The 131,967-nt window shown below is 34.5% G+C and overlaps 11 protein-coding genes and 1 long non-coding RNA gene across 17 annotated transcripts; 6 read left to right on the top strand and 6 right to left on the bottom strand.

The window, feature by feature from the left end:
- Positions 1-8,175: 8,175 nt before the first annotated feature.
- On the bottom strand, positions 8,176-10,678 carry LOC134257904 (uncharacterized). Its single transcript, XM_062740478.1, has 2 exons — positions 10,103-10,678; positions 8,176-8,673 (listed from the first exon to the last, which is right to left on the bottom strand). Exons 1-2 carry the CDS (start codon positions 10,632-10,634, stop codon positions 8,267-8,269), a joined length of 939 nt encoding a protein of 312 aa, XP_062596462.1. The 5' UTR covers positions 10,635-10,678; the 3' UTR covers positions 8,176-8,266.
- An 11,060-nt stretch (positions 10,679-21,738) lies between these two features.
- Positions 21,739-27,730, top strand: LOC134257900 (beta-1,4-N-acetylgalactosaminyltransferase bre-4-like). Of its 2 annotated transcripts, XM_062740473.1 has the most exons (8): positions 21,739-21,836; positions 22,317-22,539; positions 23,780-24,012; positions 24,511-24,668; positions 24,874-24,903; positions 26,460-26,582; positions 26,820-26,915; positions 27,151-27,730. In XM_062740473.1, exons 2-8 carry the CDS (start codon positions 22,371-22,373, stop codon positions 27,299-27,301), a joined length of 960 nt encoding a protein of 319 aa, XP_062596457.1. In that variant the 5' UTR covers positions 21,739-21,836; positions 22,317-22,370; the 3' UTR covers positions 27,302-27,730. The 2 variants fall into 2 exon arrangements, with proteins under 2 accessions (XP_062596457.1, XP_062596456.1); XM_062740472.1 differs by lacking the exon at positions 24,874-24,903 and having other exon boundaries at positions 24,511-24,698.
- A 1,362-nt stretch (positions 27,731-29,092) lies between these two features.
- LOC134257907 (uncharacterized) lies at positions 29,093-31,420 on the top strand. 2 transcript variants are annotated; one of them, XR_009990033.1, is made up of 3 exons: positions 29,093-29,338; positions 30,103-30,316; positions 31,288-31,420. It is a non-coding gene; the product is annotated as an uncharacterized LOC134257907 (long non-coding RNA). The 2 variants fall into 2 exon arrangements; XR_009990032.1 differs by having other exon boundaries at positions 30,103-30,321.
- A 493-nt stretch (positions 31,421-31,913) lies between these two features.
- Positions 31,914-39,189, bottom strand: LOC134257902 (uncharacterized). 3 transcript variants are annotated; one of them, XM_062740477.1, is made up of 2 exons: positions 39,101-39,189; positions 31,914-33,299 (listed from the first exon to the last, which is right to left on the bottom strand). In XM_062740477.1, the coding sequence occupies exon 2, from the start codon at positions 33,297-33,299 to the stop codon at positions 32,283-32,285; it is 1,017 nt and encodes a 338-aa protein (XP_062596461.1). In that variant the 5' UTR covers positions 39,101-39,189; the 3' UTR covers positions 31,914-32,282. The 3 variants fall into 3 exon arrangements, with proteins under 3 accessions (XP_062596461.1, XP_062596460.1, XP_062596459.1); XM_062740476.1 differs by lacking the exon at positions 39,101-39,189 and adding an exon at positions 37,913-38,027; XM_062740475.1 differs by lacking the exon at positions 39,101-39,189 and adding an exon at positions 34,185-34,350.
- A 10,061-nt stretch (positions 39,190-49,250) lies between these two features.
- LOC134257909 (proteasomal ATPase-associated factor 1-like) lies at positions 49,251-55,336 on the top strand. The gene is made up of 10 exons (XM_062740483.1): positions 49,251-49,308; positions 49,435-49,475; positions 50,669-50,772; positions 51,156-51,257; positions 51,500-51,595; positions 52,200-52,350; positions 53,102-53,296; positions 54,028-54,119; positions 54,720-54,835; positions 55,240-55,336. The coding sequence occupies exons 1-10, from the start codon at positions 49,265-49,267 to the stop codon at positions 55,334-55,336; spliced, it is 1,038 nt and encodes a 345-aa protein (XP_062596467.1). The 5' UTR covers positions 49,251-49,264.
- Positions 55,337-60,337: 5,001 nt separating this feature from the next.
- Positions 60,338-82,853, top strand: LOC134257913 (uncharacterized). Its single transcript, XM_062740487.1, has 9 exons — positions 60,338-61,082; positions 61,231-62,130; positions 70,776-70,874; positions 71,436-71,630; positions 72,212-72,274; positions 73,837-73,984; positions 76,381-76,437; positions 81,997-82,132; positions 82,611-82,853. The coding sequence occupies exons 2-9, from the start codon at positions 61,300-61,302 to the stop codon at positions 82,726-82,728; spliced, it is 1,647 nt and encodes a 548-aa protein (XP_062596471.1). The 5' UTR covers positions 60,338-61,082; positions 61,231-61,299; the 3' UTR covers positions 82,729-82,853.
- A 1,524-nt stretch (positions 82,854-84,377) lies between these two features.
- LOC134257911 (porimin-like) lies at positions 84,378-85,155 on the bottom strand. Its single transcript, XM_062740486.1, has one exon. The coding sequence runs from the start codon at positions 85,045-85,047 to the stop codon at positions 84,454-84,456; it is 594 nt and encodes a 197-aa protein (XP_062596470.1). The 5' UTR covers positions 85,048-85,155; the 3' UTR covers positions 84,378-84,453.
- Positions 85,156-87,120: 1,965 nt separating this feature from the next.
- Positions 87,121-94,586, bottom strand: LOC134257910 (porimin-like). 2 transcript variants are annotated; one of them, XM_062740485.1, is made up of 3 exons: positions 94,431-94,586; positions 87,761-87,894; positions 87,121-87,712 (listed from the first exon to the last, which is right to left on the bottom strand). In XM_062740485.1, exons 1-3 carry the CDS (start codon positions 94,501-94,503, stop codon positions 87,197-87,199), a joined length of 723 nt encoding a protein of 240 aa, XP_062596469.1. In that variant the 5' UTR covers positions 94,504-94,586; the 3' UTR covers positions 87,121-87,196. The 2 variants fall into 2 exon arrangements, with proteins under 2 accessions (XP_062596469.1, XP_062596468.1); XM_062740484.1 differs by having other exon boundaries at positions 87,121-87,894; positions 94,431-94,585.
- Positions 94,587-96,393: 1,807 nt separating this feature from the next.
- Positions 96,394-99,420, bottom strand: LOC134257906 (mucin-5AC-like). Its single transcript, XM_062740481.1, has 2 exons — positions 99,262-99,420; positions 96,394-97,117 (listed from the first exon to the last, which is right to left on the bottom strand). Exons 1-2 carry the CDS (start codon positions 99,365-99,367, stop codon positions 96,633-96,635), a joined length of 591 nt encoding a protein of 196 aa, XP_062596465.1. The 5' UTR covers positions 99,368-99,420; the 3' UTR covers positions 96,394-96,632.
- Positions 99,421-101,568: 2,148 nt separating this feature from the next.
- Positions 101,569-103,285, top strand: LOC134257905 (uncharacterized). Its single transcript, XM_062740479.1, has 2 exons — positions 101,569-101,772; positions 102,518-103,285. Exons 1-2 carry the CDS (start codon positions 101,697-101,699, stop codon positions 103,018-103,020), a joined length of 579 nt encoding a protein of 192 aa, XP_062596463.1. The 5' UTR covers positions 101,569-101,696; the 3' UTR covers positions 103,021-103,285.
- Positions 103,286-105,405: 2,120 nt separating this feature from the next.
- Positions 105,406-106,453, bottom strand: LOC134257908 (uncharacterized). Its single transcript, XM_062740482.1, has 2 exons — positions 106,448-106,453; positions 105,406-106,279 (listed from the first exon to the last, which is right to left on the bottom strand). Exons 1-2 carry the CDS (start codon positions 106,451-106,453, stop codon positions 105,848-105,850), a joined length of 438 nt encoding a protein of 145 aa, XP_062596466.1. The 3' UTR covers positions 105,406-105,847.
- Positions 106,454-108,186: 1,733 nt separating this feature from the next.
- Positions 108,187-131,962, top strand: LOC134257901 (sialomucin core protein 24-like; the record flags this gene model as incomplete). The annotated part of the gene is made up of 11 exons (XM_062740474.1): positions 108,187-108,394; positions 112,853-112,930; positions 116,757-116,858; positions 126,661-126,750; positions 127,063-127,149; positions 128,869-128,979; positions 130,106-130,159; positions 130,521-130,538; positions 130,772-130,792; positions 131,207-131,227; positions 131,786-131,962. Coding segments are annotated over exons 1-11 (829 nt in total), but the record flags the coding sequence as incomplete, so codon positions are not given.
- Between the last annotated feature and the right edge of the window lie 5 nt (positions 131,963-131,967).

Below are 131,967 nucleotides of genomic sequence, written 5' to 3'. Positions count from 1 at the left end.
AGAATGATCTACTTTATCAATTGACAAAATCCTTACTGTAGAGGCTGATTACGATTCATAATCGTTTTGGTTTTACTACAAGTTTTCAGTACGTGTACAGTGCATTTAATCTATTTGATACATGATTAAAGCTTAGTTTTAATAACTTTCAGGTACAAGCAATGGATATTTTATGAATTGTTCATCAACCTTTACAAGTATGGGACCTAACATGACAGTGGCGTCAAAAATTGCGAAATTAAATGGATCAGACTTCACAACGTTAACGTGTCAACAGCTCTATGTAAACGATTCAGAATGTCTGTCTTTTGATTACCAACTAAATAGCCAGCAATGCCACCTGTCCAAATCTAGCACACATGTATCATTGGTCTGTGAAACTTGCAAATATCACTTAAGAAATTGCTTACAAAAACGTGCTATAAAACATATACTATCCAATGGTTGTGGATAAAGATCAAACCCGCAAAGCTTTATCCTCAGCGAAACAAACAATAAAATATTTAACGTATTTGATTTGTTAAGCCGAGTTTATCAAGACAACGAATGAAAGGGGAAATAAAATTGGAGTAAAATTTGCATGAAAATTCATATAAAAAACTATACCCCGAAAAAAAAAAGATAGCTATTTTACCTTCTGAACTTTATTAGGAAACCAATTAAAACATTTAAACAAAAATAGAATATTTTACGTATGTCTTAAATACTCTGAATGACAAATTTTGATTTCTCAAAATACAGATTGAAACAATTATAGGTATGTCTTAAATACTCTAAAGGCATTTTTAATTCTCTACAGATTGTTCTATTTAATATTTAAATATCCAGAGGTGCAAATTTGCTTCAATAATTGACAAACAAGTTTTTGAAACAGAAATAGCAGTTAAAAGTCATTATTTTGTAAGTTCTTTGGTTGATACAGTGACCTTTTCAGCAAATACAATTAATTCATCATTGAGTCAAAATCTTACTTCTGACTTACGTTTTTCACACTGATTGTTAGTCTATCATAGATACAGTGAATTGATGATGAATTCCCCGTTATTTCTCGATCAAGACAATAAGCACACAGCGGGTATGACTGGTCGGCAGAGGATGTTCAATCCTCCATGTTACCTGATGTTTCATATGTCCACTTTTTCAATTATATATCAATATATATAATTTAAACACATTATGTTATACATTACTCTTTATCTGGAAGTTAATAGTTTTGGTTTCTATATCATTATTTTTAAATACATATACGGAAGTTATACTACAAAATCAAAACCTTTATAACGTACAGGCATAATATTTTGTTTGATGATACACGGCGAAAATATCATGTAGTTGTATTTCGAACGGAAAAATTGTTAAATGTTTTATTTTCAGAACATATTACTTTCATACAACATTTTTTATATTATGTTTTTAGGATGTGCGTTTGTAACTTTTATATGATACGAACTCGGTTACGTACTTGCATCCATTAAGGAAGACTTCAAAGGTCAGAACCTTACATTTCAAGAATGCCAGGAATTATGTGATAAGGACACATTTTGCTTTCGGTTTGCATATCATTCAACTTCAGCCTGCTGCGATTTGTCAGATTCAAGTATGGTACAACCTGGAAAAAAGTCGTGTCTTGAAATAAAGTTTCCTTCTCTCACTCATATGAAATTTTTCTGTTTTTTATGATTCTCAAAAGAAATGTATATGCTGAAAAAATACAATCAACTATAGCACCTGAAATAAAAAAGGCACTTAAGGTTCATAAACCCTCTACTCACTCATATGACATTTTTTCTTTAATTTTTATGATTTTCCAAAGGAAATGTACATGCTGAATAAAATACAAACAACTATAACAATATAGGATACAATTTTTCCATTTTTTTTCTTCGGAAAAAGGCTTCAAACATCGCATATTTTAAAAAACGGCGGAGTAATACTTTCTGAAACTCATTGTGACAAATTTATAAAGGAAAAACCGTAATATACATTTATGTTATTATAAAGGAATAATAGACATTTGTGTCATTAAAAGTTATCTCTTTTATAAGAGTATCAATGTACCTTAATTGTACATCAATGAAATAATTAGCTTTGAAGAAAACAATCCCATATAATTCTATGTAATACAATTCATTGCAAGTAAATCCCATTCTCCATCTTGAATATGTATATGAATATTATTGAACACCATCTTTATAATTTAATTAAAACTCTAGCATTCTATGAACATTACTTCTATTGGTTGAATACAGAATCCACTACTGGTATGACAATCGTACAGACAACTGCCGAATACGAAACAACTGGGAAGAAGACACAATCGAAAATCAGCTTATGACAGGAACAACCATCTCACAACAAATATCAGAAACAGCAGCACATCAACAATCAACGATAGAAGAGATAACCGTAATTACAAGCACCATGCCTGAAACTATAGAAACCTATCAGGTACAAGTTACAACTACAAATCGAAATTCAACGGAATCGATGGAATTGTCAGAGACAACTTTACAAACATCGGCTACAACCGAAAAACAACAACCGATGGTAACGGTTACTGTAGGACAAATGATAATCATCATCAACAGTTCGGCAAAGTGTGTCTGTGTTTGCAAAGCATCAAATCAAACTCTTGAAGAATCAATTCAACAGAGAAAAAATGAATTATCGACCAGTGCATTAGATTTCCGGCCGAGCTCTCAGGCTCTTGGTTCTTTCGGAATCATGATAATTGTAGGTGTTGTGAAAGCGATAGGAATACCAGATATTCACTGTGCAGTCTTATTTATTTTTAATACATACAACACGAAAAATAACACAAATACATAATTTTTTATAGAACACCTATGACTCTTGTTGTGTCCATATTTTCTATATATTTATTTTATGACAGACAAGTTCTGCAATTAAAAATACAGTCATGTGTTATGCCTGCTCCTCATTTTGTAATACTTTTGGGGTAAAATTGGAATTATATTCAGTCTTTTACAAGCTATTCTAGTTGGTTAACAGTGTTTCAAACGCCATTATATAATTTTAAATATACTGTACTTTTGTACATTTTATCACGGACACGAAATCTTTATCTCCTTTTAATATAGTTTTGTTTATAGAATTGTTTTGAATCTTTTCCCTTTAATGTTACTTTGTTTCTTCCATATTTCAAGGTATTGACAATGTGTAGCAAAATATATGTGAATTTGTATACATGCAAATCCTGCTCAAAGATTTTGTGAAGTTAAAGGTGCATGGACACAAATTTGAAATATAATATTAAAGTTTCATGAAAAATATTTTAGAAATCAATTTTTTTAAACATTCATTGTTTAGACGGGTTTGATTGGCACATTTTTGCACTCTCACAAATTTTAATTTAATTCTTAATACTTAGGAAAAGTGGTATTCTTGGTGTGTATAAATAAAACATTTTGAAACTATAATTCAGAAAATTCAGAGTAGAAATGTTCGGAAGCAAAATAAACAAAAAGTCTGATAAAATGCGATTTTAACCCCACTCCAGCAAACCGGGGAAAATGTTCCGTTTATCGCTCGAGTTTCCTTGGTCATATCATTCCACAGAGCTCGCGGTTGGCATGTGTATAATTCTTCCGTTAATAAATGCTTTTATAACCATGGTAACAGTTAAATTTTCTATGAACAAGTCTTCAAAGTTTGTTGATTCGATTAAAAAGTGCTTAACAGATGTGTTTACTGCGGATCTCTTCTCAGTGGCGATAAAGGAATGAATGTCCATTATTTGCGGTGAAAACTGGGGAAATTCTTATTTATAAATTGGTCTCTGCAAAGACGATGTTTTTCTTCTTTATTTAAAATGTTAAAGAGGATGTGGTGCATGAAAAACATATCTCATTTATAATTACATGTATTACATTCTGAAAGTTGGTACATTTCAAAGGCCTTTGCCAATATTGCAAGCAGTTAGAAAAGTATTCAGTTAGGCCTATAGGATTTCCTTCAAGCACCTTACAAAAATAGAGATTGGTACTGGATTCAGGTCCACGCATTGTATGGAGTATTGTTTTGGACATAAAAACACATCATGGAAATGAATGTCATAAACTGTCATACATCTTAATGTCATATTTATGTCAAATGTTTTTTTTTTTTAAATGGACTTTTTGAATATTTATTTTGAAATTACATCATCAACTACTAGAAAACCTTTTCTGTTTGTTAACATAAAGAATTTCATTCCTCATCCATCAAATTCTTTGATGTAGAACGGAACTCGTTAATTTACAAACTTTTTATCTTCATTTGCATTATTTTAATATATTCTTTTAAAAATCTTATTGTACACACAAGTACTCTGAAGTTGACATCAAAATATATTCCAAATTTAAAGGAGTCATTATATATAATGTCATAATTTCTTATTTATCACTATATATTTGGTTAAATGATCAAAAAGTAACAAAATATTTTGTGTTTCATACAACTATTTTCAAATTGATAAAATTTGAATTTCTCTCTTACAGGATATGGTCCACATCGAACTTTAAATTAATAAAAATACACGTATCAGAGGAACTGCTTCCTTCTCCAAGTCCACAATGACATGCCATCGCTCCTACATTTTTCAGCACTTCTTACTGTCTAGAGGAAACTGAATTTTGTGACGTCTGCTGTTCGTTAAAGCTTTAAACAAACCAAACTAATTCTTATAGTATGGAAGTGGATTACTTACAGACGGTTACAGATGAAAACAAATTATGCATGTGTTGCCCAGTGAAAGAATTCCTGAAGTTACATGTAATAAACTTGATAAATTTTTTTATAGATATGAGGAACAACTGCTTGCTAAGCTGATTAAAATTAAAGCCAGAGTTAAAAAAAATAATATATGTTTAAGCATAAAATTATGCATATTAACGTGTTATTTAAAATTCTTTTTCATAAATCCATGTTTGAATGTTCATTGAATAAAACTCAAAATGTAAACGATTGTTATATTTTCAGTTGTCTTACAGGAAGACAATGAAACATTCCAAGTGTTTAGTTTGTAAACATGTTTCTTCTCATGTTTATTAAAGTGTTTAAATTTTTAACATGTAAGTGTTTAGGCTCTAAACTATTTCCATACACGTAATGAGAAACAATGTGTTCAGAATTTCAACTCACGGAAGTGACAAGAATGTGCTTAAGAAAGTTTGTATCATCTAAACCATTTTTAGCCGGGCTTATTGCTCAAAGAGCAATTGCCGGCTTATGTGATCCTGTTCAAGGCAGGATGTTGACCCCATAGTCGCCATTTTAAAGTTACGTGCAAAAATAATTCTTACTCTCAACCGCTTTTGAGATAATACAAACGCCAAATAAAGCAACAAAAATAAAATGAAGTTTTATCTATATAAAATAAACATTAGTAGTAATGACTTTGAAAACTTCATAAGTCAAAGAACATAGTTCATTAGCGTAAGGATTTTTGAAAATCAGTGTTACCGTAGTTCTCTACACATATGAGGTAAAGCAGGAGAGGGAACAAGACTTTCCTGTTTGTTTACATTCAGCTGCGGTAGCAGATTAATTCTGATTCTGACAAAATCGGACCGTGGTATTAGGATTGAAAAACTCACTGTCAGTGTTTTATCATTTATATTGATAGTTTTAAAAAAATCATCAGAATATAAAAGTGATTCGTGTCAGAAATCCATTCTACTCTGTAAATGAGCCCGGCTTTCTGTACTTCTGAGTACTTTGATTACAGAGTGGTTTTAATTAGATGTGAATACTTCAAAATTTCAAGGAACTTTTGAACGATTTTAAATCACAAGATTCTATCAAAATCAACATCTTAAAAACTTACGACTTTTCAACTTATACGCCGCCATTCCCAACGATAAATTAAAGTCCTGGCTTTTTTTATATCAAACTTTAAATATCTCAACCCCCTTTTCTGTTTATTTGAATTTTACTCCCAATACATAAAATTCATTTGATTTAATATACTAACAAACAAAAGGACTTATACCGGTATAGTTTTGATTTAATCGACCGGGCGAAATACAAGAAACCTGAAGAACGCCATAACAAACAGATAAAAGTGAACACCTTAAAATATTTTATATGCGAAAATAAAATAAAGATCCTTAAATTAGCAAAATCCAAATCAGGACAAGCCGATGATCTTATACATATATCTGAACATAACTTTACCGACTGATTTTCCTGAGCAGTAAACGATCTCAACCTACCTGTTCTGTTTGTTTGAATTTCATTCCTTATTCATCAAATTCTTTGATATAGAACGGAACTCGTTAATTTACAAACTTTTTATTCTTCATTTGCATTATTTTGTTATAAAAATCTTATCGTACACACAAGTACTCTGAAGTTGACATCAAAAAGTGCCTGACTTTCTGATTCACAATTTATATCATATCTATGTTGTTTTAGGAGAATAGGTCTTCCAACAATCTATAAGAATTCCGATACGTTATTAGCAGACCAATTTTTGTTTTCATATGAAGTAGAATTTATGCAAAATCTTATGCGTGAAAAGAAAAAAAACATTTGCTGTGGCACGCAACGCGACAATTAGATAGATCGACGTTGTATTGTCAATTACCAATGATAATTTCCATTCATGTGTCAATATATCTTTTGGGCTTGAGATAAATATAGGATCTCCCATGGTTTGTGGTCGGATATGATTTTTATTCAACGAGTTGGATAAAAATCATATCCAACCTCAAACCATAGGAGATTTTTTTATCACACATATATATATATCACATTTTTATTCTGTTCACTATCAATCCACATTTTGTGTTTATTTCTATATTTAAAGTTCCCTCTAGATTACCTCGGATCAAATAACAAACGTAACATACGTAAATAATATTACTTTTTTGCCAAGGAAACTTCGCGCACTTTAACAAATTCTATGCTTGTAACAATCTGAAATCCATACTTCATTTTACGTAAATATCTATCAAAGCTGCTCATAAAAGATCGCAATGTGTTTGGTTCATAATTTGAGCCATCAGGCTTGCGGACACTCAAGAAAAATTTAGACACGATGCATATAAAATCAATTCTAATGGAGGGATTGTTTCCATGGGCTTGTTTTCATTTAAGTCAAAAAAGAAATGATTTAAGCAAATTCACGTCAATGTATTTTTTTCCATGTGTTTTTGCTTTCTTCCTCATTTATATATTTATCAAAATCTTTTTCATTTATTGATTCAAAACGTGATCCAGACATCGTCTGCTGCGAGACAGGTCTCTCAATTTTGAGACGGTAACTTGGAAATGGCAATGTCAGACCTGTTCCCTCAATCTCAACTTCATGAATAATTTTACCATTTTCAAATTAAGAAGATTTCACCAAACCTGAGCCACCTCCATCAATTTTTATAATTGAATTATTTGGAATCCTTCTCTTCATCACGCACATGCATTTGTTTATTTACATTACGTCATGCGGCGTAGGAATACATAGTGTGGATACGAAAATGATATCCAATGAGCTATATCCACTGGATAAAGCACTAAATATGTGATAAAAGATCCTTCCGAGTCTGATTCATTTGTTTCACATTTGGATATTTTACCTGAAAAAGACGTTTATGGTAATCTAACGACCAAGCTTTATGATAAACTTGATTACTTTAATATTTCTATCGTCACTTACTTATGCAACAATATACTTTTATCACCTGCATACAAAATTTGTATATCTCAGTTGATTCGATACACAAGAGCATGCTCTACGAATGAAAAATTTTCTAAAACGAGTTAAATTATTGACAAACAACTTGGTGAAACAAGAATATAAGTAGTCTCGTTTTCTTGCACATGTATATACTTTGTTGAAGTATAGCTAAATAGCATATGAATTATTTGCTTCAGGAATTCTTGTGGGTGACGTTTATAAAATATTTGGGGATTATGGGATACATCACGTAAAAAGGAATGTGTCTGTATGTTGCTGATTTGCATCCGACTGCAGGATGTAGAAACCAGTTCGAATGAGAATATATCTACTGAAGTCTTCTGAGGTACCTGGCATAAGATGTTTGCACAAAAAAAAGAGAAACTATTTCTTATTGAATAATGACCGTAATTGTCAGGTGATAACTAAATTTGTAGCATTTCAATGGACGCCCTTCATGTGAAAGATTGAAAATAAACTTTATCTTTTTATACATGTACAGTTTATTCAAAGACATTCTTATGCTGACAAATTTTCTACGTTAATACATATTAACACAAACATATTAAAAATTTAGAAAGTGACAATTCAGAGCAGAATCCCAGAGAAAGTTGCAGTTGGATTATTATTGTCTGCGTAGAGGCGATTTGATGCTGAATATCCAGCTACCCAAACTAAGTCTCCTTTGATTAACTCAAGAATGACCATGTTAGAAGCCGATGAATAATTATCATTAACACCACCACGTGCACCAATGACAACTTGAGATACTCCGTTTTTATTAATTTTAACCCATGAGTTGGCGGTAGTTTCTGACATGATAGAACAAAAGAATAAATATTTCCCATTTACCGGGGCCATAAATACCCCCATACTTGGATTATATGCATTTCCTTTATTTGTTATAACATGCGGAAATATAACTCTTTCATTACTTTTAAATGTTGTGGTAGTTGTAATCCCCGCTGTAAACACCACTTCTGTAAAGGGTGACTCTGCAATAAAAGTATAAAAAGGTCGTTATGTTACTTCTAAACTTATTATCTCAATCTTTAATTTTTCTGTATATAGTGGAGGTGTGGGTGGGGTGGTGGGGAGAGTTTTGATTGTGTGGGTGTGTGTGTGTCTGCGTAGCCGAGTCGGGTAGTTTGTCTTTTTATGCTTAACAAAAAGTGTCGTAAATTGCGTCGAGATCAACATCGGAAAACTGTATCAGTGTTATAGCTATTCCTAAAAGAGATATTACTTATAACCATGTATTTGTTTTAATTTGATCTGACATGTCGTCATGCAGACGAAGGATCCTTCAAACGAAGATTTTTGCATAGAATCGATTATAACAGGGTGTAAGATAAACGTAGATTCTGATATCTTGTTATATTTGCATACACACTGCTTTCTCCCACTATGAACCTGCGGTCTTCAATTGTGTTCATTGGACTATAGACGCAACTGCAATTCCTATATTTCACTCATGTGAAGTGCAAGCTCTAAGCGTTCAGAAATATATATATATATATATATATATATATATATATATATATATATATATATATATATATATATATATATATGAAATGTTTAGCAAATGGAATAAATATAATTAAGTTTTTAATAATATTATTTAGAAAAAAAAATTTAGAATAATCTAAAAATGCTGATTTATATTTTTAAAAATTTAATTTTTGTCAATGTTTTTAATTGTATAATAAAACTTTTTTACAAATTGAAGAAAACTGCCAAAGTTTACTTTTTGTAATCATATTTTTGTATATTTATACAAAGAACAATAACTCTTTACACTTAGGCGTTTTAACATTCAGAAAATGCAGCATCTCCTTAATAGTACATGTATATCTATTTCAAGAAGTATTTCGGCTCTAAAAATAAATAAAAGATCTTTAATAAATTAAATAGAAAGCATTCTGGATTCATACTCTTTATTAACGCTTTGTCTTTTTTCATCAAAGTGATAAATTATTGGTATTTGTCATGCGGTTTCAATAACGTTGATTGATGACGTCACGACTGCATCAAAGAAAATGGGATGATTGCTGGCCATTCAATGACAAAGGATAAGGTTCACAAATCAATGATTAATTAGCCAAAAGATCTATAAACAATGCAAATATTTATTTTTGAGTAGTTCTACCCTTTTAAAGATTTTTCTTTAGCTTTGGAAAATGTCTACGAATTAATTTAACTTGTTAATGACACGTTGGAAAATGACATGTCTGTAAAAGTAATTTGGAGATGGTTTCAAAAGTAACATCATTTTTAGAAGAAAATAAATTGAAAAGTATTTCTAATTGAAATGATTTAAAATTAATTCGATATAGAAACACCATTTATATTTTTTAATCTCATTTATACTATATTTTTCAAATTATAAACATGTATATTTATACTTTGCAGCTTACTTACCAGTCCTTTTTGACCACTGCAGCTTAGACTCTTTAAGGTCCTCATGAGCTTTTTCAAGAGATTTATTAACAGAGGCAGATAAAATACTTAACATGTCTTCTGTTCCAGCGAGCCGGTCAACTATATTATTTACACTAATTGTTTGTAAGGTCTCATTCATCTGATTTAACTTTTCATCCAAACTCTTCAATTCTCGCTTAAGTTCCAAGTTTTCCGCCTTAATTTTCTGGTCTTTTAACTCCAGATCCTGTATTTCACTTATAACACTCCCGAGCTTTGTCTGTAGAATTTTCTGATCGTTTTTATTGTCCATGGCATCCATAACCAAGCCTTGGATTTTTTGTACCATAGAGAAGCGGACAAGGCTCTCCTGATTCAGAATTTCCCTTAAGACATTGGACGCTTTATCAGATTCAGTACTAGGTACCAAACCGTTTTTATCAGATGTCTTGTTCTGAATTAAGGACACCTGCCCAAATGTTTCATACATGCACAAGGAAAGTATGAGACAAGGTAAGTATAAAGATCCCATCACTGTGGTTAACGTGTTTTCTTCAAATAGCAACTGTTTCGATTCATAGGCTGGAAAAAAAATAGCACTAGTTCTTCGGCATCTTTACAGTAACTGTTATATAATGCACACGGGAAATATTTCTACTGAAATCTGAAATTTTGATTGGTTGTCAGTGAACTATGCTCAAACACAATAATGTTTATTACAGATGATGCGCTTTCCAGACACTTTTCAATTTTTGCATTTATTGATAATAATATATGCAGGCATGTTTCCGTTTAAACAATAAGAACATTTAACTGATACTGGACAAAGAGAAAAAACTTAAATATTCTAATCTGTCTTTCTATTCGGTCGGTCTATTTTTGGTTTCTATTCATGTTTCATCCACTGAATACTGATATTTTACAACAAAGATACCTTTTTTATCAACGCTAAAGATTCATTTAAGGAATAACTGTTTTATTTTTCTATTTCATGTGATCAAAATCGATCGGCTTGCGTGATAATTTGCATAAACGCCTGCATAAAGTTATCACGCAACTCAATCGATTTATCATCGTCATGAAATCGAAATCGAAAAATCCGACTGTCGGCCCAGGAACTGTTAGAATAGACTGAAAACAAGAGGTTCATAGGCCACATCGGTCACCTGAGCACTGCGGCCAGGATAAAAGGCAAAACTCAATCCACTTTTCAAAACTTAAATGCATGTGGTCCCAACTTACCCCTAAAATGCAGGTAGGGGATTATTTGAATTAATTTGAATCTTCAAAGAATGCATACATTTTTACTAGTACTTGACAAACGCTTGCTCTTTTCCCTATAAGTTTGAACTTTCATCTCTGCAGATGATAGTGTAGCCAATCTAACTAAAATTAAATGTTAGATCTGTTTGCATACTTGCTACACTAACATCTAACAACATCCCGTTAGAGGTCAAAATCTATCAACTAATCAAATTATCGCTGGCAAAATCATCGGATATTTGTTGAAGTAAACGAAGCGAATAAGTCTAGAGTTGTTCCGAATTTGACCTCTGACGTGACCCTCTATGAGATGTTGTTAGATGTTAGTGTAGAAGGATATGGAGATAACGAACAGTATTCAATCTTAGAGTCCATAAAACAATACAAAATAAGAGCAGAGCAAACACGGACCCCCGAAACATCAGAGATGGGATCAGGTGCTATGGAGGAATGAGTATCCTCTGCCGACCGGTCTCACCCGCCGTGTGCTCCTTGTCATGATCAGGAAATAACGGAAAAAATCCGTCGTCAATTCAGTGTATAAATAATGGACTTACAATTGGTATGAAAAACGTCAGTCAGCATTTGACTCAGTGATAAATTGTATTTTCTGACAAGGTTATTGTATCGACCATAGAACTTACCAAATGATGACTTTAAACGAGACTGCTGATATTCTTGTTTCATCAACTTGCTTGTCAATAATTTACCTCGTTTTAGGAATTGTTCATACGTAGAGCATGCTCTTGCGTATTGAATCAACTGAGATATATATACTCCGTATGCAGGTGATGAAGGTATATTGCTGCATATGTAAGAGAAGTTGACGATAGAGATGTTAAAGTCATCACGTTTATCATATAGCTTTGTTGTTAGATCACCATTAGTGTCTTTTTCAAGTAAAATATCCAAGTATGAAACAGAAGTGTCGGACTCTGTGGTATCTTTTATCTCAAGCTCACCAGGATATATCGTATCGACGTAGAAATGGAAACAGCGTGTTTTCTTCTTTTCACGCATAAGATTTTGCATAAATTCTGCTTCATATGAATATAAAAATAAGTCTGCTAATAACGGAGCACTATTTGTACCCATGGGAATTCCAATAGATTGTTGGAATACCTGGTCTCCAAAAACCACATAGATATTGACAATCAGAAACTCAAGCATCTTCTTGATGTCAACTTCAGAGTACTTAAGTGTGCAATCAGAATCTGTTTTGAGAAAATAATTTTGCAAATGACCAATGACGAGGTAAGTAAATTTACGAGTTCCATTCTTATTGAAGAAGCAGCTGTCAATGACATCAAAAAGTCTGGATTTTAATTTGTCGTGGGGAAATGTTGTGTATAAAGTTGAAAAGATTTTCAAGCTGTTGATTTTTGTAAAGTCTTGTGATTTCAAATTGTCCAAAAGTTCTTTAGAATTTTTTAGTATCCACATCTGATTCACACCACTTCTTGAATATATTGTTGCACAGTCCTCGTGAAGTTTTTCCTTCCCTACTGTCAATATCTTAGTGAGGAGTAACGAAAGAGGCTTGGTTGAACATTTACTAGAACCTGCAATGTATCTTTGTTTGTAAGGATTCTTATAATGAAGTTTCGGAATCCAATATATATAACGTAGTTCAGATTCATTTTGGTTCTGTGAAATGTTAAAAGTATTCAAAACTGACAGGTGATTTTGAAGAATTTATTCCTTAGAAAGGGAAATATGAGTATAAGTAGGATAAGCATAATTGTAGCAAGTATGCAAGCAGATCTAAAGTCTAATTTTAATTAGATTGTAGTGTAACAATTATGCGAGCGGATCTAACATTTAATTTTAATTAGATTGTATCCCCGCAGGTCATTATCTAAATATACTACCCTACTCCCATGGAGCGGTCTTTACGGGATATTACGAACTAAAATTTACACTACCTGAGGATGCCTCCGTATAATTTCATATTTTCTGGCTCAGAGATTCTTTCTTTAAAAAATTGGCTCCCATCAGCCACGTACCACAAATCTCGTGGCTAGACACTGATATGAGATTTAAGGTTTTTAAAGTCTATAAATATTAATTGCAAATCCGCCAGTGGCGGATTTAAGGGGGGCGCACCCGGCGCCCCCCCCCCCCCCTTAAAATTGTCAAAGGTAGCGTAAATCACAGTTTCGCCTAGAAAATGTAAATATGTCTACTTGATAGACCTCATTTTTACCCTACAAAATCTCTAGAACCCAGGAGCTTCCGGGGGCTTTGCCCCCTGGGGCCCCACCAGGGCTTTACCCTGGACCCACTGGGGGCCTCAAGGCGGCCCCCAGACCCCTTGCCTACTTTTGTCGCCCCCTCTAACTTCAATTCCTGGATCCGCACCTGATCATCGAAACCTATTTGCAAATCTTTTATACAAAATATCAGTTTCATGTAGTGTGGAGGAGAGAACATAACTATAATTCTTATATAGTTTGTTTAATTACACAATAGGTAATTTGAAAAATATTTAAATGCAATCCTTTTATATTTTTACAATGTGACGGTATTTGAAAAATTTTTAATACGCCATGGCACATATGGTAAACTTTTTCTAGTCGCTCGGTAATTTTGTGTAATGGGTGAAGTGAAGACTCTTAGCGTAGCAAACGTCTGAAAAAAGTGTCGGAAAGATATTTTCAAAAATTTATACTGGCAATATCAGCATTATCAGCATGTATTACCCTGTAGGGCTGATATGGATTTGCAGGGCTGATATAGGTTATCAGCTCTGCAGGGCTGATAGATCAATATCACACCTTAGTAAATAAATTAAACCACAAAAACAGTACTTGTGATCATACACAATTATTGGTAGGTTCATTTTCTCTTGATTTTAAATTTTTGAAAATAAGATTAATCTTAATTTACAAATACATGTAATATATTATTTTCAAATTACGGATCGAGTGCATTGAAGTAGAAGTAGAAACAAACCCAAATCGTATGAGACAATAGACCATGTAAATGTCTGTAAGAAGTCCATGCATGATTAGTTTACTTATTTTCTTCTCAACTTAATGTATGCTGTATTTTATTACTAAGTATGTAATAAACATCAGGGCTAGACAAATAGCACTGCCCGACGCCCGGGACAACCAGTTTTGGTTGGTGGGCTAGTAATTTGATAACAGGTGCTTGTCCGCGGACAAGTTGTTTTCCAATTAACAAAAAAAAAATTATACAATACTCAAATATCTTTTATGTTATCGCTTTTAAAGTATCATGAATCACAGCAAAGCACCTATTTTCACTGATGTTGACTACTGCACGTACATCGAAAAGTCGGAACTCCTCTAGAATTTACCCATTAACGTGTTGTGAAAATTAAATATGCAGATGTCGTAAAACATGGAGTTATCGATGTCGTCAAAGATGTGGTATGGGAATTTAGACATTTATTGTCAAAATACATGTATTAAATTCATACTATGAATACAGATGCTAGTGCTGTTCCCTGGCAGTAGTGTTTTGTTCACAGACACGTTTTGTTTGTAGGTTTTAAAAGATTGATCAGTGTCCGATATCTTCACCTTTTCCCATTAAATAAACACAACATTACTTTTTTAAAAAGTGAACATGTATTTTTTTGCAGAATTTTGAGGAAGAAAACTCCTTAAAATGTATCATTTTCATCTAAATTTTTCTGGGGAAGAATTTCGTTATTTTAGATCTATGATGGTCTTTGTGTATTGTTAAGGTGTCTCACTCAAGAAATAATTTAATATCAATGTTTCAATTCTATGTATTTTAAGAAAACGGTGGGACATCCTGTATCAGCCCGAGACAGCAATATCAGCCAGAGGGCAGAATAAACCTTTAAATATGATTTGAAGTTATCAGCGTACAAAATTTCAATATTGCAAGGAATGATTTTGACCTCTGCATTTGACAATCTCAGTCTTTGGGCTCTTTTCTGTAGGGGTTCTTAAAGAACAGGGTCTACAATCCTAGACCACAGATATTTAATGAGGTTAAAAAGAACATGGACCTTCAAATGAGGAGTTATGTGATAAGGTTTTATACAAATTTCAAGAAACACCTTTAGAAATCATTTGGAACATGTAATGGGAACTTTTAACGTTGTGAAATTCAACATATAGCAAAAATGACACAATTTGTAAATTTTGCCAATTTTCTTTAATGTTTAAGATTTTGATCAGTGTTTAAAATTTTAGTTGGTAATTAATTATGAATCTTAAAAATACGTTCATCAGTTTGATAAAAAGAATGATCAATATCTTTTTCTTGTGTTTGTCTAATTGAAGATTCAAAATGTAACAAATATTTTGAAACACACTGTTTAAGTTTGAGAAGTTACTAGTATTTGCAGGCTTTGGTCTGGAAATTCACATTAAACACGTTATTTCATACTATGTAAAACATATTCGTCTCTACGGTTTTCCTACATCTTCTAGTCAAAGCACGTCTAAGTCAAGAATTTTTTAAATCTTAAGGAATTCTTTGAACTGAAACTGAAGTAATTCCTTATGTACAAACCAAAATAACTTCTTGTCTTACGCATACATAGTTTTAGGGTTAGGTAATTTATAGAGTACTAAGAAATAAGCATTTTTAGTTTGGGTTGGCGGCAGTAAAACTTGGTTAATGCGAGTAAAATGGCATATACTTAAAACTTATGTAAATTGGCAATTGAGCTGATTATTTGACGGCTCCATTTGCTCAGTTTGTCTCGGTTTTAAAATGAAATATCCATTAAGTTTACAAATGAAGCAACTGTTTCCTACATAACAATAAACTCAAGTACTTTGTTGCAAAATGAAGACCATGACAACTGATGTTCTCGCCTTCGAATCGAATAAACAACCTTTAAGACTGCTTTGAAGATGATGTAATTGAAAGGAAGCCTTGAGCTTGTTTACGTATGTTGTATATTTATGCTTTTGAAAAAGTACGAGTAACATTGGGGACTCTCTCTCTCTCTCTCTCTCTCTCTCTCTCTAATCAAGTTTCTTTTTCTCATGAATCATTGTATCGTCAGTATGAACAATCGGTAAGAACGTCCATCCAGTGAGTATATTGGACTTCTTGGGATGATACCTATGATTCAAGTTACATATTAAGAACAAGAGGCCCACGTGCCTTGTAGGTCACCTGAGTATCATGTAACAACTTTCACTCAATTGAATTTGGTTTGGGTTGTAAACAAAAAGCTATGAATTTCCCAATTTTGAAAAAAGCACCATCGTTTATCTTAATTATAAAATTAGCATGCTTACTTTGGTTACTTAATATCCAGAGGTAGATCAGAGTAACAAAGAGAAAATACATTTCCATTTTATAACCACTAGTTGTGTACCTCACCCCACAGGAACCACTAACCCTGGGGTCACACATTTCAAAATTTTGGAACTTTTATTATCAATTTTATTCCATCATAAATGGTTGATTAATACCAAAGAGCAGATTTCAAAGCAATAATTTATTTCAGACGAAGTACACCCCCGGTACCCCTGACCCAGGGGCCCTGAAATTAATCATTTTAGAAGAACCTTTCTGCATCATAAATATATGCTTGGATCATTGGCATAATATCCAGGAGCAAAGGAAAAGCTTTAATTTCAAAGAATTCATGCATTTCACTAATATTATCATTAGAATGGGCCCGCCCTAACACCAGAACCCCTGACCCAGGGGCCCTGAAATTCACAAATTGGGAAGAAACATCCTTCTTCATTTTAACAATGTACATATTTCATTGTTTTAATACTCAGGAGCAGAGGAGAAGATTTAAAAGAATGTAGACATTTTCACTAAATAACCAATAGAGCCCCGCCTTAACACCAGAACCCCTGACCCAGGAAACAAAATTCACAATTTTATAAGAGGCAGTCTTATTCAACATAACCATGTACTTGGTAAGTTTCAGAGGCGTAGTCACAAACTTAAAAGTGGGGGGGCTCAACTCCAGAAATTCTTTGACAAGCAAAAAAAAAAAAAACAAACTTAAAAGTGGGGGGGCTCAACTCCACAAAATAATTGAAAACCAAAAAAAAAAAAAAAAAAAAAAAAAAAGGGAAATGTATTTTCCCAAAAAACGAAAAACATATTTCGTGAAGGGGGGGGGGGGGGGGGGGGTAGAGGCCAACTTTTTCAAAGGGAAGTTGCTTTGAAATCCATTCAATGAATATTTCCTATTGTAAAGGTAATGTTGGGGAAAATAGCTGTGATTTTGTTCTTCTTTTAAAAAGTGGGGGGGCACAGACATACTCTTGCCCCCCCACATCTGAAAGTGGGGGGGCTATTGCCCCCGCTGCCCCCCCTGTGACTACGCCTATGAGTTTATTTGATACCCAGGAGCAGAAAAGATTTTTAAAGAATAATGTAATTGCACTATATTAATAGAACCCCGCCGTAACATCAGAACCCCCGACCCAGGGGCCATGAAATTTGACAATCACAATCAAGAACTTTTCTTGATCACAAAAGGTTCTGACAATACCCGTATGTAGCAATATGCCCTTATCACCTGCAAATCGGGTTTAAGGCTCCTAGCTGATTTCATATGCAAGAAAACGCGCTATGTAAGAGACATTTCTAAAAAGAGAAAAGCTATTTCCAAACAAAGTGCACGTGATGAAACAAAGATTTCAACATTCGTGTTGAAAGTTATCATTTCGCAAGTTCTATGGTCATGACCATAATGATATACAACAGTCTCGTTTAAAGTCAATATTTCACAAGTTCTATAACATAGTCTGTGTTTGCTTTCCTTCAGACTTGTATATTGTTTCAGTGGAACTTTGAGCTTAATCACTGGTCTGTCAATGTATTTTTTTCGGAGAGCTATGTACAGTTCTGCAGCTAGCAAGCCACGTGCATAAATTTCTTGAACAATGGCTGTTCCTTCAGTTGAGCATGCAATTACATATTAATCAATAAAATACAATAGTTTTTTTTTAAAACAGATGTAAATATTAACAATAAAATGTCTTTGTTTTTACGCGGGTTATGTAATTTTTTCTACAATAGCTGCTACGTTAATTCCCGTACATACAACCAAAGAAAGGCATTTTATTATTCAAGTGGCCTTCTTAGAGTCAGGCACAAATCCAGATGCGCAGGATATTCACATGCATATAAGGCCTTCTCAGCTCCTGACCTATCAATTTGCCTTATTTACTTTCCCATACACTAATCAAGAAATCAATTCCACATACTTTCAAACAGTTATCACTGAGAAAAAATAGAATTAATGGAAATATTTTGATTTATATCTTAAAATTCAAATGAATGGTCTCACCTTTTCTTTTATCATATTAAAGTACATGATACTCTTAACCGATCTGCACTAACTTAAAAAAAAACTTGATCCAAGAAAATGTCTAGATTCCTGTTAAAGCATCATTCTCAGATTTACCTATTCTGTATACAATCTATAATTAAGTCATACGATGACTGACGTTTTTCATTTAATTATTAAGCTATTATTTACACACTGAATTATCTAGGGATTTCCCATTATTCTCCGATCATGACAAGGAGCACACGGAAATTGTGACTAGTCGGCAGAGTATACTCACTCCTCCATGGCACCTGATCCCACTTCTAACGTCTTTGGAGGTCCGTGTTGGCTCTGCTTCCCATTTGTATTGTCTTAAGCTTGGATGCTGTTCGTTATTATCTTCATATTTCACTTCATAAAATTGATATCTTTCCTCAAATTGCATATCTGATTACAATGTAATTGCAAGTTTGAGATCTATATATTTCTCAATTAATGCTTACGTTCATTCACGATCCTGGATAGGAAAATTCATCCTTTTTTTAGATTATTCTTTATCTATCATAAATTGGATTTTGTTTTTCGATAATGGCATATGACACTTTTAAATATATTGAGTTTATGCCTCATAAGACCGTGGAATATTAACTGGCAAAATTGGAAATATACAGCTTGCGTCATTTCTATCTGTTACAATCAAAACATTCAGTGATAGACAATGAAATGGGCGGGTACAATTCGACGCGGACGTGGGGAAAACATCGGATTGAAATTCATTTTCAATCCACCTGAGCGGTTTTCAATTAAAGCAAAGAGTGAATGTATGATCCAAAAATCAACTAATTTCCACTCTCAAATACAAATTGTTTGAAGATCACATTAATATGAGTTTTAGCTTATAATTTTAAGAACGCGAAAGATCATAGAAGACAAAGATTATTTTTCAGGAGATATTTGATTCTAGAAAGGGGGGGGGGTAAAAAATTTTCGAGTCAGGTCATGGCTTAACATGTCAATATATTCTATTTCTAGGATGATAATAGTGCATGAGTTTTATACTTATTCTCACTGAAAACTGTTCTAATAATGAACTGTTCAATGTTCTATAAAAAAAATAATAAAAGCGGACGATTGAATCAATTTTTTTAGCATATACATGTATATTGATTTCAAAACAATGGTAATTTCAAGAGTTATCCTTCATTGGTAGACCTTGACTATACACCCATATTTCATCTCAAAGAGCAAGGTATGATTTCAATACAAATCTTGCCCTGTGATTTTCTTAAAAATGAAACTTAAATAAAACATGAAAATTCATGTTTTCTGAATCATTGAAATTCCATACAGAAAAATCCTACAAATTATTTTTCACACATGCATTTATAAATGCTAATTGTGACGTCATAAACATGTGCATTTTCCCGTATTTTCTTAAAAAGTGACAGAAGACACCCATTTTCAGTAGAATTTTCTTTCAAATAAGTATGTCCACAGGCATCGCCCACAAAGATTTTCAGACATGTGAATTTTCATTGAATTTTGTACAACATATCCAAAAATAAACTGGGCGACGGCTGTGGACACTATTTTCTGAAGGAAAATTACCCTTGAAATGAGTCATTTTCAGGCTTTTTCTGTTTAAAGTAGAGAAATGCATCAAATTAATGACGTCATATTTCCAGAATGGTACTCCTTTATTTCATAATCTTTTCTGATATATCACAGTCATAAACTTGACTAGTTTTTAAGCCAATATCAAAACTTTTTGAAAGCATTAAATTTTTAGGGCACGATAAAGCTAAAACCATACCTTCTTCTTTAGTAGATTAATTATTTAAAATATATATTTAAACATCGCGGCGTGCATATGCACCTAATTTTATTTTTCAAAACATTGTATGTTGTATTTTCATCACACCATCTGTCAAGGGGCTCTATAGATCGCACGGTTTGCAGTTATTTACACGGTAACTATAATATAATATTTCCATTTCTAAATTTTTTCTCTATAATAACCCTTTGAAAGTAAGCTGAGTTGATTTCCTGATAATTCTGCCGGAATGTAAATTAGGCAGGTCGATAGGTCAGCAGCTAAGGAGGCCTAATACGCATGCAAACCTCGTGCGCATCTGTCTCTGTGTCTGACGCTAAGGAGGCCAAATATGCATGTAAATCTCGTGCGGCTGCCTTTGTGTTTGACGTCAGTGTGCGAGGACTGTTGAAATTGGCATGGAAGTCCTCGTGTAATTTAAATCGATTAGTCTACATTCTTAATGTCTAAGTCTACAATTTTATTTCACAATGAAATGGAAATATAAGGAATCACTGTCTAGTTTTGAGAGTATGCCAGGGACATCAACAATAGTGGGAAACATGGGATAATTTTAGCATAACGGGCTTCGCCCGTTATGCAAATTATCCCATGTTTCCCACTATTGTTGATGCCCTGGTATACTCTCAAAACTAGACAGTGATTCCTTAAATCAATCATATGATTTATACTCCGATAATACAGTGACTACTATTTTAATTTCTCCATCAAAACAAGACATCCATTCTGGATAATTATAGTTATATACGTTATTTTGCAAAAAAGATTCCTTTCTTTTTGTATAAGACAAACGACGATGTTGTTTTTTAATCAATCAGACCAAAGAGATTTTAAGGAGGTTTTGTAATATATTTCCATAATCTACATATATATGGAAATTCTATTCATTAATACAACCTAGCTCTCAATCCCTCCTTTTTATACTAAGGATGATGCAGTCCGTATTTACTTTGCAGAATATTTAATAGGGAGGAGAGTAGGAGGAAAATATTTTTCTATGATTTTAAATATTATTCTAAGAAATTTTACATTGTACTATTCTATACATATACAATAAGCTTATTAGATATAGACATACAATTATTTATGCATATATATCGTACATGTAGTACAAATATAGATAATTAGAGCTATTTATTTTGTCTGCTGGGGAGAAAAGTCATGATATAAATTATATTCATAAGTTAAAAATTTACAGATGTCCCAGCTAAAAGAGCTCGCATGCGTGAGCGACTTAGTATATAACTCCCACTGTGTGCCTCTCCGTTAACGCGCATTCCCTGCCGGGCGCCCCGCTACACGTGAGGAATGTCTGATGTATAGAGATAGATTATCCGAGGCCCGGAATTACACACAAAGAACAGTCATGAGGGGTAAAGTCATTTCTTATTTCTTAGAATTTCAGTTTTAATTTAGTTGTATTATTAATTTTCGAAGTTTCGAATCAGTAACAAATCTCCATGTTGTGATAGTTAAGATATTATTAAGCACATCCATTAGAACTTTGGTATTGTTATTGTTGTATTCAAAACATCTTGTAAAATCTGTTTAAGGTGATGAACAAGATTATTGTTTAAAAACTTAAAATCTTTGTTTTTATATACGAAAGAATACCAACGATTTATCACTCAAACGTTATACATGTAACACACACTGAACGTCAAAACTGCATTATCTTTAATTTCCGATTGTCCATGTTGTCCATAACATGCCTGTGCGCCTCAGGGCTTCAATATGCGCACGTGTATGCGATTAATTTACATGTATAAACGTTTCTTGTTTGTAAATATAGATTTTTCGGAACAGTACTGAACAGTAGAAAACATATTTTTTATTAATCTATTTTTCCACAGGTCACATATGATCCTCGATGAAAAACATGAGAAAAGACCAGAATTAAACCGGATATGGTCCCGATCCGTTTCAGGAATGTGTACATCTTGTTGCCTGTGTTTGTGCTAACCCAGCTGGTGCTGTTTGGCGCTATTTTCTCGCGAAAGTGTTCCTATTTATCCTGGCTCTGGAACGGGTGCGAGGAAGAGAAGCCACTCTGTCCACTGATTTCACCTCATTTAAGTGAGTGGTTTTTAGAAAGAAAACAATGTTCTTCTCTGATATATGGTTTATGTTTAATTAAACATGAATGACAGATAAGGCATTCTGAGGTTGGGAATTGATGACATCGGATACTTATAGACGATGAAAATTATTTTAAAAAGTTTGTTATATAACAAGCTTCTCCAAAAAGCATTTACTATTATATAGCAATTACATTCAGGAAAAAACGAAATTCTCCAAAATTGTCCCTCATAAATTTTTTGTCGAATTAATTCTTTAAATTTTATTTAGAACTAACATATATTTGTGTGTCATCAGATAGAGAAAATTTAACGTCAGTTCCACGAAATAGTTCCACTTTATCTGATGCATATATAATGCACAGGTGCTTGAAAGTGGGATAGGGCCTGTTCAGAGACATAAATTATATATGGATGACACATTTGTGATATAATCTATCCTATCAATTCAGAAAATTTGCTTAAACTTACATTTTATGAAAATATTATCTACCCTCTTTATATATAAATTTTATATAGAGAATGTAGGGTAGATTTAATAGAACGTTTGTTTTAGGTAATTTTTCGATTTGCTGGTATAGATCGTATCACAAATATGGCTATGAAAAAATTTTTATGAGAAAAAAATGAAAAAGCCCAGGGGTATATAGTGGGGGGGGGGGGGTCCTCAAGCACCTGTGATATAATGTATATGCTTCAGTAATTTCTCAGTACATGTATTTATTTAAAGGAAATAATAAATAACTGAATTTAAACACAAATTTTGATAACAGAGCCAATAACAACTTATTATCTTATAAATAATAATTAACCTATAAATAACAAATTTATCTAACTACATCTGGCATTCTTTAAAAGTAAGTCTGGTTGCATGTAACTATTCTGAATGTATCAAAAATTCGATCTTCATGGGTAATTCTTTCTCCCCGTGGGGATTAACAGAGCCAGTCCCCCTTGCTTGTCGTAAAAGGCAATTTATCTAACTATAAACCGAGGCCCCGTGTCACAGCAGGTGTGGCACGAAGTCCCTCCCTGCTCAAAGGCCGTAAGTGCCGATATAATTTGCAGCCCTTCACCGGCAATGGTGACGTCTCCATATCAGTGAAATATTCTGGAGAGGGACGTTAAACAGTATAATATCAATCAATCTCGAAACACTGAACTGTACCTCGAATCAAAAGAGAAAATGAATTTTAGTAAAAATGACGTAATATTATTTTATTTATTTTCTTTTACAGAGGGTACAGTAGAGGTGGAGACTTACGTTCCTGCCTGGCAGACGATAGAAAATAACTACCCCATGTTACAAAATGGCGGACGTTACCAGCCTCCTGACTGCACGGCCCGCTACAGGGTGGCGCTGATTATTCCTTTCCGGGACCGCGATATCCACCTCAAAATACTGCTTAACAACATCCACGGCTTCCTCATGAGGCAGCAGCTTGACTACGGGATATTCCTCATCGATTTGGTAAGAAAGAATTACCTTACAAGTGAATGGAAGTAATTTGTTTATATATGTTTTTTTTCAGATTTTCTCACATTAGATAATTACTCTTTCAAACAAAATTTGTAGACTGACTTTCATAGAATCTTTAAAAGGGTAATTTGCTTATACTAGTATCAAATAATTCTCGATAAAATATTTAAATTGATCAGGGTTGCTACCCTTTTATCATGCGGCAGATTTTCTTGTTAGAAATCGGATTTTTTAATTTTTTAAATTGTCTCTCAGTGATCGTCTTTTAATATTTACAGGTTTAACATAACTTCAGATGTAAATCTTTTAAATAAAATATTAAAACTTTGAACTTGCAATTACAAAAAACACTAGTCGTGTAAAATCAGAATCTGATGTGTCAATCTTTATAAAAGTCGTTTGAAGAAATTCAAGGTCATATGAATTAAAAGTAAACACGAAACTCTTCTCTAAAAATAAATGTAGTATAAACCTTCATTACTTTTTCAGGAGGAGACAATCCCGTTCAACAGAGCCCTGCTGTTAAACGTTGGTTTCCTGGAGGCGAACAAAGTCCATGATTATCAGTGTTACGTGTTCCACGACGTCGACCTCATACCGGAGAATGACCACAACATGTACTCGTGTCCAGAACAACCCAGACACATGTCTGTCGCCATAGATAAAATGAATTATAGGTCAGTAGGTCATACTCGTGTCCAGAGCAACCCAGACACATGTCTGTAGCCATAGATAAAATGAATTATAGGTCAGTAGGTCATACTCGTGTCCAGAACAACCAAGGCACATGTCTGTAGCCATAGATAAAATGAATTGTAGGTCAAACTCGTGTCCAGAACAACCCCGACACAGTTCTGTAGCCATAGATAAAATGAATTATAGGTCAGTAGGTCAAACTCGTGTCCAGAACCCAGACACATGTCTGTAGCCATTGATAAAATGATTTATAGGTCAGTAGGTCGTACTCGTGTCCAGAACAACCAAGACACATGTCTGTAGCCATAGATAAAATGATTTATAGGTCAGTAGGTCACACTCCTGTTCTATTATAGGTCAGTAGGTCGTACTCGTGTCCAGAATAACCCAGACACATGTCTGTAGCCATTGATAAAATGAATTATAGGCCAGTAGGTCATACTCGTGTCCAGAACAACCAAGGCACATGTCTGTAGCCGTAGATAAAATGAATTATAGGTCAGTAGGTCATACTTGTGTCCAGAAGAATCCAGACACATATTTATGGCCATAGATAAAATGAATTATAGGTCAGTAGGTCATACTCGTGTCCAGAGTAACCCTGACACATGTCTGTAGCCATAGATAATTTGAATTATAGGTCAGTAGGTCATACTCGTGTTCAGAACAACCCAGACACATGTCTGTAGCCATAGATAAAATGAATTATAGGTCAGTAGGTCACACTCCTGTTCTATTATAGGTCAGTAGGTCATACTCGTGTCCAGAACAACCCAGACACATGTCTGTAGCCATGGTAGCCATAGATAAAATGTATTATAGGTCAATAGGTCATACTCGTGTCCAGAACAACCCAGACACATGTCTGTAGCCATAGATAAAATGAATTGTAGGTCAGTAGGTCATACTCTTGTCCAGAGCAACCCAGACACATGTCTGTAGCCATGGTAGCCATAGATAAAATGAATTATAGGTCAATAGGTCATACTCGTGTCCAGAACAACCCAGACACATGTCTGTAGCCATAGATAAAATGAATTATAGGTCAGTAGGTCATACTCGTGTCCAGAGCAACCAAGACACACGTCTGTAGCCATAGATAAAATGAATTGAATTGTAGGTCAGTAGGTCATACTCGTGCCCAGAGCAACCCCGTCACATGTCTGTAGCCCTAGATAAAATGGATTATAGGTCAGTAGAACATAATCGTGTCCAGAACAACCATGACACATGTCTGTCACCATAGATAAAATGAATTATAGGTCAGTAGGTCATACTCGTGTCCAGAACAACCCAGACACATGTCTGTCCCCATGGATAAAATGAATTATAGGTCAGTAGGTTTCGTGTCCATTTTGTCTGTCAATAGTTAAAATGAATTATTGGTTTGTAGGTCATACTCGTGTCCAGAACAACCCCAACACATGTCTGTCGCCATTGATAAAGTGAATTATTGGTTTGTAGGTTGCACTTGTGGTCACAGCAACCCAACTGGCGCATGTGTATTGACATAGATAAAATAAATTACAAGTGAATACTTTTTAGTTTGGGTATTTCTCATATCCAATTCACATCAACTTTTAAAAATTTGAACTCGTTGACATTTGTTCTCCTGAAAAGTTCCAGAGAAGCGAAACATCTATATAATCGACGAGTCATTTTTTTTTTCCTATTTTAAATTGTAAATATAACTTCAGTCATTTGTAATATTTGTGACCTTGACCCGGATGTTCCGTTTTCAGACTTCCGTACACACAGATATTTGGGGGCGTGTCCGCCATGACGAGGGAACAGATGCTGGCTGTGAACGGTTACTCTAACAGGTTCTTTGGTTGGGGAGGAGAAGATGATGACATGTACAACAGGTGAGGTCAAAGGTCATATGGTGTGGATCCAGGATTTTAATGCAGTAGATTTTTTTTCTGCAAATTGTTGTTTTGTTTAGTTTTTGTTAACATTGTGGACGAAAATGCAATGATGGTTTAAGAGTCGTCTCGTTATTTTATCCCTTGCTTAATTAATATCAGTTTCTTTTATTTTTAAATCGTCTTTTTTTATTAGTTTATTCTCATCCCAATCTTCCTGTTATTATACTTGAACAGGTTAAAATATCACAACCTGACGATTAGCCGGTATACTGGAGACGTGGCCCGATACAAGATGCTCTCACACCGGCGAGACGATGGGAACCCCCAGAGGTACGTTAATAACGTCAAACATCTGATTCAAGTTAACGAATTATATTTATATACTGAATGGTTTACCGTATTTTTTTTTAATGTGAAATACTTAATTGTAAACTAGTCGCCGGAAGAAATTATAAATGATATATGATTTTTTAACATATCTTCGGCCTTTTCTTTAGCTTAAAATCAAATCAGTACTGAGTACATCTTAAAACAAATATTAAATCTGATCATTACCTTTCTACAGATTCGCTTTGATTAAATCTGAAAAGAAACACAACCACCAGGACGGACTAAGTACCCTCAAGTACAACGTCACAAAGAGGGTGACGAAACGCCTCTACACCTACATCCGGGTCTCCGTAGATCAGAAACAACTCGCTCTTGGTCACGGCTGACAGTAGTTAAAAGCAACTAAAAACTGTGCAGCAAAAAGTCACGGCAATACCAATAAAGCAATGAAATTCCACGGGATTGTGTGCCAGAAGGACCGGGCTCGTGTTCCTATAGTTACCAGTGAGGGTGAAATGCCCAGAAACTTGAGGGACTCGAGGATATGACGTCATAATGCAAAGAGAGAATTGAACTATACTATATTTATTTTTTTTTCACTTTGACATAACTAGAAAAGTGTATCATTTGTGCCAAATTTTGCGCGTTATTCTAATTAACATTCCATGAACTGCGACAAACAATAAACACGGTGTCAATGCTTTCTTATTTTTTGCTCTCTGATGGAGAAATATTAACATGATAACCATGACGAGTATTGTAATGAGGAACACTTTAGTAGCGTTTCAGGAACTAATTAAATCTAGAACATATTATGTTTGAGGACAGTTTTGTTCACTGTTGACAAGAAAGCTCAATAGATAGTTTGAAGTAGACCCAAATTAACAAGAGTTATTTCCCGTTGACTGCCATATTGGAGGTCAACATGATCATATTCTTTTCTTGATTCAACCAACATTAATATTTTAATACTGGCAATTGTACGGTGGTAAGCATTGTTTTTCCTAAAAATATACATTTGTTAGAGCCTCTTTTACTTCAATTTTTTTATTCCATCAAGATTTCCCCTCAAATATTTCTGCTACACCCTCTTATATTTGGTAGGACAAAGAGGGAAAATTACCAGGTTGACCACCAAGATGGCTGCCAACGGGAAATAACTTGTTTATTTGGGTCTACGAAAACTATCAATACAGCGCGTGTCTAGAGTTCTAGGAGCCTCAGACGGATTCGAACCGCGGTCTAGACTGACTGGCCCACCGAATATCCTATAACACAATAAAGTAATTGCTGGGCCACAACCACATTTTTCCCTAAAATGACAGACGTAGAACCAGAATGGGTTGTTTTCTTAAGGGAACAAAACTGTTTTGAATCCCGGGGGAGGGGGTTGGGGGTTGGGATGGAATTCAGTCTTGCTTCCAAATCCTTTCTGTTTATTGATGAAATCTATGCATGTATATAATCCATAATAGTTTCAATGTATTTATTTTATATGTAAACAAGCAAAGAGAAAAAGTGTGTACATTTTGCTAATTAGCATAGCAGCCATTTTGTATTTTAAAAATGGCAGATTTCTGAACAATGTGTTCTATTGTAATTTTTTTGCATTTACAAGGTGGTAGTAAAAACTAAAATTACAAATATTATTATCACCTGGTAAATTTAAAAATTACAATATGACAAAATATTTAATTTGTATATATCATGTGAGCATTATGAAAAAAGTGTACAGAATTTCGGCAAATGTCGACTGTACAAGTCAAACGGTTTATGTTATGGAATATTTTCTACCAGCCAAACAGTCAACTTCAGTGACCTTAGAGTCCTTAATCACCACCAATGTGTGACCATGTGAATTAAGACTGACCTATTTTCGGACAATGGCAGACAAAGATAGCACTAGCGGAAGTCTGGTTAACGTTAACTTTACAATTCTGTGCAGCCACCTTCTTTTATTGTGGCACGTAATTTTAATTTTGCGCAATGGTTGCTGATCATTTCTTTAAAAGAAAAAGTAAAAACACACATAAATCAAAACAAACCTCGTCAGGTTGTTAATACGGCCCACCCTCTATTACCGATTTCAATTTCACTATCTTCCAATGCTGGTGAAATGTAAACATCGGGATCGGTCTTCCGTTATCGTGATCCGCGGTCTCGTGAGTTATCGCGTGTTTATGTTTTGAATTGCGGGATAAAAAGGGCGACATTAAATTGTTTGACGATGTCAACATCTTTTCGTCAAAACAAACAGGGAATACGGAAAGATTATAGAACACTTCTGATTGTCGATCCACTGATGTTGACACGAGACATAACGGACTCGGAAATCTAACTGTATGAAGACAGTGAGACCTTGTAAAACTCCGCCATGATTTTTAGACTTTTCTTGTTACTTATGATCTTTTCTATGATTTCAGGTAAGTGTGTTCTTTAAATCTGGTTATATAATGGAGATCAGGACAATTTCTCGCTCTTTTATCAAAATAAGGGTTATGGGACGACGTCTTTCTACATTATATTATATGAACAAAATGTTAAAAGATGTAATTGTATACATGTAAATATATTTGATTCAATGAAATAATGCTACTTTTAACAAGATTCTTATCTACCATGCAGATTATATAATGCCAGAAATTTGAAAACCCTGTCGTTGGGATAAAACTTTCTATACCTTAGCGACTACTATTCAATATTTAAAACTCACGATGAAGCAAGAATAATCAGCAGTCTCGTTTAAAATCATTTCGTAAGTTCTATGATCGATACAATGACCGCATCAGCAATTACAATTTTATCATTAAATCAAATGCTGACTTTTTTCATACTGATTGTAAGGCCATTAATTTAATAACACAATGAACTGTTCAAAGATTTTTCCCCGAACATGAGAAGTAGCACATGGTGGATGCGATCGGTCGGCAGGGGATGCTAACTCCTTCATGGCACCTGATCACACCTCTGTTTTTGGAGGTCCGCGTTTGCTCCGTTCCTATTTTGAAATGTTTTAATTGATTTTTGAGCTCGAACTGATTGTTCTCCACATCTCCACACATCTCATGTATGAAATTTCTTTTAGAAATTAGACATATAAGTCTGCATTTCCCTCGAGCTTTTATTTTTGAATAAAATTTGATAAAACTCTGCCATTTTTGAATTTATACTTTAATGCGGTATTTAGTAGAGAGGGGTCAAGCTGCTGTGAACGGACACACAGTGTTGAAGCACTTGGTCAAGAGATGGGACCAGGAAATGTTCGGCTGCCACTGCGCCTTCACGGTCCACTGCACGAGTGACGACAATTGTCATCAGCACGGCCACCATTACCGCTGTATAGCCGACTGTTGCGGAATGAAATGTCACCCGACCGCCGGAAGTTATCATATTCACCATGGGTAAGGTACGTTCTTTATTATCACATAGACATCTTTCCCCGTATAAAGATGCTGGTAAAGAGTTCTGTCCGTCCCTCTGTTTGTCTGCAATTCTGTAACCTTACCCATAACTTTTGATTGGTTGAAGCTTTGGCTTTAAGATTTCATATGTTAAAATTTGGATATGAATTTATTTGATCTCTTGACCTTGACCCTGTAATAGTTTGACCCGCTTCTACAAAAAAAAAATAATCAAATTTTATCTCTGGCCTTACTGTTGTACAGTTGGTGCTCGGGTTTTTCACATGTTTATTTTGTTTTCTTTCAATGAAACGAATCCTTTTCTTGAATTGAGTATATATTTTTGACCTTGACATTAGAGTTTGTCCCACATACAAAAATTAAACCTTGGCTATACCTTTTTAACAGTAAGTGCGGGGTCATTCATTTTCACGAGATTTATTCATCTTTTGGATACCGACAATTTTGACACCGACCTTGTAGTTTTAAATACTTTGGAAAAAAATAACCCTAATCCTAACTTCTGAAGAATTTTGTGCTAAGATTTTCATTTTTTACAAATTACTTCCTTTTGACTAGACCTTTGTTTGAATATAACAATTTTGACGGAGTATTACATATTGTAAAAAAAAAGTAAACCTTGGTCATAACTATAGAAGAGTTAGTGCTAAGGCTTTTATATTTCATATCTGTATTTCTTGTGTCAAGTCTTTTCCCTCCGTTTAATTGATTTTTGACACTTTGACCTTGACCTTCAAGTTTGTTCAACTTTAAAAAAAAATCCATGGCCATATCTTTTGAATGTTTGGTTTTTTGGCGTCCAAATTTCACTGTTGCAAGTCCTTTCTTTGAAAAACTAACATTTTTCTGAATTCATCTCCCTCCCTTGGTTTTTAACTTGCTGAGTCGCCATATCAGGGCATTAGTGTTTCACAAGGACATTAAAACTCGTATTTTTTTTTTCTTTGCAGCGAAGAAAAAGACGAAGATGTGCATTAAGAAGTATATAGACCAACAAGTATTTTGTTGATTAGAGATTTGCATATCTTACATTCTCAAACATGTAATCTATATATTTAATAAAGAATGATTTTATATTAATAATTTGTGGCTTTGTAAGCAATCTATTGGAGAAATAATTATCAGGTTTGCTGATTGGTTCCCGACAGATCATGCAAGGATCGCAACTTGATATAAAAAACAATGAAGGCGTGATACAGACGAAGAGACAATTAACATCAATGTAAACGTCCAAAATATTAACAAAAGGGATATTTGTATGTTTGTTTGTTTAACGTCCCTTATATAAAGAGATCTCACCACTTGCCGATAGAGGGTAGCAAACTTAAGACGTAAACTCTGTACTCTGGGTAATTGAGTAATAAGGATCCCAGAACCTAAGTATTGCAACTTCCAAAGACGGGTCTCCACGTACTTCAGTGGGATTTGCACAACTCCTTAATTACTTCTCGACATTAAAGCAAGCACTCTGTACTAGCCACTACGCCAGCTGACTAAAGGGAATTAAAAATAGCTTCTTATACCGGTCAGAATTTTTTCCGGAGACATTTTCACAAATTACTGTATTTCAGAAAAATTGAAATGAAAGCATTTATTACTTTTTCACTATCACTAACACATTGAATGATATCATAATTGTGTACAATTTTACCAAACAATGCATAATTATATAATTGTAATACAGAAAACGGTCAACGCATTATTTCGGGGCGGGGGTCTGTTTCCAGACCAGTTGTTTACTTTTGCTCAATGAAAATTATTATAGTGATAAGAGATTCTTCACTTAAAGGAGCGTCATCACAATTAGATGCATGTAAATCAGAGTTAGATGTGTTCACCGTATTGCAACACCAGTAACTCCAGCCCTGTAACTGTTTAAGCATCTGAGCAAGAAAACAAGATACCATTTTCACAAATATGTGCTTTATACATGATTCCGTTAATATTATGAGTCTGAGCTTTCATCCCAGGCACACAAGGAACAGTTGAGGGTACTGGAAGTCTCAAGCTTTTGCGCAGGCGCCAAACCTCCTTTGAATGTCGGCGATTGTTCTCGTGGACTTGAATAAAGATTAGGACTACTGTAGTATTTTCGTTGTCTGTTGTGAAAAGAATAGTTATTTTTCTTGTTGTGTATATCTGGAAGTTTAGAGGATTGTCGTTTAAACTGATCATAGAAGTCATTGCCAACCACGGGGCTTATATTAAGCCGTAGAGACGTGCTATCTCGCGAGATGTTATTTGGCGGATGTGCTGGTGAGGAGGAAGTAATGAACACTGAACCCGACTCACGAGGAGTATCTCCTGGTGACGTCACATGCTGATTGGCGTCAACACGGCTACTGCTGCGCGTGACGTCCTCCTCTGAGTTGTGATGGCGGTAGGGTTTAGACACGACCTCTAGCGATGGGGTGACAGTGTCTTGTGTAGTGAGCGAGAAGACCGAGGACCGAGACGTAGCAGAGTTGAGTCGTTTGGAGCTGTTGCTTTCCCATCCCTCTACAATAGCCTTTTCCCCGGGGGTAGAGAAACTGCGGGTCAGCATCGTATGTTGTCGCTTTAACTCGCTCTGTCTTCTATACTTTGTAAAGATTTCCTCCACGGGTTGAGCGCAGAGTCCTTTTAGCCACGACGTATTAGATTGTCGTGCAATACGTTTTTGGAAAGTCTTGTCGACATAATAATAGTCCATATTTTTCCGACGTGGAACAACTTTCTTTCCAGCTGGCATCCCTTTGTAGACATTTTGTTTGGGTGAACTCTTCACCTGACTGAAATCGAGAGACACGAATGTCACACTTTCGGGTATCTTCTGCGGTGTAGGTCTCTTTCCATGCAGAGGAGTTGACACGGGGCACCTGTAATAGCTTCCAGGCTCAGGAGATGCACGGAAAATGTCGTCCATCGCCGGCTGGTCAAAGCGGTAGCCGGTGACGATCGCTTGTCCAGTCTTCACAACCATCTGTAACAATAAAAATAAAATTTAGTCTGTGTGTTGTAAAGCCTAATATATGTACGCCCTCTGGTGAGCGATTGGCTTCATACCTTCACTTTTAGCAGTGGTTAGAGCGTCTGCTCTAGAGTCGCGAAGTAAGGAGTCAATCCTTACGTCGCGGGTTCGAATCCCACTGCGGGACGTGGATGAGACCGTATAAACCGAGGCCACGTGTCGCAGTAGGTGCTGGCACGAAAAAGATCCCTCACTGCTCAAAGGCCCTGAGTGCCGAGCATAGGACAAAATTTGTAGCCCTCCACCGGCAAGTGGTGGCGTCTCCATATGAGTGAAAAATTCTCGAGAGGGACGCTAAACAATATACAATCAATCAATCAATCACTTTTACTGGGTTTTGTATTAACTCTGCGAATTCCATAATCCCCCTCTAGATCAGCGTATGTATTGTATCGTATACTTTATATAATTAATGCCTAATTACTTAATCAAATATCACTTTGACAGTACTCGTCGAATATAATGTTCCAGTGTACAATATGTCACAGACAATACTTTATATATTAATGTCCAAATTATATTTAAAATATTTCAATGTACTTAATCTTATATTTGTATCAAATTATTTATCAGTCTACTAACTTTTACATGTTTTAGTAACAAAATTTTATCGAGTTCCTCATTCATTTATTTTTCTAAGTAATGTTTCAATATCAAAGTATCTCTAGATTATCTGATATCTGTGCATATTTCATTCCATACTGACATCCTAGACTTGTCTAGGTATCTTAGTTAATACACAAAATGTTAACTGATTCAGAAATCCTTATCTACAACCCAGATACATTTAAGAATTCTCCCACACTTCCACATACACAATCAAAATGATGTCTATACCTGCGAGTTGTCCAGAGGGATATCTCGTCTCCCAAAATACTCCATAGGTGTTAATCTAATCACAGATAATTAAGTTCCGATCGCTACCTGTATAAATTAAGATCTACCTGTCACGGAATTAGAGCACAGACAATGGGTATGATGAAGAATAAGACTGCCCTATACATGTCCAGCATTAATGATCCTCTGCGAGAGAATGTCGATTTTGTTCAAATTTATTTCTTCCCAGGATTTTAAAATAGACGAGCTTTCACAAAAAATAACGAGGCATCTTTCCGTTAATCTCGGGTACAAAATCAATGTCCCCCCATTGTCGGAATGACTGGAGCTAAGGAATCAATGCCTCGCAGATTGCTAGGGATCGCATATATGTCACCGAGGAAAACAAAAGAATATTTGATCGGGGAAGATACATTGAATGCGGCGCCCGGCAATTTAATAATTGCTTTTTTACTCCGACAACGATTGAATATATTTTTAAATTTACCACACTGGAGGAAGCCTGGCCGTATCTTACATAGGGGCCCTAAAACTGGGTTTAAATTTTGTTCGTGATAATGACTTAACACATCGTAAATGCTGCTACATAGAATCAAAAACTTCCTAGCGAGGACATCTTTAACAACTTTTGATAGAACCTAAAAATGTACATGTTTATCATGGTATATATAGCGCCTAGTCATATCTATTTCCAAGTTTAAAGGACAATTTCAAAGATGGACACTGACTCAAATATTTATAATCAAGGATTTCATTTCTTTTTCAATCACACTTCAACGATGCAGTTTAAGGTGGCAGGGGCACTATTTTGAAGATTATAGACTGCAAAATTTTCAAAAAAAAATTCTAAATGCTTCGAGAGCATTTCGGCAGACCATTATAATATAAAAAGCTTGGTTAGAAAATTCTTTTGTTTAATAAAAAAAAAAAGTTAAGAGACACGTTATACGCAACTAAGTCGGTATATATAGTGCTAGCTCCGTAATCGAAAGGTCGCGTGTGTTCGAATCACGGCCGCGACTCACCTAAGTCGATAAAAAGCAGGAAACAACTGTTCCTTTACCAAAAAATGTGTCTTTCGCGGATGAGACCTTAAAAATCGAGGCCCCTTGTCACGGTAGTTGATGCTTATTTTTTATCGACTTTGGTCAGAGGCGGCAGAGGTTCGAACCCTCGACCGTTCGAATACGGAGCGAGCGCTTGTGAAAAGGTAATGAAAATATCATTGTGATTGAAAATTAAACTCTTTGTTCCAATCAATAAATTGATGTTATTTTTACAATAAATATAGAATTTTAAATTTTGTAAACATAGCAATACAGCAAATGCGTCTATGTCCCTTTAAAGTAACTAACCATAAAATATTGGAAAGAGGAGTCGGTTGGTTAGGGGTTTATACTTTATTTTATTCTTTACTCAACATTTTCTTTTCATAAACTCTTTAATGTAATACACATTAACTTCAGGAAAAAAATTAACCCTTTTAAACTTGGAATTAACAAATCTCAAAGAGGGACATTAGTAAATTGATACGGAATTGAGTTCGTACTAAGTCTGACTAGTTTCTTGTAATTATCTAACCTTGAAGGAAGTATAAATATTTGAATTCTGATATAATTTATAGCTTTTTACAGGGTCGCATGTTACAAAATGGCTCGCAGCTTTTTGAAATCTCCGTACTGATAAAGAATTAATCACCTGAAAATTCTAATGCAGCGAAACTTGATCTGAAATTCGATCTCCTAAACACTGTGCTTTCTATTGTATGTTGAAATAATTTCTAGTTGTCATTTTTTCTGTGTATAAATGCTAGATTAGGAATATAATATAAAATGTGTTGAAAATTGTCATCAATCGTACATGTATGGTTAACAATATCAACCCTGAACTGAACATCACACATACACGTATCCCCTGAAAATATCACGGGTGGATCAAGCTTATAGTTTTAATTCCTTTAAAATATCAAAGATTGATGATACAGAGATTGGATGAAAAATTTAATAGAGAGAGTTAATTAATCTGTTTTGAATTTTATATAATTTATCTGTAATATATCAAAGATTTTATACACAGATAATACATATAGAGATTTTATGAAAAATTTAATAGAGAGACTTAATTTATATGCTACATATACAGTTGATTTTATATATCATCAGTGCACACATCATGCCTTGCCAGTCCGATGCCTTATCGATCCAATTATGTTTTATTCTATATAAACATAATAAAATATTTATTTGAAAACAGTTATATTTATTTTATATATCGATTCATCTGTATAATATTATACAGTGCACACTTATAGAAAGAGGTGGATATATATAGGATTACTTATCCTAGGGGTATAGAAATTGAAATGATGATTTTTTTTTTTTTGAATGAGTTTTTGCAAGTGCGCTGTGTTACCACCATTATTTTCAGGGGATTGCCGCATAAATAATAACAACAGTCAGCATAATAATAACAATAGTGTTGCATATTTTCTAAATAAGGGTTTGACACATATACTCGCCTCCGGCTCGTGCACCATGTGTCATTTTAGGCATAGTACATGCATAATGAATAAATTGTTCTTCACTGAATTTGTTTTTTACACTAAGTTTTAAACCAATACATTATAAAGCTGTATTTCTATTTCGTAAAATGGTAATAAAGAATGTTTATGTATCTAGAGGTGCAAAATGTTGAAATATAAACTTAAAAAATTATTTTATCACTTAACTGTACTATACTTACGAACTTTTTCAACAACCTATCGACCTAAGCGAACAAAAGGATAGATAAACGTCTCAAATAGCTATCAAGCGATCAAATGTCTTAGATTAGATAAGTAATTAAAGTTAAAGCCCTGCTTTAGTGATTTTAGTGCGATAATTTGTAATTTTTTGGTCGCACAGAATAATTTCTAACCGACTTTTTGTTTTGCCTTGTCACGTAGAATTAACAAAATGTAATGGACTGGTTTAATTTATTTAAAAGTCAAATCAAGGATTTGAAAACTATTGCATACATAGATGCAGGCGGGTTGTTTCTTGTCCATGAATTAATGAGTTCTAGTACATGTACGATATATAAATTGGAAATCCAACAGGGCTATTTGAATTTTCACTATAAAATATTCTGTGGCGCATTTTTTCAAAGGTTGATGAAGTCTTTACAAGCAAACTCACATCAAATTAAAACCCCCTCTCTCTCTCTCTCTCTCTCTCCAGTTTGGTGTCACTATTGACGCTTACTTCACACGCTGTGTTAAAACTCTAATCCTATTAATCCCTTAAATCCTCTTAGAAATGAGGTTTATTTTTTGTTTAATTATTCTTTCCAATTAACCCATGCTGGTCGACTCCTTAATCCACTGTGTGAGTGCCAAAACTCTAAAGGTGATGTGCCATATTGGGTACGACTTTTTCTACCTTCCAGCACAGGAGCAGAAGTAAATTGAATGCTATGGAAACATTTGAGTTTTGCCGAACGCAAATTTTGAAGACCCAAGAATTTTACGGTTTTCTTCTAGGTTTTTTTTCCTTATGTGTTATATGATACACAGTCTTTTTAAAAATCGTTTATATTGCTCTGAGTCACATTTCACATTGTTCATGCACGATCAATTCAATTTAATAATTCATTTTTTTTTTATTTTATAGATTAAAATATCATTTTAATGTATTCCTACCTTCATGTAATTCACACCACGTTGTAATATACTGTACTAGTATACTTACCACAAAGAAGACTTGTGGGAACAATACAGAACAAAATATCTCATTATTTTTCGTAAAATCCCAACTTTATAATTTCTCTTCGTTGTTAAATCGTTACTTTTAGGTCAGCGCCATAAAAAAAAGTCACATTCGCAACTCTATCTAACCGTATGTCAACTAGCGATTGCAATTCGTTTTTGTGTTATTATTTCTTTAGCTGATATTATTGTATAGCACAGATGAAAAGAGTCTACAGAGATATTTATTTTAAGGTTTAAATTAACACCGGTCTTTTAATAACACATCTATAAGCCGACTCTAATCGATAGATCTCACAATCCGACAGATGGGGTCAACTAGGGTCATTTAACAATAGTTACAGAGGGGACACAACTCATACAAAAGAATAAAAAAAGACTTCTACTTAAAACAGATTTTCTTTCATTTTTTTTTTGGGGGGGGGGGGGGGTAATTTGTAATTGTTGATGTTTTTCATGTTTTTAACGAAAAAAGGTTTTTGAAATGCGCGAACTTAATAAATATGAAAATTCATGCATGTATACTATATAAAATAATTGTTTTTTTCAGAGAGAGAGAGAGAGAGAGAGAGAGAGAGAGACAGAGAGAGAGAGAGAGAGATGCAGCAATATATTCCAGACCCATTACTTATTCCTATACAAATCGTAATGCATGGCAGTGAGACGAAAACAGATCTTTATAAAGAGAACTGGATTAATCTCTGTATGCGATTATTTAAGCAAGAATTTTAATTACTCTTAAAAGCTTGGTTTCATAGGTTTTCTTAACTTGTGTATTGGAAAGCATCCATATACATGAAAGAATGATATTCATTTTTAAATGAAAAAAGAAAGCCCATAAAAAATAAAATAAAATAAAATAAAATGAAATAAAACAAACAAACAAAATTCAAAAAAAAACAAACACATATGTCAGATCACTTTAGCATACATTTGCTTATACAGGTTATTTTTAAATATTATTTTTTTTTTCAAAATAGGGCTGATAATTATGTTCACGTACATGTATATACACGGTCATGTGCATTAAAAAATCTGTCTTATTGATCGACCATATGTACATGTATTAAGTCGTCTCAGTGACAAAGTTCTAACTAAATTCTCTCTCTCTCTCTCTCTCTCTCTCTCTCTCTCTCTCTCTCTCTCTCTCTCTCTCTCATGAATAAATTACCTTAATTTCTTCAGAATTCTACAAAATCGTTTCCATTTTTAAGATGCATTATTTGCCACATAAATCTACATATTCTCAGCAGAGCTTACACAAACACTCACGGGTATATTATTATATTTAATCTAAAGGATTAAAATCTTTATAAGGAACGTTACAAACCCAGACTGTTAAGTTACACAAACAGATGGGATTTTCTCGTCTACCGTTTGGCTGAATTAAAATCCAGGATTTAAAATCCTTCAAGCTCAAAGAGTATAGAAAGATTTCCAAAATTTCGGATATCTGGTACTATCTGTTATAATTACATTGTATTATTCAATGAGTCGCGTTGCGTCAGGTGGAAGGGGGTGGAGGTCCAAACATAAATCTTCCTGTCGACGATATCTTATTAAAAAGTTGGTTGTCTCCTTTTTTGCTGCGGTGAACATAATCATGGTATTTGGTGGCATATTAAAGACCTCCCCACCCCCATCACACGAAGGAAGATTTCAAAGTTCGATTCTTCTCCTTTTTCGAGATTAATGTAAGTTTTCGATTTTTTTTTTTATTTTTCTGCCCGCCCACTACCCATTTTCAAAAGCGATACTACGTGTCTAGCATTATATATAGTTATATGAACATTCAAGTAGTATGATTATTATGTGAATGAACAAAAGTTCTTTTAGAACGTGTATATTAAAACTGGTGCAGAAATGACTCGCTATTTCTTGTCAAGTTGTATATTTATCACAAAAACAAAAAACGGAAAGCATACTCCCCCTCTTTCCTCTTTCAATGGGTAAAAACAACAAAGAAAAACTTAACATTTAATTAATGTAATAAAAGAAAACAAATAATAAAACGAAAATAATAAAAGGTAAATAATAAAGCGCAAATAAAAGAAAGCAAATAAAAGTTTTCTTTTTCGTGCTCATGAATTGTAACTATGCAAGTTTTCTTGCTGTACATAATATTTTTATTTATATACAGTAGACAGAGTAATATTTTATTTATAATAAACGTATGTGGTGTGAGCTTTAAACTTTCGTTATAACATTGTCACAGAACTATTATTTTTCAGGCCCTCTTGGTAGAGAACAAAGAAAAATAACTCCATAAAAGAGAAACTGAGAGCATGGGTTACTTTTCTTAGCTAAAGCTATGTTATGCCTACGGGTGGATTGGTGGATCCTGGAATTTTCCCCTGGATGTCATTTCCAACAAAAGAAGCGTCAAGTTTGATGCAAAAAAAAAAAACCCGAACAAACAAACAAAAAAGGAAGGAAAAGGGAAGAGAACTAACTTAACCCCCCCCCCCCCAAATGGACAGTCAATTTATTTTTTTTTTTTCGTGTGGGGGGGGGGGCGGACTTTTTCTTTAAACCGTTGCTGTCAAGTTTGATACAAAAAAAACGAACAAACAAACAAAAAATGACAGATTGAAAGAAAAAACGATGAAGAAGGACAAAAGGTCGGAGTTGACTTTTCCGCTTTTTCTGTTGTTTTTTTTTTCGTTTGTTTGTTTGTTTGTTTGTATGTTGTCTTAAGTCCCTCAAGACAAATTTTCACTCATATGGAGACGCCACCACTTGCCGGTGGAGAGGTGCAAATTTTGCCCTAAACTTGGCACTTACGGCCATTGAGTAGCGAGGGATATTTTTCGTGTCAGAACTTACTGCAACGCGGAGCCTCCATTTATAAAGTCGCATCCGAAGGATCGGTCTCCAAGTTCCACATTGGGATTCAAAACCCGCGACGTGGGATCAACTCCTTCGAATTACTTCGCGAAACTAAAACAGAGGTTCTAACCAGTGCGCCACGCTGCCGACTCGCTCTTTCTAAGTCAGTATAGAAGCCTTTATAAGTTAAAGAAAGGTGCTGTCCTTTTTCACATATTTTACTTTTTTTAAGAGAAAAATTTACCATTTACATAGGGAAAAAACCTGTCATTTAGTGAAGTTTCTTAAGAAACCTCTCTACACTGCACACTAAAGAGTTCTGATTCTAAGGTATTTTTCTGCAGTTAGAGTGATCTGCCCTTAGAACTAAATTCTAAAAAATATATATTTACACAATATTGCTCAATTTGTAACCAATTCAAGTATTCTCAACATTTTGAAAGGCCAGGATAAATTAACTGAACATGTTATTTACGTGTATTTTCCCTACTGAAGTAATTAACAGAGATATCTATTCACTGATACTGTGTTGTCTTTGAACATTTTTCGGGGGTAAATGCCACGCTCCATACATTGAAAATTAGATAGATAAGCACAATATAAGCTCCTTTATGCAATAAATTTTTCTCAATGTCCAAAAAATATTTTGCACTGGTGTAGAGAGGGTCCTTAATGCTTTTTAATCCAATTTTTTCAATTAAATTCTGTCTAACCAAAATTTAATGTTTGACTATAAAAAACGATACAGGATCTTAGAAACAGTGGTACAGACAAATGTCGTCAGGGTGCTTATACGTTTATGATCTATTAACTAATAAATAAAAACTGTAAGTTTATGGCTCTAAGTTTCATCGAACTTTTTAAGTACACATGTACTTTGAACTAGATTTATAAATCTCCTTTATAAAGTACATGTGGTGCTAGTCTTTGAAAGCGCTTTAAGACTTCTTCAGTCTAAGCGTATATAAGCCGCGGCGACGTCAGAAGTTTTAGCAGAGTTTTTTATGAATTCCATGCGCGGAACATTACCCCCCCCCCCCTTGGAATTTGCAAGGTTATTAAATTTATATACAAAAGCAAGAAAAAAGTTAACATGGACCCCCCTCGGACCCCCCCCCCCCCTGGTAAACGCGAATTTGTATGAAAGTGGTTTGAAAAGTCAAAGGTTTGAAGCATTAAAAGCCATGTATCCCCCCTGACACACACACACACGAAATAGGTTTTTGAAGTTTTGTCTTTTTAGTTTAATTTTTTTTTTTTTTTTTTTTCTTTTTTTTTTTTTATTTTTTTTTTTTTTTTTTTTTTTTTTTTTTTTTTTTTTTTTTTTTTTTTTTTTTTTTTTTTTTTTGGGGGGGGGGGGGGGGGGACTGGGGTGGACCCCCCCTGCCAAAAATTTCTGGATCCGCGCCTGAATTCAGTCCACTTATAGAATGTTTTAATTTTTATTTTACAATATATGTAACCTTATATCTTTATACATCGTTTCCACTTTATTGGAGGAGGATGGGGGTCAAACTTTTTTTTTTAAATAATTTTGCACTAGGCCTAAATTACATTGATTAGCAAACCATCTATTCAGATAAATGAAAGAGTTTATATTTACTCTCAAAATGTATTTTCTTTCAATTAAGTGTACTGTAGCAAACTTAAATTTCATTCAAGGTACAGGCACATAATATTGGGAGGGGTGGGTGGGGGCTGCCACCATCCACTTTTTTAGGCATTATGTTTTGGTATAGAGATGTTCATCAATTTGAAAGTCCTGTTGCCCTTCCCTCAACCCTTTCCCAAATTTTCAAACACATAGCTGCATACTCAAAGAAGGACAATGCAGTGTTTTAGTAGGAAAATTTAGTACTGAAGGAAGTTTGAATCTTACCGCCCCCTCCCCCTCTCCCAACCACACACACATACAAAAGGAAATAGGATTTTCAGGCTTGGAAAACTGTGCTTTATCCCCCAGCTGTCAAGTTTTTTTTTAAAGTAAATTAAAAGAAAATTCTCTAGCTACATGTACCCTCTCCCCTTTTCATAAACAATGCTACATCACTGCAGTATCATTGAATATTTTAAGAATTATTAAATTTCCAAGAGTCTTTAGAGATGTGCATTGTGTATAGTGTATACTACAATGTACTACAGCTCTGATTTTTTGTCCCACGACACAGTTAGATTACCATAACTCAATATTTCATGATTAACTTTATATAGCTGCAGATCTGTAGCTTGCTGGTCTGAAAAATTTAGGATGTAAGTCTCTGGTCGTCCATTCCAATTTTTTTCTGCAGACCAGCAAGCTATTGATCTGCAGCTAAACTTTATAAAGGGGACCTGTATTCAAAATGGCTACCGATAGTTATAAGTGAAAAGAATTATTACAATTTAATTTGATTTTAAACAGAAACTACGATCGATTAAATAAGTTAATTTCTGCATTTCGTTGACATCTATTTGACTTTCTCTTTTTATGTTTTCATGAAAATGAAATCGAAACCATTCGATGTAAAAAAAATAATTTAATATTAATCATAAATATCTATAACAATAAACAACAATGCCGGTTATGAATGTAAACACAAAAAATTTAAATTTGTTCACAACATACATAATTCAGCACAATACGAAATCAGAATAGCAGAAAAACACAACAGAAAACACACTAAACCTGTCTTCAAAAGGGGAATATTACAAAAGTTAGGTTCTTGTGGAAATTGAATTGTTTAATTAAGTAAATTCCACCGACGGAATAAAATAAACTCTACTTGAGCTTATACGTATCGAGAATTGATATCAAATAGCACTTCAAACGAGATGTTTAACATAAAAAAATTGATTTACAATTGATTTTGTTTAAAACCCATAATGAAATGGAATGCAATTATTCACTTCTTCATACCAACTGATAAATAAACCATCTCTCTCAGATCAATGCATAGCATCCAACAAAAATGAAATTTGCGCAGAAGTCGTGTTTGTATGAAATGTCAATCACGTGATAATCAATCGAACACTTGTACGGTAATTCCCGGTACGCCATGCGTTCGCCTGTTCTTTCGGTAGCGTTTAGCAAGTTTCTTCACACAGAGTAAGTGCTTCTGGAAATGGTCGAGTCCTATCCCGCTACTCTCTATGAAGTCTTTGACGGACATACTCTGAGTAACACCTGCATCTCGGGAGCCCCGCGTGGTTGACGTAATGGCCGTTGAAATTGTCGTGGAGGATTTCCCGCGGTTTTTTCGGCGGTTCCCGGTTGATTTGGATCCAATTGTTTGTGCGTCTAAGTCCGATTTAGACTTCAGTTTCGGGTCAAACAATAGCTTTCTCAGATCTTGATACTCTTGTTCTTTTTCTTCGTGTTCGAATGAGGTTCTGTTCGTATCCAGAGACAATATGGTGTATCCCGGCCTCGCTTTGATAGTCTTACTAGTGCCGTAGTCTTCTATGGACTTGATAAATCCTTGTTGCGGGGAATTCCCTCGCTGGAGAGCCCGGGCCTGTTCCCGCAATGTCTTCCTTTCCTGGGGGGTGGGGATGACCTTATCCATCATTCGCTGTTCCCGCGTGGGAGGCAATCTGAACAGCCAGGACGGGATATATGCCCTCCTTCCTGCGACTGCAGCGGGCGACTGACGTTCAAGTGGGGGTGAAGAAGCCATTTCGTTACATTGGAGACCTCGTATACACTATAGGCACGACTAGAAATAGAAAGGTCGACACTGTATTTAATTAATCCCACAACTTATAACGGATTAATTAATTTGTTGGAGCAAAGGAAGGTTAACTGGCGTCTATTACATGTATACCCTGGCACAAGAAACCATGGCCTTTTTCCATCCCAGTCTGAGATTTAGAAGTTCTCCATTTTTTCTAAGGTTCACGGTTTAAAGTTTAATAATTCATTATTCAAGTCAGCGGAAGGTCAAATTTACACAACCAAACATCAAGTCTTTAAGATATATAAGTAGTATATTTATCTTCACCAGCACTGGCCCGCCATATTATGGATACATGTTCTTGTACGTCTTCAACCTGTAACACAGAAATCAAAATTAAACATGGAGGTGAATTAACGATTCAAGAAAATTTCTGTCATAATTAAAAGGATGTTCTCATAGATATCACTGGCTATAAAAACATTCTTTTTCCTTCAAAATCATAAAAAGAATTTTAAATCTCACGAGACATTTTCCACATAACTCCGTATCTGTGCAGTCCAGCGTGTGATAATAAAAACCGTGTACCTTTCACTTTCTGTAGAACTATAGCAGTTTTTTAACACTGGAGATAGATTTATTTAAACACGGAGATAGATTTATTTGTTCGTGATATGCTTAAACAAACGAGAGACTTCGATTTTTTTTTTCTTTATACCTTTCCCAAATTCGTTTTCCGATAAAGTACTTTGTTCATTGAGAGAAAAAAATGGTTCGTTGTTATTTACTGTTTGGTCTTCATTATTTAATAAACAATGCTCGAGAGTTTAATTTATACATATTTGTTCAGGACAGGGTATTTAATTTCATACTTAATCCCATGGCCACTTCATCTATTGCCGTGTACTCCCATAATAAAGTCCTTAGTGGCTTAGAAGTTTAATTTCGGATACGAGAGGTGAAAGAGATTTTCAATTAAATTCGTAATTTTAACCTACATAAACATTAGGGACTGAGATTGAATAAATTTGATAAACTAACAAATCAATACTGTACTGAGGACGCACATAGTCAATATATACATGTATACAGAGGATGTTCGAATGGCCTTATCAGGCAGCTACATCAGGTAGAGTGTATAAAAAAAAGGTTTCCTAATTGTCTTTGTTCAACGTCCTCTAATCTGGAAAAATATTATTCGCAGTACAGTTAAGGCAACACATGAAAAAAATATGGTAATGAAGTCATAATGAGGTTTTGTCAAATGTAATGCCATTTTATCCTACATTGTATATTTAGTAATCTCATAGCATATAACTGCATATATATTGTGTTTTAGGCCTAGCTATTCCCAGATGTTGGACAAATGGATTCATTCAGGCAGCAAGTTAATCAATCATTTAAGGAAAATGGTATGCTCAATAAGCTATAAACCAAACAAAGTTTTGATAATAAAACTAACAGAAGAATTGAAAACATGTGTAGCGGACAGTATAGAGGGAACTTATACTGCCTCGCCAGTGAGCTAGCTTTTCTGGTGATGCGGGTAGAGTCTCCCTCTATTTCAGGCAAGTTAAGCAACGGCGAGCCTGTTTAACCTTTGTATGGGTGACCGCTTCACGTTACACATGTATGTAAATTCTATGTTAAATGTTTCCGTGCATTTTTTTATTTCATTTTTTAAACACAAATTACTTTCAATAATGGTATTTCCTGATTTTCTCATATTTTCAGAATTGATTTTATCCACAAGAACATGAGGTGATGGAAATAATTTGCTTCTGCCCAGCATTCCTACAGTCTGTCATTGGATTTGAAAAGAAATTTTTTATTAAATAAATTTTCTAGATGAATAATAATTTGACTTTTTCATATATTTACTGTACAGGTATTGAAAAGACCATTAAGATATGAAAATCTTAACTTTCTATTTTGTGTGGAGGGTACTAATGATCATCAAGATCTTGTTTCAAGCATGTGCATTGTGTTCATTTATCTTTCAATAATATTACCAAAAACAGGAGACAAGAGACCCCCCTAACTGACTCAAAATATGATAGGGGACCACCATTTGTTCTGAGGGAAGGGGGGGGGGGGCAGTCGAGTTTTTCCAATTCAGATTTTTTTTTCATTTTCATGTCAATGAAGGACAGATTAATATCTATTTCTGATCAATAAGATGAAGGACAGATTATTTATTTATTTTCCTCTTCATTAAAAATACTACATGCAAAATAAAAATGTAAAAAACTGATTCGTGGGAGGGGGACATCACTGATCTGCAAGTATCTGCCAGTCCCTCACCCTCAAAATAAAATAGTTGTCCCCTTAACAAATACAGAAGTATACCTCAATTCTTTCTAATTAGTACCTTAAACTTATAACTTAGTTTATATCCCTTAATTAACAGTAAGCGGTCTGATTGAAAGCGATCGTAGAACATGATCTCGTATGCAGAAAGAAAAAAATATTAACACAAGTGTGAACCATAGGCGTCGGAAGCAAAATGAAAGGGGGTTGATTGAAAGGGGGTGTGGGGGGCTAAGCCAAAAGAAAAAGGCAAATTCCAATGCCTACATTATGTATATAATTTACAAATAAGTAGGGAGGCTAAGCCCCCCCCCCCCCTTCCCCAGTTCCGAGGCCTATGCGTACAGTAGTGAGAGAGGTGTCTTCCAGCTATTCCCACTTTTTAAAAATCTCAATTCCATCTATTCCCACTTGCAAATAACAATAGATGTTTTGATTAGTTAATTGGTTTTTACAGTAATTAGACTAATTACATCCCATCTTAGATTTACCTGTATTTTACCAGTATTTTGTACATTTTAAGACAGAAAATAAATATATTTATCCCAAAAAATATTTATAATATTTAAAAAATAAAATAAATATATGAAAGAAATGCATATAAATAACTGGAGTTAAAAATAAATAAAAAGTTTAACAGAAAAATATACTAAAAAATATACTTAAATTCACTTTAAATAAATGAATAATTTATCTGCTATTTTTATTTCAAAAGTCTAAATTCCCATTGAAATAGAAGTAAAAAGTCAGATTTTTTAATTAAAAATAGCAAATTTACCCGTCCTCTACTCCCACAGTGGTTTAATAATTACTGTATTTTCACAGTAATGACATGTTTATTCAGCTAATAATTTGTTTACACAAAAATTCCACCTACTCCCACGTGAAATTTTACCTTTTTCTACCTGATTTTCAAAAAGTGGGAATAGCTTGAATAAACCGTGAGAGAGGGGAATAGATATCTAATTAATTATTAATGAGGGCTATATTTTAATTAACCATTTGTGTTCTACATAAATATATCGGCAATATTTATACCTATTTGTGTGTAATACTACGTGTATATATATACATCGTTGAGGAAATGCGGGAAGTTTGAAAGACATTAAATGTATACAACGTATGGAGAACGAATACACAGAAAAGAAAGAAATGTCAAGGATCTTTATGCATACCTTCTGATTTAGTAAAAAAAAAAAAGAATCAAGTCCTGCCCGCATGTGTATTTATTTTAAATTTACGAGGTGAACAAACTATATCAAGTACTCCAGAGTTATCTCCCATGCTGGGTCAGTGATGCGTTTGAAAACTATAATTAGATTGACTCTTCCAAGATTTCATTTTTTAATCAAAAAGTGCAAGGGCAAGGCGACAATCTAAAAAGTAGGTTTTTATTTTAAATTATTTATTTTATAGTATAGTTTTCAAAAAGTGATGCTCAATACTTTGTAATCCTTTAGTTAATTTATAATTCCTGATGAAATTAAGAAAATGTCCTATTTTTCATACATTACTGTCTGTTTTAGCTGAATAACTTTATTATATCGGAAAACTAACTGAATGAGCATCACTTTTGAGAAAGTATAGAAACATAGAGACAACATAAAACATTGTGCAGTTAATTTTTTGTTTGTCTTGCCCTTGCACTTTTTGGTTAAATTTGACATTTCATTTTTTGACCTAAAATCGGAGCCCACGTGACTTCAGGGGGTCACATGATGTCAAAAAATACCGATGTGAAAAGCGAAGGACATACTCTTCAAGATCACAAAAAGCTGTTTTAACTAGAGTGTCTTGCTAAAAAATAAAACTGTTAAACATTATATGTGTCGGATTCCGTGACTTTTTATAGAAAATGTTGCCTTAACTGTACTGCGTTTAATAACAACCCCCCCCCCCCCCCCAAAAAAAAATCAAAGTATTTTCGATGAATACTTAACCGCCATGCACACCCCTCCAAAATGACACCCCTCCAAAATGCATAATATTACTATTGTACAGATTATTCCATTTGATATTTTAAAGAAAATTTAATTTGATGAAATTAAATTTAAAGAAAATGAAAACAAGCTAATTCAGAGTATATGCCCAACCGCTATAGGAAAAAGAAGAGGATGTGCTGACCTATAGGCTATATAGAAAAGAGGGGGTGGGGTTGTCAAGAGGGAGCACTATTTTTTGTTATGAAATAATATTTATTTATTTTTCTTAAATAATATCTATTTATTTCTAACTTTGAATATGTGAAAACTTATTTTTAAAAATGGATTGTACAATTCATACTGATTAAAATAACAATATTAGGTATTTGAGAACAAAAATATTGCATTGAGAAAGTACAATGAATGCAAAATTAATATGTTTTAATATTATTCTGTCTTTTTCTACTACAATACTAGAAATTAATATTTTTTTTTAAATGTTACATGTATTGAAGATACTCGTTCATTCCGCTTAGCGTACCGTGTTGAACATCAATATTTTAATTTAAGATACCCCATTTTGATCGGGTTCGTCGTACCGAAAAGTATCACCACATAAACATGGAAAGGCTAATTTTGCAGTCTGACTGGGACGAAGTTTTAAAGTATTTACACCTACATTGGCTACAGGAATATTTAGTTTACGATTCAGAATAAGTCTAATATAATATTCTTTTGCATAAATCCTAGTCTGTTTCAGTCTGATTTTATTTTGAAAATTTCTTTTTCAGAGAAAATGAAGAAAAGGTCTGGATATCATACAAGCCCGGAGGTACCATTACTTGGTCTTTCACAGTCACCTGAATTTTTATCAATCGGTCACTAAATCAGGCAAATATCGAAAAATTCTACACCCTCTACACAAATACACAGGCACCTGAATTTTTATCAATCAGTCACTAAAATACCCAAATATTGAAAAATTCTACCTCCTCTGTATAATACACAAGATGTGCAACGCCATTTTGACCCCCAGCTCATTTCAGGCTTCAATTGAACGCATAAATTGCATATAACTACAATTTTGCACATAGCATTGGGTTCAAATATGATATTTCTCACTATAAATTTCTTCCTAAAGTTTGAATCCAACATGTTGGTAATGCTATCAACAAAAATTCATGCAAACTTTGAATTTCGTTCAAAGACCCGATGGCCATCAGCTGCATGACACCACAAAAATTGAATCTCCAAACTGAATTCAAAGTGGCGTTGCACACTTTGTATATTTATTTTCCCCACCTATTTCGATTTTTCCATGAAATCCTGGCTTACGATTGGTTGAAGTCTGTCACGTGAAGGCGGTGGATTACTTATACCCGGTATTTAATAATTAATGGAATTTTCAAATCCATACCCGGTCAGTTGTAGATCTATACCCGGTCAATGTATTACGTCACAAACACAAACGTGACGTCATAGTATACAGTCACAGTATAAGCGTGATGAAGCATTTAGCAGAGAAAACCATTTATAAACCACGGATAAAACGTAAATGTTTCATCGGTGGGGTACTTTTCTTAAATTTTTAGGATTTATTAGTATGCTCTTATTAGTGACAGGTATGGTATGATACCTAAAAGTTAGTAAATTTTTTACATACCTCGATTTGAAGCATTTAAAGGCCAACAAAATTATTTCAGGTATGAAATTTACTAACCATATATTTTTGAAACATCCCATACCCTTTCACTTTGAAAATTTCGACTATGTAACTAATAATATAGAGGGGATAGAATTTTTTTATATTTGGCTGTTTTAGCGACTAATTAATAAAATTTCATGTGCCTGTGTGTCTTTATAATTTTCGTTAAATCACAGAAAAGTTTACTTAATTTTAAATTGAAATAGAATGCATTAAGATCAAATTTTGCTTTTTATAAGGGCTATTTATCAAAACATAATTTTCCATTAAGTGAGAGATTTTGAATTTCTTTCTTCTGATTTACTCATTACTTTCTACAGCTCAGCCATCGGTCCATGGAAGTCTGTACAATCAGGGTTTGTCCAGCGACGGCGTTCCGTACGTGACAGGAAGTGACGGATTCTCTGTACAGGAAGTTACTAAGGTCAGTGAATACACAGTTTTACCATGGTTACTTAAAATTTTAAACAAGAACAAACACTGAACTACAGTTCATTTAGGACTCTTTTTTATTGATTACAAAAAACAACTTATTGATCAGTAAAATATTTAGTAAAAATATTTGCCAAATAACACATCTTTTTTTTTTGTTGATTACATTTTTCACAAGTAACAATCTGAAACTCTGATTTTGTGTAATATCATCTGTCTGACTGCCTCCATAAAGGAAAATTTTCAGCTTGTAAGTGCATGGATTTCAAGGTTTCTGGACTATCAGTACATGCATGTATAAGCTGCCCTTTTCTTTCGTCATAAGAAAGGAGATTCAGCTGACAACGATACTCCATGATTTGTTTGTATTTTCAGAGATCAATCTCTGTATCCTACACAGATGATTCCATTAATCTGACCAGGAAATTCGTGGCACCAAACGTTTCATTTAAAGCCATCCATAATGAAAGAAAAAGTGTAAGTAGTTCAACCAAGCAGTTCTCGAATATGATTTTCATCAGTCCTCATTATTATGTTTTTAAGGTGGACAGTCCTGATATTTGTGTATTTAAGATTGACAGTTCTGATATTTGCTACTGAAGTGGCCAGTCCAGATATTTAGTACTTAGATGGTCAGTCCTGATATTTGTATATTTAAGGTGGTCAGTCCAGATATTTTTACATTTAAGGTGGTAAGTTGTGATATTTGTATATTTAAGGTGGTCAGTCTTGACGTTACAGAGGGAGGACTTGGTGTATCAGCTGACTCAGAAGGAAAGTTACGACTATGGCAGACTGACACAGGAGAAGTCAGGGTAGGTTACTCTTGTTTTACGTATATTTACCCTTTAATTTTTGTTGTTTTTTTTTTTAGCTTTATGTACAGCAAAACTCGTTTAGTACGAACATGGATATTGCGAATTTACGGATATAGCGAAGTCATCTTGGATCCCCAGCTATATAAATCTAATGTATTTTTATGCAGATAAAATGAATTACGAATATAGCGAAGTAATTTCAAAGGTCCCGGTGACTTCGTTATACCCCAGTTTTGCTGTAATACAGCATGTTCATCATGTTCACCCAAAAATTGCAATTTAAAAAAAAATAATTTTCTCTCTAGGTACTTATTGATTTGCTGCTGATTAGCAGACTAGCTATTTGATAGATCCTTGATTGCCCTATTCTATATTTTGATCATTATTTAAGATAGTAAGTGTTTATGGTATTACAGGTGTGCTATATTGTTTCCCATTAAATTGATGGTAATGATTTTTTATATCTCTTGCCTACCCTATTTTAAAATGGAACATTGCTATGATTATTTTATAATCTTTATAAAGACATTTTAAAACAAAATTCACTCTTCTTTGTATTTGTTTGTCTACATCAGTAATGGCTTTTCTTTGTTGTCTATAGAGGGACTTTGTTGGTCACTACGGTGATGTTTACACCTGTGGATTTTTCCCCTCGGGCCTCGTGGTCCTCAGTGGAGGAGCAGACATGCAGCTAAAAATCTGGTCAGCAGAGACTGGAAAGTGTGCTGCCACCTTAACAGGACACAGGGCAGGTAAGGCAAAAATCTGATCAGCATAGACTGGAAAGTGTGCTGCCACCTTAACAGGACACAGGGCAGGTAAGGCAAAAATCTGGTCAGAGGAGAATGGCTTTTCTTTGTTAAAGTGTGCTGCCACCTTAACAGGACACAGGGCAGGTAAGGCAAAAATCTGGTCAGCATAGACCGGAAAGTGTGCTGCCACCTTAACAGGACACAGGGCAGGTAAGGCAAAAATCTGGTCAGAGGAGACCAGAAAGTGTGCTGCCACCTTAACAGGACACAGGGCAGGTAAGGAAAAAATCTGGTCAGCATAGACTGGAAAGTGTGCTGCCACCTTAACAGGGCACAGGGCAGGTAAGGCAAAAATCTGGTCAGCATAGACCGGAAAGTGTGCTGCCACCTTAACAGGACACAGGGCAGGTAAGGCAAAAATCTGGTCAGCATAGACCGGAAAGTGTGCTGCTACCTTAACAGGACATAGGGCAGGTAAGGCAAAAATCTGGTCAGCATAGACCGGAAAGTGTGCTGCCACCTTAACAAGACACAGGGTAGGTAAGGCAAAAATCTGGTCAGCATAGACTGGAAAGTGTGCTGCCACCTTAACAGGGCACAGGGCAGGTAACTCATATCAAAATGAGGTCATTAATCAGATAATCTGCGGACATAATTATATGAAATATGTGTTTGTGTATTCAAAGATTGCAAAATGTAGTCCATACATTTATGAATAATGATTGGCACACCTCACCTTTCTTTCTTGTAGCAATAAATGACACGGTGATGGTGGACCGGGGGAGGAATGTGGTGTCGTGTGGTAAGGACGGGTCAGCCAAGCTGTGGGACGTGGGTCAACAGTCGTGTCTCGGGTCATACGACGAGAACGGAGGCGAGGTCAACTGCTGCTGTCTCCAGGACGTAGAGAACTCACTCAGTCTGGAGGCTGGGAACCAGCCAACAAGTAAGGAGACTTATCTCATTTACAAATGAGTGTACTTACTGGTATCAAGCAATCTGATTAAAATCAGATCCTTTGTTGTGTAGCGATCTATGTGAGTGGATCAAAGGATCTGATTTTAATCAGATTGGGTATCAAGGACTAGCAAACTAGTGAGCACTCTAAACATGTATACATTAACTTTTATAAATCAGTATTCTCACCAAGTCTTGTTAAAGCGTAATAAAAAGCATACTCACAAAGTTTAGCTTTTATAATTAAGTATACACAATGAGTCTTGGAGAGGGGTCCAGCAATCTAGTAGGCATTATATTAAACTAAGTTAAGCAATTGATGAGTAAATTCACAGACTTTAAAAGACAGAGGACCAACAATTTTGTATTAATTTAGTAAAGAGTCTTAAATAAGTACAATCATTGACCCGTGAAATGAATTTCAAGTTTCAGTAAGTTCAGTAACCGAACTCGGAAGTCTCAGAAAATACTATTACTTACATACATTGTATATATACTTACATGCAGTATGCTTATAATTAAAATTTCAAGGTTGCAATAGCATGTATAGTAAACTAACTATATCATACTACAGTGTAATAATTTGTACCCTTGGGCCTTTGTCCCTTTACCTTTAAAATCATTGCCTCAAAAAACTATAAAAGAAAAAAAATTGTAAAAGTTAAGTGGATTAAAAAGTTAAGTGGACTTATTTATTTTTTAAACATCTACTGTTTTCAGCTGATAGAGAGGTTGGCACACAAGGGAAGCTACTCCTACTGGGTTGTGAGAATTCTACAGTACAAGGTTACGGACTCCAGACTCGGAAAAAGGTATATACAATGTACATGTAGTTGTTTTTCACATACGTGTACTATAGACATATTTTTTTCCACGTGATCAAACTTCCGTGGAATCTCTATTTCTGTTTAATCTGCAGGTAGAAATTTAATATGTGATTTCTTAGACTCGCACTACATGCCTAACAAGTATATTAGCTTCAATTGGACAAATTTCCATAGAAAATTTGCGACTGCCTTCATAGCGAAAATTAATACCACACGGAAAAATGTATTTCTACCATAGTACATGTATGTATACTTAATTAAGCTGATAATGTCAGAGGAGAAGGATTGATCACAAACCCTTCCCTGAGGATGTGGCAATACGCGCAATTAAGCCAGGAATGAATGACCCAATGAGTTATACCAAGGAAACATACACATACATGTATATATTCTGTCTGGCAGAACACAAGGGTTTTCTCTGTGCAATGAAGAAGAAAATCATGGGTTCTTATGATGGTGTATTCTATAAATGGTTTTCGTGATTTTTTTGTAGCGGATATTTATTCACCAATACTGTGTGTTGTAGATTTCTGAGTTTACCTATTTTATGTTGTAGGTATTTGAGTTTCCTGTTATATGTTGTAGGTATTTGAGTTTCCTGCCCACGGCCCTGTCAACTGTTGTCAGTTTCTGTCAGACATTACAGCCATCATAGGAACACAGGACGGACACATAACAGTCTTAGATCTACGCAATATCAGGTCTGTAATGTAAAACAAGACTGTTGTTATAAACGTAAAGAAAGTTCTACATAAAGAAAATACATGATTGTAGAGGAATTCTGCAATACTATGCACATTTTGCTCACTCAGAAATAAAAGAAGATAAATCTGACAGCTATGGTGAAAATAAGCAGGTTTATCTACTTAGGCTAGCTAGTTATAAATAAGGATGAATATTCCATATTGGAGTTGCAGTTTTTTTAAAACTCTGGAATTACAGTGTACATTTGTTTAGGTTTACAGATGTTGTAACAAAATCAAATTCCATCATAAGGTCTATTTTTGTACTTTAATTTATGAATCTTTCATTCTGAATCTTAAAGTTCTGCTTCTGAATTCTTAAGAAAAGGTTTTAATGTAGTTATTTTTAAATTTTTCTTCAGAGTTCCTGTGAAGGAATGGAAGGACAGCCGTTCTGCTGTGTTGTGTTTCTGTCCATACAATGGAGGGTTCTTTACTGGCACAGGTAAGCCACTGTAATCATATTTAGATGACTGATTTTATAATTCTCCCTCAATTCTGTAAGATGTCTATGGTGTTCTGTCTAAAGACAATGAGTTATTGACCTGGCTATCTTTATAGTATCTGAATTTAATCTATACTCTATGTTAGTAAAAATACTGTAAATCACTTTCTATTTGCAAGAACTTTATTTTCACGTAGTAACGCAAGATAGTGTGCTCACGAAAATTTAATTCTTGCATATAATAGTATTCCTTAAGATTATATAGAGTAATAACCACAATTCGTGAAAATTTTGTCTCGCTTATAAAGAGTCAATGACTATCTTGCGAAAATAAGGTGTCGCGAAAATTTGGTGATCTACAGTGCCTAAAATGTCAAAAAAGGGACGTATAAAGTAGTAAATGTATATATGTCCCTGGTCAAACTACAGTCTTGTTGTTGGAGAGTCATCATTTAATCATATTTGTACACAAGTACGAGTAGTGTATTTTTTTATTATACTATGTAAAGGCCATTTTCTAAACATAAGAAAACATACAAATTGTTTGCATAGAATGACATAATGATAAACATGTAGATGTGATTGATGGGGAAACAAGAATAGATATGGGTTACCCCATATCCAAAGATATTCGACTTTTAGATTTAATATGTTTAACAGTGTTTATAACGACTTTAATTTAAAAAAAACTGCAGTCTAATTATGGAATTGGTGTAAATTTCGTATTTTGCACGGTCACCCAGTCCTAAAAAACAGTACACATACCTGTGTTACCAGTTAGCCTACACGTGCGATGGAGTTGTCAAACGCATCTGCGAGCTCGGAGAAACACGTTTTGTTTTGCCGATTTTGTTTTCTTTTCTTAATTAGATCATATGAATACGAATTCTGATTAATAAAAATTATACAATCCCTGTTGACATGGTTGAACTATAGTTTGTTCTATCATTTGCATCTGCAACAACTTGTGTTTAAATCAGGACCGGGTCGGAAAATTCTAAACTGAAAACCTTTTTTTGTTTTGAAAATTACTGGAATATACTAATGTAATCCTCGCAGAAATTACTTACATAATTCAAGTTCTATATGAAATGGTATGCTGAACTTCAACACGTGACCCGGTGTATTCAGTCTCGTGTTGCTACACATTTTATACCCTACAGTTTACCAAATGTACACACAGTGAATCCGGCCAGGGATTGAATTTATGTCATTTAATAAAACACACACACAGAATGATTAATTTTTTCTTTACACAAAATTGTATGATAATTAACGGACTATAAACATGTACTTAATACAATTGTTGATATAGTATTATCAATTCATTGAAAAATATAAAAGAATGACCTAAATATTCTCTGTTATCAAACATGAAAAAAAAGGCTGAGGAGGGAGCGAGCATAGGAATATTGATATTTTTTATTTGCATTTCGGGGGGAAAGTCCGTCCGTCCGTAATATTTTGACATTTTTTTGATTTCTTTAACGTATGACATACACAACTTCACTCTTATCATGAACAATAATGTTGTATCTACTTAATCATGATGGAACTATTTTGGTCGGACCAATTTGTGTGAGCCGCCGCTGACTACAGTAATATATCTTGCATTAATAGTATGCACTGATCGAATTTATTAATTAGATTTTTGTTAATTAAAGGGGGTGGGGGGCTATCAATCCACACTTTAGACGCTTGCGTAAAAAGTAAAAACAAATCATAGATACATGTACAACCTTTGTATTCTGGCACTCACATTTTGCAGTTCTGCACTTGCTTTACAGTGTAGTTGAATTGTCAAAACTGCGCTATATGCATATTTTGTTTTTGTGATCCAATTTTCTTAAAATGTATAAACAGGTTCGTCACATGACCTGAAAGATACACTAAAATTCTGATATCCCGGTTTTTCAAATGGTTCTTTAAAAATCAGACTTCTCAGTTTCACGCTCAGGGAAAGCTGAAACTTACCCCGTGTATTCATCCTCAAGTGTGACGGGATTAAATGTTTAAAACATGTAGAGACAGTGTTATCCGGAGATACAGACTGGATTTATGTTGTGATCCACCCCGCTGAAATCCGCCACACAAAATCCTAGATCATTGTGACTTTAAAAATGTTCATTTATATGTATTCATCTCACTATAAATATAAAGTTAAGGTTTTTACGTGTTGTCTACGGTTATATTTCGATGATTATCAGGCTATAGTCAAGTGATACATGTAAAGTTAAACTAGAGGTACTGTGAGCAATGAGCTCACTAAATGATACCCCCGCCTTCAATATGAATATATAATGGCAGTGTCCATGTTTTGCTCTGGAAAACCCAAAATATATATAAAAGTAAAAATAGGTTAACAAAAGCAATCTTTTGTGGTATGAACCAGTTGCGGATAGGAAAGCTGAAAGCGTATATGAAGACCTGGACGGACATACCGATTTAAATTATATAATCTCCCGCTTTTCAAGGGGGGCAGGGCCACCATATTGGAATTTAATTCTACATGTATATTGTAAACAAAATGATTTGAAATACAAATTTATGTCCTCATCGGAATGTACAATTACTGGCGGATCCAGGAATCTTGAAACTTATGTGTAAGCATCCACAGCCGTGCCAAAAAATTATTTATTTAATCTTGTGTATATTTTAAACATAAAAGGTGCCCTCTCCCGCCCCGTCTAACTCCGCCACTGCAATTTATTATTTTTCACATTCAGAAAAAAAAAAAAAAATGATGCTCAGTGTTTGTTTGGTCCCCTTGGCCAGGAAATCTGGACTTGTACAAAATGAAAGCATTCCTTCTTGCTACCGTAGATGTTTTAATGGTTAAACAGTCATGTCAAATATAGGTAGACTCGGAGGATAATGTAGCATACTGATATGTGTGAAATCTGGGGAATTAGTTTTTATTTTATCGTTTGTAAGTATGCTGACCTATTGTTAACCCCATTTAATCATGAAATGAATTACCTTATGTATTACTTGTTGAAATCTACAGTGGCTATTTCAATATTATCAGAAGTATTCAAGATTTTGATTTTTTTAAATTTTAAAATACAGTACGTAGTACGTACATGTATATCACGGATGGTTGATTAAAAAAAATATTGAAATCCATATATGTGCATATATGAAAAACGACTGGCCATTCAATGCATGTTTTGTCTCATTGAAAACCCAAAATATATGTCAATAGAAACAAAAAATTTAAAATAGGTGCAAAAATATACGTATTTAAGATTACCAAAAAAGTTTCAAATCTTTTACTTTGCCAAAGGTATTTAAGGAGTTGCGGATTCCATTACCAGAAGTTGATTTTTTACCCCTGAACAGAAATCAAAAATTAGCATTTTTAATAAAATTATTGACAATATTTTGGGTTTTCATATACTGTCCCTGTTAATTATAAGTCTTGTACTCAAAGTCCGGATAAAAATATCCATAATGGAGATTTTATGATTTCCTACATGTAACTGAAAGCACACAATGAAATTTGAAATTTTCAAAATCCCGAAAAGGGAGAGCTACAGATCGGAAATATACAATTCATAACGTCTTTTCGGATCATGTGTTTCAAAAGTATGAATGACAATTCCTTGACCGGAAGGGGGGGTTACTACACTACGCCAAGTTAAGAAAATTCGACCCACAGCCAGTGCCAAAAAATTATTTATGAAATCTTGTGTATATTTTAAACATAAAAGGTGCCCTCTTGTACATGCCCCGTCTAACTCCGCCACTGCAATTTATTATTTTTCACATTCATTGAAAAAAAAAATGATGCTCAATGTTTGTAAATTTACAAAACAATGCCTTGCCGCAAACGTAAATCTGGACTGTGTACAAAATGAGGAACGCTTTCCTCTCTTGTCTACCGAGATGTTTTAATGGTTAACGCCACAGTCGGGTCAAATATAGGTAGACTCGGAGGATAATGTAGTCAATACTGAAATGTGTGAAATCTGGGGAATTAGTTTTTATTTTATCGTTTGTTAAGTATGCTGACCTATTGTTAACCCCATTTAATTATGAAATGAATTACTTATGTATTACTTAAGTTGAAATCTCGGGGACACTGGCTGGTTCAATATTACTAAGAAGTAAAAAGATTTTGATTTATTTTTAAATACAGTACGTAGTACGTACATGTACATCACGGATGGTTGATTAAAAAAATAATGCAATCCATCTGTGTGCATATGAAAAATGACTGGCCATTCAATGCATACTTCCCAGATTAAGCTGCATTGAATAACAATTTAAATCCATTTTAGTTATCCCTATGTTTCCGACTTGTATTTTAATATCTGGATTCGTAAACTTTGTAATACAAGGGCTTTAAACTTTCTCCCTTCAACAGATGTAATGCAGAATATGTAAATATTTTTTCACTGAATTTAATTAAGTCCTTTGTTACGACTTCTTAACGAATTCCGACAGAGATTTGTTGTTAGGAGTTGAATGTTGCAGCAAAGGTTATGTAGTTACAGTCAAAGGGTCGTTGGTGTAGAGAGAAAAAAGATTCTCATGCATTTCAGTTCACTGTGAATGAGATATTGTTTACATGTGAATTACATGTATGAAAAAAATGCCAGTGCGCATTGTAATGATGCATGCCTGAATTTATGTAAGGTTGCGTGAGAATTCGTCTGTATAAAATTTTTCGTAACATTAATTTAAAAGTTTTTAATTTAAAGCTGTTGTGTATCAATATTATGTGATGGGGTTTCTGACATTGTCTCCGTGTATTTACATTTTCGAATCTGACCCCTATATCCCCAAACATCTTTCTTACATGCATAATCAATATTTTCTTTCAAATTGAACTAAGAAAACATAAGTTTAAGAAAAAAAAATGTTAATAAGACAGAAAATTTGGGGTAGGGTTAGAATCAAAAGTGTTCTGCTACATGCATAGGATACTTTTTTTAAATTGATATTTGATACATCACCCGTAAAAGTTTACACTGACATAAAAAGACATAAACAAGGTCAATGTTGTTTTCTTATGAATTTTATTTGCTCTAACTTAATCTTATCTTGTTTTTATAATGATGTCAAGCTGGTTTTAATGAAATTTATACCTCTAAATATGTATTGCGCTCCGGCTCGGGACAAATTAAAATAATGATTAAGTAGCTTTATATAGCTTTATTGCCGAGTTATAAACTGCTTTGAATTCATGACAAGCTGTTTAATTTAATGCAACAGATAAAACTCGATAAAGTATCAGCTGTCGGTGAGATTTTAAATTTTTTGTACAAGGTGCGTTGAAATTTAAAAAAGTTCATTGTTAATTAGAAGCGGATCCTTTGATAGTTAACCTTTGACTCCCCGCCCCCGGCGATTATTTAGCGACATTTTCCCACCTTGTGTAGAGCGTTACGTGCAATTCGGAGTTTTTGGGAGTTACAGAAGTTCATAATGTAGACCTATATCACATCAAATTTTCTGTTATATCGACTGCCAAGGTAAAGACTCCTGTGTATACATTATATTTCCCGAATGTTGACATGGGCTTATGTGTACAATCTTTACCTGTGAAAAGGAAATCTAGACTTTTAAGATTTCGTCTCAGAAATTAAACATTCACCAGTCGGTGTTTAATGGAGTGTGTGTGGTAAAGCTTAGAAAACTGTGATCTTAGAGGGCTTCCGCCCGATACCGACCTCAGACAAGCCGGACTAAGGTCGCGGGGGTATTAAGTCTGGATATCTAACATGGAGGGGTTTAACTTCAGTATTACGTAAGGTCTGTATGATTCTATGTGTAGATCTATATATGTACAATCTGTCGGCCCTCAGCGTGGATCGATAGACTCTAGACTCTGACGAAGAAATCATTCAGTCGTAGGAGTTCCTCATTCCATGGATGTTTATGAATGTTTTCTGTGTTTTAGATTTTTCTCAATGAAGAAGTGGGTATGATTTGAAGAGAATTTTGCCCTTGGGAGTGACGTTACGTGGACATGCCTCCTGTCAGGCTGTATGACGTCAGTGTGGGGGGTCAGCGCGTGAAGGACCTAGGGTTACAGTCTGAATATGACAGGACAGTTGAAGTGTCCAGTGCCCCCGATACGTTTGCTTGTGGACACATCCTGTGTCATAAATGTATCCGGAACCACCTGGTCCCACGGCGGGGCTCCGTCTGGGAATGTCCGGTCTGTAACGAAGTGTCGGATTCCTTCAACTTAACGGAGTCCACCGGAAGCGGAACAGAGGACGACGATTCACAGCATATCAAACTGATGTCCAACTACGACCAAATGGTGGAAAAGTTTAATGGGATTGACTATTCGTTGAGGAGGCTGAAAGACGAGAAAGTGGAGGCGAAATCCGTGGGGCTGTCGTACACCACCTGCCCCTGTAGTATGTGCGGGGAGAACCACGGCACCCTCTCTGTGACCCAGGAGTACAACCAACTCCGGGTCCAACACGTGCGTCCAACCTCAATCGACCATTACTTCTACCGGCTTTCCACCGGAAGTATCGTGACATCATTTTACAGTGTCGTGAATTCCTCTTGTGTCTGTGTCCCGTGCACCTACAAAGAAATTCACGCGCGTCCTCAAGATTTTCCCGCCATTACTAACAATAACCTAAAGGGGTCGCCGGAAAGCGCCTTAGCGGAGGTAGGAAAGGTGGTCACTAGTAACAATGCCCCTATAGAATCTCTACAGGGGAAGAGTGTGATTGAGATTGACCACAATATCAGTGTGAAGGAGCGGGCGGACTTGTTCACGTTCAGCTCCACAGCCGCCATGATTAAAAGGCTGGTGAGGCGAGAGGAGCAGAATTTAGTGAGGATAGCTCAGAAGCAAGTACAAGATACGGGTAGACTGTACCACATCAAGGAAAGTAACACTGTAGAATATAATGTGGGGGAGACGGTGGTATAGTGAAGATGTGGGTAGTATAACGAAACGACTTGACTAGGTCAGAGCCATTTATAAAATTTTGATGTAGATTGTACCACATTAAGGATTGTAACACTGTGGAATATTGCTTGGGAGAGACCGTGGAATAGAAAGGTGTGGATAGTGTAACAAAACGACCTGACTAGATCATAGTCACAGATAAAATACAAATAAATACGTGTAACTTTATTTATTAAAGACAGGAGAGCAAGACTTTTGAGTGATTATCTGAAAATATAACTACACTGTTGTATAATCCTTTAATTTTCAGATTTATGGATTATTTATATAAAATGACACAACATTAAACACAACTACGTGCATGTATAAATGTTGAATGTTACTTTAATTCTTTCTGAAGATACCTTAAAGCCGATTATTTATACAAGATTATTGGGATTATATGACATGGGTGTACGAGTGATTATCTCGGATGATATTCAAAGCGAATTGTGATATATATTGTGTGATTTTGTGAATGTTTGTGTCTATCGCCATTTAAAATTAGTTCACCCTGTGCACAACATGCTGTCCTTGGCCCTAGGACTTCATTCTGGGGTAATATTGTTGATGCGCAATTATACGGAACAATAAGACTTGAAGAGACACCTTGTGTCTAATGGTGGTTATGTAATTTATGCAGAAGTTACTCCGGCGATGTAACGCTTATTGGTGCTGCGTTATTTCACACTTGCACAATCCTATATTTGAGACATTTTTGTTCCTTTTTTTCACGTGAAGAATAGTATATTTATTGCATGTATTTACTGTGTTTTTCATTTAAAAGGAGCAAAAGAAGTTTTTGCTGCTAGCAAGTTTTTTTTTTTTTTTTTTATAAATGTCTCGGATTTTTATTGCTCATTTTATCTGAATTTTTCGTATCTAAAGCATACCACATTTACTACAGTTAGATATGTCTCGAAATGATCTCCAGAAGCTAGTTAACTCTGTATCCCTTGTTCATTTGTTGTTAAATTAATTTTTTTAGTTATTTCTGTGAAATATTTTCTATGAATTCAAAAATATTATCACACCCTCGCGTAAGATGCGTGTGCTTGTCGGCAAAGCCACTAGGGTGGACTATTGGTTAATGAAGATAAAGCCGCTTTACGATTTACAGACCTTTATTTCTCGTCGGGTCGGACAATATCAGGGACAAGCGCGTCCCGATTCCAACTCTCCGAATGTTAACAAAAAATTGTATTTATAGACAAGTTTGATAATTGACAAGTTTGAGTAACGTGACATAAGTTAATTCGATTTACAAGTAGAGTTAAAGATTATGATTTTAAATAAACAATAATTAAGTCACACAAAGCACAGTCCATCTGGTCATATCACTCATGGAATTAAGATAATTAAATATTTCTAAATAGATAAACTTGACAGATTGGAGTAATTATGACAACTTATTAAATTAAATAACAGATATAGAATTTTGAATTGAAAATGTCCAAAGTAATTGTCAAAATGTTGGATGGTTCATTTTCATCTGTGACAATATCCCCTTGCCCCAGTAAAACACGGCCTCGTGTTTTGAATAGGTACATGTACACTAGAGGTTTGTTCACTTGAATAAATTTGATGTCCGAAATGAATATTTTGCCGATTTTGTCCGTAATTTGGAATTTTGATGGAACGATTATAAAGCTCGTTTTCTAGTTCACGAATTCGTTGTAAATACAATTCCTGGTTGTTCAAGAGTTGAATGTTTTCGGTTTTCAGGGTCAGAATGGTGTTGTCCCTTTCTTGAAGTCTTGCTTTGTTTTCTCTCCATTCTTCTTGGACGTTAGCACTTATTGAATCTACTAGCTGTTTGTGAGATGACTTTTCAAGCCGTAGAGTTTCAATATATAGCTAAGCGCGCTTGGTCAACTTCTTGTTGCAACTTTGAAATGATGAGTTTATCTTCGGCGGTATTGCAGATAGATGAGTGAGATTCAGATGGCTGTCTCGTTGAAAGTATATTAAAATTTTCTTCCAAATTAATAATCACATTTACTGCGTCGGAATACATTATTTCCATTTCTTTCACTTTGAAACGTAACTGTTGAATTTCTGTTTTAAGTCCATGATGGATGTTAAGGGTTTCCTGGAACGCGGTATTTCTCAAATTGTAGAACGGCAATTCGCGGAGGTGAGATTTGGTTTCAATGTATTTTTCTAAACGAACTTTGTCTCTTGACTTTCGTCTACCGGAACGTTGCTCTTGGATTGGTGCACTAGTATTTGCCATCATGATCATCCTCATAGGGGAAGAGAGGACAGTTCTGCACATTCTAGCATAGTGACCATGACGCTTACATCTGTAACACTTCTCCATTTGAGCACGGCAACTGGGTCCATGGACCATTCCGCATCGGACACAAACTGGAAATTGACACTGAAAGGAGTAATCCACAGGTCTCCGTTGTGGTCCAAGGCTGCGATTCATAGCGGCGTGTACGAAATTAAAGATGCTTTTTTTTCTGAATTAGGGGAATTCTCGTAGAAGGTATTTTTGTAAAGTTTCCTCTAATGACAATACAGATAAAGAGCTTCCCGAATTCGAATCAAGGACAGAGGCTAGACTTGAAAATGTTACTATAAATGAAAATGAAATTGTCGATATTATCGAAATTTTAGATCCTAAAAAAGCCTCCGGGCCCGACAACTTCAGTCATATTTTAATAAAAGAAATAAGGAAAGAAATTGCTGTCCCATTAGAAGTAATATTTAATAAATCCTTGAGAACTGGGAAATTTCCATGTATTTGGAAACATGCAAGTGTAGTTCCTGTGTTCAAAAAAGGCGAAAAATCAAACCCATCCAATTACAGACCAATTTCCTTGTTAAGTTGTATTGGAAAGGTTTTTGAAAGAGTAATGTTTAAATACATTTATAATCATTTAGTATCACACAAACTATTATATAACCTACAAGCTGGATTTATGCGTAACCATTCAACGGTGACCCAATTAATAGAAATTTATCACAATATCTGTATTGCTCTAGACAATAAAGAAGTCACGTGTTTTGCTTTTTGTGATATAAGTAAAGCATTTGACACGGTTTGGTTGAAAGGTTTAAAATACAAATTAGAAAAATATGGGTTTGTTGGAGAAGTTCTTGCATGGTTAAAAGATTATCTTACAAGTCGATCACAACAGGTTAAAATAAAATCATCAAGTTCTTCTGTTGGAAGAACCAAAGCAGGAGTTCCCCAGGGTTCTGTTCTGGGGCCTTTACTTTTTCTAATTTATATTAATGATCTGCCATGTGGACTCCACGGTCTCTCTAGACTATTTGCTGATGATACATCTGTGTCAAATACTTCTAAAAATATACAGGACTTAGAAATATTTACTAATTATGATTTAGAAAAAATTAATGAATGGTCAAAAAACTGGCTTGTAAAATTTAATCCTAGTAAGACCAAAATATTAATGTTTGGTTGTAAAGAAAATGAGGTATCTAATTTACATTTTAAGTTTGACAATCAAGAGATAATTCCATCTTCCACTCACTGTCATCTTGGACTTACGTTCTCAAATTCTGGTAAATGGACAAATCACATCGATAATATTATTAAAAAGACCTCAAAAGAAATTGCAGTTCTCCGTAAATTGAAATTATCATTGAATCGAGACTTTTTAACTAAGATGTATATTACATTTATTAGGCCACTTTTTGAATATGCATCAGAAGTATGGGATAATATTTCCGCAACTGACTGTGACAGACTGGAGAAATTACAATTAGAAGCTGCGCGAATTGTCACTGGCCTACCTATTTATGCTCCTCGCAATTCTCTTTATTATGAAACAGGGTGGGAAACACTAGCCTATAGACGGGAAAAGAGAAAGTTATGCTTAATGTATAAAATAAAACATGGTATCGCACCAGAATATTTATTAAATCTATTACCTCCTGATGTCTCACAAACTACCCATTATGATTTACGCAATTTCAACAATATTTCTATTCCTCAATGTAAAACAAACTTATTACAAAATTCATTCTTTCCATCTACAATATCACTATGGAATGCTTTGCCTATAGAGATTAGAAACATCGATACTGTGAATGCTTTCAAAAAAAGACTCTTTAAAAGTGAACCTCCCCCAAAATATTTTTCTTATGGTGATAAAAAAACAAACTCAATTTTAACAAGATTAAGACACAATGTAAGTATTCTTAAGTCTGATTTATTTAAAGTTAAACTTTCAGATAACACTCGGTGTTCATGTGGATATATATATGAAAATACTGAACACTTCTTCTTGTACTGTAAAAATTATGCCGAAATTAGAACGGAATTATTCCACACTATACAGAATAACAATGGAGCAATAGACCTTGACATTATCTTATTTGGTGACCCAGAATTGGGTCAACAAAATAATATCAATATTGTTAAAGCTGTGCATAAATATATTAAAAAATCAAAAAGATTTTATGAATAACCAGCGTAACCATTTTGTATCCTTTATAATCCCCCCTTTATTTCTTCTTCCATGCACTCCCATTCCCTTCCTTTCTTATCTCTCTGCACCACTTTTCTTCTTCTTCCTCTTTTTTATATTATTGTATTTTTTTTTTGTTTGCTTGTACATCACGTGTATATATTCTTGTTATTTTTGTTTGTGTTGGAGAGGACAATCTAAGTTGGAATAACTTGTGTCCAATCCCATTGATTGTGTTCAATAAAATATGTTTAAATCAGGTAGGGGAATCAATGGTAGAACTCGCTTGGCTGTGAGAGGGGGTCGTACCCGGTTATCTGCACCACTTATCACACCCTCGCGTAAGATGCATGGGCTTGTCAGTAAAGCCACTAGGGTGGATTATTTAGTAAATGAAGATAAAGCCGCTTTACGATTTACAGACCTTTATTTCTCGTCGGGTCGGACAATATCAGGGACAAGCGCGTCCCGATTCCAACTCTCCGAATGTTAACAAAAAAATTGTATTAATAGACAAGTTTGATAATTGACAAGTTTGAGTAACGTGACATAAGTTAATTCGATTTACAAGTAGAGTTAAAGATTATGATTTTAAATAAACAATAATTAAGTCACACAAAGCACAGTCCATCTGGTCATATCACTCATGGCTAATTAAGATAATTAAATATTTCTAAATAGATAAACTTGACAGATTGGAGTAATTATGACAACTTATTAAATTAAATAACAGATATAGAATTTTGAATTGAAAATGTCCAAAGTAATTGTCAAAATGTTGGATGGTTCATTTTCATCTGTGACAATATTATTAGATGTATACAACATTTTTCATTCTGAATAAAGTTATATGTTGATTTATTTAGTAAAAATTATCGATTTTTTGTTTTTTTGTTTCATGATTTATAGTTTTAATGTGTATTTACTTAATTAATACAAAGTACGTGTAGTTTTAATTGTGTTCATGATTTTTAAATTATTACTTTTTTCTTGCATTTTAATTGAAGAAGTGTAGCGTGATCGAATCAATCGTGCATTAAACATGTTGAAATATAATAATTATAAACACATGAACATCATATAAAAGAAATTCTCAGATCCGCGCCTTGATATTGACGTAGCATGCTTTGTTTTACCTTTATTTAAGCTGAATCATTCCTTACTGTTTTATTATTCTGTGACAGAACCGGATTTTTTATTCAGATGTCAATGTATGAATGGATAATGTTACTCCTTGTTTTCACAAAGAACCAATAATAAATCTTACGATTGAATAGTGTTCATTTTTATAGTGCATGTGATGAAAAAATCTTGAAATGAGTTAAATAGTCAAAATGTGTAACACATCGACTGGTGGGTTGTTTGATACGCCTCCCCCCACGCACATCCTACAATATTTTCTTGCATGAATAATTAAATTTGTGTTCAGTCGCACATGATCAATTTGTAGATATTCATCATTTTATTTTTCTGATATTTGAGTTAAAATTGCGCTGATTCAGGTTATAATTCTCGTATTCATCATGTTCATATGCAGCTAATTTATCGTCACATTTGCATCAATTGATCAAATCTTTGAAAACATGAAGTTGCGTTTCGATTCTCTCTCTCTCTCTCTCTCTCTCGTGATTATAAATATTTTGCACTATATTTTTAAAATAAATCGGGGTTAATTAAGGTTAAGAATGTTGTATAACTCGCAGCACGTTGGAGGAAATAAATCCACGTATGTCGGGTGGTTAATCTGCGTACAGTAAGCCTTGGAGTTTGTTGTGCTGGATTATGATATTTGTAGGTTCATCAAGAATTAGGTCCGGCCGGATTCTCTGTTATATCACACAGTGTGTAGTACTACCACAAAAACGCATGCATAATAAATCTTAAATGTGTTTTACGTGTGGTTATGAAAAATAATATGCAGAGAAAGGCTTGCAGACAGCAGCCATGCAGGGTGTGAAGGGGGGGGGGGCTCCCGTGAACTTTTCAGATTTCTTTATTTATAATCTTAAATCAGAATGTCCTAAAATTATAAAACTGCATGGAAGCATGTACATGTACTGATTTATTCTTACCGAATAATCTCAATAAACGGTTTTCAGTTTTAACTTCTAATATGCGACTATCCGTAATTGTAAATTCTGGACATCGAGAATGGACTTTGAGCAATTACCCAACATCTTTATTTCTCCCCTGATACTGGGGTTACAGTATTACCTGTAAACTTTATCACCTTAACAATATAATCACTCTTTCCTATACTACATAAATCACTGAGATTTATTTGGTAGGGGTGTAAATATGTTTTGTGAAAAGAAAATAATATAAAGTCAGTATTGCATGTTATATATTTGGTTAGAGTGTCAATATTAGCAGATTAGGAGTGGGGGTATAGTATGGAATCCGGATAGGGCCACGCACTTCACTATCACACCATCGAGCATCAACTTAAAGGTCGATGGCGCGATAATGCGATGGCGCGATAACGATGAAACGGTGGTGCGATAACGATGAAGCGATGATGCGATAGCGCGATGACGATGATGCTATGGCGCGATAATGCGATGGCGATGGTGCGATAGCACGATTGAGCGATAGTGAATATCGCTTCATCGTCATCGTACTATCGCACCATCGTCATCGCATCATCGTGTCATCACTATCGCACCATCGCGTCATCGTACCATCGCGTCATCGCATTATCGCACCATCGTCATCGCATTGTCGCGCCATAGCATCATCGTCATCGCGCTATCGCACCATCACTTCATCGCTATCGCACCATCGCCTCATCGTCATCGCATTATCTCTTCATCGCACTATCGACCTAAACCTCGATGGTGCGATGATGCGATGGTGAAGTGCGTGGCCCTATCCGGATTCCATAGTATAGCGTTAGGTGCCCGTGAAATACCCAGGAAAAATGTCGCGATCAGGTTACTATTTGTGTTCTGACAAGAATAACAAGCTGTATAGAATTTGATGTAGACATCAGTAAATTAAAGGACGACGTCTGTATATTTTCTCTTTCCTTTCATCTTTACGACATGAATTCAATGTCTAGCACATTATGTGTCATAAACTCTTCGCTTCACGTCCCACCAGTTTAAATATAAAGGTTTTTTTTTAGTCCCTTATAAAGCTAGTTCTGGAGAGTATATTTTTAGAAATAAATTGATTTTATATTAAAACCTATTTGTATATTCTTTTTATTCATTTTGGCGGTTGTGTTCTGGAAAGATGTTTATGAATTAATCTTACTTTATAAAACTGAGCGTCACGTCGGAGACCCAGTGATGGAGGTCTATAGTACGTTCCTGTAGATCTCCATCACTAGGTTTCCGACGTGACGCTCGGATTGAACTCCGAATTACATGGACTATATATATCCTCCCTAGAATCATTGTCAGCTGACAGTGCACTTTCAGTGAAAGTTTCATAGAAAATGCTATGACAAACTGTTTAGAACATTGTCCTTTAAACAATTATATATATTAATTTATCTACACAAGCATGCTTTTAAATCTCCTCAAATCATCGGGGTGCTTGGTTTCAAGATTAGATTTTTTTTTTTTTAATTTGAAATGCTAAATTTAAATTAAATTTTTTTTTTATCCAGACACAAATAGAAAACATCATGCATACACAGGCCTAATGAAAGGGAAGCAAATCGTTTTAGAGATTTTTTTTAAAAGGTCGGGCTCGAGATTCTATAAAATTTTTAATTTACCGGAAGAAAACAAGGTTTCCAAGGCAAACAATTTATTGCAATCATGTCGGGTAAAGAAGTTCAAAGACTAGAAATTTATGGACTGTTGAACGACGTCAACTTCCAGAGAGCTAGATTTTGTGCAGAGGTAGTTTATCATTAGAATGGCTATTTCAAAAATTTTTTTAGCAGAACGTTCCTTTGTAAATGTTAATTAACTGTTCGTGTCTCGTCGCTTTGCACATGGCTGACATGCAGCCGAGAGAGAGATACGTTATTAACTTTTAATCATTTAGGCCCATTGCAAGTAAGTAACTAAGTCCAACGAATTTATTATCTGTTTGTTAATAATATTATTTTCTTACATTTTTCTCAAGGATCTGCTGATAAAGAAAAGTCCTAAAATTTTCCAAGATGCAGTCATACAGGGAATGCTGGAATTTGAGTGGGATCTTTTCATTGATGCCAAGAAAAAAGTGAGTCTCAGAGTATTAGATTAAGAGTATTTTGAATTGTTTATTGATATTATGTTTATTTTAAAGTACTTTTTTAAAAAAGGCAACAAATCCTTGTCTCTCATTTTTATTTCCCCCGGCCCCCCTCTATTATCATATTTATTTAAGCAATTTGTGAAATCCATCTGTTTTAAAGAAAAGTTATCCAAGTAGGATATTCCATCCATTGAATAGATATAATAATTTTGTCATGACATTAGAAAGCACATGATGTGACATGCTCACATTAAATACCGTATAAGTAGAATTTTTAGCAAGGATTTAATTTTGGCATTATTAGCGAGGGTGCTGAGATTGCTCAAATTAAATATCGCTAAAAATAAACTGTGTTTAATTTGTAATAGCTTTTTAGTAAACAATTTAAAATCGCAAAAAATATTTCTCGCTAAAAATAAATTGCCATATTTTAAGGACAAATCGCTAAAATTGCATCTCACTAATATTTCCACTTATACGGTATCACGGTATCTCTGCATGTCATCTACTGAATGTTCATTTTCTTATTAATACCTGTATTTTAAGGCATTACGCGGTGAGACCTGGACGTTTGAGGAGAAGGCGATCTGTTTCAGTAACGGTATGCTCATAGGAGGTGGGGGGCCCGACGATTTCGTCATCTGGGCCGAGGACAACTTTAATTTTGAAGAGTTCCGCCCCCTTCCTCTTTATGAAACTCTGATGGAAGAAGCTTATCTCACACATCTCAGCTCTAAAAACGTAAGACAATATCTCACACATCTCAGCTCTAAAAACGTAAGACAATATCTCACACATCTCAGCTCTAAAAACGTAAGACAATATCTCACACATCTCAGCTCAAAAAACGTAAGACAATATCTCACACATCTCAGCTCAAAAAACGTAAGACAATATCTCACACATCTCAGCTCTAAAAACGTAAGACAATATCTCACACATCTCAGCTCTAAAAACGTAAGACAATATCTCACACATCTCAGCTCAAAAAACGTTAGACAATATCTCACACATCTCAGCTCAAAAAACGTAAGACAATATCTCAACATAAACTCAAAAAATACAAATATCAGCTTTCATGCACATTTTAACTATGAGTACATTGTATACAGTTCTGAAAATGTAATCATAGCCATTTTTTCACAGTAATATTGTCACAGTGGTGATAAAAATATTTATAGTGTTTGCTTTGCTATCTCATATATAAAAAAAAAAATCAAGGTGCTTTCAGCCTTAAAAATTATTTAAAGCCCTTATTTCATCACAAGTAATGTTGGCATTTAAATGATCATAATTTTCAAATAATAATTTTGTGTTTTCAGCATGATTATGTTTACCTAGATGTTTCTATTGGAGAAGAACCAGCCGGGAGATTAGTTATTGAGGTACAGTAAGAAAAAAAAAAGCCGGGGAAAAGTACCCATGGAATGGTTGTCGTGGTTAATATAAATCAAATTAAACAAAACTTGAATTTTACATTGAATAAATCATATTTATATTTTCTAAATAATTTTACGAAATAGAAATTTCAAACAAAATACAAATCAGAAAGTAGGACTAAAATAATTTATGATAAGCAGCCTTTGTTGGACCAGAACAGTTTTTAGCTCACCTGAGCCAAAGGCTCAAGTGAGCTTTTCTGATCACAATTTGTCCGTTGTCTGTCGTCTTCGTTGTCGTTGTCGGCGTTGTCGTCGTTGTCGTCGTCGTTGTTGTCGTTGTTGTAAACTTTTCACATTTTCATCTTCTTCTCAAGAACCGCCGGGCCAATTTCAACCAAATTTGCCACAAAGTATCCTTGGGTGAAGGGGATTCAGGTTTGTTCAAATGAAGGGCCTCACCCTCATTCAAGGGGAGATAATTGGGAATTAATGAAAATTTGGTGGTATGTTTTAAAAATCTTCTTTTCAAGAACCACTGAGCCAGGAAAGTTGAAACTTATGGGGAAACATCCTCAGGTAGTGTAGATTCAAGTTTGTTCAAATCATGACCCCCGGGGGTAGGGCGGGTCCACAATGGCCGACCAAAGTTTTACATAGAAATATATAGGAAAATTCTTTAAAAATCTTCTTCTCAAGAACCACTGTGCCAGGAAAGATGAAACTTATGGGGAAACATCCTCAGGTAGTGTAGATTCAAGTTTGTTCAAATCATGACCCCCTGGGGTAGGGCGGGGCCATAATGGCCGACCAAATTTGTACATAGAATTATATAGGAAAACTCTTTAAAAATCTTCTTTTCAAGAATAACAAAGCCATGATTGATCATATTTATATGGAAGCATCTTTAGGTAGTGTAGATTCAAGTTTGTTCAAATCATGACCCCGGGGGGTAGGGCGGGACCACAATGGCCGACCAAAGTTTAACATAGAAATGTATAGGAAAATTCTTTAAAAATCTTCTTCTCAAGAATAACAAAGCCATAATTGATCATATTTATATGGCAGCATCCTCAGGTAGTGTAGATTCAAGTTTGTTCAAATCATGACCCCCGGGGGTAGGGCGGGACCACAATGGCCGACCAAAGTTTTACATCATAGAAATATATAGGAAAATTCTTTAAAAATCTTCTTCTCAAGAATAACAAAGCCATAATTGATCATATTTGTATGGAAGCATCCTCAGGTAGTGTAGATTCAAGTTTGTTCAAATCGTGACCCTTGGTGGTAGGGCGGGGCTACAATGGCCAATCAAAGTTTTAAATAGGCATATATAGGAAAATTCTTTTAAAAAAATCATCTTACGAAGAATAGCAAAGCCAAAATTGGTCAGTGGACTACTTTCGGATTTAAAGTATTTAATTATAAACCAATTTCTACTTTTTCTTAGCCACAGTGCTCAGGTGAGCGATGTGGCCCATGGGCCTCTTGTTTTCCCTTGAAATCTACATGCATAAGGATGTTTGTAAACAGTGACCTTCTTGACAGCTTATTCATGTTATTTGTAGTTATTCTCCGACATTGTTCCACGGACGTGTGAGAATTTTAAGGCCTTGTGTACAGGAGAGAAAGGAAAATCAGAGTCTGACTACACACTACATTATCTCAACACATTGTTCCACAGAATTGTGAGGAAGGGCTGGATCCAAGGGGGTGGTAAGTCATAAAGACTACACATTACTTTATATGAACACTGTTCCACAGAATCGTCAGAAAGGGTGGATCCAAGGGGGTGGTAAGTCTTATAGACTACACACTATATTATCTCGATCAACACACTGTTCCACAGAATTGTGAGGAAGGGCTGGACCAAGGGGGTGGTAAGTCATGTAGACTACACACTACATTATATCAACACACTGTTCCACAGAATCGTCAGAAAGGGTGGATCCAAGGGGGTGGTAAGTCTTATAGACAACACACTACATTATCTCAACACACTGTTCCACAGAATTGTCAGAAAGGGGTGGAACCAAGGGGGTGGTATTAAGTCATAAAGTCAGAATATGGCTTCAAGGCCATCATTAAATATATTTTGGTTTGATGTACTACGACCCACATTTTTGAAGGTGTGTAAAGGTAGGTAGGTAAGTAGCTTTTTTTTTTTGCTATACAGTACTATTGGACAAAATAATATCTGTTATAAAAATCCGAACTAGAAATGTAATATTTATTGCTACAAAAATTTCAGTCAAAAAGCATCGTAGAGAAATTATACATGTACTATGGAAACTACAAAAAAATTATAGTGCTGAAAAAAGGGCCCTTGATTGGTAAATAAACATATATATACAATGGTGAAAAGGAGTGAATGCGAAACGGCATGGTGTTTGTGTCAGAAGAAATACCAAGTTTTGCTATCTTAATTTACATGCCTTATATGATTGTGTTAGTTTACAGTAAGGCTTTCAAATTCCAGGAATTTTAGCTTATATTTTTAGCTCACCTCAACGAAGTTGGGGGAGCTTATGTAATACCCTCGGCGTCGGCATCGGTGTCGGCGTCGGCGTCCCAGGTTAAGGTTAAGTTTTTTGGAGCAGTTAATTTTCTTTTTAAGTACTTTTATGTCCTATATTGATTAGACATGCATGGAAGATGGTTCTACTGTGTTTCATTTCAGTTACCATTCAAAGTTTCAGATGCTGCAGTTTCAGCAAAGGAATGACAAGGTTAATGTTTTTGGAGCAGGTTAACATTTTTGGTGCAGTTTTTGGTGTAGATTTCATTTCCAAGTTACTATAAGCCCTATGTTGACCAAACTTGCATGGATGATACATCTAAGGATGCATACTACCGGGCTCGCTTCGGATGCTGAATCTGACCTACATTTTCCGGTTGAGTGAACAGGTTAAAGTTTTTGGTGCAGGTTTCATTTCCAAGTAACTATAAGTCCTATGTTGACCAAACTTGCATGGATGATACATCTAAGGATGGATACTACCAGGCTTGCTTCGGATGCTGAATCTGACCTACATTTTCCGGTTGAGTGAACAGGTTAAAGTTTTTGGTGCAGGTTTCATTTGCAAGTAACTTTAAGCCCTATATTGACCAAACTTGCATGCATGATACATCTAAGGATGAATATTACCGGGCTTGCTTCGAATGATGTATCTGACCTACATTTTTCAGTTGAATGAACAGGTTAAAGTTTTTGGTGCAGGTTTCATTTGCATGTAACTTTAAGCCCTATGTTGACCAAACTTGCATGGATGATACATCTAAGGATGCACACTACTGGGCTTGCTTCGGATGCTGAATCTGACCTACATTTTCTGGTTGAGTGAACAGGTTAAAGTTTTTGGTGCAGGTTTCATTTCCAAGTAACTATGAGTTCTTTAATGACCAATCTTGCATAGATGATACATCTAAGGATGCATACTACCAGGCTTGCTTCAGATGCTGAATCTGACCTACTTTTTGTGGATGACTGAAAATGTTAGTTTTTAATACATGTTTCATTTCCAATTAACTATGAGCCCCATAATGAGCAAACTTGCATGGACGATACATCTTAGGATGCACACTAATGGACTTGCTTCGGATGCTGAATTTGACATACATTTTTCAGATAATAGACCAGGTAAAAGTTATGGTTGCAGGTCTATTACCAAAAACCTATAAGGCTCATATAACATAGTATAAACCAAACTTGCACAAATGTTGCATCAAGAGATGAAAACTCTCAAATTTGCTTCAGATGCTGGATTATGATTACATTTTCATTAAGAAGAACTAGTTTAAATTTTTTATGTAGGTCTTTTTCAAAGTATCAGATCAGAATTGCTTAAATATTTTCTTTTTTGGAATGTACACTTTTTTGTTGGTTAATTGTGTGACTTTGCCTTACTTAAAGACAACATTCGTTGAGGTGAGCTCTGTAATCTCTGATTACCTATGTTTAATATTCAATGTGAGAGACAAAAAGTTTGACATATAATGGTAGCCATACAAAGTATATTTAATTTAGAAGTTTTGGACCAGGTAGTTTATTGGTAGCTGGTACCATTTAAATCCAAACTGGTGTACAGAAATAACGTTTTTTCATTTTTCAGACATTTACCACGGACGGGGAAATGGCGGGGAGTCTATATTTGGATACGTCTTTGAAGGTACGTACATGTACATACGGCTTTCCCGTTTACTTCAATATACATTTATATGATATAGGCACACTGCTCAACACGTTATCGGCTACTCGGTTGTTATCGGATACTCGGTTCAAAAAAAGCATTGTTTAGAAAATGTGGGTAATTTTAAATTTCATATTTCAACGTTAAATTTGTATTTCAGCAAACAAACTTTGTAATTTATGACAGATAATTGATTATACTTACAGCAGCAGAAAGCACAAAGCAAATCACTCTCTTTTAAAAGATCAACAGCTCTTTCAAATGATATTTTACAAAAATTTCAGACTGTGTCGTCACATTTTAACTTTTGTAGAATTCAAAATAAGTTTATTCTCTCATACAAACTTATCTATTTATTCTATGGACAATCAGATACCTTAATATCCGCAAACTGAGAATAAAAATCCAGATTAAGGGTTAGCAAACAGTCTTTTAAAATGTCTCGTTAGTTGAAAACATGTTATCGTCAACTCGGTTGATGTTGCCGGATACTTCGGTTTTTGACGGGTGTACGTTATCGGAAACTCAGGTCAAAAATTTACCTTTAGCTTCATAAATAGATTGGAAAATTCCAATATAATCTGCCAATCCTTGAAAATAGCTTACGTAAAAGTTTGTTTTGATATAAATGTATAAAAATAAGATAAATAATTATAAATTTATAATAGAACTACTCATCAGTTCAACCATTTTATTTGTTTTCCATTCAAATAACCCCTTGGAGACCATTTCAGGCAGTTTCAAACGTAAATATATCACGTTTAATTAATCATAACAATTTTGCTTTAGTCTTCCGATATAATTTACAGGTATTACGTTATTTTAAAAAAAAAAAAATAAAGTTCAATTTCCCCCATGATCCCCGGGGAACTTTTTTTTTTGTTTGGTCCAGTAATGTCAATCGTATTTTCACGTCACAGTTACACATATATAGCAGGTATGGCTTAAGAGGGGATGCCCTGTATATGAAACAAGTGCCTGTGGTTGTGACATCAGGACTTAAGTTGCACCGCAGAAGAACGTTACCCATTATTATAAGCTTAAAATAGAATCACCCAGTTTATAGAACTTTTCTAATACTTGATCATGTAATCTTGTGTCAATAAGACAGCTCTCAACATTAAAGAAAAATAATAATTCTTAATTCTTTTTTTATACAGTGTAATTTGGATATGTAGTATAGATAAAAGAGACTATCCTTTAACAAAAAGCATGGTCCAGAAAAAAATACTTTAAAAAATATATAAATAAAGTTAAGGGCGCCGACTGGAATTTTATTGTGTTAGAAACACTTTGATAAAAAAAAATACTAGTACATAACTTTTCCAACCGTTAAAAATACCTATTTAGGAGGAGGGGCTCATTGATTCAGTTCACTTCCTCGTATGTTTAACTTTTTCTACAAACAGGTATTTGCTGTTTTCAATTACAAAAGGGGGGGGGGGGGCAGAGATTTTTTTATTTAGTATAAACATCCAATAGCAATGCAAAATTCATGTCAGCACCCCCCCCCCCCATCCATCCGAGCATTAGCGCTATCTACACATTGAATTTGAGCACACTGCAGGATGGGACTGTTCATCAGGGGGTTCTTATTCCTTCTTGGTACGTTAAACAACCTCCGATGTTTTAGAGATCCGTATTTACGATTTTGCAATTTTTTTTAAAGTCAAAATTTTGAATTTTCGTCATATATTTTGGTCTAACTACCTATTTAGAAATTCATCTAACCACCCTTGAGTTTAAATTATTTTGCATGTATATACCAAACTGATAAATGTATTCGCGTTCGAAAGGTTGTGAGTTTGAAACTTAGCGGCGACTGACCCAAGTAGATAAAAATGGGAAGCAACTGTTCCTTCGCCATGTGTGAAGCAACTTGAATGTATGTGTAACTTTTTTAACGCCCTCCTGAGAATTTTCAAGTCATATGGAGAGGCCATCACTTGCTGGCGGAGAGCTTCAAAATTTGTCATATACTCAGCACTTAGGGCCATTGATCAGTGAGGGATCTTTTTTTGTGCTAGCACCTACTGCGACGTCCCATTGTGGGATACGAACCCTCGACGTAAGGATCGACTCCTTACTTGGCGACTCTAGAGCAGACACTCTAAACACTGCACCACCAGGCGACCTCGCTACCTTGAAATGAAATTTAAAACGTATCATATTTTCAAACATGTCAAGATCATGCAGATTTCAGTGAGAAATGCCAAAAAAGACCCATTTTTAAAAAGAACGTATTCTTAAAAGAAGCAAATTATAGCCCAAAATTGGATTTTCCTGTCAGCCACTTTATATATTTTGATTTCTTACGGATTTCAGTCGTTTCTTTGCGTTTTTCCCTAATTTATGACAACCTTTGTTTCCGATAACCAAAACCGAGTTATCCGATAACAAAGTGCATTATTCAACCGTATTTCCGATAACATACTGAGAATTAAACTCGGGCACTTTTTGCTCTTTAATTACATATTCGTAAGATTCTTAGGAAGTCTTCTAGTGGACAACCATTAAGGCAAGGTAAACATAAGAATTTAAAAAAAAAAGGTATTTACAGCAATGCCATTCGGAGAAAAACTTGCAATTATTATAAATTTGACTTTTAAAGTCTTCCATAGGCTAACAAATCCTATACTAGTACGTATCGAGGCTTTATTTTGTATCGGTATTCATTTCTGTTTACAAAAAGCACAATGAATATTCTCTGTTTCTATTTTAACAGAGTTTTTTAAAAATAATTTACTAACCTGTCAAAATTGTTATTAACCGAGTGTCCGATAACAACCGAGTAGCCGATAACGCGTTGAGCAGTGTGATATATTCCCAACAGTTATTATGTTCCCCAAACGAAGTTGGGGAACATATTGTTTTTACTCTGTTTCTTATTATTATTATTATTTTTTTTCTTCTTCCTGGGAAAATTTTGTCCACGAGTGATCTTGTAAACTACACATCCGACTTAGGTGAAACCTTTTTAGGGTTAGTAGGCATGTTATGTAGAGTTGCCAAACAAAGGTCATTTTGCGTGCACGTGCTTGCAAGAGCGCACACGTGCATTAGGTGAAATTACCAATATAATGGATATTGCCGTAACTTTTCTATTTTTTGATAAAATTTTTTGAAACTCATAATGTAAGGATACATTAGTAGTATAGACAAGATAGCATGGTCAAAATAGCAAGATTTCACGCGCATGCACGTGCGCTTTGCTCTGATTGGCTGAAACTAAAGTATCAATAACTTTCTTGTTTCTTGTCATAATCCTTTGAAATTTTGAACATAGTCCTACATTATAATGATCTACCGCATGATATATAAGAATTTTCATGAAAGCATGCGAATGTGCGTGTGCTGCAAGCTGATTGGCTGAAACTTTAAATGGCTATATCTCCTTTGTTTTTTGACGAAATTCTTTGAAATTTAAAATATAGTCATGCATTGGGATATCCTACAAAATGATATAGAAAAAATATCATGAAATCACGCGCATGCACGTGTGCTGCAATTTGATTGGCTGAAACTTTAAATTGCTATTTCTCCTTTGTTTTTTTTAAGAAATTCTTTGAAATTTAAAATATATTCATGCAGTAGGATATCCTACAAAATGATATTAAAAAAATCATGAAATTACGCGCATGCACGTGTGCTGCAATCTGATTGGCTGAAACTTTAAATGGCTATAACTCCCTTGTTTTTCAACCAAACAGGATGGGATTTAGAACATAGATAGATGTAAGGGACTCCTACAAGAAGGTATGATTATCATGCACGTGCACGCACGTGCGTGCATTTGAAACGAGTATATCTAAAACTACTCTTGAAAGACAAGATGATATGGTCATAACGCACATGCATTCACACGCTTTGGTGAAATGCTAAAAATTGAATATAATTGGTATCCTTCTGGAAAAACGTTGTTAAAGTCAAAAATGCACAGAGTTTGTGTTATTTAATGACGCTTACAGGGAATATGGCACCGAAAGGGAGTTGGGGAGCGTTTGGGGAACATCTGTAACGGTTCCCGTTACAATTAGCACTAGTTTTAAAGTTTTGATTAAAATCTAGTAAAAAGTTTTTCTTCGATGTTTCACTAAAAGTTCTGAATGACCTACTTCAGTGTGGTGTCATAGTCCTCTAAAGCAATTTGGATGTTGACGGAAATAAAATTGCGGTGTTACAGCGTACAAGTCTCCTCAGCTGCAATTGCTAATTTGTTCTGATTTCAAAGGTCCTTCTGTTTTCTCTTTCCTTTTAATCTCGCCGTTTCACCACTTTAAAATCAATACGTAATTGACTTTTGTACGAGACATTTTTAAATACAGTTTACATGTATATGACAAGATATACAACAAGTCTCCACCCTATGATGCCATTTCCATTTCTCATGTACAATTAACATTTATCTTAATCATCTCCCCTCCAATAAACAATGTATATTTTCTAAATGTTCAAAGTTAAGCGCATTGACAAAGCATTGTTTTTAAAACTTGTGGGAAGGGGGGGTGGCGTTTCAACTTCCTTAAGAAAAACTTCTTCAATTTGGTCTCATAGTCCTCTAAAGCAATTTGGATGTTAGAAGTGATAAATGTCGGGGAAGATACTAGTGCCCGAATTTATATACTTATGTTCTCATACTCAATACATCATTTATGTGCGACCACCGATACATATAAATTCACCTCATAGTATCATATTTAAAGCAATATGAGCTGTATCTTCGAAAATTTTATTTTGCTGGTAAAATGTGCTTTTATGATTAATTTGTATGTAATTTAAATCCTTGTGACCAATAAGCCCCCCCAAAAAGTTTTAAAATGTTTCAAAAGAAATATTTCTGTACAACCGAATATACTGTTTTATATAAGAAATCATTATTGTACAGGACGACAATAATTCAATTTTGCTTCAATCAAAGCTAATAAAGAAATTTTCCATCACTAATATGAACAACAGAAGTTTATAAATTATTTTTATTTTTCTGTCATTTAATTAGTTAATCACAAATTTGCAATTTACAATTTCCGATGTCAAACATGCAGCTCATATTGCTTTAAATCACAAGCATTTGTTTTTCGGTTTTGTGCGTAAATTTTTCAGTGCTAGAATGTTTCTTTTATTTAAATCATGCTAATATATTACAGAATTTAAAAATCTTAGATCCAGAATTGTTGAGAAATGACTTATGATACTACATGTAACAAGCCAATAGAAGTTGAATTCATTAAAAGTTATAGGGCTGGGGGAAAAGTTAAATTACGTATATTTCGAAAAAAAACGTCCTCAATAAGTTAAAAATTGATCACTTTTTTTAAAAGTATTACAATTGCATGTGAATAACGCAGAATAAAATTGATGTTTTTAATTAACTGCACTAATAATTTTATTCCGTATTCGTTTTTTTTTTCTGGATTGACAATTTTATTTTTACAAATAAACACGATAAAAGCTTTCAATAATATAATGTGACTCTTTCTTTAATTTACCGTTGTCAGGCTTGTAGAAATTGAAAATTAACCCTAGCCGTTTTATTTCCAGATGAGAATTTCGCCGTGCCCCACTCCAGACGTGGTATGGTAGGAATGGCCAACAAAGGGCGCCACACGAATGGCTCCCAGTTCTACATCACACTAGAACCCACTCAGTGGATGGACACCAAATATGTAGCTTTTGGGTAAGTCAATATTAGTATTCAACCAGAATAGTAATTATGTATTTGTCTTTACCCCACATCCTACGTATACCTTTCACTTTAGCAAAAAGTTGAAAACAATTAAATATTAATAGATTTGAAAATTGCAATGTTTAGTTATTATATAATATATATGCAAGTTATATATGTTATATTAAAGAAAAAATTACTTTCATGGTTTTACATCGGTAGGAAGCATTTTGTTTGAGGCACATTTGACTTATTTGCGTACAGTCATTAACCTTTGAACTCTATGTGACATATTTGTTATATAAAATTTAGGCACTTGTGACAAACATGTATATTTGCGATCACTGTTATATATATTTTTGTTATTAATTTTAATTTTGTGACCTTTTTGACATTTTTTCTACATAACTATACTGTGGCACATGTAACGTATTTTTGTACATCAACTTTTGAGGCATATTTAACGAATTTTTTCATTATTAATTTTTAGGCAAGTAATTGAGGGCACACAAACTCTTAAGAAAATGGAGGAACAAGAGACAATGAATGAACGGCCAAGGAAAGACATCAAGATCACTGACTGTGGGGTCCTTAAATTCCAGTTCTAATGAGGGGCCAAAGGGGGGACGCTGTTGTTAACATCTGACAGTATAGAGACATACAGGGGCAGACAATCCGTGCCTGTATCCTTCTGTGATATACCGTTTTCGTTGTGTATTATCACTTATTTGTACATACATGTATCATTATACAATTTTTCATCAATTAAATCATGATAAAAAAATTATTGTGTTTAGTATTGAATCCGGATAGGGCCATGCAATTCACCATGGCATCATCGCACCATCGAGTCTAATGTCGATGGTGCGATAATGCGATGACGATGGTGCGATGGCATGATGGAGCGATAGCGATGACACGATGGTACGATGACGATGAAGCGGTATTCATTGTCGTGCCATTGCGCCATTGCATCGTCGTGCCATCACATCTCATCGTCATTATTTTCAGTGAAATGATAAATATGCGGAGATAACGTATAGTATTCGAGCTCAAAAGTCCATCTAACATTACAATATAGGAGCGGAGCTAACACAGACCTCCAAAACATCAGAGATGGGATCAGGTGCCATGATGGAGTGAGCATCCCCTGCCTACCGTTCACTATGTTGTTCAGTGTTATGACGATGCGTGTTTCTTGACGTAATATATAATCAAACGATGTAATTCCATTTTGATGATGATAATTTTAGTTGGAAAAATATTTTTATCCAACGAGTTGTGTGTTTTATCCCCTTACGAAGGCTGGGGGACAGCTCCTTGGGTAAAAATCTTATCCAGTCACACACCATGGAACTTCAAGATCCTATATGTTTACCTTATTTTACTTACATCACTCTCACGTAAACCCATTGTGATGTCACAACTAAGAGATATCAAAAAATATCCCATGAGTGATTTCCACGGGATAAAAATGTGATCATGGGATAAATAAATTATACACAATTTTCTTGAAATACAATTTTAAGTATATGATTTTGTATTTTCGCCAAAGTCCAATTTGCAGCAACTTACATTTCTGACTATTACAAGAGAAATTTCTTCATATTATCGAACTGAAAAGAGATGCGGTACATGTACATGATGTAGCTGGCCCCAAAAGAAAAGGTTTATAAATATCAAAAATGAAAAATTTATTCCAACATGCATGTAATAACAACATCCATACAATGTAGCATGAAAAACTGATCAAAGTAAAAAGTAAAACCGAAGAGGAAAAACAATACATTTACAATCAGCTGTTCAAATATAAGGATGTGAAACAATGTTTTGATTACTTAATGAACGATTCGTAATGCGGGTTCTTGAAAATAACAGTGATTCTTAAAAAAACACCTAAAGACGTAAAACTTGTATTCAAACTGCATTGGTTAAGGAAGCTGCATAGGATTCTAATTTTGCTCAAAGCAATGGGTATTAATTCTAAAACGAATCTAAAATGGATGCATATAGCTATTTGTATCAACATACTTTATATAATAGTTATTGAATTGAAAAATGCTTCTTTTTAATAACTAGTATGACCAGCTTATATTCATACACACACGCAGAAGGCCAGGTAGGTGCTGCCTCTCCCCCCCCTCTCTCTCTCCAGGTAGGTGCTGCCTCTCCCCCCTCTCTCTCTCTCCAGGTAGGTGCTGCCTCTCCCCCCTCTCTCTCTCTCCAGGTAGGTGCTGCCTCTCCCCCCCCCCTCTCTCTCTCTCTCTCATACACATATCAGCAAGCTGATTTTTTCATGCACATGCTATATATTAACATAACACAATCTTGTATCAATCAGGCATGGTTTTGTATTGAATATTGCTACCCAGCTCATCACTTTGTTTCTTTCTTCTGTAACAATATATCCCGACTACAGCGATGATTACTATCACGATACCGACAGCTATTCCGCCGACAAAGGACCCCGCGCTGAATTTACTATTACTCGACGAGGGGGTCGGCTTCTGAGTAGGATGTGACGTCATAGTTGAGTGCGAAGGCGTCGTCATATTGGATGGTTCAGTTGTTGTCAGGTTCGAGGGTACAGTTGTTATGTTGTGTGGCGGTTCAGTCGTCATGTTATGTGGCGGTTCTGTTGTCATGTTGCGTGGCGGTTCTGTTGTCATGTTGTGTGGCGGTTCTGTTGTCATGTTGTGTGGCGGTTCTGTTGTCATGTTGCGTGGCGGTTCAGTTGTCATGTTGTGTGATGGTTCTGTTGTCATGTTGTGTGGCGGTTGTGATGTAATGTTCAGGGTCGTTGCTTCAGTTGTCATGTGGGTTGTCGAATTAGTTGTCATATGGGTTGTTGCTTCAGTTGTCATGTTGGTTGTTGCTTCAGTTGTCATATGGGTCGTCTGTTCAGTTGTCCCATTTTGAGGGACCATTTGTGTTGTTGTGTTGTGATTTTTAGTTGTCAAGTTGTGAGTCGTTGGTTGCGTTGTTACATCAGAAGAAACTGTTGTTGACACCGTGGTCACATTTGTAGCCTCTACAAAAAAAGAATTTTTTTAATTAATAATTAAATACCCCCCCCCCCAAAAAAAACCCATTAGAGCACATTAGTAATTTATAAATATATATAAACTCAAAGAACGTTCTTAAATTCCCAATACAGCGGTATGACATGCGAGGGTTATTCAATGAGTTTTCGCCATAACTGGCTAGTTTCCATTTTTCCCAGTCACCATATGATACTTCTATTCACGAATGATCGAATGACCATGCATCTATATAACTCGATCTCAGTTATTGATATAGTTCAAAGACACCAATACTGAATACTGTAAATCAATTTTTATTCGCGAGAACTTTATTTTCGCGTAATTACGCAAAACAATGTGCTCGCAAAAATATAGTTCTCGCGTATAATAGTATTCCTTAAGATTATATAGAGCAATTACCACAATTCGTGAAAATTTTGTCTCGCTAATCAGGAGTCAATGACTATCTCGCGAAAATATGGTGTCGCGAAAATTAAGTGATCTACAGTAGTTTCTCAAGATTAAAATGTACCATATTGTTAAATTATTTAGAAATTGGAAAAAAAAAAAAACATGAGCAGGAAACAAATGAATTCTTTTTTTTAGGAAGTAGAATATACTTTTTTGTTTGAGGAAATTTATATACAAAGCTCAGCATTGTTTACCCTCGAACCATGAGTTTTCGTGGCATTACGGTTAATTTGTAATAAATTGCTTCAAGACTGAATAATTGAGATGTTTGTTATTTATCACACATACAAACAATAATTCTCCTTATTTTAAAATGATTTTAACTCACATATCATTTATTATTTGTTCAGAAGGTCATTGAATATCATGCATAGTTGCTCTTTTGATTTTTTTGCTGACGTCATATGTTTTCGTGGTATTTATAAAACAAGTAAACTATGGAAATCTAGTCGGGCAAAATCCTTGTAAATTTTACAGTGTCAAAAATACTAGTTAATTGACAAAATGATTACATTATTTGACATGGAAATTTATTTGTTGTTAATTAAGTCCACATCTATCTGGGCATGCCTAAGGAAATTCTTATTTTTTCCTGATTTTCTCTTTGAAATACGGAAGATAAGCGTTAAGCCAAAATACTACAATTTTGGGGTATGTTCTGTAGTTTTATTCTTTATATCCGTCGTATTTTTACATTCAGTTACATATAACAATAGCTAGCAATTCACTTTAAACATGCATTTCACTGATACACTGTACATAAAATTAGATTGCCATTTATGCATGATACCTACTGAAAGAAACCAAAGGATAACAACAATAAATGTCACTCGTATTTAAAGATTTTAAATGTAACTAAACCTAGAAAGTAGGTGTCTCCTGTCAAAACCTATCTAAAATAGCTGGCCCCAAAAGAAAAGGTTTATAAATATCAAAAATGAAAAATTTATTCCAACATGCATGTAATAACAACATCCATACAATGTAGCATGAAAAACTGATCAAAGTAAAAAGTAAAACCGAAGAGGAAAAACAATACATTTACAATCAGCTGTTCAAATATAAGGATGTGAAACAATGTTTTGATTACTTAATGAACGATTCGTAATGCGGGTTCTTGAAAATAACAGTGATTCTTAAAAAAACACCTAAAGACGTAAAACTTGTATTCAAACTGCATTGGTTAAGGAAGCTGCATAGGATTCTAATTTTGCTCAAAGCAATGGGTATTAATTCTAAAACGAATCTAAAATGGATGCATATAGCTATTTGTATCAACATACTTTATATAATAGTTATTGAATTGAAAAATGCTTCTTTTTAATAACTAGTATGACCAGCTTATATTCATACACACACGCAGAAGGCCAGGTAGGTGCTGCCTCTCCCCCCCTCTCTCTCTCCAGGTAGGTGCTGCCTCTCCCCCCTCTCTCTCTCTCCAGGTAGGTGCTGCCTCTCCCCCCTCTCTCTCTCTCCAGGTAGGTGCTGCCTCTCCCCCCCCCCTCTCTCTCTCTCTCATACACATATCAGCAAGCTGATTTTTTCATGCACATGCTATATATTAACATAACACAATCTTGTATCAATCAGGCATGGTTTTGTATTGAATATTGCTACCCAGCTCATCACTTTGTTTCTTTCTTCTGTAACAATATATCCCGACTACAGCGATGATTACTATCACGATACCGACAGCTATTCCGCCGACAAAGGACCCCGCGCTGAATTTACTATTACTCGACGAGGGGGTCGGCTTCTGAGTAGGATGTGACGTCATAGTTGAGTGCGAAGGCGTCGTCATATTGGATGGTTCAGTTGTTGTCAGGTTCGAGGGTACAGTTGTTATGTTGTGTGGCGGTTCAGTCGTCATGTTATGTGGCGGTTCTGTTGTCATGTTGCGTGGCGGTTCTGTTGTCATGTTGTGTGGCGGTTCTGTTGTCATGTTGTGTGGCGGTTCTGTTGTCATGTTGCGTGGCGGTTCAGTTGTCATGTTGTGTGATGGTTCTGTTGTCATGTTGTGTGGCGGTTGTGATGTAATGTTCAGGGTCGTTGCTTCAGTTGTCATGTGGGTTGTCGAATTAGTTGTCATATGGGTTGTTGCTTCAGTTGTCATGTTGGTTGTTGCTTCAGTTGTCATATGGGTCGTCTGTTCAGTTGTCCCATTTTGAGGGACCATTTGTGTTGTTGTGTTGTGATTTTTAGTTGTCAAGTTGTGAGTCGTTGGTTGCGTTGTTACATCAGAAGAAACTGTTGTTGACACCGTGGTCACATTTGTAGCCTCTACAAAAAAAGAATTTTTTTAATTAATAATTAAATACCCCCCCCCCCCCAAAAAAAACCCATTAGAGCACATTAGTAATTTATAAATATATATAAACTCAAAGAACGTTCTTAAATTCCCAATACAGCGGTATGACATGCGAGGGTTATTCAATGAGTTTTCGCCATAACTGGCTAGTTTCCATTTTTCCCAGTCACCATATGATACTTCTATTCACGAATTCATGAATGGGCATCTATATAACTCGATCTCTGTTATTGATATAGTTCAAAGACACCAATACTGAATACTGTAAATCAATTTTTATTCGCGAGAACTTTATTTTCGCGTAATTACGCAAAACAATGTGCTCGCAAAAATATAGTTCTCGCGTATAATAGTATTCCTTAAGATTATATAGAGCAATTACCACAATTCGTGAAAATTTTGTCTCGCTAATCAGGAGTCAATGACTATCTCGCGAAAATATGGTGTCGCGAAAATTAAGTGATCTACAGTAGTTTCTCAAGATTAAAATGTACCATATTGTTAAATTATTTAGAAATTGGAAAAAAAAAAAACATGAGCAGGAAACAAATGAATTCTTTTTTTTAGGAAGTAGAATATACTTTTTTGTTTGAGGAAATTTATATACAAAGCTCAGCATTGTTTACCCTCGAACCATGAGTTTTCGTGGCATTACGGTTAATTTGTAATAAATTGCTTCAAGACTGAATAATTGAGATGTTTGTTATTTATCACACATACAAACAATAATTCTCCTTATTTTAAAATGATTTTAACTCACATATCATTTATTATTTGTTCAGAAGGTCATTGAATATCTTGCATAGTTGCTCTTTTGATTTTTTTGCTGACGTCATATGTTTTCGTGGTATTTATAAAACAAGTAAACTATGGAAATCTAGTCGGGCAAAATCCCTGTAAATTTTACAGTGTCAAAAATACTAGTTAATTGACAAAATGATTACATAATTTGACATGGAAATTTATTTGTTGTTAATTAAGTCCACATCTATCTGGGCATGCCTAAGGAAATTCTTATTTTTTCCTGATTTTCTCTTTGAAATACGGAAGATAAGCGTTAAGCCAAAATACTACAATTTTGGGGTATGTTCTGTAGTTTTATTCTTTATATCCGTCGTATTTTTACATTCAGTTACATATAACAATAGCTAGCAATTCACTTTAAACATGCATTTCACTGATACACTGTACATAAAATTAGATTGCCATTTATGCATGATACCTACTGAAAAACCCAAGGATAACAACAATAAAAGTCACTCGTATTCAAAGTTATTAAATGTAGCTAAACCTAGAAAGTAGGTGTCTCCTGTCAAAACCTATCTAAAACTAGAGGTACTGTGAGCAATGAGCTCACTAAATGATACCCCCCGCGTCAAATATGAATATAATGGCAGTTTCCATTTTTTCCTCTGGAAAATCAAAAAAAATATGTCAGATCAAAAGGTAAAATAGGAGTTGCACAATGGCAATACATGTATGTAATTAAGAACCTGTGAAAGTTTCATTAAATTTCCTTCAGTGGTGTAAGAGGAGTTGCGGATAAGAGATGGGAACCCCAAAGCGTAACAGACGGACGGACGGAAATACCGATAACTATATACCCTCCCACTTTTCAAGTGGGGTATAATAAAACTAGAGGTACTGTGAGCGATGAGCTCACTAAATGATACCCCCGCCTCCATATAATAGTTATAATGGCAAAGTCCATGTTTTGCTGTGGCCGTGAAACCCAAAATATGTGTCGAATCAAAACATAAAATAGGAGGTGCACAATTGCAATATGTAATAAAGATTCTGTGAAAGTTTCATTAAATTTCATTCAGTGGTATGAGAGGAGTTGTGGATAAGAGATGGGTACCCCAAAGCGTAACAGACGGACGGAAGGACGGACGTACAGACGGTCGGAGGGAATTAACGAATACTATATACTCTCCCGCTTTTCAAGCGGGGGGTATAACAAGAGGTATTGTGAGCAATGATCTCACTAAATGATACCCCCGCCTCCCATATGGTTATAATGGCAAAGTCCATGTTTTGCTGTGGCCGGGAAACCCAAAATATTTTTCGGATCCAAGAGTAAAATAGGAGGTGCACAATGTCAATAAGTAACTAGTGCTTATTGTAACGGGGACCGTTACAGATGTTCCCCAAACGCTCCCCAACTCCCTTTTGGTGCCATATTCCCTGGGAGTTTCATTAAATAAGACAAACTCGATGCATTTGAAACTTTAACAACGTTTATTAAGAAGTGTACAAAGTTCATTCAAATTTTAGCATTGCACGCCTGCGCATGTGAATGCATGTGTGTAATAACCATATCATCTTGTCTACACAATCTATATATTTTAATATACTAAACATTAAAGTATTTAATCCAAAAGTTTTAAAAAGAAACGCTCATTCAAGTGTTTTTTTTTATTTTGCTCATTTCACGTGCACGTACGTGCTCGCACGTGCATGCATGAGCATGGTGACCATACCTTCTTGTAAATGTCCGTTACATCTATCTTTGTTCTAAATCCCACCCCATTTGGTTGAAAACCAAGGGAGTTATAGCTGTTTTAAGCTTCAGCCAATCAGATTGCAGCGCAAGTACATGCACGTGTATGCATGTGCATGGGGACCATATTTTCTTGTTGTAGTCAAGTATATCTATCTATGTTCCAAATCCCATCCTGTTTGGTTGAAAATCAAGGGAGTTATAGCTATTTAAAGTTTAAGCCAATCAGATTGCAGCGCACGTGCATGCACGTGTTTTCATGATAATTGCTATATATCATGTTGTAGGATATCCTAATGCATGGCTAATTTCAAAATTTCAAAGGATTTCGTCAAAAAACAAGAAAGATATTGAGACTTTAGTTTCAGCCAATCAGAGCAAAGTGCACGTGCATGCGCGTGAGATCTTGCTATTTTGACCATGTCATATTGTCTATGCTACAAATATATCCTTATATTATAAGTTTCAAAGCATTTCATCAAAAATTTAAAAAGTTACGCCTATATCAATTAAATCGGTCATTTCACATGTTGCACGTGCACGCTCTTGCAAGCACGTGCGCGCAAAATGACCTTCATTCCGCAAATCTACATAACATGTCTACTGACCCTAAAAACATTTCACCTTGGTCGGATGTATAGTTTGCGAGATCATTCCCGGACAAAAAAGTACCCAGGAAGAAGAAGAAGAAGAACTAGATGCGTTCTTGTTGCTGGAGCAACAAGCAGGTCTTCCGACCGACTTTTCGTTAGAGCTCTATGCTGTGTCATTCCAGGAAATGGATTTCAGAGTGCATTTTTTTATGAACGTTTATTCATAGCAGTCTCTCCACATTACATCATGATTACTACAGGTATATCTCAAAATATATCTAAAAACAACTTATAAAAATCGGCAAAATATTCCATACATGTTGAAAAAGAGAGAAAAGTCATTTGCAAATGAAAAAAGGCAGATACAAAGAAAAAATTTTTGAAACGCCCCAAGCGGGATTCGAACCCCCGACAGTGGGACGAAGTTTGGTTTGGTCATATCTTTTTAATATATGCATGCATCAACAAATTGAACATACATTTAGAGTTCTCATACAATTCTCTATAAACCCTGGAAAAAACTAAAGAAAAATATTGAACAACAAAGAAGTTGAAAAATTGCACTTTTTGAATTTACTTCCGTTTGCAACCGGAAGTGCCGACGACGAAAAATAAAGGACGTTGCCCATAATGGAGTTCGATGTTCTATCACCTCAGTGAGTTTCACTTTCATATCTTTAGCCGTTCTCGAGAAAACTGCTGGACAAAATGCCTTTTTAAAAAAACAAAAATCCCCAAAAATCGCGAATGAAAGGGAAATTTGAAAAAATGAAAAACACGTCTGGAGATATTCTCATGATGCATCATCCCTGTAAAAATCTTTCAAATCCGACAACGCACAGCTGAGATATCGCCTTAACTATGAAAAAAAGAATAATAATAATAATAATAATAAAAAACAGACGAATAACAATAAGGTCTTCCGAAGGAAGTCGGAAGACCTTAATAATAATAACTAGAGCAAAGCTCGTTGCAAAGCAACGAGTAGGTCTTCCGTCCTGTTTGACCAGAAGTAACCGGAAGTAACTTTCACTTTTTACAAAAATGAGTAGTAACGCCCAAAAATGTATAAATCACCTTCATTTATGTTAATTTATGCTAAAATAAGCAATTTTTTGCTATTTCCGGTTTGACCGGAAGTGACGACGAGACATGTTACCCAAAAACGGGTTAAGAACGGCAAAAATACGCGTTTTTCGACTACTTCCGGTTTGGCCGGAAGTGACGACGACGGACGTATTTTAATGACTCCAATAGATTGAACTTGACATTTTGAACAACTTTGCTTCTTTGACGTATTACAAATTCTCAATACTTTATGAGATATTAAGGAAAAACTTTTGGCCCCTCTAGGCCCTTAATTTTAGGGGCCAGCCCTTATTACGAGATATCATCGAAAGATCTTAAAATTCTACACTTCTTTTGTTCTATATATTTTAACAAAATATTTCCAGGTAAAAAGATATCGTAGAAAAGGTGATAAAATTTTTTAATTTGCGATACGACTTTTTTTCGGGCCATAGCGAGGGCCGACGTGCGGCACTTCCGGTAAAAATGAAATACATTCCGCAAATCTACAGACATAGGTCTACCAGACCTGAAAGTATCACGTTTCTATCAAAAGCCGTTTAGGAGAAATCGTGCGGACAAACCGACCCTCAAAAAACCATTAAAGTGCTGATAACTCCGGACCGGAAGTGACGTCATCAAAACGGAAAAAAACGCATAAGGTTCAAGTGATGTAACATAAGTCCTGAAAGTTTCATGGAAATCCATCGAGCCGTTTTTGAGAAATCGCGTGCACAAAATCGGTAAGAAAAAAAAACAATAATAATAAAAGTGAAAAAGAAACCTAAGAATAACTTCCGCTGAAGACGGAAGACCTTAATAATAATAATAAGAAACAGAGTAAAAACAATATGTTCCCCAACTTCGTTTGGGGAACATAATAAAGATTCTGTGAAAGTTTCATTAAATTTCGCTCAGTGAAATAAGAGGAGTTTCGGATAAGAGATGGGTACCCCAAAGCGTAACAGACAGACGGACGGACATACCGATTACTATATACCCCTCCGCTTTTCAAGCGGGGGGTATAAAAATTAGTCTGTTATAAGCAAAATGTCGGTTATCAAATCACACGTTGAATACTGAAACAGGTCCACCTTAACATACTCAAGATTAATAGATTATACATGTACAAGTTGTAATCTCCATGATGTAGAAGACGAATTTCATTATACCCCCCGCTTGAAAAGCGGGACTGGAGGGTATATAGTATTCGCTATGTCCGTCCGTCTGTTGCGCTTTGGGGGTACCCATCTCTTATCCGCAACTCCTTTCAAACCACTGAATGAAATTTGATGAAACTTTCACAGAATCTTTATTACATACATGTATTGCCATTGTGAGCTCCTGTTTTACTTTTTGATCCGTACATATTTTGGGTTTCCCACAGCAAAACATGGACACTGCCATTATATTCATATGGGAGGCGGGGGTATCATTAGTGAGCTCATTGCTCACAGTACCTCTGGTTTTATTTTGAAGCACTTTGTATAACGTAACTCTGATTAGCCAGTTGGCTTACATCATGATGTAGATCTAAGGAAATAAAGAAACTTGGTATCTGTTCGGTTTTAACACAGGGTCTTCGGCATGCCATTTTAATGCTTTACCAATGGAGGGTTAACTCTGAATAACCCACTAGGCCAAGCAAGTGAGAAGTTGTGCAGCACACACTACCAAGTACTTCAAAACATTACAGACACTAGGTATCGCTTTCAATAATAAATTTTCACATGAAATATGAGTGAAATTAACAAATCACTTGTAAACCTGTATTTGATTATGTATGCTACATGTATATAGGTCTGAGTATTTACGTAATATGGGACCTATATTTTTGCTCTGTTTTGCGTCTTTTAAGAATATAAGTACAGGTGCATTCAGCAATGATGAAAGGTAACGATTGTTTAATGCATGTACATTAATTTTATCATACAAAGTATACACTCCGCATCTTAAATACCTTATAAAGATACCAGGTAACGTCGTATAATGGTCTTATGGCGCTTGTTCCTGGTCATAAAAAGTAAATTTTGTATAAGGAAGGTGAATATTTTCAACAGGGAGATTTTATCCAACTAGAAGACCGGCATGTTTTACGATACCGTTGAATACCAAGTCCTTTTAACTACGAAAAGTGGAAATGATATTTAATTTTTATAAATTAATTTTTAGATTTTAAAAATTCAATGCTTTATGAAATTAAATGTTTTTGAAAACTTCCTGATTCAAAGCTTGAACCAGCTTTTATTAACAACTTTTACATTATGAAAATGAAAAAAAAAATGAATAATTTGAATAATATATAAATAATAAAATGTAAAATAATAAATAAATAATAAATTACCTGCTTGTGTGGAGGCATGGATAGCAGACGACAGAGCCAGAGCGAGGATCAGCGTCCTCCCGTCCACCGCCATCTTTATCTTTGGGAGTGTGAAGCTCTCCAGTCACCAAGTCACATGATATCCTTGTGTCAAAGGTCAAGGAAGTGATAGTTCGTTGTACAGATATAGTTCTCGAGTAGAGGAGATACGGTGTACCTGAGAGCAAGGAGCATGTACTTTTCAAAAGGAAGTAGATGTTCATTTATTGGTTGTGTAATTTTCACTGGTGCATGGAAAGGCAGTCGCATATTATAGGTCTACAGTGTATAAAATACATGGTTATTAATATTCATATGATATGATTTTGAAACAATCACTGTATGCCTGATGAATTTTGGTCCTTGTGTTAACCTGTTATTTATCATCTTAAAATACACAACAGGTGTGCTAAAAAGGATAGTACAATTTATTTTCGAGCGGTTGGGAAATGATAATTTAAATTCTAAGTGATTTTAAAACTCGATATGCAGTCGGAATATTTTATTGTGTTTATTTATTTATAACCAAAACTGTTTCCCCTTTTCTGTTTTAGATCTCCTTATATGCTGAAAGGTCGATTTCTTGCAATGCGGAAAATAGGAACTAGGAAATTATTTTGTATAATAATGAAAAATAAATTATATCAAAAAGTGATGATAGGGAATATCTAAAGGGAAATTATTTTCGTTATCACAGTTTAAATCTCTAAACTCTTTCATTTTATCTTGAAAGTACAGAACATCTTACGAAACCTTTCAACTTGTTATACAACTTTTCTTCTGTTTTCATTTTTTTTAATATAGAAATTGCAATATAGATTTCACCAAAATTACCAGCTTAAGAACTTCCGACTATTCAACTTTATACACAAACATTCCTCACGATATTACCTGCGGATAAATTCACGTCAGTTTCGAGTTTGTAATTTTTCTTTGACTATAAAGTGTAGAAATATAGGAGAGTTTATTCTTATCTACTGGCTTTGAGAAAATTTACACTTTTTTCACTAGCTGTGAGAGGTATATTTGTGGAATTCTTTATTAATTTGAGGTAGGAAATAAATATTTCAAACGTGGAAATAAGTCATAAATGTTTGAGGCGTTAACTTCCCCCAGATTATATTGAACTTATATAAATTCATGGATATTTTTTGATAAAATATCATTAAATGTTTCCTTATCACTTACACCTTGCGATAAAATGCTAAGACAAGATAACCAATAAGTTATAAAGGGGAAGGAGTAGATATGAATAAGATTTATGATTTTAAAAAATAGGAATCGTTAAATTCATATAAGCTGTTTGATGAAAATTTAAGGAGGAAGGGGGCGCTAGTCATTTTGCAAAGAATCAAAAAGAATAAAAGAATTTTGTAACATTTCCTAGGAAAATCGTAATACCGGTATGATAAATGAAAGAATTATATATGGATAACTATGTTGAACACAATCAATTTTTAAACCAAGACATGCTACTGACAGAAAAGTTAACGTAACAAGGATTTCTTCATTTTTGTTTAAAACCAGCAGCCAGAAGAGTCTTTGACTACTATATTATATACCCGTCTGACAATGCCTATTTATGTTATGGATATATACCGAATACTGAGGCCTGTTCAGCAGAGCGAACGTTCGCGATCGCTCGCCAAAATTACTATTGGAGTATAATGAATTTTGGCGAGTGCTCGCGAACGTTCACTCTGTTGAACAGGCCTCTAATCCCGCTACGTCTTTCATATTTCACAAATGTATATTTTGTGACAAGACTTTCCTTTTAAAACCAACAATTTTTTTTTTTTTTTTCATTTATTTTTAGGTTTTTTTCACATTTTTGATTTTTAAGTCTTTATATTGACCTATTTATATAAACGATTGCATTTTTGAAAGGTTTAAAGCTTTTATGCATAGAAATATTACAAAGTGTGTGAGCAGTTTTTAATAGTATCTCGACAGTATTTATATAAATATTGCATTTAAAAAATTACAAAGGTTTAAAGCAGACATGTAGAAATTATGCATAGAAATATTACAAAGTGTGTGAGCAGTTTTTAATAGTATCTCTTACACACATGTAAATGACACAGTATCTGAGTATTCACTGGTATTCAGCACGGCACGGCTTACAATGATCAATTTTATGCCGGCCAACATGCGTATTAAACGAAAATCAATGTAAGACGATAATTAATGTTCCATGGCGCGGTACTGTACACTCTTGTTTGAAAATGGCGTTCGATTGTTGAAGTAATAAACGAGTCCAATGCAGGCTAATGTTACTAAAAGTCCTAGTGCTACACCACCAAGGAAGGACCACGCATCGAATTCCTTCTTCTTTGTAGCAGGAAGCGAGCGATGGGTGGTTGTTGGAATGGTATGTAATGTTGACGTCATTGTGAATTGTGATGTCATAGTGGATGGTAAAGTTGTGACAACAGATGGAGTTTCACTTGAAGCATTTGTTGGCTGTGTTGTCATGTTGTTAGAAAATGTTGTCATGTTAGAATCCATTGATCCTGTTGTCATTCCTGGAGATGATGCTACTGTTGTCGTGTTTTGAGCTGTTGGTGCTGTATGGTTTTGCGTGGATGTTGACGAAGTGGTTTCGGTTGTCATTTGTAGTGTAGATGTTACATGTGATTTTGTTGTCTTTTTTGTTGTTTTTGCTGCATCTAGGATAGAAAGCAAAATTTTTAATGCATAATGACCATGTATGCTGTATTGTACATTAAGTGCTGTTTTTATAGGCTATTAATACAAAATTGGTACAAAAACCCTCTGAACAATATGCTCTCAATGAACAAAACTTTTCTGCAATGTTTTATAAACCTTTGCTCAGTCTTAATTTATCAGCATTATAAAGAGAACAATGCAATTTAATACGCAAGTTTCGAGATTATCTCCCTTGGTGCGCTCTTTCGTTGAAAGAAAATGATCTTTATTATTGATATATCGTATATATAAATTATATATTTGTAAGGATGCGCTGTTCAACTCGAAAGGTTAAAGTAAAGGTATCATTTTTTAAAGCAAAAAAATTTTTCAATATGAGATTTTTTAGACTATATGTCTTGTTGATGGCTACATGCAAAAATAAAATTGAACGATAACTAAAAAACAATCAATATCAATTACTTTTATGAAGACATATTTCAAAATGAATGAAGCTTGAAAGCAACATCTTTATCTTTCTATAACATCAAATAAATTTTAAAAGCCATAGACATCGTTCATTTAAGTTATGCAAAACTATAAACATATATATGAAAATTGAGTAAGTTAAAAAACTGGATGTAATTGTTCTTGAGTATATATAAATTATATATTTCCTATAAAGGTCACAATAGAATAAACCACAGTAAAAATTTATCAGTACAAATTTTGTCTTCATAAAAGTTTACAACAGAAATACACCGGTATTCATTCATATCGAATTTTTAGCTATAATCACCTCCATACTCCGTTACTTCTCGTGTAAATAGGTGTCTCCGTAAGGTCATAAAACGCCAAAGCGGTACCGAAATTCTGGTAAAGTTTTTGATTGGCTGAAAAGAACACACCTACAAGATTTAAACAAATACATGATAAATCAGCAGAAAAATAACTTAAAGATGTAAAAGTTATATGTTTAAAAGTTAAAACCGTTAGAGAGGAATTGTTTACGGTAATGCCCACCAGTTATAGGTAAATGTGTTTTATTATGTCTTGCAAATATTCTGTACGAAAGCAAAAGTGAAAGTAGTGTAGCCTTACCTGTGTAATACACATTCTTTCGATATTTCTCGTTTGGTATCCCTAATTAAAGACCAGTTTATTAATATAAAGTAACATACATATATAACGTTTGCTTACAAAAAGGAGTTTTAATATGTAAGTAAGTTACAAACGCTTACGTATTCTTTAATATGTACGTGGGACGTAGGAATACATTTTACCGTAAAGGAACGTAATCGAGATGAATTTCAGTTCAACTTTTGTCAAAGTGCTTATAACAACTAATCGAATGTTGTTTAAGTCAACAAATATCGTAATTACGAGTTTACTTCAGAATAGTTCGTCCTTGACCATGGCCATGTTGACATAAACGACAAGTTGCAGACCGACGACGCCTTCAATTTGCACTTGTTTATTCAAATATTGAGGAACAATATAGAAAGTAAATACGAATTTGATGCTAATAGGGCAAGAGTTGCATTCCTAAAACGATTTATTTTCTACGTATGAAATTTTAAAATTCACACTTGATCGGACAGTGACATAAACTTTTCACTGATCAGTTAGGCAGTCTACCAAATTTAAATTTAAAGTTTCTTGTATTCATTATTTAGCAGAACAGACCCAGAAATAACTGCTTTCATTGTTTATACGATAACCTAGTAGTGTCTTTGGTTTATCGATGTGTAAAAATTTTCTGGAATCAAAACACAGGAAATCAATAGATAAAATGAAGATTGGAATTATTTTTAATTGTATCTGTCTTGTTGATGGCTAGCAAAAATAAAATTGAACGATTAAAACAATCAATATCTGTCACTTGTCTTGTCTTGTCTTTCTTGTTTATTGTACATATGTAGATAAATTTATTGTTAATTTTTATGAATCTTGTTATTTCTTTGTAAACAGGAGGTCTTCCAAAATATTATTTGTTTTGGGTTGTTAATACAAATATAAAAAATCCATCACAACTTGAGGTCAGTTGTGACAATATCAATCATACAAAATGAATGAAGCTTGAAAGCAGTTCTTAAAGTTTGCAAAACTATAAACATATATATGAAAATTGAGTAAAAAAAAGGATGTAATTGTTCTTACGTACCCAATTTAGCATTTCCAATCAAATCACTAAGAATAAGACCACAGTAAAAACTCAGTACAAATTTTGCCTTCATATTTACAACAGAAATACACCGGTATTCATTCATGAACAGCTATAATCACCCTCTACCTCGTGTAAATAGGTCAAAGGTCATAAAACCGGGTACCTTGTACAGCGTAGTAATTTTTATCACCATAAACGATATTGACTCGAGATAACGACCGCATGGCAATGAGTTCATCGACGAACACGTCTACATATCTTTGACATAATTCGATCTACATACATGCTCATGGTGTAAGTTACATGTATAATATGTACGTGGGGTATCATGATCTGAGACAGTTTTTGAAAGTGCAGTAGCAATTCTATCATTTTTGTTGAAACATTCAGTCTTATTTTTATAATTAACAAGAAAAAGTCAGTTTTGCATTCCTTAAATCTTAGTGAAATTTTAATAGATTTCAGAACTTTTCTGAGTAACCAAATTGCCATTACAAGCTTTTATTTGCTTTGGTTTCAACTATATTATATCAGCTAGACCAGGTTGACATATGCTATTGCTTGCAGTAGCAATTTTCCTTCCATAATTTAGCATCACACCATCAAGTATTTGTCGTAATAGTTTGTCTTTCTTGCTAGTATTTTCTCAAAATAATGTCGCAGTAGCAACTGTGAAAATCAGCCATTCAATGACTTCGTATTCTCTCATGTTTTCGACTCAGTTCTTTGGAACATATATCGTTGCATCTCTCACGTCATATGATAGTGTACGCTAATCTTACACTTCAAAAGGTCGCTCATCCCCAGTAGATCACCAGCACCGACTTCTAGATCAGTTACAATACAACAAAGTGATTATGGCTGTGAAGGGTGAATTTAATGAGGGTTGAGGACTTAAGCAGAGGTCAGGCAAAGAAAATATTTGTCCTATAAATTGTTCATCGCGGTGTTTGCAAAGCCTGTGACGTCACAGTGAAATGTGAAGGACCTTAAGGTTAAAAATTAAAAGTTTTTAAGCGAAAGGTCAAAGACACTTAAAACTGAAAGTAAGGATTAAAATGATGGCTAACTGAAGCATCCAGGAATCAGACGAATGTTAATCTAGCAAAAATATAATTACTATCAATTATAAATAACTTTCGGATTTTATATCAGTAGCAGTTCTATGTACAGTTGTATGTCAATGTTATTGTGAGTTTTTAGTAGCAGCTCTTTCAGGAGAGACCTTAAAAACTCGTACGTGTCCCATTAGACGCTGGCATAATAAGGTTCCCTTATATATAGCTAGCCGTAAGTTCCATTTATTGGTCAAAAACATTGACATCTCATCTAAAGGAGATGTTTATTGGTCATATACAACATTATATATTTATATTTTTCATGTTATATTAATAATGTTTACTTGTACATCTTGTATTGTGGAAAGGAGAGTGCCTGCTGTCCAATCCAATTATGTTTTTTCATAATAAAATATTGTTTAAATTAAAGGAGATGTGACGTATGACTGAAAAATTCTTGAACAGTTCTGGATCTTAAGTTGGACGATAATATTAAATAAAATACAATCAATCAAACCCTGTAACTTTGAATTCGTCATACATCTATAATAAAATATCCTTTCTCTCCACCATGTTTCATCCTATTAACTTACATCTGACCTTCAACTTTGACCTCAGAATTAAAGACTATATGTTTTATTTTACCTTTCCTAGCTGGTCTAAACCATTTTACAATAAAATTACATTTCTTAGTCTACACTAAAAATATATTTCTTACCTACTTTTAAGTATACCGACACAATAAAATTAAAATAAAATTATGACCAAATGTAACATGACCTTTGACCTCGAATGATGTTTAATATTTCTTCATTGCGAAATGGAATGATCATTACAACATTTAAGGTGTCAATTTTTTTAAACGTTACGTTTATTATTTAGAAGTTGGCATATATAACAGAAGTTTCATATGGGTCATTTTACCAAACGGATCGTATCATCCACTCAGAAATAATTTGAAGTGGCATGTGTTTTTGCAGATATATCTTTAAGAAAATAAAAGTTTAAGTTCCATAATTAAATTTCTAGAGATTTCCTAATTATTTCAATTATTCCACATTTACAGGTTAACTTTACAAAAAATTGCATCATCAAATTGAATTGATTTGGAGATAAACCTTGTGACATGTTTCCTACATGGGTCCATAACCTTGCTAGGTCGAACACAGTCTCACCGAATACCTGTGTTATCAGTCGCGAGGAGTCCGAATATTACCTCTGTGTATAATCACCTGAACAGACTGATCAACCAATGAACCGTGATCCTCCCTCATCAGGTATAAAGGTGAGATTATTCCCGGCTTACTGACAGACAAGCTGCCTCAGACACCGGTTCTATCCTCCGTCCTTCGTCACATCCCTCCACTCGTCACCATGAGGTCTCTATTCTGCCTGGGGGTCATGACGGTCCTCTGTCTCCTGTGTTTGGAAGGGGGCGTGGTTTTTGGAGGTAGGTGAACATAAGTTCGGCTATATAACATAACTTCTACTGTATACCGTTATATATGTAACATACTGCAAATCAGATCTTGATCACTGCCTGCTCCTTCTTTGATTTAATTTTAAGATTGGCGTTTTATATTTATTACATAACGTTTCTCCCTCCTGGTTTGTGAAGAATGTCCATTAAAAAACAATTTTATTGGTCGATCACACAGTAGAGTCCCAATCTGTACTTTCGACAGAATTTCTATGTACAGGACAAACCTGAAGTCTTTTGGTTGGAATTATCTACCTATATATCAGGACAGGTCCTCACTAAATTGGTCCGTTGGACATTATCAATTTTTTTGGTCTCATTTAACGTATAACTGCGTAAGGAAGGCTTATTTTTTGTCAATGAAAGAAGTCGACCCACAAAGTGCCTCATATGGCCTAGCAAATATGAAAAATTAAATGAGGGCTTTAGAATAAGTATTTTTTTTGAATCTCACCTTAGACCATTGATACATTTTACATGTGCAACATTTCTGTCGAAATCGGATGATTTTTCCATCAAAACACTACCATATTGCAAGATCTCTTTCATATTGCAAGATCTCTTTTTGAATAAATATCGAAAAAAAATTTAAGGGATGAGGCCATATTTTATGGTTTTTGGATTAAGTTCTTTTGCTTACATACTAGACTAATAAAACTGATAACTTTCTACATAATATGCCTTCCAAAAAATGATTATTCTTTTACAATTATAGGCCCAGTTATCAGTGAATTTTTTGCTGGAGCGAATGATACAAGTACAAGTTCTGCCAACACAGCCGTAACGAGTAACACTGCAGGAATCACGACAACCGCCGCAAAAACGACAGCAGGCAACATGACAACTGTCCCTGTGACAACTGGTAACATGACCAACAACATGACCACAGCCTCCATGACAACAAATAACGCTACCAACAATATGACAACGGCGCCCATGACAACAAGTAACGTGACCAACAATATGACAACAGTATCTATGTCAACAACATCCGGGAACTCAAGTATGCCTCTGACGTCAGAAGGACCCATGTCGTCACCAACAAATCCTCAGACTTCTACAACAAAAACAACCACAACGACAACTGCTCCTAAATCTTCTAAATTTAGCGGAGCCTCGTTTGGGGGAGGAATAGCCCTCGGTGTTGTGCTTGCCGCTATTCTTTCTTTTGGAATTTATAAATATAAAAGTCGGAACGGAGGGTATTCTCAATACTGAATAATGTGAAATCTCAATATTTCAACAAATCCAAACAATTTCAAATCATTTTAAGGAGACGAGGGAAAATCCCTAAAAATATTCAAACTATGAAAGGTTGAAATGCAGTAGAGATTATGATTTATACGCAGGTCTATGCATTTTGAGAAACATTGTGAAATACTTAACTGCATTTCAACATGTATGCACGTGTCACATGTATATGTTTAAATAAGTTTTTGTATGTAAAAAATTATCTAATTATGTGATTGCGTGTTAAACTGTATGTGTGAAAAAATTAATTGTCGTGCAATGTATGTGGTACATGTTGGGTGTGTTTGAGAAAAATGTTTATGCATAAAATTTAAATTATAAATTGTGTCTGAATGACGGAGCGAGCAAAGGAACAATTTGTTTTAATATGTGTGTTTTATATCATTACGTTTTTTTGTACATGCATACTGGATTAAAGATAGAATTAAAAGAGAAACACTTTCTTGTCAGTTCAGTTTGAACGTGCCTCGGAGTAAAATTGAGGAGAAATCCGGAAAAATGATATCTGCGTATCTATTTATTTTACAATTATTTAATTTAGGTTGTAACGAGACATTTCATTGGATAAAAGCAATCTGCATTGCATAGCCTAGGATTCCTACGTCATAATGACTTTCGTCAAAAATGTATCAATCCGCTTAATAACCTTAAGTTTATAATAGGACCTGATACAATTTGAAGACGTTTTTTAAAAGAGGGGAATTGTCTTGTTTTCTATACTTTAGTTATTGAATGAAAATGAAATTATAAGGAATGAATTAAAAAAATAAAACCAAGTTATACCGGTATAATTTAATTGTTGTTGTAACGCGTCATTTGATTGGATAAAAACTAATTTTACTTCTACCTACGTCACAATGACTAACATGAAAAAGGTATTAAACCGCTTGATTGAAAAACAGATAAATTAAATAAGGAATTAATTGAATAACTGGTACAACTTGGTTAAGAGCAGTTAACTCTTCTTTAAAAACCGTTTTCTTAATTTAGCATTACATGAAATTAAAACTTCCCAAAGAATATTTAATTGGTGTAATGAAAATAATGACATTTATTTAAAAGTTTTCTTTTTAAAAATGAGACAAATCGGATATTTTAAGTTTTCAAAGTAAAGTACCTACTTCCTTTATGATCTTGCTGAAAATCAATTAACGTGTATTTACTGATACATACAATCTCATGTATATCACAATACTTAAATTTTGATACCAATGTAAAGTCCCTCACTCCTTAAAAACGATAATAATTATCGTGCGAGAATGTATTTCCTATAATTTTCTTCACATATGACTCAAATTGTAAATCACTTGAATTGTGATTGCTGATACTAAATGTTTTACCCTATACATGATATAATATTCTTTAATATTAAAACCACTTTAGAAATCACTTGTTGTCGTTGCATAATTTGGGTCTGTCATTAAGAAATGAAAATGATTTCAAGGGGAAATCCTAGGAAAGGATCGATCTGTGAAAAATCATTGTAAAAGGTTTAGCCGCTGTTTTCTCTTAAATTAATCTTCACGTGGAAACCTGTCATAATTAGAGAAGATAAAGTCTAAAGTAGAAACCGCAGGCTCGGCTGATAAATCAGTCGTTTGTACAAATATTTGTTGTATTTCACAATATACAGACACTATATATGGAGTAAGATAAAATAAATGCATGTGATACAAGGTATAGCTGTTGATAATGTCTTACTTGCAATCACGGACAGACAGATCATAACGTGATTAATTAGGTTTTATATCTCCACTACAGTTGTAATTCTATTAATTTTTATAACTTATAAAAGTAATCAGCAAAACACCCCCACCTATCTCCGTAGATATCAACTTACAATGTATTAAGTCATCAAACGTAGAAATCTAATTTAAGGGAAAAAAAAGATCGTGGTGTGACACTTCAGGCCTCTAGTGTTTGAGGATGGGGTTGGGTGGGGGGGGGGTGTATTCAGTATGGATTTTTTTTTATTTGAAGGCTGGACGCTCCCAGTTCCCCCACCTCTCCTTTTTTTGCATTCATTCTCTTAAAACAGTCATTCATTTTATTTATAAAGTTTGAAAATTATTTTTCTTACATCCAGAATTTATTATTACCAAGGTATCAGTCACAGCTTATTGATTTTCTTATCGGATACGGGTATTCTCAGTATGTGCGTACATGTAAGTAAATTATAGTAACTGTTCAACAGTAAATGTTTAAATTTTCTTTGTATAGCAAAATATATTTAATTATTACACTTTCCCCTGTAAAAATTGTTAAATTCCTCTCGATCTTCAGATTAATTAAATTACTTTAAAACTTCTAAAAAAAATAAAATCTTAAACTCAAATAAATTTAATATCAGAATGAAATTTATGCATTTCAACAGAGCAATAAATTTATTTTTAAACCATAACAATTCGATGGGGGAAACTACAAGCATTCTGAAATGAAAATATGAATGAATACCAAGGTATACACTGCATGTATACATATGAATATAATTTTGCAACAGTAGAGGCGCTATATATGTATTAATTTTCCAGTTTAACTGGTCAACAATGCAGAAACAATTCTACATGTATGAAATTGCTTTAAGGATAAAAAATTGTAAGAGGGAGAGGGATGTATAACATCCATTGCTAAATTTGTTGTAGCCCCATCACTAGAGGAATTGAGTTGATTCTACGAAAATCGCGTCTGCATGATACATACAGGGTTCAAAAATTAAAATAACAGAATGTGCATGATTTTAAATTAAAAATATATATAAACTATGTCAATATATCAAATACGTAAATGAGTAAGATTATAACACTTCATAGTTCGGTCCTTTCACTCTGGTTTTGACTGTTATAAAGACTATTCCTATTATTATCAGGAAGATCACAATCCCCACCCCCACAGCTATCCCACCCCCGAACGAAGCGCCATCAAAGCCAGGCTTAGAGGTAGAAGCGGGCGGGGATCTAGTGGTTTTAATGGTGGATGTCTGCGGGGAGTAATCCCCGGTGGTCGATTGTGACGTAATAACACTAGTTCCGGTAGAGTTGGGTTCTACTGTACTACTGTTTACTTTCTCGGTGCTGCCCGTGGGCGTGGTTACAGAGTCTGATGTCACTGGTGATGTAGGAGTGGACCCTGTATTCGGTTCTGTGGACCCTGAAGTAATTGTTACCGTTGAATTGTTGCCTTCAGTTGTGATCTGTGTTGTGACATTTTCTGTAAGAGTATATACAAGCTAAAATTTGTATAATCCTATGGAATATGTAGCAATAAAAAATATGTTTCAATCACAAAAAACTAAATTATGCAAATAAGTAAAATAATAATATAGAGTTTCCAGCTCAAATTGCCTAGAGATAAATTTTCTAGTACAAAGTTACTTCAGTTTATGATAAAATCTTACGTGCATCACAGATCAGAGCTAAGGCCAAAAAGAAAACGACATGTGCACTGAGCCTCCATGGAAGAGCCATGGCGAAGAATCCGGATGAATGGTCCAATTTTTATATTTACTGAGGATTAATTTATTCCCAGTTGTCCCCGTAAAACACTGAACTTAACCGACAGATTGTAAAATCTGTGTTGTTACCTTTATTATATTTACATTATATGAATATATGACGATAAGAGATAAAGGTATCTTTATATATGCATAATGTTCAAATTATATTTATCATATTTAACTTTGAGCAAGTGGATAGGTAAAATATTTTTATATATATAATTTAAACTAAGGGGGGGGGGATTAAAATACTTCACTTAATCTTTATAAAACAAAGATAAACGATATTAAAAATAAAAGAAATTAATTAGCTGCAAATCTGTATCTCGCTGGTCTAAAAAAAATGGGATGGTAACCAGAGAGCTTCAGTCACACCAAAATAAAAAAAATGTTTATTTAATTTTTTTATTGCACACAAAAAGTTGCTCTCGGTTCTGATTTTTTTTTTTTTTTTTTTTACATAATTCTTACCTTAAACGCACAAGATCTCAATTTCAGAATTTTCCTAAGACCTCTGTCAATTACATCATTATAATCTTGTAGTGGACATCTACCAGGAGTGCATTGGATCGATTTATCTTTCCGCCCAAAATGGCAGAATAAATAAACGATTTTTTTCTCTCGATGGTCTCATTTTCAAGCACAGGAGGCAATATGTATATTAACAAATAAAATGTTTTGTTTTGGAAAAAAAATGAAAAAAATATGGTTTAGTAATATTTTTAGATTGCAGCTGGAACACACAAGAGGAATAAATCGAGAAAAAGCGCACTTTTTGTGCGTAATATATGAGTATATTTTTCATCTCAATGTCCGTCAAACGCTCTACAGAACTTGTTATTTTAAAATCCGGCCGACTTTGAATAAAATTTTCTGATTCTGATCAAAAGGCCAAAAATCTTTGTTTTTACGGAGTACTACAAAAAGGAGGTCTACCAAAGATCATTTTAAATTCTAAGAGCTTAATAACATATATTGCAGCTCTTCTTTAGTTCTTCGTTTATAACATATTTATGATCCCTCTTTAAGAACTTCTGTTTATCATAACGTCATGATCTATGCAATATGGATCTATGGCTTAAAACTCGTTTTAAAAACCAGTTATTTCAATATTTTTTATTCTTTGTCTTTTCATTCTTTTTTGAATTTTATTGATTGTGAGAAGATGGTAACTTTAATATAATAAAAACGCTTCATTTTATAAATACTATAATGCACCCCAGTGGATCCCCCTACATAAATGTACTCAGTATTTTGGAACTAGATTATGTCCTGCATCCTGTGTCCTGCATGTTCATGTTTTTAACCTTTAAACTTTCTTAAATACTCTGTATTATATTTTTTCTCATTTTTAAAAGAATATTCTTAATCAGAGTCTATTTTTAAATATTTCATATAGCAGTGTGATCATTTATATGCAGCATTTGTCAATTACGAACTTTTTAAAACCCATTTTTAGAGTCGTAAAAAAATGAATCTCAATATTTATATTAACGTTTTCCTTTACTATTTAAACAATGCATGAGCTGACATGAATCAAAATGATAATCAAATGCCAAAAGAAAACAGCTAGGTTTTTAGCTTTTTGATCCGCTCCCCAGATTCAATCATGTGATAAATCGTCATCGGGTTCGAGGTTACAAAAAAATAAATTCTGGATATATCCGGTTATGACGTAAATGCTCAGAAAAAAACTGTAAATCGAAAGCAAGTTTCATTCGTAGAAAACACGCACAACTGATTTTACCTGTGCATTGTACCTCGTAAAAGAGACAACGATGAATAGATTTATCCCTTTTGGAATCTGTACCGTGCTGTTATTTTTGGTGTATCTGACGACGTGTAGGGGTAAGTCTATCATGTGACAGGACGACCTGATGACAGGTGACACGTGTGCCCTTCGTGCCCAGCCCCCGCACCCAGGCCCCTGCCCATGCCCCCAGCCCCTGCACCCCGGTCCCTGCCCCCTCTCCACCAGGCTTATGTATTTTTATGTTTGCAAAATTCTTTTAAATAGACTGAGTGACATCGTTAAGTGTGATCAAAGTTACTGTGCTGTCAACATGATCAACAGGTGCAACATGGGCTTTGTTTTGTCTCTCATCAAGGAAGGAATGAAGCACTAATATATAAATGATAAATCATACAAAAAAATTTTGCAATTCACATTTTTTATGGGTGAACATGCCCACATCACAATGAGTTACGACATATTACTCTTCTTGACATTACAGTAACTTTTTAAAAATGTCGATTTTTGGGCAAAATCATGTCACATCCAAAAGAGTTGATCCTTACTTAGCGGGTTCAAATCCCACTGTGGGACCTGAAGACCGGTCTTTAGGATGAGACCGTATAAACCGAGGTCCTGTGTCGCAGTAGGTGCTGGCAGGAATAAGATCCCTAACTGCTCAGTGACCCTGGGTGCCGAGGATAGGTTAACATTTGTAGCTCTCCCCCGGCAAATAGTGGCATCTCTAAATGACAGAAAAACTCTCGAGAGGGACGTTAAACAACTTTAAAAAATTAGATCAAAAGGAACCATGGTACAATATATAAAAAAAGCTCTTTTAAAATCAATTTGATCAAGGGGAAAAAAAAACTTGAACAATTTGGGGGGCCCCCGGGGAGGGGGGGGCATTTTCTTAGGGATTGTGATTCTGGGTCATAAAAAATTGAGGTACATGAACTAGATGAGGTTCTATCAAAAAAGCACTGAAAATAATTCCAAATAAACATTCCTGAATATAGATCTAAATTTTTTAAAGAATTACATAAGCAAGACAATTTTTCTTATTTTTTGATGATAATAGCATTAACTTTAGGATGTTAATTGTGTACTTGATATAAATTTTAATGATATTTGAGAACATCCTTTTTCATTTCCCATCTCTCAACCCTGTATTTCCTGGAGGATCTATATCTTCTTTGTGCAGGAGTGTGTTTTGTGCAGCACATTGCTGAGTCAAGTTTTTCAAGGACTCACATATTTCACTTTAAATCAGTCTTTGTAAATAATAGAAAAGCTATGAAAGCAGTGTTATTCAATCTTGCATGTAAAACTAGTTGAGAGTGAAATAATTCAATAAAATGTATTCATAGATGATCAAATCTATATGGCCACTGGGATAAGGGCTGGGTCACAGTGGGGAATCAAACTTTTACATGTAGAGGAAAACATTTTTTTTTAAAATCTGCTGATGAGAAATGCATAGTCACTTTCATGATACATACATGTATGTGAATATACATGTATATTTAAGCATCCTAAGTAAGCATGGTAAGGTAGATTCAAGTTTGTTCAAATCATGGCTGCTCAAAGTTAGTAGAAGGGCCACCAATTCAAAACTCTGTTTAGAACAGCAGGACCATTACATTATCTAAACATGTTCAACATGCACAAAACTGAGCTTATTCAGAATTTTATGTTTTAAAGCAAACAGGTGCTGTGATGAATACCTTTAAACATTTCTAGTTCCGTGTGCAAGTGCATATATTTTTAGTCTTTTTTTCTTGAGTTTTAAATGTAAATTTTTATTTTAATGGATAAAAAAATGCACTTTGTACTTCTGGGGACTATTACTTCCTGCTTCAATGGGTTCATTAAAAGATTTCTTTTTTCAACTGGCTGTTTAAATTAAATTTTGTTAAATTGCGTAGTGGCAAATTGACTCCAGGTAAAGTCCTGTTTTACTTTAAATGTAAAAATGTATGTTTGGATTGGACACTTACTGGAGGGCGAGGATCAATACCGAAGGAAACAGCTGGCTGCATTCAATTTGCTGTCACCCATTATAGGAGGATAAAAAAAAACATTTTTAGTTTCCTCCTTAAACACATGATAAATTTTGATTTTAATGTCATCAGTTGAAAACATGTCTTCCACAAATATAAAATCTGTACAAGTATTTTTTTCATGGGCAACTAGTAAATTTAGAGAAATTAAGTCTGTCCAACAATTCCGTTGCTTTCTTTCATCATGTGTCATGTGCACTAAATATTATGTTCTGTTATGTCTTGATCATGGAGTTTTTTAGCTCTACTGGTCAAAGACCAGAAGAGCTTATGCGATAGTAATGCGTCCGTCGTCCGTCCGTCTGTCTGTCCGTCTGTCTGTCTGTCTGTCTGTAAACAATTTTTCAAAATGCTACTCCTCCTACAGTTTTGGTCCAATTTCAATATAACTTGGCACACAAGTAGACTACACTAAGATACATATTTTTGTGCATCAGTTTTTGATTTCGATGAACGGTGTTGCCATGGTTACTAAAAATAGAATTTTCTTAGAAATTCTTTCAAAATGCTACTCCTCCTACAGTTTTGGTCCGATTTCCATATAACTTGGCACACAAGTAGACTACACTAAGATACATAATTCTGTGCATCGGTTTTTGATTTCGATGAACGGTGTTGCCATGGTTACTAAAAATAGAGTTTTCTTAGAAATTCTTTCAAAATGCTACTCCTCCTACCGTTTTGGTCCGATTTCAATATAACTTGGCAAACAAGTAGACTACACTAAGATACGTAATTCTGTGCATCGGTGTTTGATTTCGATGAACGGTGTTGCCATGGTTACTAAAAATAGAATTTTCTTAGAAATTCTTTCAAAATGCTACTCCTCCTACAGTTTTGGTCCGATTTCAGTATAACTTGGCAAACAAGTAGACTACACTAAGATACATATTTCTGTGCATCGGTTTTTGATTTTGATGAACGGTGTTGCCATGGTTACTATAATAGAATTTTCTTAGAAATTCTTTCAAAATGCTACTCCTCCTACAGTTTTGGTCCGATTTCAATATATCTTGGCACATAAGTAGAATACACTAAGATACATAATTTTGTGCATCGGTTTTTGATTTCAATGAACGGTGTTGCCATGGTTACTAAAATAGAATTTTCTTAGAAATTCTATCAAAATGCTACTCCTACAGTTTTGGTCCGATTTCCATATAACTTGGCACACAAGTATACTATACTAAGATACATAATTCTGTGCATAGGTTTTTATTTTGATGAGTGGCAAGGATCATTTTTCTATTTATTGCTGTTTTAAAGTCTCAAGTCCGAAGTGCTACTTTTCTCTTCCTTTGTTTTAAGTATAAACCAGTAGAGCTACAGTCTCAACAGAGACTTCTGGTTTTGCATGGAATGATTTATAAATTAGCAGCTGCTGCATTTATGTAGCCTCTCTGATTTCTTATTAATCTGATATTCTCTCCCCCCCCCCCCCCCCCCAAAAAAAAAAGAGAGGGTTACATTATTGCAGCTAGGAATGATGATTAACATGATAAATAAGTCTATTCTAGTAAGAATCAAAATACTTTTAACTACACATGGGTTAAAGGGGGGTGGGGGTGTCCTGTAATACAGAACACAGACTAGGATCAGAATCAGGAAGCTTATAAATACACTTCCTAAAAAAATATATTAGATTATTTCCTATATCAGTATATTGAGAGTTTACAATCACTAGAATAAGATGTTTTACACTAAATAAACATGATTGTTAACCTGACAAAACCATGTATGTGAAAGAAGTGTAGGGTATTTTTAAAATCATTGTTGCAAATGCAAAGGTTATTTGTTGGTTTTTGGTCTTATCACACAGTATTTTTGGGGTGGCCATTTTGAGATGGTATGATTTAAGATACAGAGGATGTTTTGTAGTTAAATATGGAATTTATTTCATGAGTGGGACAGGATCTTTTTTTTAATATTTTCTGGAGTAAAAAAAAAATCCTGTTTCATGAGTGAAATAAATTCCATTTTAACTACAAAACATTGAATTTTCTTTGATTTTCCCCCTTGCCTATTTGTTTTTTTTTATTTTTTGTAATACAGTCATAGGCTACATGATGTCACAGTTGAGTGGTTGATATAATCATATGAGATTGAAAACATTGTAAACATGGATTTCAGCAACATATTTGGGGTAACTTTGGCAGTCTTATTCTCTGTCAGAATGGTTTATTTACTTTCACTATATATTATAACAGTCCAAGGAATATTTTACAACAATCTTCAATTATGGGAAGGTAAATTGAGAGTTTTACCGCACATCTGATATATATTTGTCACACTTTGAAAGGATATCATTTTAATATCTGTTCACACTGTGACAGAATATCATTTTTGTTCAATGAATAACAGTATTTCACTGTTGAAAATGTTGTAAAAGCAGCAATCTAGAAAATTAACATGACAAAATTTTGCTATGATTGGTAATTTATATATATGAAGTAAGAAACTCGAGATATAAATACTAGATAAAACAGAGGTGTCTTTATTTGATTTTTATAGGAGATGATACAACAACCCAGGTGGTCACTACTGTAACAACGGAATCATCAGGAACGAGTGAAAGTCCAAATGTCAAAGGTAAGGGAAATGTCCTATAGTCTAATCAAACCTGTAGATCCAGTGATGAATGTTTAATTAATATAAGTCCTCATTAACTGCTCATTAAAGGTCATACGAAACAATGTCCTGAGCATTTTGGGTTGTATACGGAAATAAGTATATCTGAGCAACATTAATCAGCCTGAAAAAACATTGGATTTTTTACGCAAGTTGGAGGCAGCAGAGTTGATGAAAGATACTTGACTGCGAGGATGAGCTTCAACTAGCGTGGCTTATCTCCCTTTGCTTATGACGTCAGTAAGACCCACTCGTTACATTCTGTACTAATATTTATATAGCCGATCATGTCTTATGCAGCGTAATTTTTAAGAAATATTATTGTCTTGACTAAAACTTTGCTTAAATATATGATTTTCAAACCAGATAGTGTTTGTCTTTATACATCCTGTTGCATGTTTGCAAGATTTTAGCATGTTTTATCCACTGTTATTTATTTCATCCTTCTACATATCAATATAATTAGAGAGAGACGATGTCCAAAGAGAGCAGAACTTCTGTACTCGAGTTATATATAAATATAGACGCTGTCAAATAGCAATTACAGTTGAATAAATTTCTAACACAAAAATATGATTTGTTAATTTTCCAATTAAATTGTTTTAAGCATGATCAGATTATGAGCATATATTGGTATACATACAGTTACTCGATCGGTAGCACGCACATATAAGTAAAGCTGGATTCGATCGATTGACAGAGGTGTGTGAAAGTGAAACTAAACCTGCATGCAGATAAATGATTTCATTTATTTGTGGAAAATGAAATGATTCTATCGCTTCCTGGTTTTCTCCTCTCTCAGTTATTCCTTGCTCTTTCTTTGGCTTTCCCCATCTCATTGACTCTTTTTTTTCACCAAAGTCGGTACATTTACACATAACACCATGCCTTTTTGAATATCGTAATAATCTTAAAAAGTCAGCCTCGGACTTTAAACGCAAATCTATCTATGTAATCCTACGCACGTACGTTTCTGTGTGTATTGGCAGATCAAATTTTCTAAATTTGCATCAGTTTATTTTAACAAATATCATATTCTTCTTTTAAAAATGAATGTTTAACTCTAAAAATATTAATTTTTAAAATTGTTAGGTTCAGTCTCACAAACAATGGGCATTGGGCATGGGTTTCTTTTTAACGGATCATCCTATGCACGCACTGTATGAGTATTTTCAAACTGCAGTTACTCAATGAAACTGTTATAGAAGTATAGAACTGCACCGTACTAGTAACATTACAGTACATGTATATTAACGTGCATACCCGTAATGCTGGTAAGTTTTTAGCTCTTCGGAGCCAAAGGCTCAAAGAGCTAATGCTATGGCCATTTGTGCGGTGTGCGTCATGCGGTGTATGTTAACTTTTTAGAATATTGGCCATAACTCAAGAACCCCTTGGCCAATTATTGTCAAATTTGTCACAGGGTATACTTGGCCTAAGGGCTACCATTTATACTAAAACTAGGGATGGGACCCTAAAACAAGGGGAGATAATCACAAAAATAAAACCAAAAGTACTGGTTCCTAAAAAATCTTCTCCAGAACCACCAGGCAGATTTTCACCAAACTTACATACAAGGATTGGGATATGTTGAAGATTAAAAATCGTTCAAGGCATGACCCTGGGGCAAAGGGCGTGGTCTCAAGGTCACTTCAAAGTTGACCAAAATTTACACTTATTAAAAACGTTGATATTTTGCTTGCTATAAAGACTAGGATCATCAAATATTGTAAGTTGATGCATCTCAGGACTTGACATCATGTTAATACAAAAGTAGGTCACGGTGACCTACTTTTTAAATTTTGCGGGCTTTTGTTTTCAAATTGATTTGGAGGCATATTTTGGAAACTTTAAGGCCTATGATCATGAAACTTTGTCAGCTGGTGCATCTTGGGTACACAAACAACATCAACTTAAAAGTAGGTCATCGTGACCTACTTTTTGAATTTGATGGCTAATCTTTTCTAAAACATTTAATCTTATTATTTCAGACACCGAGAGGTTTAGAATCACCAAATCTTGTAAGTTGATGCATCTTGGGGCCATAAAACATATTTATTAAAAAGTAGGTCACTGTGACCTACTTTTTAAACTTTGCTGGCATTTGTTTTCAAATTGTTTAAAAGGCATATTTTGAATAAAATTAGACCTATGATCATCAAATTTTTTCAGTTGATGCATCTTTTGTCTTCAGAAAATGTCACCCAAAAAGTAGGTCACTGTGACCTACTTTCGACTTTTTATGGCTAGATTTAAGTATCTAGGTACTTATTGGCTTACAATCATCAAAATTTGTGAGTTGATGCATCTTGGGTTTTTGGAGATTAACCACCAAAAAGGAGGTCACTTTGACCTACTTTTGACATTTTATGGCTATATTTAAGTATTTCAGGTATTTCACCATGACCTACTTATAGTATTTTATAGTTACATTTAAATATCTTCAGCCCTAACTGGATAAGAATCATCAAACTTTGTCAGTTGTTGTATCTTAGGTCTTAGGATAGATTGTATCATTTATCAGAAGAGCGATTCAAGGCCCTTGGGCCTCTTGTTAAAATCACTTTTCTTGTGACAGCAAAATTACGATGATGTCATCATAAACCTATTTCTGTATATCATTTTCATTAGTTCTCGTGTTTCAGAATGCAGAAGCTTGCATTCAAATACGCTGACTTTTTAAATAATTTATAGATCCACGTTTATCATGAAGTTCAATATCCCCGTGTTTATTTCGGGAAAAAAGGGGGGGGGTTACATCATGTATCATATACGTATAAAAATCAAACAAGAAGATTGTTGTTTCTAAGGTATTAATTAAGAAATAAGGTATCATTTTTTGAGTTTTATTGGGATGTAAATCGGGTTGGTCACGTGATCAAATCTCATAAAGCCCGAAGGGCTTTATGGAAGATTTGATCATGTGCCAACCCGTTTTACAGCCCAATAAAACTCAAAAAATGATACCTTATTACTTATATTTACATTTGAGACTATTTATTACAAATAGTAACGTACTTAGCTTAACTAACATTATTTTTTCAAAACTCAATGGAATGTGTTTATAACGTCGATCGCTTATGACGTCACTATCAAACTACGTAGATGGATTATGACTTAACAATCAATTTATGGTCACATGACCAACTTGTTTTATTGAGATGTAAAAACGCCTTGTTCAAATAGTGTTATATAAGGGAAAACATTTGCAAATGTAAATATTTTAAGATAAGTAATCTTGGTTTGGGTCAAAAATCTTGATTTCAACGGGGTTTTCATCAGGATCATCTTACTATAAAAAACTCTCGTTTTCAGTTGCTGTGCCTAAATTAATGATAAGTTCAAATAAAGTGAACTGTTCCTTAGAATCAGGCAGCTCATCGAAAAACATAATCTCCACAAAAAAGACTAAAATTAACTCAATAAAATACAGTAAAATCACACTAGATCTAATGCGTTGTTAACATCAGTGGGTCTTTGTGACGTCATACAAACACAAAATCAAGAACGATAAGCGAGTAACAAATTTATCAAGTGGACAAGTTTAGGCCTTCATTTTTCTGTTAAACAAAAGCAAATTTTTTTTACCAAACGTAATTTAACATTCTTTCATACCAGTCTATATGTTTAATAAGTAAAATCGTAGTGTAATGAACTGTTTTGTATGACCTTTAAAAGATAGGCTCAGAGGTTAAGGTGTGTGACAAGTTAGCATTATATCCTTGTCTTGTTTTCAGTTAGTCTAGGACACACAGGGTTGGCATTAAATCTTTGTTTTGTTTTTCAGTTGGAAACTGTAGTACCTTTACAAGTAACGATACTTGCTGTACTAACACTGGTTGCTCCTGGGTTGTGTGTTTAAACGCAACAGCAAGTGTGAATCACACAGGTAAGAACATTTCCCTCTGAATGAAAAATTTAGTTCTTCTATCTTTGTAGTGATTACAATTATGACAATTATAATTAATTTAGACTCTATACAAAATTGGACAAGTTTAGATCCTGATAAATGCAAAATTTGAAAAACTGAAAATTGCAATGCTGGGGCTTATAGCACTGAAACCATCATTGTTCTATAATTTTTTAATATTTAAAATTACAAACTGATAGGATGTAATTAGTTTGATTTGCATTAAATAAATTAAAGTGAAACCAAATGTAAATAAAAAATGACAGCTTAAGTGAAGATCCATTTGACATAAAAATCAAAGTTACTGTGGCTGTATACATTTAAGTGATTTACATAATTTTCCTTTATTTTTCAACTAAAAATAGCACAGATACATGTATCTGAATTTAACCACCTACATGTAGCCTGTGACTGAATTCTGGCATCACACGTGTCAACATTAATATGAACTAGGGCTAATTGTAATGGGGACCGTTACAGATGTTCCCCAAACGCTCCCCAACTCCTTTTGGTGCCATATTCCCTGTAAGCTCTATTAAATAAGACATGCTTTATACAATTTAGACCTAAACAACGTTTTCCCAGAAGAATACAAAATATATTTAAATGTTAGCACTGCACGCGTGCTCATGTGAATGCATGTGCGTAATGACATAATCATCTTTTCTACACTATCTATGTGTTTTAATATGCTTAATGTCAAAGCATTTAATCCAAAAGTATTAAAAATACACTCATTCAAGCGTATTTTTAGGTCACCTGAGTAACTCAGGTGACCTATTGCTATCCGTTTTCGTTGTGCGTCGTGTGTCGTGTGTTAACATTTGAACATTTTCAGCTTCTTCTCTGAAACCACTGAACCAATTTCAACCAAATTTGGTATACAGCATCTATGGGTGGAGGGCAACAAAAATTGTGAATTTCATGGTCCCCGCCCCCCTGGGGCCTGAGGGGTGGGGCCAAAACCACTAAAATTAATGAAATCTTTAAAAATCTTCTTCTTTACTCCTGGACATTAAGCAGGCAAACTATTGGCATGAATGTAATGAGCATTGAGTACTCTACCAAAATTGTGAAATTCATGGCCCCAGGGTCAGGGGTTCTAGTGCTAGGGCGGGGCTCTGTAGATTATATAGTGAAAATGCATTATTTCTTTGAAAATCTTCTTCTCTTCTCCTGGGTATTAAATACACTAACTAAGCAAATAGTTATGATGAGCAAGAGTGCCTCTTCCAGATTTTTGAATTTCATGGCCCCAGGGTCAGGGGTTCTGGTGTTAGGGCGGGGCTCTATAGATTATATAGTGAAAATGCATTATTTCTTTGAAAATCTTCTTCTCTGCTCCTGGATATTTAATAAACAAATTAAGCACATAGCTATGATGAGCAAGAGTGCTTCTTCCAGATTTGTGAATTTAATGGCCCCAGGGTCAGGGGTTCTGGTGTTAGGGCTGGGCTCTATAGATTGTATAGTGAAAATGCATTATTTCTTTGAAAATCTTCTTCTCTGCTCCTGGGTATTAAATACACTAACTAAGCACATAGTTATGATGAGCAAGAGTGCCTCTTCCAAAATTGTGTATTTTATGGCCCCAGGGTCAGGGGTTCTGGTGTTAGGGCGGGGCTCTATAGATAACATAGTGAAAATGCATTATTTCTTTGAAAATCTTCTTCTCTGCTCCTGGGTATTAAATACACTAACTAAGCACATAGTTAAGATGAGCAAGAGTGCCTCTTCCAGATTTGTGAATTTCATGGCCCCAGGGTCAGGGGTTCTGGTGTTAGGGCTGGGCTCTATAGATTGTATAGTGAAAATGCATTATTTCTTTGAAAATCTTCTTCTCTGCTCCTTGGTATTAAATACACTAACTAAGCACATAGTTATGATGAGCAAGAGTGCCTCTTCCAGATTTGTGGATTTTGTGGGCCCCAGGGTCAGGGGTTCTGGTGTTAGGGCGGGGCTCTATAGATAACATAGTGAAAATGCATTATTTCTTTGAAAATCTTTTTCTCTGCTCCTGGGTATTAAATACACTAAATAAGCACATAGTTATGATGAGCAAGAGTGTCTCTTCCAAAATTGTGAATTTTATGGCCCCAGGGTCAGGGGTTCTGGTGTTAAGTCGGGGCTGTATTGATTATATAGTAAAAAGACATTTATTCTTTGTAAATATTTTTCTTTGCCTCTGGGTTTTAAGCCAATGATCCAAGTATATATATATTTATGATGAAGAAAGGTGCATCTAGCAAAGTGGTTTTTAATGCCCCCAGGGTAAAAAGGGGGGGGGTGGTTACATAGCCTGAAAATAAATTAATGCTTTGAAATCTGCTCTTTGGTATTAATGAACCATTTTATGATAAAATTTGCAAAATTTTGAAATATATGGCCCTGGGTCAGTGGTTCCTTTGGCGTGAGGTGCCCAACTGGTTATGAAGTGGAAGTGCATTTACTCTTTGTTACTCTGATCTACCTCTGGGTATTAAGTAAATAGAGTAAGCATGCTAAGTTTATAACTAGTGCTAATTGTAACGGGGACCGTTACAGATGTTCCCCAAACGCTCCCCAACTCCCTTTTGGTGCCATATTCCCTGTAAGCTTCATTAAATAACACAGACTCTATGCATTTGAGACTTTAACACCGTTTACCCAGAAATGTACCATGCTCATTCAAATTTTAGCATTGCATGTATGCGCATGTGAATGCATGTACGTAATGACCATATCATCTTGTCTACCCAATCTATATATTTTAATATACTAAATATTAAAGTATTTAATCCAAAAGTATAAAAAAATTCGCTCATTCAAGTGTATTTTTGATTTTACCCATTTCATGTGCATGCATGAGCATGATGACCATACCTTCTTGTAGAAGTTCATTAAATCTATCTATGTTTTAAATCCCATCCCGTTTAGTTGAAAACCAAGGGAGTTAAAACTGTTTAAAGTTTCAGCCAATCAAATTGCAGCTCACGTACACGCACGTGTGTGCATGTGCATGGTGACCATACCTTCTTGTAGAAGTCCATTTTATATATCTATGTTCCAAATCCCGTCCTGTTTGGTTGAAAACCAAGGGAGTTATAGCTATTTAAAGTTTCAGCCAATCAGATTGCAGCGCACGTGCATACACGTGTTTTCATGATAATTGCTATATATCATGTTGTAGGATATCGTAATGCATGGCTATGTTGAAAATTTCAAAGGATTTCGTCAAAAAACAAGAAAGATATTGAGACTTTAGTTTCAGCCAATCAGAGCAAAGCGCACGTGCATGCGCGTGAGATCTTGCTATTTAGACCATGTCATCTTGTCTATACTACTAATATATCCTTACATTTTGAGTTTCAAAGCATTTCATCAAAAAATAGAAAAGTTAAGTCAATATACCTTATATTGGCCATTTAACGTGTTGCACGTGCTTGCTCTTGCGTCAAAATGACCTTCGTTCAGCAAATCTACATAACATCCCTAGTGACCCTAAAAAGGTTTTACCTTAGTCGGATCATCTTCGCTAGCCAAGGGTTTCCGATCCGACACCTACTCTACAACCCTTGGCAGATTTGGCTGAAAATTTTAGAACTCGCGCAAACGAATTTGATTGGCTGCGAAGTCCAAGTCTACGCAAGGTTTTTACTAATCGACGATTTTCGGCTGAATTAAAGTCTGTTACTGTTTTATGCAAAAGAAGAGTAATATTTACACGGGATGAAAGTTAGGACGTGATCTATGCTAAAAAAACAAGGGAGTAATTAATTTGAAATTTTTTTCTTTTGATTATATATGTTTTCAAGAATTATTGAAAGGACCACATAAGTGCATGTTCCGCATTTTAGGTGCATCAATTTAAGCCAATCAAATGTTACGGCTCATTGATAATAATTGATACGGCAACATGTAGAAAGTAAAGTCAAACTCTTCACAAAAAATCCACGAAGAACGATATTTTCTACCACTTTTGAGGTGTGCCCACTTCCCACAGCTGTATGAGGTTGTTAGGATATATTCTACATCAGGCTGCATGGAGGTCGCCATATTGTTTCGAACGTCATATTGATTTACGTATGTTACAGCTATTTTCACTGGACAAATGTTAAAGAGCTTCAAGGGACTTAACTCAATTCAACGATAGGCGGCGCAATCAAAGTTCCCGTTTGATAGGCCTAAATCTGCCAAGGGTTGTAGAGTAGGTATCGGATCGGAAACCCTTGGCTAGCGAAGATGTAGTCGGATGTGTAGTTTACAAGATCACTCAAAGACAAAATTTTCCCAGGAATAATAATAATAATAATAATAATAATAATAACTAGATACGATCTCGTTGCGAGCAACAAGAGGTCTTCCGTCCGATTCCGGAAAAAAAACGAAAATTCGAGCTGTAAAAGTGAAAAAAAAATTGCACACAAGGGGGATTAATTCAGGTCGCGAGCATGAAAATCCAATTCGCTAAATATTACGCTATTTGGACCTCTGCTCTTAATCTTTTCGTATATACCTCTGTATAAAGTGCTTTTGTCTTAGAATTATGGAAGGCTAGTCATTATTCATAATTTCGCGCCAAACGCCACGAGTTAAACTTTGCGCCTTTTTTGGAATGTTCTATTTAATAGCTATGATAGCTTCAGCGAAATAAAAAAAAAACATTCATATAGCCTAAACTTCGACGATTAGAAAGCATATTTAACACATTTTACAATGCCACATAGTATGTAAGCTAGTAACACTAAAGCAGTGAAACGGCTATGAATTTTATCTTTTTTTTTTCAAATTTCCTGTTTTTCGCCAAAGTAAACTATCCCGATTTAGTTAAACATTCATAATGAGGTTGAAATGTATCGCCGAAAAACATGGCTCCCCTTACAACGATCAGGAATTGGATACCATTTGTGCTGAAAAACTTGAATAAGATCTTTGAGAGAATAATCTTAATATAAACTCCATGAAGCAATCTTTAAAAAAGAAATGATTATCTAATTTTGTCTTTTCTGTTAGTTTAATATGGCACAAATGTGCATGGGAAAAAAGTGGGTAAGTTTTATACTTACTGTATTCATTGACATTCTATCTTGAAAAACTTACTTATAACAATTATTAAAAATCTGTTTTTCCGTGGTGCAAATTAGAAGATATTAGGTATCGAATTTCATTTGCACATTTAGTCTATTCTTTTTCTACTTTGAGAACCAGCCAAAACCAATTATAGAATACGTTTAGGAAGAACTTCGTTTAACACAGAATTGCAACGTAACTACGACGTGACAATCCAAGTATTCCTTTACATTTCATTTGTCCTTATGTTACTTTCATTCAAGCAAACGCTCGGCTGCCTCAGTAAACCCCTATTGCGAAATGTCGGAGTTGACAGAAAGAGCGGCCATCTTGGATCCGCTTCAGATTTTAAAATACTAATATCTACAGTTAAGCTTTATCAATATTCAAACAAATTTTATAGTTAGCATTATAAAAAAGGTTTCTATTAACGTACCAAAAATAAATGAAAAATATTGAAAAACAAAAAAAGTTGAAAATTTGGACTTTTTAAATTGGCTTCCGGTAGCGACGGGAAGTAATGACAACGAACGACAAGTGGCGTCCTGGATAGCATTTATCATCATCTATAATCTCTGAAAGTTTCAGCTTGATATCTTTTACCGTTTTTGAGAAAATCTGTGGACAAAATGTCATTTTAAAAATCAGAAAAAGGTCTGTAACTTGGCACCGGAAGCCATTTTCCAAAAAATCTCTCAGATGTATCAAATCCATTTAACAACACATCTGTCCTGAAAATTTCATGTAATTCCATCCAGTAGTCTTTGAGAAATTGCGTCAGAAAAATAATAATGATAATAATAATAATAAGAAACAATAGAATCGCTATAATGTCTTCCGTTAAGACGGAAGACCTTAATAAGAAACAGAGTAAAAACAATATGTTCCCCAACTTCGTTTGGGGAACATTATGATAAGCAATGGTGCCTCTTTCAAAGTTGTAAATTGTGAATTTCATGGCCTCCGGTTTAAACACGAACCAAATTTAATTGTTTGAAAGTTGTTACACAATACTCAGGTGACCTATAAGGCCCGTGGGCCTCTTGTTAATTTTACTCATTTCACGTGCATGCACGTGCAAGCATGTGCGTGATGACCATACCTCCTTGTAGGAGTCCATCATGTCTATCTATATTCTAAATCCCATCCTGTTTGGTTGAAAACCAAGAGAGTTATAACCATTTAAAGTTTAAGCCAGTCAGATTGCAGCGCACGTGCATGCGCGTGATTTCATGAAAATACTATATATCATATTGTAGGATATCTTAATGCATGACTAAGTTTAAAATAAATTTCAAAGCATTTCCTCAAAAAATAAGAAAGATATTGAGATTTATGTTTCAGCCAATCAGAGCGAAGCGCACGTACACGCACGTATATGCATATGCATTATGACCATATCTCTTTGTGGGTATCTATTATGTCTGTCTATATTCTAAAACCCATCCTGTTTGGTTGAAAAACAAGGGAGATATAGCCATTTAAAGTTTAAGCCAAGCAGATTGCAGCGCACGTGCATGCGCGTGTTTTCATGACAATTGTTATATATCATATTGTAGAACATTCTAAAGTATGTCTATGTTTCTGATTTCATAGCATTTCTTCAAAAAACAGAAAAGATATTGAGATTTTTGTCTCAGCCAATCAGAGCAAAGCGCACGTGCATGCGCATGAGTTCGTGCTTATTTGACAGTGTCACATTATCAACACTACTAATATATCCTTATATAATGAGTTTCAAATCATTTCATTAAAAAATGTAAAAGTTATAGCTATATTAAGTATATCAGTCATTTCACTCATATCACGCGCACTCACGTGCATGAGTATGCGCGCAAAATGACCTTCGTTCCGCACACCTACACTACACACCTATTAACCCTTAAAAGGTTTTAGCTCAGTTGGGTGAACAGTTTCTGAGAACACTCGCGGACAAAAAAGTACCGGAGAACAAAGAAGAAAAAAAAGAATAACTAGATGCGATCTCGTTGCAAGCAACGAGTAGGTTTTCCGTCCGATATCTGATGGAATAAGACCTGTGTTGGGATAATTCCACTGATAGGATAAAAAATGTCAAAAAGGCACAAGAATTCTTCAAAATATGTTAAGAAACACAAAACAATGTAGGATGTATCAATTCCAATCAACTTCCGGTTCTACTTCTTCACTTCCGGTACGACCGTATGTGCTCAAAACTACTTTCAACTCTATATCAAGCATGCAGTAATCATCCCTGAAAGTTTCGATGGAAAATACTCATTTTTAGACAACTTCCGGTTTGAACAAACCGTACTTCTGGTGGAAATATTAAGATGCTACGCATTCTCTAAATCTCTATAATGAACAATTACATTCATTAGAAAATAAAAAAAATCGCTATACATGTACATGTATTTAAATTTCATGTACTTCCGGTTTACAACGGAAGTGTCAACGGAAAAAATGAACAAATTAAAAGTATGCATATTGTTGGGAGCATTATTTTGACCATCTTTTGTTCAATATTGCTTATCAAAATATTCACGCTTTTCGAGATATAAAGCGTCAAAGATTTAGCATTCTAGCCCCCTATGTCCCTTTATTACATAATATATGATCAATTTTTTAGTATATATTGTTGCAAATAGTAAAGTTGAATATCTTTGCTTCAGTAATATATTACAAAATATTGATCATTAAAGAGTTAAAGACGAGAGACTTTTTGCCCCTCAATGCCCCTAATTTGAAGGGCTAACCCCATTTTCTTCATATTAAATGAAAGGTCTTACTATATTGCACATTTTTTATTATATTTGTCTTTACAAAATATTAACCAGTAAAAAGATGTAAAAGAAAACGTATCAATTTTTGCGTGATGCGTATGAACCTATTTTTCGAGCCCAGGCGAGCGTCGATGCCTTTTTACCTGGAAAGCTCTATATGCAAAATGTCACATCTACTATCCTTCCTCTACCTTCACTGAAAATCTCAAGTCGATATCTTCAGTCGTTTAGGAGGAGATCTCAGGACAAGCCGACCCTCTAAAAATCAGAAAGTCGTCCATATCTCACGACCGGAAGTGACGTCATCAACGACAAAAATTTCCAACAAGGTTCAGATGAATATCTATCAGATCTGAAAGTTTGGTGAAAATCGAGCCAGCCGTTTCCGAGAAATCGCGTGCACAAAATCGGTAAGAAAAATAATAATAATAGGGAAAAAGAAACTTAACGAAAACAATAAGGTCTTCCGTTGCAGACGGAAGACCTTAATAATAATAACTAGATGCGTTCTTGTTGCTAGGGCAACAAGCAGGTCTTCCGCCCGACTTTTCGTTAGAAATCTGGGCTCCGTCAGGCCATGAAAGAGATTTCAGAATGTATTTTTATCGTTTACTTTCATTGACAGCAGTCTCTCAACATAGATCGTGATTATTACAGTTATTCCACAAAATATCTCAAAATATAGCTTTTAAAAATCGACAAAATCTACCATACATTATAAAAAAGAAAGAAAAGTCATATGCAACTGAAAAAAGACAGAAACAAAGAAAAAAATTTTGCAACGCCCCAAGCGGGATTCGAACCCCCGACAGTGAGACAAAGTTTGAATTGGTCATATCTTTGCAACAAATACACGCATGAAAATGTTGAAAACATATTTAGAGTTCTTAAAAGATACTCTATCAACCCTGTGATTTCCAAAGAAAAATAGTGAAAAACAAAAAAGTTGAAAAATTAGACTTTTAGAATTCACTTCCGTTTGCGACCGGAAGTCAGAACGACGAAAAATGAAGGTTGATCAACACATCTACATTCGATTTTCTATCATGTCCGTAAGTTTCAGTTTTATATCTGTTACTGTTCTCGAGAATTTTTTGCGACAAAATTCCATTTAAAAAATACAAATTTCCCCAAAAAACGCGAACGGAAGTAAATTTCGAAAAAGTGAGGGACACCCCTGGAGATATTAACATGATGCACCATCCCTGAAAAGAATCGTTCAAATTGAACCACGCACAGCGGAGATATGACCTGTACTATGAAAAGTGGAATAATAATAATAATAATAATAATAATAATAGAAAACAGAAGGAAAACAATAAGGTCTTCCGAAGGAAGTCGGAAGACCTTAATAATAATAATAATAATAATAAGAAACCGAGTAAAAACAATATGTTCCCAAACTCCGTTTGGGGAACATAATTAGCTTGTCTTAGCATTCATCTGGTGCTAAAGTGAAGTAATTTAATATGAAGTGAAGTACATGTACATTAATTCAAATTAAACTAATTCGCATTAAAATCTCAGTGTGAGCGAGGTTGAAATTTGATTCACAGTAAGGCCAAGATAAATAAATATTGTGTTTCCTATTCCAACATACAAAGAAGTGATTGAAATTAAGATTTCTAAAAGCAAATCTGTATTTGTTTACTTTCAGAAAAATTTTGATGAATAACATTTTTAGGGCCGGCTAATGTATTTTTAGGTCGGTCGAGGAACGTGAAACACACAATTTATTTATCTAGGTCTAACTTTAATTTAAATTAAACTCTCTGAGTTGAATTGCCAATTAAGCAGTATGAGCCGCAACTTTGATAATTAGTTGAAATTATAGAAAAACCTTTTGCTTGAAGCTACAAGTACTATCCTATACATTGGCTGTAGACATGAATTTCTATTAACTGTCCCTGATAAACTGAGGGCAGTGTATACCTAATGTTTCCAGCTGATGTTATTTTGTCTACATATAGGCTGCCATAACTTGAGTGACACAGCTGATAAAAAGGCGGCTGCTGACGAATGTAAAGTGGATGTGAATAAAATAGAGGAAAATGTTACCTGTAAGTACCTAATAATATACCTGTACCTACCTTTTAACACTTGTAAGTACCTTATAAAACTTGTTAGTACATGTACCATATAATACCTGTTTATAATTTATAAAACCTTGTATATATGACATGTAGGTACTTCATGATACTTGTAAGCACCTAATATTACCTGTATATACCTTAAAAAACCTTTAAGTACCTCAAACAAGTTGTAAATGCCCCCTTAAATATATTTCATGCATATTTCAGTCTTGTTATTGGTCTTAACCTCGTGTACGTAATTTTTGTTTTCCTTATATGTATATGTTATACTAATTTCAGGTACTTTTAAACCTAATACAACAACAACAACACCAGTGCCGACAACAGCGTCCACAGCGCCAACAATACCGCCAGCACCCATGCCAGGTTAGACAACAGACAACAGTGTATCCGTCTGACAACAGACAACAATGTATCCATCTGAGAACAGACAACAATGTATCTATCTGACAACAGACAACAGTGTATCCATCTGACAACAGACAACAGTGTATCCATCTGACAACAGACAACAGTGTATCTATCTGACAACAGACAACAATGTATCCATCTGACAACAGACAGCAGTGTAACCATCTGACAGCAGACAACAGTGTATCCATCTGACAACAGACAACAATGGGTCCATCTGACAACAGACAACAGTCTATCAATCTGACAACAGACAACAATGTATCAGTCTGACAACAGACAACAATGTATCCATCTGACTACAGACAACAGTGTATCCATCTGACAACAGACAACAGTGTATCCATCTGACAACAGACAACAGTGTATCTATCTGACAACAGACAACAATGTATCCATCTGACAACAGACAACAGTGTAACCATCTGACAGCAGACAACAATGTATCCATCTGACAACAGACAACAGTGTAACCATCTGACAGCAGACAACAATGTATCCATCTGACAACAGACAACAATGTAACCATCTGACAGCAGACAACAATGTATCCATCTGACAACAGACAACAATGTAACCATCTGACAGCAGACAACAATGTATCCATCTGACAACAGACAACAGTGTATCTATCTGACAACAGACAACAATGTATCCATCTGACAACAGACAACAGTGTAACCATCTGATAGCAGACAACAGTGTATCCATCTGACAACAGACAACAATGGGTCCATCTGACAACAGACAACAGTCTATCAATCTGACAACAGACAACAATGTATCAGTCTGACAACAGACAACAATGTATCAGTCTGACAACAGACAAGAATGTATCTGACAACAGACAACAATGTATCCATCTGACAACAGACAACAGTGTAGCTATCTGACAACAGACAACATTGTATCCATCTGACAACAGACAACAGTGTATCCATCTGACAACAGACAACAGTGTATCAATCTACCTACAGACAACAATGTATCAGTCTGACAACAGACAACAGTGTATCCATGTTACAACAGACAACAGTGTATCCATGTGACAACAGACAACAGTGTATCCATCTGACAACAGACAACAGTGTATCAATCTAACTACAGACAACAGTGTATCTATCTGACAACAGACAACAATGTATCCATCTGACAACAGACAACAATGTATCCATCTGAGAACAGACAACAATGTATCTATCTGACAACAGACAACAGTGTATCCATCTGACAACAGACAACAGTGTATCCATCTGACAACAGACAACAGTGTATCTATCTGACAACAGACAACAATGTATCCATCTGACAACAGACAACAGTGTACTGACAACAGACGACAATGTATACATCCAAAATGTTTCACCAAATTCCTTATATTTTTCTGTTAACAAAAAGTTACAGTTTATTTTGTTTTTTAAATCAGTACATGTTAGTCAGGACACTTAAATTTAGCACATGATTGACCAAATGTGGACCTATATTGCAAGTAACTAACTTTGTAAAGGAAAGTTTAAACTCTGAATGACAGGTTTGAATTTCATGGTTTTTCTTGTAACTTGGGGAGTTATCTTATTTCTTGTAAAGTATCATCATGATCATCATAGAAATAAATGTAACTCTGTTTTGATTCTACATGGACATGATTGTGAGAGATTTTTGTTTGTATTTTAGGAACATGTGAGGCCTTTACAAACCAGATGGCCTGCTGTGGACCAGATGGTCTGAAACTAAAATGTCTGTATGTCAACTGTACCACAAAACAGGACTCCAAAGTAACTACACGTAAGTACTATAACAGAGAGACCGAAACTAAAATGTCTGTATGTCAACTGTACAAAACAGAACCCAAAAGGAACTACCCGTAAGTACTATAACAGGGACAGAAACTAAAATGTCTGTATGTCAACTGTACCACACAGAACCCCAAAGTAACTACACGTAAGTACTATAACAGAGAGACCGAAACTAAAATGTCTGTATGTCAACTGTACAAAACAGAACCCAAAAGGAACTACCCGTAAGTACTATAACAGGGACAGAAACTAAAATGTCTGTATGTCAACTGTACCACACAGAACCCCAAAGTAACTACACGTAAATACTACAAGAGAGGGACAGAAACTAAAATGTCTGTATGTCAACTGTACCAACACACAGGAACCCAAAGGAACTACACGTAAGTACACATCCCATGACAGAAACTAAATGTCTGTATGTCAACTGTACCAACACACAGAACCCCAAAGGAACTACATGTAAGTACTATTACAGAGGGACAGAAACTAAAATGTCTGTATGTCAACTGTACCACACAGAACTCCAAAGGAACTACATGTAAGTACACATCATAGGACTGGAACTGTAGAAATCAAGATATGGGCTAAAATAATTTGTTTGTTTGCAGTTGCCTACGGATCCTACCTTTTGATAAAATATATTGAGCAAAACAGTTTTCTAGCCATATGAAAGATTATTATTTTTTAATTAAATTCAAGAATTCTGGAAATTAAAATTTTATGATTTATTTTTGTTTTTATTAATAAGTGGTATGGTATAAATTAACAGTCAGGGGCTTTTTATGCTTAGAAAGTGTATAAAAACCAGATAATTTGATACAGATATTTAACAAAAAGCATAAAACTCCCCCTCCCCCCAAATGAAAGAAAACCCTCATACGTATTAGGATGACATGTGCAAACAAAGAATTTTTTAAAACTTGGCCTTAGTCTGTTGAAACAAGAAGTACTACTTCTTACATAACTGTAACTATGATGTTTGACAACTTTTCAATATCAGATAATCAACAAAATATAAAACCCTTACAAACAATAAGGTTGATGTTTCATTATTTTGTGCTTATCAAATTTCCCTTTAAGTACCATTAATCTTGTTCTTTCTTGTTTTCCAGTGTGTCTTAATTTTACCAGTATGGCAAGCAAGTGTCAACCAGCTAAAGTGATTTGTAAGTATTGAAGAATTGGTCATGATCATGTGATAAAGAATGTGTGCTACTTTGTGTTCATTTTGTCCCAAATGTATGATCTTCAAATACATGAAAGGTTCAGTGACATTGTGACTGGTACTGTTAACCAACTATTATTTATTCGTAATTTGTCAGTTTGAATTCAATCCGCTGTGATTAATTTTCATGAATAAAGAAACGTTTTCTACAAAAATAAAGCAAATTTAATGAATTTGCAGCAATAAATATTCACGACTTAAGTAATTTGCGCAACTCAAGAATATTTCTTGTTCACGAATAAAAGTTGGTTTACAGTAGCTTATCATTGGCTTTATTGACTTGTTCCTTTTTTTGTTTCCAGGTAACAGCAGTGAGAGTAGTAAGTATTTAAAGAAAAAAAAATAATTACATGTAAAAAAAGGCATTTAAGTAATTGAAGTTATGCAATAAAATGGAACAAAAGATTTCATTACATTGTATAATTACAATGTACTGTCTAAGTGATGGGTTCAAGTGTATTAATACTACTTTATGTTCTTTCATTCATTTGATAAAAAAAAATATCAAATGTTAAAATTTATATGACAATTAAATTATTGTTTTATTTTTCAGGTACCACACCAGCACCGACTTGTATGTATCTATTGTAGTATATATAACTGTCATATAAACAATGGCATTCAGCATACATGTCTTCAGCATATTTTATAGCTTACCTGAGCTGAAAGCTGATATATTAAGCTTTCCTGACTACCTGAATGTACATCACCAATCCATCTGTATAAATGTGTCCTACTGTAAACTTTTCACATTTTTCATATTATACTCTAGCCGGAAAATAGCTCTGTAGTCGGAAATTAGCTCTTCAGATCTTATGTTTTCCGTTGATGTACCCGACTTTAAATTTAGATCATTTTATCTCATATTCTCAATTTTGTTTCACAAATCACATTCAGAATCAAAACTAATAGCTGATGAATCAGTTTCAATTGTTGATATAACTAAGAATCAGACGGAGATAATGTTACTGATTTATTCTTTTTTCAGCTTCAACACCAAACCCAACCAGTAAGTACCTAGATGAACACTTATTGTAGCTTTTATTTTTCCCTGGACTTGGACAAAATGTCTCCCTTTCATTGGATTATGACATACAACTTTCCACTATCATTCTGTTTCAAAAGATCTCATCCTTTATTGAGTTTGCTAGTATGAGATATCAGTTTGATCAATCTCATAGATGGTCATGACATTTTCTCCTCACAGTGTATAAGAATGTCTATACCTGATTTATTCATAAAGATACAGCAAAACTCGTTTAATACGAACACGGATATTGCAAATTTACGGATATAGCGAAGTCATCTTGGATCTCCAGCTATATAAATTTAATGACATTCTTATACGTTTATAATGAATTACGGTTATAGCAAAGTAATTTATAGGTCCCAGTGACTTGGTTATAACAGAGTTTTACTGTAGTCAGTACTACTATATAAAATCTGTACATTAGGAGATCAGTGCTTTCAGTGAAAGAGACTTAAAATAGAAAGGCACCCACACGAAAAACTTGAGACTTTATAAGTGTTGCATAGAAATGTCATTGAATAATTATTCTATTTTTAGCAACAACTGCAAATACAACAACTACAAAAGCCCCACCCCCCACGACTCTGGCGCCGCACACAGGAACCACAGAGCATGGTCAGCACTTTGATGGAGCCTCCTTCATTGGGGGGATGATCCTGATGGCGGGATTGTTTATCACTGGATTCTTCGCCTTAAAGTTCTACCGAGCACGCAAGGAT

Source organism: Saccostrea cucullata, unplaced genomic scaffold, assembly GCF_032062105.1.
Source record: "Saccostrea cucullata isolate Sc308-1 unplaced genomic scaffold, CSIRO_AGI_Scuc_v1 ctg7188, whole genome shotgun sequence".
Taxonomy (NCBI): domain Eukaryota; kingdom Metazoa; phylum Mollusca; class Bivalvia; order Ostreida; family Ostreidae; genus Saccostrea; species Saccostrea cuccullata.
This window is presented reverse-complemented; position numbering and strand designations above follow the sequence as displayed.

Coding starts and splice junctions, on each gene's coding strand:
- LOC134257904 (XM_062740478.1), bottom strand. CDS start 10,634: ATGGGATCTTTATACTTACCTTGTCTCATACTTTCCTTGTGCATGTAT. Junction 8,674..10,102: donor GCAGTGGTCAAAAAGGACTG/GTAAGTAAGCTG, acceptor CTTTTATTGCAG/AGTCACCCTTTACAGAAGTG.
- LOC134257900 (XM_062740473.1), top strand. CDS start 22,371: ATGGTCCCGATCCGTTTCAGGAATGTGTACATCTTGTTGCCTGTGTTT. Junction 22,540..23,779: donor ACTGATTTCACCTCATTTAA/GTGAGTGGTTTT, acceptor TTTCTTTTACAG/AGGGTACAGTAGAGGTGGAG. Junction 24,904..26,459: donor ATAGATAAAATGAATTATAG/GTCAGTAGGTCA, acceptor TTCCGTTTTCAG/ACTTCCGTACACACAGATAT.
- LOC134257902 (XM_062740475.1), bottom strand. CDS start 34,229: ATGGAGTATTTTGGGAGACGAGATATCCCTCTGGACAACTCGCAG. Junction 33,300..34,184: donor TCCCTCTGGACAACTCGCAG/GTATAGACATCA, acceptor TTATTGTTACAG/ATGGTTGTGAAGACTGGACA.
- LOC134257909 (XM_062740483.1), top strand. CDS start 49,265: ATGGAAAGGCTAATTTTGCAGTCTGACTGGGACGAAGTTTTAAA. Junction 49,309..49,434: donor GACTGGGACGAAGTTTTAAA/GTATTTACACCT, acceptor TTTCTTTTTCAG/AGAAAATGAAGAAAAGGTCT. Junction 54,120..54,719: donor GACTCCAGACTCGGAAAAAG/GTATATACAATG, acceptor TATATGTTGTAG/GTATTTGAGTTTCCTGCCCA.
- LOC134257913 (XM_062740487.1), top strand. CDS start 61,300: ATGCCTCCTGTCAGGCTGTATGACGTCAGTGTGGGGGGTCAGCGCGTG. Junction 62,131..70,775: donor GGCGAGAGGAGCAGAATTTA/GTGAGGATAGCT, acceptor ATTTTTCTCAAG/GATCTGCTGATAAAGAAAAG. Junction 72,275..73,836: donor CCGGGAGATTAGTTATTGAG/GTACAGTAAGAA, acceptor TGTTATTTGTAG/TTATTCTCCGACATTGTTCC.
- LOC134257911 (XM_062740486.1), bottom strand. CDS start 85,047: ATGGTCCCTCAAAATGGGACAACTGAACAGACGACCCATATGACAACT.
- LOC134257910 (XM_062740484.1), bottom strand. CDS start 94,503: ATGGCGGTGGACGGGAGGACGCTGATCCTCGCTCTGGCTCTGTCGTCT. Junction 87,895..94,430: donor CCATGCCTCCACACAAGCAG/GTAATTTATTAT, acceptor CTTTTTTTGTAG/AGGCTACAAATGTGACCACG.
- LOC134257906 (XM_062740481.1), bottom strand. CDS start 99,367: ATGAATGAATACCGGTGTATTTCTGTTGTAAATATGAAGGCAAAATTT. Junction 97,118..99,261: donor GATTGGAAATGCTAAATTGG/GTACGTAAGAAC, acceptor TTTCTATCCTAG/ATGCAGCAAAAACAACAAAA.
- LOC134257905 (XM_062740479.1), top strand. CDS start 101,697: ATGAGGTCTCTATTCTGCCTGGGGGTCATGACGGTCCTCTGTCTCCTG. Junction 101,773..102,517: donor AGGGGGCGTGGTTTTTGGAG/GTAGGTGAACAT, acceptor TTACAATTATAG/GCCCAGTTATCAGTGAATTT.